This window comes from Mercenaria mercenaria, chromosome 10 (genome assembly GCF_021730395.1).
Source record: "Mercenaria mercenaria strain notata chromosome 10, MADL_Memer_1, whole genome shotgun sequence".
Lineage (NCBI taxonomy): Eukaryota > Metazoa > Mollusca > Bivalvia > Venerida > Veneridae > Mercenaria > Mercenaria mercenaria.
In genome coordinates this window covers 48,327,189-48,450,482 of record NC_069370.1, presented here as the reverse complement: position 1 = coordinate 48,450,482, position 123,294 = coordinate 48,327,189, and the positions used below count along the sequence as shown (strand labels likewise).

Below are 123,294 nucleotides of genomic sequence, written 5' to 3'. Positions count from 1 at the left end.
TTAATATGAAAGTATATAAAAAGCTGGGTATTTCTTTTTATTTCGATACAATGTCTAGTTTTACATTTGCATTTGATAGACATATCAACTATTGAACAATCTGAACCAAAATGCAAGTTTTAAAGCTGTGTGTAGCTTCTGAATTCATTTATTTCCAATCTATCTTGGTTGCGCAACCAACCAAGATAGGTAAAGGGAGGTAATAATAATTTTTCAAACTTGCGTTTCTAATGAATTCCATCTAAATACATAATTTTTAATGCAAATATTTTACAAATATATTACAATATGTCTAATATTTATACATTTCCTTAGGCAAAGTATGTTTATCAAATTTATACTTATGATAAAATAACTCTATCATGGTTGGGCAACCAGGATAGGAAAATGAAATTTTAAAAATACCTCCAGTGAAAATCTAATTTGTATTAGTGTTAAGTGAACATAAATGAGTGTAAATGATCAGATGCTAAAGTTTCGAACAAATCCGTTACATGGCCAAAATCTGATTATCCACCTTTAAATTAAATCCTTTACAGAGGTTAATCCGTGCTGGAGTTAAGAAATGATTAGCACACTCCGTGCTGGAGTTAAGAAATGAATAGCACACTAATGAAATATTCTTTTAAATTTGATACCGTCCCCCACAAGAAACTGTTGAAAAAACTTGAAGCATATGGTATACGTGGCTCTATCCTACAATGGATCACAAACTTCTTAACAAAACGGAAAATGAGTGTAGTTGTTGATGGCGAAAAATCTCAACAAGTGGATGTTGACTCAGGCGTGCCTCAGGGAACTGTGTTAGGCCCTCTGTTATTTCTTTGCCATATTAATGATATGCCTGAATATGTGAAATCAACAATACGCCTATTCGCAGATGACTGTTTATTAGGCCTATATAGAAAAATCAAAACCTTTAAAGATCATCTTCAGCTTCAACAAGACCTTGACAATTAAGTTAAATGGGCCAGTGACTGGGGAATGGAATTTAATGTAAAGAAATGTTTCCATCTTAGTACAAAACAAAAATCAGTGCACTTTTATTCTATGAAAGGTCAAATTCTAAAACAGGTCCAGGAACATCCATACTTGGGTATCAATATCTCTGAAGACTTGAAATGGAACACTCATATTGATCAAGTACGAAAGAAAGCAACTTCGACCCTAGGCTTTCTGAGGAGGAATCTACATCATACTCCTCAAGAGTGTAGGAAAAATGCATATATATCCTTGGTACGTTCAAAAATGGAATATGGGAGTGCTATCTGGGACCCATATACTAAAGGTGAAATTGAAAAACTTGAAAAAGTGCAAAGATCAGCAGCACGTTTCATCACCAAAGACTATCACTCAAGACACGAAGGATGTGTAACAGAGATGCTTCAAAAGTTGGAACTTCCATCATTGCAGAACCGTCGTAAAAACCAACGTCTGACGCTGATGTACAAGGTGGTGGAAGGGCTAGTACCGGCTATCAACGCAGATCACTACATTCAGAGACAGAGACCTAAACGAGCAGTAAGGGCAAACAAATATTCTGACCATATTACCTCCAACATTGTGGATAATTACGTAATCAACAACTCAAAGTGCTATAAACCGATCTTAGCAGTCACTTTAGATTCTAACTTTTTCCAAGAACAGTATTGGATTGGAATAAACTTGATGACAGTGTCGTGAACTTAAAGACAGTGGACTCATTTAGAAATAGACTCTCTCATTTAGACTAAGCGCACTCCCTCCCGTCGTGTGAAAGCCAGCAGTGGTTGCTACGACGTATCCTATTCAGGTTCAGATTCAGATTCTGATATTTTATGTTCATGCGATGAAAAAAGTAAAATATTGTAATAGGCCGATCATTGAAGTGTTATTAATCTATTTTTATCTTGAAACTTGCAAATCAAGTCTCGTGCGCTTTTAGTTATTCGTATTACATTTAATTGCATTGGATCGCGCACGCGCAACGTCTAATGATATCCATTTTTTGTTACAAAATTACACAATGGTTTTACGGACATTGCCGAACATTTGTTTTGTTATGTTGTTAAGACCAATGATTTGATTTTTTTGTTTCTTTTACGATGATTAGCGGCGGGAAAAGTGCCAATAGATATGGTCGTTTTTTTTTTTTTTTTTTTTTTTTATATCTGGGGGAGGAGCTTGGGCACCTCACCGGATTGTATATTTTTTGTTTGTGTGGATTTGTATACTTGGACTAATTGTTCCTATTTAAAACATTGAATAATGTTCGGAACTCGAACCAACTAACCGGCTCGTTACAATATTATTAAAAGTAAAGTTCACGGTAAAATTGGTAGGACTATTTGATTCTTACTTTGGTTAAAGGGTAAGGAAAATTTTATTTACCGCCGCTTTATGAAACGATTGCTGTTGCTAAATCTATCGGCAACATATGTTGTTACTATGTAGTTTTCATGGTTTTGTGGACTATAAAGGTGGAAGCTAACTGAAAAATATTTTAATTTTCAAAGTATAGGCTACTTGTTGACTCGGACGATCATTTTTGTGAATAGCAAATACAGTAACCAACAAGAACATTAGATCTTTTCTGTTCGTGAATCTGCTAAAAATCGGCATGTTAAACTTGGTAACAGCAAATCCTATTCTAGACTGAATCAGCATTATCCAGGCAGCTACTTAGCAACGATATGTTCCAGTTAGTAACAGCTAGCATTTCCTAGACAGAAACAGCATTGAGCAGCCTGCAAGTCTACTTAGCAACGATATGTTTCAGTTAGTAACAGCTAGCTTTTCTTAGTCAGAAACATCGCTGTGCAGTCATCAGTAGGTCTACTTAGCAACGATATGTTGGGGTTTGTAACAGCTAGCACTTTCAAGTCAGAAAAAGCATTGCGCAGTCAGCAAGTCTACTTTGCAATGATATGTTCCAGTTAGGAACGGCTAGCATTTCCTAGTCCGAAACACTTTTGTACAGCCAGCAAGTCTGCGTAGCAACAGTATGTTCCAGTTAGTAACAGCCGGCATTTCCTAGTCAGAAACAGCACTGTGCAGTGAGCAAGTCTACTTAGCATAGTAACAGCTAGCATTTCCTAGTCAGAAACAGCATTGTGCAACCAGCAGGTCTAATTAGCAATAATATGACGTTGAAGTTAGTAACTGCTAGCATTTGCTAATCAGAAACAGCACTGTGCAGTCAGAAAGCCTATTTAGCAACAGTATGTTCCAGTTGGCAAAGGAAGTTTCTACATATGGCCGTCAATAGTATTTTACAATCAGAAACAGCATTTTGAGTCAACAAATAAGCATTTTTAGTCATCAAGTTAACTTAGCTTTGGTAGTTTCTGGCTGGTCCTTGTCTGAAACAGCAACTCTATTGACAACAAGACTACTTAGCAAGGCTATATGTTCCAACTGCTCGTCAGAAGTATCATTTTGCAGTCAACAAATATACCTAGCAGTTGGTACCGTCACTTGCATGTCAGAAACGGCATCATTTTTTTTATAAACAAACGAGTCTACGTAGCTACGGTATGTTTCATCTGGGTACTTAATTTCCACATCAGAAAGAGTACATGTATTTTCATATTGATAGCATCTTTTTCCAGTCAAAATCAACTTTATCCAGAATTGGATTTCCTGGGCCTGATCTAGCTACAGTTTGAAACGACAATTCCTGGTCAAAAACAGCAATATGTTCAAGAGGGTAACGGCATTTTCTGGAACTGGTCTGACATAGCTTTATAGCTTTTTTCAGCCAATATGTTACAGCTCGTAACGGTATTTACTGGACTGAAACAGCATATTTCAGTCAACATGTCGATTTGGCAATGGTATATATCAGCTGGTAATAATAGTCTGTATTATCCAGTCAGCGATCTATTCAGTTTAGCAACAGAATATTGCAGTTGTTAACGTCACCACTTTACCACCATTTTACCAGAAGTCTACAAGTCTGCATCTTAGCAATCATCACCATCAAACAACCATTTCCTTGCAGTCATTGCGTGTATATAAAAGAAAACAGCCAAACAATGTTTCCAGCGCAGGTGGTGGTGGTGGATATAGTTACAACGCATTACGGTCCACCTTCCACCGTCGGAATTTTTATGTTATTTCTTATTTCCTGAATATGGTATTTCTTTATTCAGTTTTTATTTGATTGTTTAAAATGGACATGTATGATTATCTCATAGATATATCTAACCGCAAGATTTTTTTTTCAGTAAAAAGGGAAGGGGCATTGGCCTGTTATTTTGTTGTGAAGTGGCTCGATATATAATATATAAACAAGAATAACGTAAAACTACTGATGTGAAGTCAATTTTAGAGGACTCTGCATGAATTGAAAGAATTTTCTCAGAGGAAGGGGCCAATAAACGACTTCTACTGTAGAAGAAAACCATCTCTGATTAGATCGTGCAATGTTTAGAAATACGGTGGCTACATATACTGTAGATCTAGTACGTTTACAGTGAATACAATATGAACTGTACAGTACAACGAGGTAGATGTGAGACAAGAACGACCCTTATATTAGGACTTGGGCAACGGAGTGGTATCCACTTAAATACGTTGCGTAGAGACTCACTCAAAACTGCGTTTATTTAGGATTTTTAGAAATAAACCCTAAAAATATTATAACAAGAGATCACAGAGTGATCTTGGCGCCCACCAATGTGCCATTTTTGGGTGTTCCAAATTTTAAGACTTACTGACTAGCTCAAGGTCAAATTTCATTTCCGTACACAACACAAATCTATGCAAGTGGTCCAAATTTGAAGGCTGTAGCTTGAGAAATGTAAAAGTAGGTCACTAGGTCAAAATCCACGTCAAATTTTACTTCGGAATACAAAACTATGCATGTGGTCCAAATTTGAAGCCTGTACCTTCAAAAATGTGAAAGTAGGTCACTAGGTCAATGTAAAGGTCAAAGTTTGTTTCGGTACACAAAACTATGCATGTGGTCCAAATCTGAAGGCTGTAGCTTGAGAAATGTAAAAGTAGGTCACTAGGTCAAAATCAAGGTCAAATTTTATTTCGGAATACAAAACTATGCATGTGGTCCAAATTTGAAGCCTGTACCTTAAAAATGTGAAAGTAGGTCACTAGGTCAATGTAAAGGTCAAAGTTCATTTCAGTACACAAAACTATGCAAGTGGTCCAAATTTGAAGGCTGTAGCTTGAGAAATGTAAAAGTAGGTCACTAGGTCAAAATCAAGGTCAAATTTTTTTCAGAATACAAAACTATGCATGTGGTCCAAATTTGAAGCCTGTACCTTCAAAAATGTGAAAGTAGGTCACTAGGTCAATGTCAAGGTCAAAGTTTTTTTCGGTACACAAAACTATGCATGTAGTCCAAATTTGAAGGCTGTAGCTTGAGAAATGTGAAAGTAGGTCACTAGGTCAAAATCAATGTCAAATTTCATTTTGAAACACGAAACTATACATACGGTCCAAATTTGATGCCTGTACCTTCAAAAATGTGAAAGTAGGTCACTAGGTCAAAATAAAGGTCAAAGTTTTTTCCAGTGCACAAAATTATGTATGTGGTCCAAATTTGAAGGCTGTAGCTACAGAAATGTGAAAGTAGGTCACTAGGTCAAAATCAAGGTCAACTCATGTCAAGGTTCATCTTGCCACTCAAAAATATACATGTGGTCCGAGTTTGAATGTTGTAGTTACTGACAAGAACATTTTCAAAGCTTTTCCCTATATAAGTCTATATGAACCATGTGACCCCCGGGGCGGGGCCATATTTAACCCTAGGAGGATAATTTGAACAAACTTGGTAGAGAACCACTAGATGATGCTACATTACAAGTATCAAAGCCCTAGGCTTTGTGGTTTGGACAAGATGATTTTCAAAGTTTTTCCCTATATAAGTCTATGTAAACCATATGACCCCCAGGGCGGGGCCATATTTGACCCTAGGGGTATAATTTGAACAATCTTAGTTGAAGACCACTAGATGATGTCACATACAAAATATCAAAGCCCTAGGCCCTGTGGTTTTGGACAAGAGGTTATTCAAAGTTTTTCCCTATATAAGTCTATATAAACCATGTGACCCCCAGGGCGGGGCCATATTTGACCCCAGAGAAATCATTTGAATCATCTTGGTAGAGGACCACTAGATGATGCTTCATACCAAATATCAAAGCCCTAGGCTCTGTGGTTTTGGATAAGAAGGTTTTCAAAGTTTTTCCCTATATAAATCTATATAAATTATAGAAATAAACAAAGGGCCATAACTCACTCATAAATTGTTGAACCAGTCTGATTTTCAGGGGGACACAACTAGGGTACCAATACATCATTCTGACAAAGTTTGGTCAAAATCCCCCCAGTAGTTTCTGAGGAGATGCGATAACGAGAAATTGTTAACGGACGGACGGACGGACTGACGGACGGACGGACGGAATGACGGACGGACGGACCACGGACGCAGAGTGATTTTAATAGCCCACCATCATCATGATGGTGGGCTAAAAATATGGTTGCTTTGTCTAATCCTTAGTAAACATCCTTTGCTGACCTAATAGTTTAATCTACACAGCCTGTTTGAAAGAGCCCGAGTTAAGCAATGTAGGCAATGTAGGCAAGGTAGCAATGCGATAAGGCAGACCATTCCAGAGTACATAAAGGAGATCGCGTGAAATAATCCGTGCTGACATGTTTGTATCATAAAGCGAGAGCTTGGAGATATGGAGGAGGTTGTGTAGCAACTAAGTTATTGTAGATGTTATAGAGCATAATAAGCCTAGCATCATTTCTTCAAGAGATCTCCTACCTGAACTTGATTACATTCTGGTTACACTGAAATACGTGTAGTAGTCATTTTTTACTATCTAACTGCACGCTGCTGCGCCTTCTAAATATTATTTGTGTTCTTTTTAGTGTGAGGTCATCATACTGTTGATGCGAATTCAAGTTAGTCTTCTTCATATTGGGTTTAGACACACCGGTACATTCAAGTTGATGACGGACACGAGATGGCCAATCATTGATAAGGAAACATTATTAAAAAAATGCGGATATAGAAGCAATGTACATGTCAAAATGTTAATTTTTACCTTGCTAATGGCTCATTGTCAAAAGGGCAAAAAAATAATTTCAAAATGACTTTTGACTATATGGCTCATGGACCCATACTGTATTCTAAATGAATTCCGGAAAATGGCTGCATAAAGGGGCCACACTTTCGGACAGTTCAGCGCCTTTAAAACTCACCATTTTCGAAGAACTGTTGTAAACATATCTTCGTTTTGATGCATTTGCAATAATGTTCCGGTGCTGAAATTTCACATAACTAAGTGGAACGTAGTTTTCAGCAATTGTTTATCATTATTTCTTTACAAATGTCATTCATTTTTAAAGGGGGCAACTTTTTGGGAATATTTCAATTAACCATCGTACGGGACAGTACGGTAGAACATGTAATGGTCAGGTAGATTGTTGGTAAAGATATTGTTCGTTTATCGAATGTATGATATACTCCTTAACGTATACAATGCTTGAAGAAGCAAAGCGGACGCAGTTCTCAAGTGGTAACTTTGTATATAAAGTCTCATTTCATTGGATGGAAACTAAACAAAATTTAATATTTCAAAAACGTCCAAAAAAAGGGCAACAACTCAACAATAATAATCGGATTCGAATGTCCAGTTCATGCTGATGATGGACGCCAATTTTCATTTCTGTTTTATGGAAATTGTAGGACCGGAGTACAAAAATTTCTGATGTAGTTTAACTATTTCATAGTCCGAATAGAGGGGCCGTAACTCTACTGGAAAATGAGAGTCCCGATGTTATGCGCAGGTCCACTTTATGTTGATGATGTATAGAAATATTCATTTCAATTGGATGGAAACTGTAGGAGCAGAGTACACAAGAATATGTGACTGACAACTGACAGACAGATGGACACCTCAAACACCATATGCCTCCTGGGTCCTTAACAAATTACTGAAATTTGGGATATCGATGCTTACACCTGGCACGCTCAAGAACCAGGAAAGCTTCTGTAATGGGAGTGTCTCAAGTATCTTGCACTATCCTCTAACTTACATCACATAGTCTTCGGGAGGAGATGCCCATATGGATTACCGGTGGCGACCATAAATAGGCTTACAAACATAGATATTAGAAATATCCCAGGTAAGTGCCTGTCCAGCAGCCAGTGTTTCCAGTATGATAATGAGAGAAATATATCATGTAGTTCAGGATATTCATGTAATGATGTAACTAAATGAAAGGTAGAACCACAGAAATAACATCAGGTAGCGCTTTGGTAAAACAATACCAAATATCAAAATCAGCTGACATTTTTAGCACATTTTGCTTGGCATCATCTGGCCAAATCTATCGTTCAACTAGAAGGTGAACGATATGTAAGGACGGAAGAGGGGCATGTTTGTTGGCATGCAGGGCTGAAGTCAATTGGCGGCCATTTTGTGCAGCGAAGCGGAACATGTCATTCATATGCATAACTAGGCTTGGTACTGATCACTCCTGTGAAGTTTCGTCTTAATCTGTCCAGCAGTTTGACCTGTGAAAGCCTGGCAAGATTTTTCAATTTTTAGCTCTGGTGGCCATTTTGTGCAGCGAAGCGGAACATGCCAGCGATATACACATCTAGGGTTGGTACTGATCACTCCTGTGAAGTTTCGTCGAAATTCAGCCAGCAGTTTGACCACTGAAAGCCGAACAAGATTTTTCTATCTTTAGTTCTGGCGGCCATTTTGTGCAGCAAAACGGAACATGTCGGCGATATGCACAACTAGGCTTGGTACTAATCACTCCTGTGAAGTTTCGTCAAATCTGGCCAGCAGTTTGACCTGTGAAAGCCGGACAAGATTTTTCTTTTTAGCTCTTGTGGCCATTTTGTGCAGCAAAGCGGAACGTGCCGGGGATATGCATAACTAGGCTTGGTACTGATCACTCCTGTGAAGTTTTGTCAAAATCTTGCCAGCAGTTTGACCAGTAAAAGCCAGACAAGCTACAGACAGACTGACAGACAGATGGCGAAGGCAAAACCAATATGTCTCCCCCTATGGGGGAGATATAAATAAAAAGGAATTTCAATCAACAGTTGGTCAAAATACTTTTTTTATTTAATTTGTCAACATTGGACATTTTGAACTGAAATAAAAATGAAATGACAAATCTTCGGTTCCATCATTTATAACAAGGACACACACTTTTTCACAACATACTTATAAATATAATCGACTATGTAACTGGACCCATTTTAACTTTTACACTGTGATTTTAATGCTTGCAAGCTCTCTTCTTTACTTACATCTGTACTCTTGTAAATAACATAAAACAGAGCTAGCTTGTTTAAGTCATGGTGCTTTTAACTTCAATCACATAAGTCTAGCAGATTGGACATTTATCTTAACACAGCTGCAAGAGCTTGTTCATATAAGAAAATAGACTTACTAGTTGATAGTTACAATATTTACATTCTTGTGCTAAAATATATTAAGAAAATGGATCTTTCCAACAAAGTCTAGTTTTGATTTTCCCTGTTTTGTGAAGGAAGTATTACCCAACAACATTTAAACAATAAAATATCCATTCTAAGAAACAGAGAATGGGCCCAATAAATACATGTACAGCATAAATCAGCCCAATAAATACAGCATCAAGTTATTCATACAATCATACCAAACTGATATAGAAATCTCAAGCTCTGAGGCTAAAAAAGTTTCACTTTATGGTAGTGTACCCATCATGAAAATCAACACATTCTATTCTATTACTATTCTCATATTCTATTTTGACAATCTTCTGCCATAACAGAAAACTGCTTTACATAACAACTGGAGACTGTCGCAATTGCGTAAGGGAGTATGTAACTGAATGGAAAATGCTGATCATCATTACCGGTCCAATATCTTAAAATTATTGTCAACAGAAGTGTTGATAAGCAAAGTGACACTAGTAATCAGTTGTTAATAATTCATACCTTTCATTTAGAGGATATTATGCGAGTCTTTTGATACTGAATTTATTAAACGAGTTGAATAAAATAATAAAATGCGAGGCTCTGCAGAGCATTTTATCAATTTTATTCAATGAGTTTAATAAATTCAATGTGGAAAGTCACAAATGTAATATTCTTTTTATCACATGTTAGCTTTTCCTGTCGAAACATCAAAATTTCTACTTTCTTTAACTATTATTAACAAGTCAACTTGACCAACGTCTCCTATACTATAAACGTGGACGTCAAAGTTTTATTACACTCCTGCGATGTCAAACATGATAAATATATATATGTGAATAATAGTGTCAGGTATCTGATGACTACAAATATAGCAATCAAACCTTTATCCCGTAAATAAAAATCTTTACAAAATAAATGATAAGCAAAAAATAGATCAAAGAGACAGGATTATTTTAGCCACTTAAGAGGGGGACCAACTAAAAAACAGAATACATCCAGGTTTATCACTGAAACACATGTATGACATTATCATGTAACATGTGAATGACATTATCTTCAGAGAGATTAATTGCACATGACTAAGCACTTCCATCTTTTTACCACAAAATTCTTCACAGAAATTCACACACACTCATGTCTTCACAAATAAACCTCACATAATTTGTCTAACATGGAATGACTAATACAAAATAACAAATCTGGATTTCAGTGGTGGTGAAATTATTTTTTACCGTCCAACCAAAATTGTTTCAGCATTTATTTAACAATTTTGTCTCTCATTAAAAATGGTGGTTAGCAAAACTTTTTTTCAGTGAAAATCAACTTACTGTTTGAATCAATGAATCACTGGTAGAGTTTTGCATGTATTTCTTCTCCATTTTAAAGAACCAAAAATAAATTATACATCAATCTAAAGGTCTCCTCAGATGGTAGAAGATTTTTTGGTTAATATTGGATGAAAACTGCTGAATGTCATTCCAAGTGCACTACCTTAAGTGTTAAAGAAAGATCAAACAGCAATTACACTAAGCAACTGCAAGATTTAGAAATACGTATTAAAACAAATTCCTTGTTCTAGACACTGAGTAGATGTAATAAATTATCTAATCTCAAAATAAATGCATGCAAAAACTCAAATTTTCTTTTAACTATGACATGCTTTAACAATAACAACATAACTCCTTGGCAAAGTAATTTCTTACATATTTGAAATGGACAAAGTGTTTATCACCAAAATAGTGAAACTAAAATCAAATGCAGGAACACACTTCTATGAAATTATCTATGTGGATAAAAGTGATATTGACCAAAGGTTGATCCAATTTTTCCAAAGTTAATAAATCCTCACATCTACTGAATAAAAAAGGCAACAATTATTTTATCACTGAATCAACAACTCGAAAGTTTACTTGTGAAAACAATAATGAAATCAAAACATATATACAAAAGTTGGTATCTTTTCCCAGTGTTTTAGTCTCAAACTGTTTACGACGTCACAATTTTGCAAGATCACTGCTGAAGGACAATAAGTATTTTTGGCCCCGCCAACCAGTCAATAAGGTTCAATTGATCATAACACAGTAACTTGTTTAATATGTTCGTTTGTTTACCATAACACGACTTGTATTTACTAAAAGCCTTCTGTGTATTTCTTAGTGCACATTGTACTGTTAAAACGGTATGCATTTTAAACTGTTCTCAAGTAATGAGTTGGATTCTACACACCATCAATTTAACTAACCCAAAGTTTAAACATAATCAATGAAAGACTAGTTAATCAGTTACTAAACTTCCAAGATTGAAAAATATCCTACTAAAATATCCAGAATTTAACACTGAAATAAATTATGTAGACAATACTGTTGCTTTATTAATTAAAACTGGACAGGTTTAGGTAAATACTCGTACAAAACTCTTGCTTCTTGAACTTTTTTGATTTTTATCTAACAAAGTTAAAGACAGGATATATCTGTACACAATTTGATTCTATTTACAATATCCCATCACACTTAAGATAGTATTTCTGATGCCTTATCTCTAGGACAAGCTACAGTTTGTTAAGAATTAAACCTTTTTTACTTGCATCAAAAAACAAAGACAATATAATCAAAAAGTTTACTGTGACACATTTTCATATAAATACAACTGCACTTGATATGAATGGTCCCTTTTGTTTATAAGCACTTCTACTGCTAGGCACAAATCCTCTGTCAGTTCAAGAATTCATGCAATGCCATATTCAGTGTAATTTTGATTTAACATAGTTCAATAGGTATTTTCTTCAATTCCATATAAGCAAGTTATTTTTCAAGACAACTGTTAGGTATTTTCTTCAGTTCCATATAAGCAAGTTATTTTACAAGACTACCCGTTAGGTATTTTCTTCAGTTCCATATAAGCGACTACCCGTTAAGATATGCTGGTCCTTCTCAGCTGATATTTATAGCCGTTTAATCTCCATCACAATTCTCCAATTGAATTCCAAGCTCTTATAGGAAGTGGTAAGACTACTTTTATCAACAGTTTGATTGTTCATGTCTTAACAAAATACATATAAATAAATTAATGTAACTTAAATCCCCCAAATGTCATAAAAGCCCATAAATTTAACGTAAAACTTGTTTTTTTGCATTTTTAAAATCCATCCATTTTACTCCCCCCAACCCTCTAATCTAATCAGTTTATAACTGATGTGCTAATTGACAACCTTCACACACATTTTACATCATCATGGTTTAAAAGAATAGTCATACTACCCTATTAACCCAACGACAAATATGTACTGCAAGTAACTTTTGTGACTTTTATTACAAGTCATTTTCGCCTTAACTTGGAGTGGTCCAACATATTGTCTAATTCAGTCTAATACTAGATTTGAGCTATCGTTATAAATCTTCAGGGTTGTGTGTATTTTTTGCTTTTGGTTCTTCTGTGGGCTTGGGGGTTGTTTCTTCTGCTTCTGTGTCTGCTGAAAGAAAAGTTGTAGCCAAATTATTTATAATTATAATATACCAGTAAACAATTATGCAGCTCTAGCTCCTTGTAATCTTTATAATACCACATGAAGAAAAATTCTGAAAATGATGCCAGGAGCCATTTAAAAAGACAAAACTTGACATAGTAAGCTACAAACTGAGATCAACCTGAACTTTCAATGAGGAATCTGTATACCAGTATCAAAACACTAGCAACTGACTGTTTTTTTCTGAGCACTGTTTGGAACTGACCAACTGGCAACAAAATTATTGCATGCTGTGACTGGATATTAAAAAATCAGTTTTATAGTGTTTTTAAGACCAAACTCACCTTCAGCTGCTGGTTGTTCAGTATCATCACCAGTTGGTGGTGCTGGAATTTCTGTATCTGGTGGTGTACTTGTATCATCTAAAATTTAAATAATTTAAATCAAATATAGATCTACAGACATCTTTATGGTTTTTTTTTTTTCAAAAGAATTTCATATTCCTGGATTTGTACCAGTACAGATTTATTCTCTACAAGTAAATGACATCTGTCTCACATGCTTAGACGTGGAGGAAACACTTCAGACACACTGCCTTCAGTCAAATCATTATGTAAAAACATACATTTTGTCCACAAATCAAACTGGCCACCTTTCATTTCAGAGTTTTGTGCTCAAGTTACTTATCTAACCATGACTATAGCATCTGTATGTAAAAATTCTCCAAATGAATCATATAGCTAGTCATCAAAACTTAGCTATCTACCTAGTAGACATTCATAAAATAACAAATTCTCGTCTGATTTTCTTTGTTGTTTTTCTACCTGATTAAGAGAATGACATGCTCTTCTACAATGTAATATCCCTTAAAATGTTCTTAACTTTCTTAAACACACTGCATTTAACTTGAAATTAAAATCTAATTTAAAAATTGTGACGGAGATGTAATCCTTGGGTGTGTCAGGTGTTAGTTCCTGCTGGGTTCAAAAATAGCCTTCAAATTACACATAAATACTGGTCAACAAATATACCAAACAATGGCTCAATAATTTCTACCATTTCTTCACAATCAAGATAAATTACTGTAATGAATTTGGACTGAAATAAAAAAGGCACTCCAAAATACATTAGGAATCTTACCTGTTTCAACTTTTACATCCTCTTTAGTATCAGAATCTGCTTTTTTATCACTTGTGTCAGCTTTTGTCCCATTTGTTTCAGTTTTATTTTTAGCAGGTTTCGCCTTTGGTTTAGGCTTAAATGTTTTTGCTTTATTTATTAGATATTTCACTTCTCTGTCTAAAGCCTGCATTTTAAATGCAATGTCTTCTATTAATAATTTAGGTTTTTCATAATCTGGTATAGCACTTTGTTCTTTAATCATTGTTGCCTTCCATTCCTGTGTAAAGAAAGAAAAATACATGTCTTCAAATATTGCGCAAGTACATATATCACTCTGTAAAACTGAATATTTTTTTTGCAAAAATTTGACGGGAGACATTTCCGGTATAGCAAATTACTTTATATTTTGTCATATTTAACACACACTGATTCATCGAGGTGTGGGAAACTAGCTCAAAATAAATGCAGTGCGACAAGTCCTACTGTGTTATTTTTGTTCATGAGAATATGAAATACTGATTAACTAATTTCATGATAATCACCACCAAAAATTTATGTATAGTATTATTGCTGTACATCGCTAAAAATATAGTCCATTCTCCAATTTTTAAACACACTATTTGGCATTAAGTTTTCGCAAATCTTTATTTTGTAAATACTTATTACTTGCAATGAGTGGGTATATATTTCCATGTAGCAAAATTAACAACTCCAGTAATACACATCCAGCCTCCATTTAAACTGAAAGGATTCTAACAACTTTTATTGCAAATTAACTTACCTCAGTTTCATTTATTAATTTTTCCAATGTTTCTATTTCCACATCTGTAAATACTTTATCCTCGATTTCAATAGCTGATAAATTTTTAATACTGAGCAAGAATAATGATGAGTGATTGAGCATGCCGTCAAGCGTGGCTAATGCCTCAGGTCTCTCCTTGAATTCTTTTACTCGTTTCCCCAACTCCTTCACTTCCTTCTTTAAGCTTTTTAGTTTCTCAACAAATGGCTGAAAAATAAAAAAAATCAGATTCTCAATGAATGGCTGAAACATTAACTTATTTAAGTTCTTAATGAATAACAGAAAAATCAAAAATTTTAACTTCTCAATGAATGGCTGAAAAATTTAAAAAATTTAAAATGTTTAATACCATGCAATTTCTTGTAATTAAAACATACCATTTTAAACAACTGATTTGGGTCCAGGTAGCTATTTAAATTGTCATTATTGAAGACAAATAGCTTCCTAGATATTCTGAGATTTGTCTGATGAAAATTAAAAAGAAAGTCAAACTTCAGAAATGATTTGTTGGGAAGATTATATCACAATAATGATACCTTTTGTTTTCTTCTTATCATAACATTGTACATTTCTTGTAAAACTAGAGCTGCTTTTGAGAAAAGCGAATGTCTCCCACAACTGCCTATTCATCTAAATAGCAAGTCAGTCTTTATATACTATTTACTCACTACAATTCAAGGGCCAGAACCCCAAAATGCCTGGACCGATTTGGCTCATTATCGAGCTTGTCAGAGGTCTTATGGTCAAACACATTTTGTTCAAGTTTGGTGAAGATCGGATGAGAAATATTCGACTTAGAGTGCAGACAAGATTAAAAAGTCCGATTTTTGGTAATTCAAGGGCCATAACTCCAATATGCCTATACAGATTTGACTAGTTATCGAACTTGGCCGAGGTCTTATGGTCAAACACATTTTGTTGAAGTTTGGTGAAAATCGGATGAGAAATGTTCGACTTAGAGTGCAGACAAGCTTTGAGACAGACAGACATACACACAGACAGGCTGGAGTAAATCAATATGTCTCCCACACCACTGTGTGGTGGTAGACATAAATATTAACCAGATAACCACATACACGAGAAACACTGAATTTCTATACAGTGTTTGTTTAAACCAGAACAGAAAATGTTTGCCATTCCCAGAGATTTAATTCAAGAGCCTCTACATCTGTTATAGCTCTATGTACAAGATGTGGACAAAATAAACAAACAAAAGCCTACAGCAAATAGATTTATGTAGAACAAACCTATTCGCTAGAGAACACTGCAGCTAAGCCGTTTTGGCGGGGCTTCAATAAAAAATCTACATTCCTATTGGCTGAAAATTTCCTATACAAACCTCTTTGGGTGTGTCTTCCTCCTGTTCATAGAGCCAATCAGAAGCCTCAGATAACATTTTGTTATATTTCTCACGCTCTTCCTCTGTTGAACATCTCTCGTACATCTCCTGGGACAGTTTGTCCATAGTATCATACACAAACGATTCTAGCTCATTCTTAGCTTTCTCCAGTAGTTTCTTTTCTTTATCCTTTGCAGTGAGATCAGCTAACCTATGTATAATATTTGAAGATATATTATGCCCAAACGTTGTATATGAAAATTAAGAACTATATTTCCACCTAAATCTTAAATTCAACAGGGTTGTGCCTTTGTGTTTAGCTTAAAATACTGCACAGCAATAAATGCTAAAGGCAACACAGTATGAACAATTTAATATGTAAAGCCACTAAAAAACTTTTAAAGTTTTTAAAACAAATGGCTGTTACATTACGAGAGCTTATTGTGACTTCAACTATATTTAGCCAGATAACATAATACTTCATGAAGAGTTTCATAGTATAAATCAACATCTTAAAACATGTTTGTAAAAGATCTACTCGATTTTTTCTTGGATTTTGGCATAATTATAATACATATCTATCCAATGTAACATATAAACAGTCCATCTCAAAAATAAAAAGATTCTTCAATTTCTTCCGTACGTCAAATGGACATCAAAGAATTCTACATCCTGAGGTTTCAAAACCACTGGAGAGTGAAACAAGTGATTTAAAGTCTGCAATCTCCACAGCCTAGCCATAAAGGCCCCAAAGGGTTCTTTAAAACATATATATTCAGCACTGGTGTTAAGCCAAGTCACTTGGACCGAAGTAACTTACATAGATTCTCTAATATTATTATTATACCAGATTTATATAATAGAGATACAAATATGTCTCTTATATACAGGTTATAAACACAGGATGCAAAATTGTTGGTGGATTTTTGTAAAAGGTGACTTTAATTATCAGGTGTTTTTTTTTCCTTCAATAATAGGGGCCATTAACAGGCCCCTTCTCCTAAAAATATTTCTTTTAAATCATGCAGTTTCCCCCCAAAATTGACTTTACATCAGGTTTTTTATTCCCTTTTGCCCGAATACCGAGCTATTTTTCCCAAAAATCACAGGCCTGGGCCCCTTCCCCTCTTGGTAAATTTTTTTTTTAGTTAAATCAATATCTGCTAAAGAAACTCACTTTTTCTTGGATGCTTTAAGACTCTCTTTGCTGGGTGGTTTAGTGTCAGTAATTGATGTTTCCGTGGTGATGTTCTCCTTCACAATAATTATCTTTGGCTTCTTCTCACCTTCCTCCTAATAAAAACATAAATACCATAGTGGAAACATTCAGTTTCTTGGGCATGAAATTTCATTGTATTGAACAAAACAGGAATTTCAAGGAGATTAAACTTTGTGGAGTTTACATTTATTGATCATCAAGACAGAAATTTCATACTTTCATGCAAAGTTAGTTGTCTGCAAGGATGAAACAAAGAAATCTACAAAATATTACCTTTTTATCATCTTTCTTTTCATCTTTCTTTTCACCATTTTCTGTTTTCTTTTCCTGCTGTTCAGTTTCTTCTTTCTTTCCTTCCTCTGTCTTTTCTTGTTTTTCTTCCTCAGCAGGTACCTCCTCCTCCTGTTTTGCATAAAAACATTCAAAATCCAAATTTTAATGATTTTCAAAAACAAAAAAATCCCAAAAAATACACGAGATCCAAATGGGCCCAAGTAGCTCACCTTAGGAGGACAAAGTTTTTTTTATTTTCCACCTTGAAGTGGTTCAGTAGAATCATTTCAACAAATGTTATCAGGTCTATAAAAGGATGCTATGGAGATCCATAAAGTGATTCATGAAAAGAAATCATTTAAAGATTTTGATTTTTACTTAAGCTCTGGCAGCCTGTGAATGGGGCCAAGCAAAAGCCTTTGAACAAACTTGTCAGAAGACCATACAAAGATGCTAGAGACCAAGGTGTAAGATCCAACAAGCAGTTCATGAGGTCAGAATAAGGATTTCCCTATTTAGCTGTGGCAGCCCTCAAAGGAGCAAGAAGATTCATTTAAAAAAATGACTGAAAACCTTGCCAGAAAGCTACAGACAAAGATTGGTAGTTTCAGAGATGTCTATGTAAATTCAGGATGTCTAACGGATGAAGCTGGAAAATCCACATTTACAAATAGCTCACTCTACACTTTCAGTTTAAGCAAGCTCAAAAAAAAAAAGTAAGTATAAAATAAAAAGTTTAATTACATCAGATTATTTGTTTTTACGTCATGCCGACACAGTTTCGTCAAACAGATTCTTTTCAAACCCCAGTGCCACTGTGGGCATTATTTCAGTGGGTGAAGTACATTTGGGTAGCACCACTAACTTTCCAAAGGTTGCCCAATACAGGGTTGCCACGTAGTTGAGAAAATGAAATTCCCTGACCTTTCCCTGACTAAACCATACTTTTCACTGACCAATACCACTTGTCCACCAGATTTTTTCGGCCTCCTCCTCCCCTACCTTAAGGGATGCAAAGTCTTCAAAATCGAAAGAACATAAAAACAAAATTGATACAAACACATTCAAATTATGTTTATACACAATTACACTATAATGTGTTTGGGAATACCTATAAATACTGCTTGGAGATTGCCATAGTCTCTGAACATTTTAAACATAGACCCAGAATTTCATTTTTCACTGACTTTTCACAAATTTCATTTTTCACAGACCATTATCAAAATTTCCCTGACATTTCACTGACCTTGAAAAAACAACATTTTCCTCTGACTTTTCATGGTAAGTGGCAACCCTGCAATATTTTATCTAAACAAACTTAAAGAGCCTGAAGCAATTTTTAGTGTTGCCATTTCTTATATATCTAAAAGTACTTTGACTGAAGAGCTATATAAAATGGATGTAATCCATAGTCAACATATGCCTAAATTTCACAGCTATTACTGTCAGTCTTGGACTACTTTTAAGGCTGAGGTCCACATAATTTTGTGTTAAATTATGAGTTTTAGGTTACAACATTTAAAAAATTTCATTTGCCTAGGTTATACATAATTCTTCCAAAGCAAGTAAACCTAGTCATACCACAACAACATCATTGCTGGAATCATGCACTGGGACTCACAATAGTCAGTATGGGAAAACAACAACCATAAATCACCTTTCATGTAAATCATGCAAAATCTAAGTAACAAAATCTTGTATACTTACTGCCAGCTAAAAAATCAAATAAATCTTCCAACCAAACAATGTGAATACATCATATTTCATCTATTACACTTTCTACTTCATGTAAGATAAAAGCAACTGAGATTTGTTTTATAATTTACCCTTTATGATAGCAAAAACCAAAAACTATCTATTGGTTAATTACCGTAAACCTATCTATCTTACATCAGCTGTACAGGAAGTTTTTAAACTTATTCCTATAACTGGAAGGTATATTTGACCAGTACACACACTTTGGTGCAAGAATGCTGAGAAATTTATAAAAGTACTAATTTTTTATTCATTATTTACTCATTTCAGAAATTTAATATAACCAGTACTAAACGTTCAATGTTGGGTTTGTTTTTAGTGACACTAACACAGTTCAGATCATATAGTGAATTCCAAGAAGATCACAGGTAACTCCCTCTCCCTCTCAGCATTATTTTGGACATAAAAAATGCTCCTAGGTAGAGGCAATAATCTCTGACAAGCCAGCTGGAAGGCTTTTTTTATACAATGACTTGAGTAAGACTTCAACCTTGAAAGGCTAGGGCAAGTGATTAGAAGTCAGTGACCTTAATCACTTGGTCATAGGCCCCGCAGAATATTTTTGCACAAGTCAATTTGTCAATACCTACGAAACATGGAACTACCAAACAAGGTTCTCTTCCCCCCTCCCCAAACCTCCTCTGGCTCCAATATTCATCCCACTGAACCCAGTTGCTTTTATCTAAATTCTAGTCTACACCAAGCTGCTGACCTTTTTGCCCTCTGTGTCTGTTTTGGACTGGTCAGTCTCAGACTGGTCTGTTTTATCCCCTTGGGCTGTGTCATCCCCTGTTTTGGGTTCATCCCCTGTCTGGGACTCTGCTTTATCACTGCCCTTTAAAATTGATTACAAAATTGCAATCTAAAGTTCATAAATTCATTGAAATATCCCACTGATCACTAGATGTTGAATAAACAGATCATTGCAGACACTTAACAATACATACGGCAATACAGCAATTCAGAGACAACTTTTCGTATTTAAACTCCCTTAAGTCACATTTATGAATATTGTGTAATATGGCATAGTTAGTTGTCTCTTTGACAAGAGCCACTCTGGCCAAATTTTTCAGTACACTAACATTTCTGGGTTTTATTGGCTTTAGTATCTAAGTATATCCATGATCCCAATAGTAATAAACTTCCAAAACCTGCCTATCATTAGTACAGTCTGTTTTGAACTATCACATTCTTAATAATAGAGGCAACTTCAATAAATTTCAGAATCGGTAAGCAATTTTTAAAGTATTTTGGTAAGCGAATGTTACTGAAACTTGTAGAAACAAATATGATAAAGTGGTGGATTTATTGTTCACAATATTTAGATTCCATAGTAATTAAAACAATCACAATAAATGGTAAAGCTGCTCAAAACAAGCTGATTGAAATGTTTAAGACTTGCATGCAAAATGTAGTACATTAAACCTGCCCAAAAACTTGAAAACAAATAGAAGCCACACCATGAGAAAACCAACAAAGTGCGTTTGCAACCAGCATGTCTCCAGACCAGCCTGCACATCTGCACAGTCTGGTCAAGAACCATGCTGTTTGCTAATGGTTTCTCTAATTGCAATAAGCTTTGAAAGCAAACAGCATGGATCCTGACCAGGCTGGTCTGGATCCATGCTGGTCGCAAACGCACTATGTTAGTTTTCTCGTGGTGCCACATCATCTTTAACCTGACACATTGTTAGAACAGAACAAAAATTCCATGCAAACCAAATGAATAATTCAACATTTTAATCTTACCGAATGACTCTCTTCAAACTGCTCAGTCTATGCAATTAGGTATTCAATGAAAGTATTTTTAATATTCTATATTAAAGATTTTTTGGTTTTTTCTTTTCCCTTGAACTGCTAACTACACGATGAAAAATATGAACAATGAATCTAAAAATACTGGAATATATATAAATCAGTCTGTGGACAGGTCTATAAACAGTAACAGTAAAGCTTATCACATTGAAAATACTAAAATTAACACATCAGAAACTGTCAGCATTTGGACAAAGAATATGTTTTTACAGAAGGAAGTTGCGAAGGAACACTGAATGTTACCTCTGGTGGAAGGTCAGCATTATCTGCCTCCTTGACATCTTCTGTTTTACCAAATAATCCTGTCAGTTTACCACCTAACTCTGTAATAGATACACATAAAGTTGGTAAATGATACTTTTTAAATAGAACATTATTATTTGAGGGGAACAACATTTTGCAAATTAAATAGTTGCTAAAATCCAGAAAATTAAATTCCAGAAACCAGCTTTATTCTTTAAAATAAAAATTTTCTACTTCAAGTACCAAATTAATAGCTGTTTTGAATATGCATATGCTATGAAATTAGATATTAACAAAGATACTTCTGCCTACACTGGAAGATAGTTTTAAGAATCAAGTTCATCAAGACTACAATTTAATCAAGTATGCATGCACCTTCCACTGTTTCACAGGAATATCATACTTACTTGACCATGTTGATTCTTCCTCCACTACTTTTTCTTCCTTCTCAAACACTGTTTCTACCTGGAAAAATTTAACGAGTCGCCTACAAATAATATCTATGACAGTTTCAACATTTTTTACCAAGATTTTTTACAGTTTTATATTCAGGAGAAAATTGTAATAAAACAAGTTCAGCAAAATAAACTGGCTCTACCATTGCCTAAAAGTTATCTATGACTTAATAAGAAAAAATGAATCTTTTCTTTTCCTTATGGTCATCTACAAACAAACAACAAGAGCACCGCCTATGGATGCCATCGCTCATCTGCAAGTGCTGGACAATATAAGAGTTACAGTTCAGAATTTCTAAGTACAAAATGAGCCATAATTTTGACAAATTTCGTATCAGAGTTATAGTTCTTGGCATGCACAGTCACATGATGATAAACAAGCAAATTCGATGAATTGGTATCCCCCGCCGAAAGGGTTTGTGGTGAGGAATGGCAAAAAAATATATCCGTCAAAAAGTTAAGGATGTTAATAAGAAGCAAATAATTTCATTAGTCAAAATCAATTTAACAGAAAACAAATGTTTAATTAAAGAGTACATAATAAATGTATGATTACATAATAAATGTATGATACTTTGATCCTGACTAAAGAATTTATTTTGAATGGGAAATGCTTATTGTAATAAGCTTAGCTTTTAAAATTAAATGCAGTTAACTGAAATGTCAGCTTGAAGTTTAACTGGAACAAAATATTGTCTTTGAGTGGTTTGGCACCAGGTGTTGCTGATTAACATGTACATTTGAACTTAAAAGAACAGATGTCCTTAAAAGAACACAGGTAAGATATCTTGAACATGGCTGAGGGCAAGGTTTGTGCAGTCAAAACTTAACACGTTGAAGGTTTGAACATTAAAAAAAAAAAAAAAAAAAAAGGAATGGAAATATATATATGTATATATTTATTTTTTTAGGGGGTGGGGGTGCGGGGGAACGGGAGAGGAAACAAAAGGGTGAAGTTGGAGGGGGGGGGGGGGGGCAGAGGATGCATGATCAGGGGTGGGCATGACTGTATGGAGGAGTGAGGTGGGGGAACTTGCATGTTGATAAATAATCATGGAAGGTTTGAAAAGAATCTAAAATAAGAAATGAAAAAAAAATTTTTTTTTTTTTGGGGGGGGGGGGGGGGGGGGGGGGGGGGGGGGGGGGGGGGGGGGGGGGGGGGTGTGACCAAGGCAAGTGGGTGACCAGGTGTGGGTGCGCAACTTCACATGTTTATAATAAATGTTCACAGAAAAGAATGAAATTTAATGAAATTCTGCCGAATGGTAAGTTTATGTACAAATATGTGGATTTTTTTTTTGGGGGGCGAGGGGTGGGGGCAGAGGATGCATGATCAGTGGTGGGCATGACTGTATGGAGGAATGAGGTGTGGGAATGGTACAACTTGCATGTTGATAAATAATCATGGAAGGTTTGAAAAAAATCTTAAATAAGAAATAAAAAAAAACATTTTCTTTTTTTTTTTGGGGGGGGGGGGGGGGGGGGGGGAGTGTGACCAAGGCAAGTGGGAAGTGGGTGACCAGGTGTGGGTGCGTAACTTCACATGTTTATAATAAATGTTCACAGAAAAGAATGAAAGAAATTTAATGAAATTCTGCCAAATGGTAAGTTGGTTATGTACAAATCTGTGGATTTTTAGACAATTAAAGGGCAATAACTCTTAATTTACAAAAAAAATCAAACAAAATTGTGTGTACACAACCACATTATGGTGATCTAAATTCTGTTTAAGTTTCATAGCTGTAGGTCAAATATATCAAAAGTTATGATGCAGAAATTGCCATATTTATAGTACCCTATATAGTTAACACTAGAAACTTCTAAGGGCCATAACTCTGGTGTCACTTAGGCAATCTGACTGAAACTTGATGGGCTGCAAGAACTCATAGTGGTGAACATGTACATGAAGTTTCAAATAAATATTCCCAACCATTTCCTAGATATGGCTCCGGACGGATGGAAGGACGGAAAGACGGACGGAAGGACGGACAATGCCAAAACTATATCCCTCCGACTTTTGTCGGTGGATAACAAGTTTCAAAGCTGTAGCTCTTACAGTTTTTGAGAAAAGGTGGATCTAATAAAAATTCTAACCAACACCCTCAAGACATTTTTAGAGCAAGAATACTGCCATGAAATCCTGTTAACCAGGTTTTATAACCCAAACAGAAATCAACATTATTGTTTGTTGGGTTTTCAAGTCACACAGATTAAAACCCCAGTCGTACTGCAATATTCCAAATTTAGGTGCCTTCATGCACATGTAGAAACCTGGGAAGCTTGCTGGATTTGCTTCCTCAAGTGACAACTTGAGCAGGGAAATCAACAGTTTCACAGCTATGCAAATGTAATTTGAAGTAAGGCACTGGCAAATATAATGCCTCTGGAAAGTAAAAACATACTGTACAAGTGGAAAAGTTCAACATTGAAATGGCTGCAAATTTTGCGAATTTAAACGTCATTTTCGTCAAGTAAATACAAACATATTAAGCTTTGGCACATAAGTTTTTGGTTATTCTTGAATATATCTGCTCACAAAACCTCTGAGTCAGCAATTCGCAAATTTCTGACATGAGAATATATACAGTACACTCCTACAGTAAGTCTGAACAAAACTAAATTCTGCACTCACTAGATCCAATGTAAGCGTGCCACTCTCGTCCATTTTGAAGTGGGCCTTGATTCCTTTAGCCTCCTTGGCATCAGGATGCTTGCTGTAAGCCTCCTCCACACCATATAGAGCTATCTCATGGATTTGGCCCTGTAACTCACGGAACACCCTGAAAAATAAACCTATTTATAGCAATGCTTTGTTAGCCTCTTAGTACAAAAATATTCATATACACAAAAGGCAAACAGATTATACTGCAAGTATGCACTTCACTTCTGCATGACAAAATCTAAAATTCTTAAAATCAATCAATTTTCAATGTGAAAGTGGTGAATAGAGACTCATCTTACATTGAGAAAATACAGTAAGAAACAAGTCGTTAAAGAAATAGCAGGAAGACATAAACAATCTGAGTAATAAAGTGAACTATCATATCTTTATTACTCACCGATTTTAGCAGAATCAAGAGTAGGCATAGGTTCTTCAGGAAAAGGTGACCTTGAATAAATTATGTTAACTTTCTTTCACACAATTCTACTTTTGAAAACATCTACCTTGATGGATTGTCTTTTTAGTGCTAAATAGTTTTTATGTCAAACAAAAATGTATTCTTTTTCTTAAATATATAAACTTCAAACATACTTTGCCTCATTTTCTGGCAGGAAGTCCAACTCTCCATATGTCACATTAAAGCTGAAGTCTTTGAAGTGTTTGTTGAAGGTCATGACCTTTTTCTGAGGGTAGGGGTTCATTCTACCAAACAGTGTTCTTTTGATGATTTTAGGTGGGTCTGTACTGTCCTCAGCTCTTTGTTTTTCAAACTCAACCTGCAAGTTATCACAAGCTAACATGTACATTTATAGTGAAGTCTATCAGACTGATTTCAGGCAACCAGTGCAAGAACAAAGTTCTTCCTTTTTTTCATCACTTATCATCCTCAGTTTTTAGTATGTCTAAGAACTTGATAGAACATTGCTGTTGGACAAAATCTCATCCTCATTTGGATTTTTTCTTATCTAAAACTCCAGAGTATGGTAAATAAACTATATAGATGCAGAAGCATTACATAAATGTTTTTTACCTTTAATTTAGAATGTCACACTATGGAGTGCCTTTAATTTTATGTTTAACAAAGACAGAGCAGCTATCCAAATAGATCCAAATAGAGAAAATGCCTAACTTCATGATTAGAAAAAAGCACCTCTTCAATGATGCACATCAACTTTTACAGTCCTTGCTAAGAAGGGACATAATCAACAACAATACATTCACTTATACTTCTTACTAAGCTTAATATGCAATAGTCATACCTATGCAAATATCATAGATGTTTACCTGCATAAAAAGATGTGGCAGCCACATTATAAACATAGCCTTTATGATTATGTAAGTAAACTTACCATAATCAGCACTTTTAAACTTTCCATTTTTCAAGAAAACATTCATTCAGGAGATTGTTTTAAAACTTAACTTCAGTCAGTGTAGTCAAGAATGGGTTACATACCACAATAGGATACATATTAGCTTCTTTCACACCAAACGTAAGAACCTTAAAGCCCTTGCCGAGGTACGCTGCCTGATACACCGCGCCTAAAGCAGCTGCCTCATCAGTGTTCAAGCTCTTCCCAAGCTCCACTCTGCAAACACAGGAAAAGTATCTCATATTTACTTCTTTATTCAGTTTTTGCTGGCTTTAGAGTCATACCAACACAAGGTCATATGGCAACTTTTTTGGCTTTTCATGCTGGAAGAAGACTCCAGGTGTTCCACTGTCAGAGCATCGCTTCATGCATATTGGTAGAACCACTGACGTTCAGTAAGCCAGCTGGACGGCTTCCATACATGAAGAATTCTATGCTTCAAGTAAGGTTTCAAACCCACATCATAGATGGACAATTAATTTGAAATCAGTTACTTCAACCACTTGGCCACTTTTTTATCCAGAACAACAAAATTTAAATATTACACAGTATGGACAACTATCTTCACTGGGAAAGTTCTCTAAACTTTGAATACAGATGCAAAAGAAATGCAGTGTTACAAGACAGTATTGCAAACAAATAAATCTTTGTCTCACAGCAATTCCACTGCATCTACCTCCTTTTATAATTAAATTTATAATATAGGTACAATACTTTCATATCAAGGCTACAAAATGAAAAGCCTAAATTGGATAAACTACAGCTTGACATGACAATATGATCTTCTATGTGATGGAAAGGTGTTTAAATTGAAGATATCATATATATAAATTATATGCAATGAAATCATTTCATTTTGCGGACATGAAATTCCGTACTTAAGACAAAAAATTACTATTTCATAGGGATACGGATTTGTGAAATTTCGAAGATAAACAAGGAGCTGCGTTCAATAAACGCTTGATGCCCCCAGTGGCATCCTTGTCGATACAAAGCAACCTAAGTCCAAAACGAGGTCAAGGTCAAACTGAGGTCAGGTGATGTTTGAAGATGAGGAATGGTCACAGGTTACATCTGTATTAGTATCAAGTCATTCTAGTAAGTGGTATTGATGCTAGACGAAACGGTCCCATTTGGTTAACCAAGAAATGGCCCATATAAAGTACCTAAGTCCAAAATGAGGTCAATGTCAAGGTCAAACTGAGGTCAGGTGATGTCTGAAGATGAGGAATGGTCACAGGTTACATCTGCATTAGTATCAAGTCATTCTAGTAAGTGGTATTGATGCTAGATGAAACGGTCCCATTTGGTTAACCTCGTACGGACGGACGAACGAACGGACAATCACTATATGCCTCCCTCATCAGTAAATGACAAGGGCATCAAACAAGAGCACCGCCTTGCGGGTGCTGACGCTCATCTGATTTTTTTTGTGTAATAGAAATATTGTCCTACCCATGATTTTCTAAGTCTAAAAAGGGCCATCATTCTTGCAAAAAGCAGGATAGAGTTATGTTTCTTGATGTACAGTGTCCACTTATGATGGTGAAAAACTGTTGCAAGTTTTAAAGCAATAGCTTTGATAGTTTATGAGAAAAGTTGACTTAAACATAATACTCAACCAAGAAAATGATTTTCTAAGTCCAAAAGGGGAAATAATTATTGCAAAAAGCAGGATGGAGTTATGTTGCTTGCTGTACAGGGTCAGCTTATGATGGTGAACAAGTGTTGCAAGTTTCAAAGCAATAGCTTTGATAGTTTAAGAGAAAAAGTTGACCTAAACATAAAACTTAACCAAGAAATCTGATATTTTCTAAGTCCAAAAGGGGCCATAAATCTTGCAAAAAGCAGGACGGAGTTATGTTTCTTGCTATACAGGGTCAACTTATGATGGTGAACAAGTGTTGCAAGTTTTAAAGCAATAGCTTTGATAGTTTAGGATAAAAGCTGACCTAAACATAAAACTTAACCAAGAAAACTGATTTTCTAAGTCCAAAAGGGGCAATAAATCTTGCAAAAAGCAAGATGGAGTTATGTTTCTTGATGTACAGGGTCTGCTTATGATGGTGAACAAGTATTCCAAGTTTCAAAGCAATAGCTTTGATAGTTTAGGAGAAAAGTTGACCTAAACATAAAACTTAACCAAGAAATCTGATATTTTCTAAGTACAAAAGGGGCCATAAATCTTGCAAAAAGCAAGATGGAGTTATGTTTCTTGCTATACAGGGTCAGCTTATGATGGTGAACAAGTATTCCAAGTTTCAAAGCAATAGCTTTGATAGTTTAGGAGAAAAGCTGACCTAAACATAAAACTTAACCAGGCAACGCCGACGCAGACGCCGACGCCGACGCCGACAACCGCTCAAGTGATGACAATAACTCATCATTTTTTTTCAAAAAATCAGATGAGCTAAAAAAGAATTTGTCTGTATTTAAATTTGTGAACTGTCACAACAAAGAAATTCACGAAAATAAGTCCCCCACAGATACTGGTATTAATTTGTTTGTCTAGATACGGTTACAATGTAGCTTTCTTTGTTTAAAATCTTTTTTTATCTGGTGTAAAGGATGTCAAATATGTAACAATGATAAAATTTTATACAAAATTCTCTCACCTTCCGAGATATTCCATCAGTTTTGCTTGAACAGCAGGAATTCTGCTCCCTCCCCCCATCAATATCACATCTGAGATCTCTGCCTGTAGAAAATTAGTATTACAGTAACTCATAAGGTATGCTATAGTTTTTATCTTAACCTGATAAAATTATTTGACGATACTTTTAGTACAGACCATATAATGATATCTAATTAAAACTCTCCATTAACATACATACCACCATACAATCTTACAGAAAACAGATAAAATTCAGCCATTTCTAAGCTGTCTGTGCAATAAATATGAGACACCATGAAGACCTTTCAGTGGTGCTTGTACTTCTTGGATGTGGCACTTATTTCTCAAAAACTGTTTTCAGTCTCAAGATCATTGTGATCTTGACCTTTGACCTACTAAAACATCCGGGCTTATTTACTGACCACAGGTAATCATCCTGTACTACTGCAGGCCAAAGCATTCTGTATTTGTCAATCAGAAACAAAATTGTCCATGGGCCCACTGACAAACCAACAAAACATTATTCAAACAACATACTCCTTCTTCAGGGTAAGTATGACGACAGAGTGCACAAGAAGTTGTGTTTAATTTCTTGCAAGACTTATCTTTTAAACATTAAGATCTTTGATATTGGATGGCATGTTGCTGTACAAGCATTATTTAAGACGATCAAAAGTATTTTGTATAATAAAACCTTTTTTTCTCACTAGACAGAAAGATTTTCCAAGTGATTCCTTACCAGTGTAATTTCTGAGGCTTTCAGAGCATCTTCTATTGGAGTTGTGACCCTATTAAACATGTCAGCACACATTTCCTCCAGTTCCTGGCGTGTCACTTTCATCTTGAAATCTTCATCATCCAGCAAACCTTCAACCTTAATACAAGAGATATCAAATTATTGAAGCTCAACTACTGTAAACAGAAATTTTTGCGAGGGTTTAATTTTGGCCATATTAGCGAGGCCCTACATCTCGCAAAAATTAATCCTCGCTTAGATATGCACCATTAGTAGAATTCAAATTCAGGTATGATACTATTTTTACAATTTTGTTAATATTAAACCTAACGAACATACTCAAAATTTCAAATTCATGAAATTTTGACCCAGCAAAAATGTGCTTTTACAGTAAACTTTGGGCACATACTCTGCTGGAAAACCAACTTGTCTTCTCAAACATGCACTTTTATTATTTTCATATGTCAAGGGCTCAGAGCTTCATTTCTAGTCTATCTGCTTCTATTTCTATATATACTTAGACTAGTTTCGCTCAGAGCCCTCCATGTGGCAATTCCAACAAAGAGAATATATGAAAGCCACTGAAGATTACACACTTTGAATGAGACCAGGTGCCCAATCATGTGATGCTTCATTATATGTTTTCTGACTAAAGCGCACACATGTATCTTACGTATTACAGCAACTTTCCACATTTATAGGGGAAGGAAGACCCTAAAAATGTATGTTGGTCTACATTTAAGGTTAAACTTAAAGGTACCTAGAGAGAACCATTTTACTCCATCAAGCCTATTAAACTGTTACATCACATGCATTACGTGTTAAATGATCAAACATTTTCTCATACCTGGGCCATGTGTTCCACATTTGCACTGAGAACTTTCTTCACCCGCTTGGCCTCCTTCAAGAGTTTTGCCATGGCTCGGTAATTGGTGTACAGATCTGTTTTTGTCTTCTTGTGCTCGCTGAAATACTTGGCCAGGTGATCTCTCAATCTCATTGATATCTCCAGGCCTCCTAACTCTCTATCAAACCTGAAATATCCAACAACCTCTGCTGACAACATCTCTATTAACAATACAACCTTATTTACCATTCTGCTTGGAAATACATAATATTTTATAGAATGCTCTATAAACCTTTCTTCATTGACCAAAAAATCTTCATAACCACAATTTTGGCCATCCTTTTTTTATATTACATATTTCTCATCAAAAAAACAAAGAAATAGTTCTAGAAAGACATTAAAAAAAATCTGTGTTGTAGAAGAAAGAATGAATCAATACTGGTAACTGCATTTTTCCTCCCTGATCAAGTATTTAGCCAGAGTTTTCATTTCAGATCCTTTATAATGCTAAACAAATAAATTCTGAAATAAAAATAACTGCACTGGTGAACTAGATAGGCCTGACTCTGACCTAACTGTTGAAGAAGGGAGTTCTTCATAATTAAGGTAAGAACATTTCTAACCTCTTATTAAAAGTTTAACTGACTTCAACATTTAAATAAACTTACCCAACTCCTTTTACAACCAGCTGGGGATTTTCAACCATTCTTGTACCTTCCTTCATTTTGACAACTTGATAGCCTAGCAAACACAAATATGGTTTCATTAAATTCAGACAATATTTGTTAACATGTAGAAAACTTAATGAATTAACAAGGTTCAAGTCTTTACATTTACAGAGTTTAACCCTTACAATGCTGGACACAACTGGTTCTGCCTTTGTGACCAGTGTTGATCATGAACAGCCTGCACGGATCTGCAGTCTGACCATGATCTGCACTGTTCGCTATTCAATTAGTTTCATTTTGGTAAGCACCCCTTTTAACAGTTAATGGTACTGTCCAAATTGGAAGATGGACAAGTTCGTTATAGAAATTTAGCATGGTTAGGGTTAAAGGCAAGTGACAGAAATCAAAAGACTTTACTAGTTTATTTTACTTTTTGAACAATTTGTGATCTTAACATACTCTTACACAAATATGCCACTCTGTGCCTTTTACAGCCTTCTTTTTCTTTCTGAAAATACCAAGATAAGGAACAACAAGCTTACCAACTATTGTAGCAGTTGTGCTTGTAGCGCCCATATCATAAAACATGATGTATGTCATACTGCTGTTAAATTGCTTCCTTCTAAACACTCCGTAATTTAGGGCAACTGAAATATACACAGATAACATCAACTGAATGATAATATTGAGAAGGTTTGATGTGTTTGTATGCATGTATGGATATGTATAGAAACTGCTCGACAAATGAACACTAATAAACTGGAAATTTCTTTAAAATCGCAGATGACCGGACAAAAAAACAATGGGAAGACATAATTACCTGCAGCATTATCACCCATTAGCTGTAACACATTTAGACCTCCGAGCTCTGCTGCCAGTAAAACAGCTCTTCTCTCAGCCTGGTTGAAGAAAGCTGGGACGGTGATCACAGTATCTTTTATGGTCTGATCGGCAAATGTTTCAGCATACTGCTTGGCTTTCTCTAGAATCATTGCCAGCAATTCTTCTGGTGTATACTGGGTTTCCCTAAATAAAAATATATCTTTGAAGCTAAACTGATACTGCATTATTCTGAATTACAAGCATATCTTTTGGCACAGCAGGGCTTTCTAATAAACAGTTTATGATGTTTTGTACTCACAAATGCAAAAAATTTTAGTCTAATTTTCACACCATGTCCCTTCTTGCTTTAACTAGCAAAACATCAAAAATGTAAAAAGGTTATAAAAAAGCAAGCTAAAGGGGTTCTATAATAAGACAGACACAAGCCTATTTTCTGTTTGACCTACGCAACAACAACACCTTATGTAGTGAAATTTGGATTTTGTTAGGTTTAACATCACACTTACAGTGCCACACAATTACAGGTCATATTGTTAATTTCCAGCTTTTGATGATAGTTGCCTCTCTTGGCATTATTCCAAACATGAGAGGGCACCTGGGTAGTGACAGGCCTCTCTGTAAGGCAACTGGATGGCTCTCACATGAAAGAATTTTACACCACAAACAAGGTCATAAACTAAGCAGTGTCTACTGTGAGGGGCAAGTGATTTGTCAGATAGCCTAACAACACGACCATGAAGGCTGCCCTTTAAGTACTTGTTGGAAGTACAGGAAACAGTTATCCAGTGGAGTTAACATAACTTCTTCAACAAACTATATAAAATAAACAGGTTTAAATAAGAGGTTGCTGTGATATTTTTACCTAACCTTAGCCCTATTAATACTTACTCATCTATCTGGAACAGAATGGTTCCCCGATCTTCATCTTTAACAAGTTTATAATATGGGAACCGTCTTTGATACTGGGCAACAGCAGGGTCATCATACTTCTTCCCTACAATCTGTGTTAGGTACCAGAAGGCGTTGCTAGGAAACTTTGTAGCCTGAAACATATGAAACAATTCTGCTGATGATACAAAAGGGATTTCCCAGGAAGTGTGTTGCAATTAAAACTTAAGAGATCAATTTGCAAAATATTATGCACGTATCAAGAAAAAGTGTGTTACAGTATACTATTGGTCTCCATTTAAAAGACACCATCTCAAATCGCGAGTATACTCTTCTAGAGTGAGGAGATTACTGAAGAAGATGATGATGATTAACTACACTTTCAGGTGTTTGCACTATCAACTTAGCATATATCTGGAGAATGGTGTATCAAAAATATAAACAAGAGGACCATGATGGTCCTGAATCGCTCACCTATCCCCACATGTCCCAGTGTTGAACTGAGTATGACGTCGTTATTTCTATTATTTGACAAAGTGACCAAGTTTTTGAGCATATGTGACCTAGATATCATCAAGATAAAAAATTCTGACCAACTTTTATGAAGATCCATTGAAAAATATGACCTCTAGAGAGGTCACAAGGTTTTTCTATTATTTGACCTTATGACCTAGTTTTTGAAGGCACGTGACCCACTTTTAAACTTGACCTAGATATAATCAAGGTGAACATTCTCACCAATTTTCATGAAGATCTCGTGAAAAATATGGCCTCTAGACAGGTCACAAGGTTTTTCTATTTTTCGATCTACTGACCTAGTTTTTGACCGCACATGACCCAGTTACGAACTTGACCTAGATATCATCAAGCTGAACATTCTCATTAATTTTCATGAAGATTCATTGAGAAAGATGGCCTCTAGAGACATCAAAAGGTTTTTCTATTTTTAGACCTACTGACCTAGTTTTTTAACCGCACATGACCCAGCTTCGAACTTGACCTAGATATCATCAAGATGAACATTCTGACCAATTTTCATGAAGATCTCTTGAAAATTATGGCCTCTAAAGAGGTCACAAGGTTTTTCTATTTTTAGATCTACTGACCTAGTTATTGACCACACGTGACCCAGTTTCGAGCCTGACCTAGATATCATCAAGGTGAAAATTCTGACCAATTTTCATAAAGATCCCATGAAAAATATGGCCTCTAGAGAGGTCACAACGTTTTTTCTATTTTCAGACCTACTGACCTAGTTTTTGACCGCACATGACCCAACTTCAAACTTGATCTAGATATCATCAAGGTGAACATTCTGACCAATTTTTATGAAGATCCATTGAGAAATTTGGCCTCTAGAGAGGTCACAAGGTTTTTCTATTTATAGACCTACTGACCTAGTTTTTGACCCAACGTGACCCAGTTTCGAACCTGACCTAGATATGTTCAAGGTGAACATTCTCACTAATATTCATGGAGATCTCTTGAAAAATATGGCCTCTAGAGAGGTCACAAGGTTTTTCTATTTTTAGACCTACTGACCTAGTTTTTGAACCCACGTGACACAGTTTCGAACTTGACCTAGATATCATCAAGATGAACATTCTGACCAATTTTCATGAAGATCCATTGAGAAATATGGCCTCTAGAGAGGTCAGAAGGTTTTTCTATTTTTAGACCTACTGACCTAGTTTTTGAAGCCACGTGACCCAGTTTCGAACTTTACCTAGATATCATCAAGGTGAACATTCTGACCAATATTCATGAAGATCTCTTGAAAAAAATGGCCTCTAGAGAGGTCACAAGGTTTTTCTATTTTTAGATCTACTGACCTAGTTTTTGACCCCACGTGACCCAGTTTCAAACTTGACCTAGATATCATCAAGATGAACATTCTGACCAATTTTCATGAAGATCCATTGTGAAATATGGCCTCTAGAGAGGTCACAAGGTTTTTCTATTTTTAGACCTACTGACCTAGTTTTTGACCCCACATGACCCAGTTTCGAACCTGACCTAGATATCATCAAGATGAACATTCTGACTAATTTTCATGAAGATCTCATGAAAAATATGGCCTCTAGAGAGGTCACAAGGTTTTTCTATTTTTAGATCTACTGACCTAGTTTTTGATAGCGTGTGACCCAGTTTCGAACTTGACCTAGATATCATCAAGATGAACATTCTGACCAATTTTCATAAAGATCCCATGAAAAATGTGACCTCTAGAGTGGTCACAAGCAAAAAGTTTACGCACGGACGCACAGACGACGGATGCCACGCAATCACAAAAGCTCACCTTGTCACAGGTGAGCTAAAAAAAAGCCAAGTTTAATTACATCATAAAAATTTGAACCATGACCAGTGTAAAGAAATCATGTTAATAAGCAAACCTGTCCACAAATCTTTCAAATAAGCTGAAATAAAAAAATCTTTTTTGATTTTTTTTTTGCATAATTCTGATAAAGTTTAATTTGCTTTTCCTAAAAACGAGTTACTGTAGATTCACCATGTTCACTGGAGACCACTGACATATGACAATGTAAGTAAAGAAATAATTTACTGGACTCTTACACAATTTTCTGCAGGATTTCCAAACAAGCGTTCTCCATTTCTCAGACAAACAATTGCTGCGGTTTTTCTTGCTGAATCCCTGTTAGTTAAAAGAAATTATATCAGATCATTTGAAACTGAATAAAAGCTTTCAACAGAAGCTCTATCTGTTCTTCATCAGAAGCTGTACATGTTCAAAGTGAGCAACTGTATGTTTTCAAAGTTGGATTAAGCTGCCAAAATCTATTTTCAGACAAATGTATGTCCCATTTTACACATTGGATATACTATGCAAGTTACATGAAGATTTGGGCAAAAGTTAAGGCACAATATCTTACCCTCAATATTTAATAACTCCTCTTTGGTGATAAGTAAATGTCAAATTATTGCTGTTAATTACAGAATTTCTGCAGAATTCAGATTCACATTTCAGACCATGTTAATATTTATGTCAAATAACTTGAAGGAAGTGAAACCAGTTTTAACTTTTAACAATTTTTGTAAAACCTTCAGCTTCATCAGCCCAGACAGTTTTTTGAAAATGAAATTTTATTAATAAAATGTATAAAAATAGCATGTAAAGAACTTACTCATTTGTGATAATCTCCATGGGCACCCCTGGCTGAAAGAAGAGTTAGTCATTGTTACTACACAGAAACTACCACCAACAGGTACTAAAGAACAGTTTCACTGGCTGAAAAAGGTTACTTTCTTTTGAAAACGGTATTAAGCTGAGCAAAAGTAACGAGCACAAAACTGTTGAATCCATCCCATAAGGCTAGAACATTGACAACCTAAACTTCCAACCTTTTAACCTGATCTGTTTCTATTATGTATATGAGGAACCTCAAGAAAATTTCACTCCAGTATTACGGTTTTTTTTACCCATATCACTGATTTTTCTTACCTTGACAAGAGCTATCTTTATATATTCGCTGCCTAGATCAACGGACATTACAGCCAAATGAGCATCTGAAAATATATGAAAATATCTGTTACTCGTACTTTACATTTAAATTATACAGAACACACATTTGATGTAAACATGTAACGAAGGTCATCTCATAAACCTAACTGAAATATAAGTAGCTGTACTCATATCTACATTAAGCCATGAAAACTCTCATAATCTGGTTACATGTAATACTGAAGCCAAATATTCATGTGCAAAGAAGTGATTTTCCAAAATTATGGTTAAATTTCTCTGCAGAACAGCTTCGCATAAAAACTTCATAATACAACAAAGACCATTTAAAGGCAATAAAATCTGAAGCGAAAATGATCATCTTAACATTTACATTACTTCCTTATAATTTCATATTTACCTGTAAACTTCAAGCCAATAAATAAAATGGTTGCTATGGCAACCAGTCTGTCTAGCCACATCATTGATCAGTCTGAAAACAAGAATGCAAGAGATTACAGAAATACAACACTGAAATTATCAGCATAACATTAAAGACAGTGAAGTCAGTATGTAATTACATAATGTACATTAACAAATAGGGCAAAAAATCTGTAAAATTGTTTCTCAACTTTGTGTTTGTACAAAGCTATGTGGTTTCAATACAATGGTAAATACATCATTTTTGAACAAAAAAAATTTTTCCCTACTTACCTACCCAACCCTCATTGACATGGGTCACGGGAGGGAAAACAAATATATTTGAAACATCATTTGATCATTTTTTGTCAAATGAATTTGGGGAATTTCTGCCTTTGTTTGGGGAAAAAACATACTTTTTCAGCTGGGGAGTTTATGAAGGGAAAAAATCCTTGAGTAATGTAAGGTCCAGTCCCATATGAACAGCTTGCTACTGTAACTTTTATTTAAGATGTTTCTACCAAAGATATAGCTCAGAGTTCTCACTAGTCTGGCTACCGACTAGATAATCTTTGTGTTATATATTCTGACTTTATCAGTCTTGGCTCTGATTATCTGTGTTCTGAGAAGAAAAGGACATAATGACACAAAATTTGAAAAGCCTCAGGAGTTATCTCCTGTGAACAAAACACAGGGTCTGAACACAGACTAGGTTCTCACTAGCAATTTCAAGTTGCAGTCCTGGGACTCCCAAAGCTGTAAAAGTTGCAGTCCTAAGTAGACTATGGATAGACTTTCATCAAAACTTTGGCCTCTTTTGTACTGACAAGTTAAGTCACATTAAGTGATCAAAAATGTAATACTTTATTATTTGCAGACCTGGCATTGTAAAGGAATTTGAAACTAATTGAAATTTTGCAGAGAAATAATCATGGTAAGACCACATCAACAGCATCTTAAAATTACTCTAAGAATTATAATGAAGACTAATTACAATTTTTTCTAAAATGTTCTTTAATTTTGCTGCGTTATTACTACGTAAGAAAACAATCGTAATTACTTCAAACACTTTATAAACTATCAGTTACATTGACTCAATTTGGCTGAACAAGGCTATCAATGACAAGCGAGTAAATACGTCCACTAATATATTGCTGAGTCAAACCTTGTGTATTTGCAGGTGTATGAACTTTGAAAACAATTAATTTTGGAGTTTAAGTTTGCTTCCCACTGAAGAAAATTGCATCCGGGGACTCCCAAGCTTCATTAAACACATATATACCGCAATGTTGGCAAAAAGCCGGTCAATATGAGTATTGACCGGGCCGGCGGTCAATACTGGTTAAAACCGGTCAATACTGGTCAATACTGGTCGATTCAATACTATGGTCACTCTTGGGTGGTCAGTACTGGTTTATTCAACACTTTTACATAATGTACATTCACAGATTAGCACAGGCTGTAAAAGTAATGTAAAAATAATAAAGAAATTTGAATAATATAAAATTTTGTTCAATAAAAAGTATAGTGGTCAATACTGGTCGATTCACTTTTGGTCCTTGGCAATGTGTCCTAAATTTTCAGGGTCAGGTTCAAATTTGGACAATGGTCTGTGGTCAATACTAGTTTATTTAATGCTTTTATCTTCTTACAGTAGCCTTTATTTTGATTTAATTAAAGATTTTATTACTATAAATTATACTCATTGAAATGAACGGTACTGGTCAATTCAAATTTTGGTCCTACGCAATATCCCTGATCAATACATATAAAAGTGGTCAATACTGGTCTGACAGTGAGTTGAATACTTCGATTGCATAAATTATTTTTTTTAAATAAAGTTACCATGTTCAAGCATCTCAATAATACTGTGGGATTATTGATCATGGCAGCTAATTAGTGACTAGATAGCCAGGCCTGCAACATTACAATCTATTGTATATTGTATGACATGGTGTCAATTAGGCAATGTGACAGTTGCTACCAAAACACAATTAAACCATTTCCATGAAAGGGTGCAGGTGTTCGCAGCAATTTCTCATTAAATAATTTATACCAGTAAAAATAATAAGATGTATCACTTGTGAATCAAACACTTACTGCTGCAGTTTATGAAATACTTTCTACAAATTAAGTTTAGTTAAATTAGCAGTTTTTCCACTTATTGTGACATTTTTGTAGAAAAATAATACATCTTTGTAATTTAATCTAAAAGAAAATGTTTAATGACCAGTATCAACCAGTATTGACCAATCGACCACTTCTGACCAATTTGGGAGTACTGATTTGGTTGCTTCAGCTAAATAATTCAGGGCTTTTCATCAGGAAATTGGGAAGAGGCCCAGGCCTTTCAAATTGGGAAATTTATGCGCGATAATTGACTATTTTGGGAAAAAATGCTATTCGTGGAAATATAGGTACTGGGGTATAAATTTGAACAGTAATAAGTATTTTCAATTGAAATTTAACTTTTACTGTAATACAGCACTTTATTTTGAATTTTTATTTCAAATTTCACAAATCTAATGATCACAAGTCCATGTCTGTTTTGTATTTTTGAAATTATCAACCAACATATTCAGTTCTGTGTCACTTGGGGCAATGTCAAGCAGAAACAGTGGAAATAGTAGTATCGATACTAGTTGGGACCGCCTCGGTGATATTATCAACGGCACCCTCCTCTAACTTACGTTGTTTCACCCCGCAGTCGAATAGTGACCTCTGATTTTCTGATATGCGCCGGTTGATTGTTTTGTTGTAATACTTTCCTTTATTGACATGTTTTTTTAGAAAACGATAACCGGAAGTAAACACCGAAAAACGAATTAATTTATCTCCCTGAAACACGGACTAAAATCTAAATCCGGGACACGGAACATACGGATTAGACTGTTATGCGAACACTGTCAATGTGCTATAGTAAAACAAAAAATCGATACCAGACAAACGCTTCCTCCGGAAATAATAAATGTAAACAAAATTAAAATCATCTGCTGGCGTAAATTTGGGAAATCTTACCTTGCATTTTGGGAAGTGTCTCTGCCACAGTTGGGAAAAATTACTATATTTTTGGATTGGGAAGTAGCCGAATATCGGCCTCTGTTATATAAGGATGAAAAGCCCTGTAATTATGCCTGCATTCACCTTAATCAAGTCCCAAATGCTCTTAAACAGTCATTATTTAACTGTTCATAAACTCTGTAAAATATCTTAACAATCAGTATTGACTAATTGACCAGTATTGACCAATCAACCAGTATTGACCGGTATTGACCACTTCAGGGAGTACTGACCGGGGTGGTTTTAACCGGGGGCGGTTTTAACCGCCCAACATTGATATACCGGGACCAATTATGCGTATGACGCTGAATGCGGCGTTTGTGAGAACACTGTAGCTTCAGTCTTTTTTGTTCTTATAACATTATGAGATCTTTCTAATTTTTAACAACTGTTCACATGATTTGCGTAAATGCCTGATACTCTTCCACAGAGTGTTCAGAGTAGTAGGAAGAAGAACACACCTCAATGAAAGTGCTGACAGTTACAAGGCCTAATTCCACTGAAACTGAAAGGATTTTTGAATAGAACTACATTGACGAAAAGGAAACAAATGACCCACTTTGACAGATACCCGACGCCCATTTTCATTAAATATGTTCAAAATCTACAAAATATAAAATCTACCTAAATCAGGTAATAAAAATGCAAACGCTAAAATACGTTAAGCAATACCCCACCCGTGCAAATTACACCTGTCACCAAAATTATGTTGTCATCCACGTGTCTTCTATTTCGACACAAACGAATATTCAAATATTAAAAGATGAATGATAATGAAAAGAATATAAAATGTACCTTCTTTTTCTCCCAAAATTAGATGATTCTAAAATGAACTAACACAATAAATGTGTAATTATTGAACAACAAGTTACCGGCAAATGTGTCGCAAACTGATTGGAGTTTCCGATTACTTCCGGGTAAGCGTGCGCATCGTATTACACGTAAACTTCCGGGTGAACTTTTGGTTATAAGCCACTAAATTAAGGGAAAAATTGGGTCCGACACCGCTATTGATATTCTCTTGTCCGTTTTAAAAAAACTACACTGAAAATTCGACGTATTTGAATCCAGATTACTTTGCACCCGTATAATATCGTTGAACAAGATATCATAAAACATTTGAAACATTTGAGCAGATTTATCAGATCAAATGTTCAGAAAATTTACTGTCATTTGTTAAGATCATCGAACACATAGAGGGATGAATTGCACTTTATGCTGATATGTAAATGTTATATACCTTTAAAAATATTTATGAGGTGACTTTGCAGCTTTTAAAGAAGCTTATTAAATATGGATGGTGAGTAATGAAGATGAGTAAGTTACTGACATTGTCTCCAAATTTACATTTAAGAACTTCAACTTCAGCTATCTACTGTCGAACAATCGTCTAGCGATTATGACTGGCTGGCGCTGTCAGGAAACAGTGTTTTAGTAAAAATGTTATGTGCAAAGTTAAAAAGATAAAAGACCCAAAGTATACAGTTAAAATCAGCGGATAATAGTATTAGAGAGACTGCGAGTCCAGCCCGCTGACAAATGTTTGCAAATTGGGACTGGACTGGATATATGTTTGTAAACAGTTCCATAGTCTGATAGTCCTGGGGGAAAAGGAATTTGCATGGTACGATGTTTTGGACTGTGGAATTAAGTAGTTTAAATTTCGTGTATTACAGCAAGAAACTAGATTTTTTGAAAGCTAACTAAAATAAGTACGTATAGTTCCAGTCAACTGCCAATTTCATAAGTATTATCATATGCACATTTGTCCATTTTCTGATGATACCAATTTTTTTTTATATTTCTAATCAACTTCCAACTAAATCAGTTATTATCATGTACATCATTCTTCTTCTAATGATACCTGTATGTTTGTTACAATTCCATATGCCTAATTTATATGGTGCTTTAAGAATTATTTCATTATTATTAAGTGTGTTCAAACCGATCATAATTATGCTTCTGTTATTTCGTATTATGCCGTTTCATGCATTTGATACTGTTACATTTATTGTGATAATCATGCCTGCAAAGGACCAAAATTAAATAAAGTGCTATTGCATTGCATTCCATTGCACTGCACTACGCCGCGCCGCGCCGCACAGCACAGCACCGAACAGCACCGCACAGCACCGAACAACACCGCACCACACCACACCACATCACATCACATAATATTACATTACATCTCCAACGGAGATTATATTATATTTTCAACGATTGCATTGCATTGCATTGCATTGCATTGCATTGCTTTGCACGCCACGCCACGCTACGCCACACTACACCACAACATGCCATACGCCACCACACCACATCACATAACATCACACCATGTCACATTACATCTCCAACGGAGATTATATAATATTTCCAACGGAGCAACCAAAATGATCTCGTAGTGATCTAAATGGTAACGTATTGCAATAATCTTTAACTAGGGACAGATATTTGAAAAATAACTTGATCAGTTCGTCGGACTCAGCCGCTCAAAGTGAGCTAATAGTATACAGAGATGTTCTGGGTTTATGAATTCTTCTTAAGACGTGCACTAAGCTTATGTTTGGTAGTGGTATAAGTCAATATGTTTGGTAGTGGTATAAGTCAAGTTAAGTCAAGTATCCATTTTTTAATTCACACAAGTAGGAATCATTAAAAAGAAATATACTATATTAAAGCTGTCGTGAGCTATTACAATGTTTGCTCAAACCGAGTTACAGTCTGCCACATGGATTAATGTTATACAAAGACTTACATGAGTTAAAAGTTAATTTAAAACAGCCTCTCCAAAATTGGAAGACTTAGTACTTTACATAAAGTAATATAGCTACAGTTTTCCTACCACATGTGTACAAGTCGGATGAAATTTTGGACCACCACATACGTACAGTTTCTAATCAGATCCACAGGAGCTCGAGGTCGGGAACGCAGATTTTTCGGCCTTATCCGGTCTTTATGTATTGACGGAGCTTACGGCCTTTACGAATTTCCGTAATCTCAACTTTTAAAAATTACTAACAAACTCGGGTATACTAAAATTTAGTCTACCGGCACCTTGACGGTTATTTATGAAAGTTACGATTTGGGCAAAATAAGACCACATTCTTTGAGTTTGGTCCTTCGGTCACGGTATAAAGGCAAAACCTCGCAGGAAAAGTACGACCATGACTCCGAGCTCCTGTGGTCAGATCCTTCGGTTGGATGGAGGGCTTCCCCATTCGCTCAAAGTTTTATGAAGAAAAACAATACCCGTTTTTTTTCAAAGACGCAACAAAGCAATATTGTGTACATCAATAGTCAATACGTTGTGCTTACCTCCTGACATGAACAATTTCTCATGAAGTTCTTCACAGATAGAAGCATCACTTTTACATAGACAATGTCAGGTGAGCGACTTAAAGCTACTGCATATTTGCACTGTCTTGTCTTTTCATTTTCAATGTTAGTTTTAAAATAGCAGTCTGTTTATAAGCTGCTAAATGTAAGAATGTTGCCATTGCTGTTCTTTTGGATACTGAAATAAAAAGTATGTTATATTACTACGGAAAACTGTTTTGTTCATATCCTACCGTCGCCTAATTAGGATCGTAGGATGGCAGGGTGGTAGTATAGTAGAATGGGCGATGGTAGGATATTATGATAGCGATATTAGAGTGATAGGGTAGCGATGGTAGGATGATAGTATGATATATTGCCATCCTATTCTTCTATGTTAGGAGAGCTGGATGGAAGTATACTTATCCTGTCATTTTACTATCCTTATCCTACCACCCTATCAACGCCATACTATCTTCCTACAGTCCTACTATCCTACCATCGCCATCCTACCATCCTACTATCCTTCTGTCCTGCCACTCTACCACCATGCATTTAATATTAGGCGACGGGCGATGGTAGGATATGAACAAAACAGTATTCCGTACATTAAAGATAGTCAAAGGTTTCTTTACATTGAATATTCGCACTGAAAAAATTAAGTTCAAGGCAACCTTTTATATGCACGTGATCATTTGATTAAAATGTCGTACACTCATCAAAATTGTAACAACCAGGTGACATTTGTCTTAAAATGCTAATGTTCGTGGATAAACTAAGTTGAAAAAAAAGATGTCAAATAATACTCGAGTGTTTTGGGTTATTTTTTCACAAGTAAAGGTACATTTACTCTTTTAGTTTGGAACATGAACGTAAAAGTAACTGTGGCGTTCCTAGTGCTGATGTATTGTGACAGGTTATCGAACTTTACCATCATGTATGAACAAAGAAACGAAAATTTATCCAGATAAAACGCTTAGATGAAAATAAAAATGTAATTAACTGCACTGAATTTCAAAGTTTTTTTCTTGGTAAAACACCTTTTACTACTCTCTTCAAAATTATAATAAACAGTTTGATTGTTAAAAACGTTGTCTCGATGACCCGACAAATCTTTATAGTAACTTAACAGTTTAGATTCCTTTCTAATTTTATTATCAAAAATTATCGATGTAAAGTAGTCCTGTGGAAAACAAATAGCCATTTCTGAAGAGTTTTGCTCTCTTATGTACAATGTTTGTCTCGCTTTTCATGTCTACCGATCACTCCAATATTATTTATAATGTCACTTCAAAGGTTTTGCTAAAATCATAATTGTATTTAAGCTGTTTAAGCAGTCCTTCCATCTAAACACGTTCTTTTTTATGTTAATGCCGTTGTGATGAAGGATTTCTATGAAATATCATAGAGTTATCGACCTGTGACACATTAAGTTTTTAACTTTTGTGGGTTAGTTGGACAGCAGGCAATTTTTAAAATCCAGTCTTTAAAGAATATTCGCACATGAGCAAAGTTTGAATCAATGTTGCATGGTTGCTAAGGGAAACGGGAACATAAGGTAAGTCTTTCTGTTTAAGCTATTTGGAGAATATTCGTTATCTTACTCACTCGCTTTCAAATCCGTTGATTCCGATGAATAAAAGTCTTTGAACCGCCTGAAGGTTGCTTCGGCATGTTGAACATTATCACAGAATTCGGAAAGAAAAGCTAAGTTTCTTTATTTTTTAGAAAAATGTTTGATATTTATATGCAAACTATTTCTGCCTTTAATCAGTATGTAAATATTCATAAATGTTCAAATGACATTACCGCGATAGTGCCTTAGTGTCAAGTGTATATTAATTATTAACTCGAAATTTCGAGATATAAACCCGAAATATCGAGTTACGTATCTTAAATTATCGACTTCAGTAACTCGAAATTCCGTGTTAATTACTACTATAGTATACGTAGTTGTACATTTCCCGACCAATTCCTTGTTTAACCCTCGGGTAGCCCTAGAAGGTCATTAGTTTTACCTTCCATAAGAATCTACCATTTTCATCGGTTTAAAGGTGGTTATACGCGGCGATGTGGAGAGTCAGTAGATCTTCATGTAAGTGGTCAATAAAACAATTATAGGGTTTGTCAGTGACCATCCGAGATTATATGTACTGGGGTCAGAATGATAAACACATATGGGGACTCGGTTAACGCCCCGGCATCTCCATTTATCATACTGACCCAAAACATTTCCGTGGAGGGACACAATCAAATCCAATAATTAATGATAAGGTGCCTCTTAAATGTATCAATACCTTTTCCATCTTAAGCCGGGAAAGTTTCCAGCCCAGTTTGAAACCTTGTGGCTAGGAAATATAGACATGCCCTAGATCTGAGGGGAGGTATAGTAGAAAGGACTAAGTAGTGAACTCACAATATATCAACATTTTAACCAATTATGGAAGGTTTTCGACTTAGTTCGAGCTCCTGCCACCAGAACAGACGATACATGTAAATGAAAGCATATGTTTTTAATATAGTTTGAAATTCAAAAAAACTTGGAGGCTAGAGTAGGTCATACATCACTGAATCGTAGCTTAGGTTTAAGACCCTACATGCTGGGTGTAATATATGGATGTGTAGGCGGACGTATCCACATTACATGTTTACTATATAAGAGTCAATAAAAGTAACCCATTAATATGTTTACCTTTTGAGACAGACATACGTTCAAATTTTGCGGATAAAAGACAAAATACAAAGTTGAAATTTCGAGTTACGTTTTTTTATAGTTAGAACACGAAATTTCGACGTAGTAATTTGAAATTTTCGAGTAACGTATTTTAAAATTTCAAGATACTACGATGTTTTAAGTTACTGAGTCACTGAGTCTTTATTTCGAGTCGATAAATAAGTAACACCTGGCACTAAACTCTTCCGTACTTAGCAGTGTATGATTTTTTAAACTACAAAAGTTGTGCGTATTCTGGTGTTTCCTAAATAGACCGAACAAAAATATTTTTTTTTATTAATAACATAATATATATAAAGAAACTAATAATTTTCTATTTATGCAAGCATGAACTGCTTTGTTTTAACTATCATTTGCTTGGTAAGTTTGTGCATGTCTATATCATGAGTCAAACATCTGTTCACTTTCAGATTGAAGGTATTAAAATGGAATACAACAAAATGGATGTACAGCTGGACACTATTACAGAAAGTGACGATGATGACATTCCGGATATAGATTACTCCGATCCTGTCCATCAGACGCCGAGGCCGAGCACGCAGCGAAGAAGAATTTCCCGTCCGTCCTATGACAGCCTCATCCGGAAAGACAGCCTCTCTCGTCTGAATCAGGATTTGTTCAGTCTAGTAAAGGGAGAAGAGGTGGCCCTTGATGGGTTCTCGACAGACAGTAACTCGTCTGAAAATGATCACAAACCAGACGAAAAGCTTCAAAAGTAAGTAAAACAAGTCTACCATCGATTATCCAAACTTTCCAGTATCAGGCTGATTTCATATTTTTGGCGTGTAGCTTCTTTAAAACAAAGAGCTATAAAATACTTCTTTATTTAAAAGCATTGTTTTATGTGTTTTATTGCTTTAGTTGTTAAGTCTTCTTCAGTATGATTTATTGCCTTGCACTATTATACTGCGTTTATATTTTAGCGCAATTTCGTGTATCCGGCTTTATTTTATTATTATACCCCACAAACGAAGTTGGGGGATGGGGGTTATGTAGGAGAGAGCTTGTAGGTCGGTTGGTGTTCATGGTTTCCGGACAATAACTCATGAAAGGCTTGACAGATTTAAATAATTTTGGTACACAGGTGTAACATCATAAAATACATGTCAAGTTCGACTTTGGCTACAAACCACCATTTTTGGACGTAGTTATGGCCCCTTTCCAACTTAACATTTGCCAAAATCATGGTTTCCGGACAATAACTCCTGAAAGGCTTGACAGATTTAAACAATTTTGGTACACAGGTGTAACATCGTAAAATACAGTTCAAGTTCGACTTTGCCTACAAACCACCAATTTTTGACGTAGTTTTGGTCCTTATCCAAATTAAAATTTGCCAAACTCATGGTTTCCGGACGATAACTCATGAAAGGCTCGACAGATTTTAATATTTTTTGGTACACGGGTGTAACATCTTAAAATACAGTTCAAGTTCGATTTGGGCTACAAACCACGAATTGTTTGACGTAGTTATGGCCTCTTTCCAACTTAAAATTTGCCATACAAGGTCGTATTCCGTATTGTGGGGGTATTATTCGTCACTTCTGTGACTGACAATTCTAGTTTTGATTTGCGGCGGACGCATTCCTCTCAAATGTACTTTCAATGAACAATGATTCGTTTAAACAGTAAATGATTTCAAAGAAATTAAATAAACTCTATGACCTGATGTCCAAAATCAGCTGGCAACGGAGGTGCCCTTTTTCCTGTGCTTTCTTATTATGTACGACATGGTAATTTATAATGGGCGTCAGGGGTAGCAAAACATTTCCTTCTGGAGCGGCTTTCTCGCTCTCTTACCTGATTGGTTGACATTGAAATGTTTTTTTATTCCCTGCTTGAAATAATATGACGTAACGCTGTAATAAATTTTGAATTTATTTCTTTTTATTGGAATTCATACTACATGTATTTTATAGCACTGGTTTATTCATCCTGTGGTAGATAACAGTTCTGTATCTTCAAACATTCTAGCTGAAATATAGATATAGCACGTCTGTTAGTCTTTTAGACGACTGTGACAGGTCTGTTTGTCTGACCTATAACTACAAAAGGGGTTCATCATTGACGTCATCTGTATGGGCATCGTTAATCATTATCTTTTACTGTATTATAGACATTTAAATTGGCTTCTATAAATTAATTCTTTGATCCTTGAATCTCTTTGTGTTCGTAATGGTAATTATACCGACCTGACATTTTTAAATTGTAATCAATTTCCATGCTTTTACTGCAGAGTGACGGAAGCCTAAATATGTGGCTTTTATTTATGTGTTTATTTTGCCATCAAAAGTGATTTCAATATTGTTTGGCTGTATTTGCTTCTAATGGGAACGTCAAAATTGATAAATATTGGTAATGGCAGAAGTTTGTGTTACCCAATAAGGCCAAGCAATAGTTGTTTCTTATCCCGAACATATCAAATAGATCAGAGCGATCTTTTTTAAGTATAAACTATTATTCTGGTGCTTCAAGATGGATTTTGTCGTCCTATTTTTGCTTATAATCTTTCTACATTTCCTGTTATTTTGTATTCCGTGTTTTGCAGGTCTAGCTTTTGTATGTGCTATTTGTGTATGTTTTTTTTCTTCCGTTTTCTCCCCAGGCAAGTAGGTTTTTTGTTTTTGTTGAGTTTAGAGTTACGCGGACACAATTTAGGTCATATGGCTACTTTTCCAGCTTTTCCTGGTGGATGAAGACCTAAGGTACCCATCCGGGTATTAAATTAGATATGGACAGGGACCTGGATAGAACCACTTTAAGAAGATTTCTACGCCTCAAACATGGTAAGGGGCAAGTGATTCGAAGTCAGCGACCAGTCGAGCAAGCTTCACACGAGTCTTAAACTTTTCTCTACAGTCCATAAAATATATATGTTATAAACATTACTTTTAGAAATTGCTAAAATTGGACATTTCCCTTTTGTTGCCAGCATAGCTGGAAGTAATTCTTTTTGAAAGTTTTCTAACAGAAAAAAATAGTCGGTACTAATTATGTTATAATTGAATTATACCATGTAGAATATTATCATGAAATATAGTATAAAGATAACTATCAGCGTTATTGCTGCGATGATGTTTTCGTGCATTTTATGCATGGGAAGTAAAAGTTAAACACTTGCAATTTCTTTCCCCCATGGCACAGGAAACTAATATAAAATTTTGATCTACCTGCATTTGTATTGAATGATGAGAATATGAATGAAAAGGGGCTTTTGTGCATATAAAGACTTTTTGCATTTTAATATAAAGTAAAATCAATACGGCCTTTGAACTCAATGTTTTATTAGGTGTTAATACTGTTAAAATAGATAACACTGTTTTGTAAATATAAAAAAGAGGAACAGACATATAGGTGTACATGAAAGGTCTGCGGTAAGAGGAATGACGAAAATAAAGGAGGAATTCATATAAATCAAAATACGCAAACAAGAGACAGTTAATGTATTGAAAAAATGATGGACTAGATTAAAGTCACAAATGGTTAATCGAAGTAGTTGATCTCGTGCTGTTTGACATGTGGAAAACTTAACTCTCATTTGGATTAATGAAAATAAATGACAAATTATTATATAATACAAAGTTGATTAAATATTTCATTTGACTGGGAACAATTAGTGTATTATCAATCTTCAGTGTCATTTTTGTGAATAGTTCTACTTGACAAAAAAAAAAAAAAAAAAAAAAAAAAAAAAAAAAAAGAAAGAAAGAAAGAAATAAGTAGCGTCAGTTGACAAATCCTTCGTAAGCCTTATTTAATTTCTAAGAAGTTTCAAGTCAACCTAGTTGGATTGTACATAATATAGTGAAATTAAGTTTATTATAGTTTTAATATGAAGATACCGCTACAGAGATAATGGACTGTTTAGACTAAATAAAGTTACAGCTGAAATTTTTGAAGTAGTTTAAGTGTTGATAAGGTGCAAGCAGGAGTTCAAATTTAATATTCTGATATAATTATCTGTGTGAAAAATAGCACCGTGAGCTTTTGACTTAGTGTTCATGCATGAGTCTTCTTTAAAAATTACACAAAATATAGCATAAATATACAAATACACGTTGGATTATTTTAACTAACGCTGGTTACCTGCATTCGTACTTGAACGTTTTTCGCGCGGAGAATGAATCCAAATCGATTGATATTTTGTGATTAAAGTGATAAACTATTTAAAATGGCATGTGCTAAAGCCTCACCAAAGAAAAGTAAGAAAAGGTAAGAAGGAGAGTTTGTAGTTGTAACGATATATCGAACTCCACTAGTGTTTTATGAGGGGAAATCACTTTTAGTACCGAGATTCTTGTTGTTAGTGCTATAGTCGACATATTGCCTCAATATGCTTTTGACCAAGCTTCTGTCTTCACATTATGAAGCATCTTTTTATGATTTGCCTCTATAGTTAAAGATTTACGGGAAAGCAAACCTTTTCCTGTTTGTATTTCTACGAAACCCAAAGAAGTAAAAATCCTCTAACCTGACAATATGCGTATATGCGTTATGAAATTCTAAAAGTTTTAAAGTTAAGGTGAACTATGGAACTGAAGCTGAACTATGGAGCTGTAGCTGAACTATGGAACTGTAGCTGAACTTATAACATAATTAAGCAGTGCATCGTGCATTTAACGAGAACATGGTGCCATTTCTAAGGCTTTCCTAATGTCTGGCAATCGTTTGGCAATGGACTGTGGCCGGAAATCGGCCTCTGCCATAATCATATTATACAGTTAACTTTATGAGTTTGCGACCAGCATGGATCCAGACCAGCCTGCGCATCCGCGCAGTCTGGTCAGGATCCATGTTGTTCGCTTTCAAAGCCTATTGCAATTAGAGAAACTGTTAGCGAACAGCATGGATCCTGACCAGATTGCGCGGATGCGCAGGCTGGTCTGGATCCATGCTGGTCGCAAACCCACTATGTTGGTTTTCTCATGGCACGGCTCAATTATGCACTTATATTGTTAGAATACAATACAGCTAAATTGCGTGGTTGAGGAATTTCGATGTTCCTTTTGAATACTCTTACTTTTTATCCATATTTTGACAGCATCCGTTCTTTGGATAATGCGATTGTTCATGCAGGTCTAAGAATATTTGATCAGGCAAACTTTTATGGAAATTCCGTGCCTGTTTTGATATCATTGGTTAAAGGCACATAATACCTTTGAGTAAAAAGTGGCTGCCACATTTTCCATTATAAACATAAAATACATAAATTTCTTGTAAAATCCTATTTGTGATAATTACTTTCTTTAGTTTGAATATTGCTGAATATACTAGATTTCTTTTATTGAATCTATTGTTTTTTTTATAACCACCCTTTTTGTCTCTAGCTATAACAGTTCATATGCAATATTAAAAGTAGTGCTTTTCTAACCATGTAAGTACGCATAACATCTCTTTGAAAAGCTGTTTCATCTGTTTTTAAGATAAAAATTTAAAGCATTATGAATCTTTAAAAGATATAACTCGGTCTCAAAATCGCCATTTTTTTTCACAAGAAGGTCTATATAGAAATTCAAAATGTTATTTCTAACTGTATCATATGATCTATAAAACAAATACTCTATTGAACATGTATATTTGATTTAAAATACCACAAATGTTTGCCGAATTAAATATGCAAAACCTTTATGTTTTCTTATAGTTTATATTTTCATTTGTCAAAATTATCTTCATGAATCTAGATAGATAACATTGTTACAAAGACCGTTAGATTATATCTTTTTTTTGTTGGTATTAAGGTAATAGGAAATCATTGTCTAAAAACTCTAACAGAGACTTCGGCAGTTATTTAGCGAATACGAAAAGTTAAGAAAAATGTTTGGAGTGTACGGGGTGGCGTTGGGGCTAGGAAGGGGAAAAATCACACCGACATATTAATTAAGGTCGTATGGCGACCGTTTTGTAATGGTTTAGGAAGACGCCTTATGCGCATTCGTGCATTATGTCAGACACGTGCAGGCACACGTGCAGACCCACTTCCGTTTCGCAAGCTAGATGGCTTGCGCACATGGAAGAATTCTACTTCCCTCACGGGGATTCAAACTGAAAGGTAAGAGATTCAAAGTCACTAATATACTGAGTTCTCCGTATCACGATCACGATCTTCCCGAACCATACTAGTTATTTCAAAAGGTCATTGCAAGCCGATACAACACTTTAGTTATTGAATATTTCATTCACAAAATGAAAGCAACAGAGTTTCTTTCTTTCTTACTTCTTTTGTCGTAATTGATGTTACCTTTGAACGATTGACTGTAAAGGAAAGCGCCTTTGATGACAAAAATGAGAGACAAAAGACAGGAAAGTATAATTTAGAAACCTTGTTTGAAAGATCAAGTTTATTTGTTTCTCGGTTGAAGGAAAATTGTACCTGGTAGTGTTATACGAAAAGCTTGCGAGTGTGTTTTTAAGATACGGGTTAAACTGCAGATTGTTTTTGATATAAAGCACATAAAGTGTCTGGTTGTCTGTACATGCATATTTTTGTTTCATTGCACTTGGAGTGGTACCAGTAATTTTTGCCAGAGGTATCGCTCCATCTTAAAACAATCTGTTAATCGATACAAATCGGAGGTGATTGGTTTTTGATTACAAGCGCGCATTTCGGCGACGTTTTTTGTATTTACGTTTAGGATTATAATGTTATACAGACACTGAACCCTAAATTTCAAAAATCCGTATGACGTTAAATATTGTGAAAGAAAACAAACAAATATCACGCGAGTTTATTTAAATGTTTAAACTTTATAGTGCAAGACTGTACAAGTGACTTGAAGATCAGCGATCCAGTTCAATATTTATTGAGGATTAATTGTCCCGACCATAGATACACTTGTACATACTTTTGGCATACACTATTCTATACATGGATTGAATTTCGGATATATATTAATGGATGGTTAAAGCGATTAAGGTAACTGACATTTACATTTTTTCTTTAGAAGTTCACTCGTGACGCTAGTACAAATTTGCTGCGAAAAATTATTTCATTTTTATATGTTTGTATTGAAATAATAACTTTATGGATTTCCTTTTCTTGTTTACAGTTATATATGTTATGTACCCGTTAAATCCGATACAGATTATACACATTCCAATTAAAAATCTGAATTACAATCTATATGATGCTCCAAAAGACATTTAATATTACGAAGAAATTTCAAAGTGCTCTATTTCGTTCAGATTTTATCAAATATCATTTTTTTAACAGTGTCAGAACAGAATACGGGTATAAATGTTTGCACATAAAGCGTCTGGTTGTCTGTATGCAAATTTGATAGATTAAACTTAACACATGAATCAAACGAATAGATGTGCTTCATTACATAATGTACTTAATATCTCGCGCCGACAAAATGATCACTTACACCATGTCGCCTTTGGAACTGTCAGTGAAACCGAAGCGGGACTTAAACGCGTTTGTGGCTAGCGTAACACATACTTGACCTACTCTCACAATATATATATATTATATATAACAAAAGTTATCAGATCTTCATTTAGTGAACCCGTTTTTCCTGTTCAAATGCACATATCTAATGGCATGTCACCACTTTGAAAACATTTTCGCACAAAAATACATTATTCAATCACACAAAGCTATAAAAATCACCAGGTAGGCTGGAATGTGTTGATGCAGTCTTTGGATAGAGTAGGCGGCACAAGAATTTTGATACGCACTTCGTCTAGATGATATATTCTATATCACTTTGGGTTTCTGGCGCATAACGTAATCAGCCACTATAAGAACATACGCGTCAAATAAGCAACCGAACTGGAATTCGACACATGCATGAATAATGTTGTACCGAAATATGTAATTAAACTGCAGTAATTAAAAGTACAGGTACCGTTGCAGTCCCGTACTGCGTCTGGGTCGGTTATACGAGTTGAGGTTAAACGACACATAAACAACATTCTTTTTCTCTCATTTGTAACGTATACAAACAGTACAAACAGAAAATACAATTCAAGATAAAACAAGCATTACCATACCATCAAACTACAAACACGTCATCTTTAGATATAACAATGCGTTGTTTTTAATTAAAGGAAATTATAATATAAACTAGAAAAGTCTAGTTTTAATCTGATTTATATTTTAAAACGAGATTGATAGACAGTGTGATATTTGTTATGACATGTTAGGACGTCCGTATCAAAAGGCTAATGCATAATATTGAATGAGATTAACAATATGCAAATGTGATAGATTAAACTTAACACATGAATCAAAGGTTTATTCTACCCGTATAAAAGAATATTATATATATATATATTTTTAAAAGGCCAAACCTTATAATCGTTGCTTACTCTTATGATCGTTTTTCCTTGCGCAGTTTCGGAGAAATGATTGTCAGAACGCTTAACTGTATGTGTGTGTATTTTAGAAATAATGCAAAATCTTTTTACTATTTCAAGTTCGGAAAAATATGTAATTATCATTTGTTTATCAATTCTTAACCTTTACCCTGCTAAATTTCTAAAATGGACTAGCCGACCTTTCAATTTGGGCTGTACTACTTATCATTAGAAAGGAACATTCACTGAAAATTTACTGACTGAATAGCGAACAGTGCAGACCAACAGATGTGCAGGTGATCTTGGTCGGCATATTAGTCACAAAGGCAGAATCACTTGCTGCTAGCAGGCTCAAGGTTAACACAACTGCAGTCGATGAAACAGCTACCGGGTTTGCTCTGAGCATATTGCTTACTAATTTCTTGCATATACATTCCTTTTAAAGTAAGTTTTAAACAAATTTTCATCAACATAAGTGCTAAAGTGTAAGATAAAATACTGCTTGGACCGGTGGTATTATGCCTAACCTAACCTAGCTCAAACGCGAACTCGAGGGTTCGGACGTGTGGTTTAAAAAGATTGCTCTTCCGGATTGGATTTTTCACACGAGGCAAAGTTGAGATATGGTTAAATGTAAGCTGCAATCGAATTAAGATGAAAAGGAATCTCCATTATAACCAGATTTCAATACACTATGAATGCCTTTTATGGAATCATAGATAAACATTTTGAAATATATAATAAGTACTTTCTCATATGTTTAATGTCAATGCTCTTTTATATCGTGCACGAATTACAAAAATATTTTCACATGCCAACTCCATGCTTCCAGTTATTGTAACTTGACAGAGAAAAAACATTTGCAATATTTCTTTGCCCTCAAAATCCAATCAAACCTGTCTTAGTTCAAACATGTTTCAGGCAATCATGAATTTAAATCATTTGAGGTTGAAAAGTAAACAGGCATAAACTTTACATACATTTAATAGATTAAAAGTTGTCGTTTGTTTAACAGGTAAATTGATACATCATTTATCAAAATCAAAATCAGCTTAGGATCGCCATGACATTGTATACAACATAAATAACGGCAGTTGAATAAGGTTATGAGTCAAAAGAACACAACAGAACAGAACATATAGAACAGAACAGAACATATAGACTTGTTGCTTAAGGAATTCCCTCTTGTCATAAAAAGATATGAGTTAGTAACTTTATTTACATGTGAAACCGTAGGCTGTCAATGTACTATGATAAATTGAAGATCTATGATACTGTTATAGCTACCTTTATTTATGGTACTGTTATAGCTACCTTTATTTATAGTGTGGCTGCCACATTTTTTTTGTTGTGAATGTGAAGAAAAAAAAACAACAGTACAACTTTATGATAACATCTATTTGGACAGCTGCTTGATCTGTTTTTAACATAAAGTTTAAAGCCTCATGGAACTTTAAAACTTACGATATTTCTATCAAAATTTCAATATCACAAGTCTTTTAAAAACTTGTCGATTTTGAATTTTAGATATTTCACTTTAAGCTGCGTTATCTCGTTCTTTAAAACGGTGATAATCCGCACATTATTTATTGTACTGCGTGTCTAAGTAAACAAACAGTACAAGAACAGATGATCTGTATGTTTGATAATATATACAAGCTATAAATCTCCAAAGTAATAAAAATCCCCATATATCAGGAATGGACAAGTCAGACATTGTAATTTCATATTTTGTAACTAAGGCACATATCAGCTCTACCTTCAGATCAGATGAAAAGATGTTATTTCTTTCATGCACCCAGGTTAAAATTTTCAGAATTTAAGTTACGATTGCAATGTAAAATGTTTTCAGTAAAATTCTGTCTCAAACGAACCCGCAAACACACGGACGAACGAGCTGTCTGTAATGTTGTCTAATGTCTTATGTGTTTAAGTTGTCAGTCGTGTTGTTGTCTTGCATCATTTAGATTAATTTAAAGCCTATTTTAATTTAACGACCGAAAATGTTCCGACATCATCATGTAATTATATTTAGCTTTTTTTTGCACACGCGTCGTGTGTAGATCTGTTTTCAGATGTCTACGTATCTAGGATGAGGTAATACTGATTTTGAATATACTGTACACTTCCCAGATTTACCGATTTATTCTTTAAAGTATTCACAGTAATGTGTCCAAACTATGTATCAAATATTCAAGATATTCCGGATTTATCCATTTCCTATTTAGACTTGTGGACAAGTTTGTAGGTATGTCGCGTGTTGATTTTCTCTTGATTGTGCCGTTCGGTGCGTCACGGTGCGTTTGCCCCATTAAAACGCACGGAGTTATATGACTGCACCTGAAACGTATTGTGCAATTTTGTAACAAAAACTTCGTACACATCATTTTTGTCAAAATATATAGTATATATTTAAATATATGCGGTCCTTTTGAATCGCTGAAACCAGGTAATGTTTCTTTAGCTCTGAGACTGGCCAAAGCAAGTCTGCTTTTACGTTTTTCTTGGTTTTTCTATGCTACCTGGGAATATTACTGAAGACTTGAGTTTGGCTTTTGCTGAATTCGGGCATTTTTGCCAGCATAGTGATATGATCTACGTCATATTATGTGAGAGAACAATATTACACCATAAATTCACCAATTTAATTGTGTACGCTATTAAGATATTGGCATTCCTAAGTCGTCTGATTGCAGTGATAAATCATACTCGGGTCGTATCATAACAGTGACAAGCAGGTCTTAGCCAAAGTCTTGTAATTGGCACTTAAGCCCGTGTGATAATATATCGCTCATTTTCTAATAACCTAAAGTGTTCGATCGATCACATAGGTTAACCCCGACAAAACGATTGAGTAACAAATTAAAACAGCAGACGATATTAAAATACATTTGTACGTTGAAAATAGTGTTATTTTTTGGTATTTAATGGTATTCAAGTGTACTGTAAATATTGTTTCTCCGTTGCAAATTGCATTAAAACATTGTAGGGACGAAGTGCTGTCTGTGTCAAAATTTGGACTTTAAATCAATATTACCCCCTAAGTGATTAGCCTTCTCGGGCACGGACGTCCATACTGAGGGTCACTCTTTGGAATACACTCTTTACCGAAAGAGTCCAATGTATCCCATTATTTATGTTAAAAACTCGCACTATTAAAATCACTTACATAATGTTAAGTTTAATTCAGGGCCAAGTAATGTTGCTAAAATGGGTATAACTATATATTTATAACTATATATTATCTTTTATTAAGGCTCTTACGACGTTGTGTTGGTATCTGCTATTGATACTGACTTTTCAGACAGACAACTTTATAATGTTTTTAACAAGTATTCACTCAGCATTTTTGTGGGGAGTGGTGGAGGCATTCAAGAAAATTGAAAAGATGCAGACGACAGTTGGGTATGGGCGGCTGCCTTCTTTGAACGTGGGTTTTCCTATCTAACATTTGTTTTTTTTTCTTCAGGATCATAGTGTTCATTTAATGTTTCTAAATAATAGTTTTCCGCTTAAGCAGGTGCTGAGGGCGTGAGGGGTGTTCGAACTTTTCGTTACTACTTATAATATAGACTCATTTAAACTGAATGTCTGGTATTAGTTTGGTTTTAGTTCTTTGCATTCAAAGAGTCTTTTTATAGAATTTATTAGCAGACGAATGCAAAAAATATGTAAATGAGCAAACTATTAAAATTTTAATCTGTGTTTTATGATTATTTAAGATATGAAAGGGATAACATGCCACCCCCGAAAATGAAATTTAATATATGAGCCGTGCCATGAGAAAATCAACATAGTGGGTTTGCGGCCAGCATGGATCCAGACCAGCCTGCGCATCCGCGCAGTCTGGTCTGGATCCATGCTGTTCGCTTTTTAAAGCCTATTGGAACTGGAGAAACTATTAGCGAACAGCATGGATCCTGACCAGACTGCGCGGATGCGCAGGCTGGTCTGGATCCATGCTGGTCGCATACCCACTATGTTGGTTTTCCCATGGCGCGGCTCATATTCAGTCAAGTCCAAAGTATCTATGTATTTTATAAAGAACTAAATAGAAGATAGCTTTATAACCGTAGATTACAAAATAAACGTAACGTCAACAAAGATGTAATTAAATCTACCGATCGCAGCAGAATGAATTGCCAAGAACCACGGAGTTGTTTATCTGAACGACGGAGGGTTTATTTAGAAATGTATGAAATATGATTAATCAGAAACATAACTTTTTGATGGCTCATCGATCTTGAACTGAATGAATTCTTTTCGTCTGCATCCCGCCACGCTGAGTAGCCCCATATACCCAGTCCTTTCAAGTCTTTGATTAAGTAACAATAACATTATTGTATATAAAATAACAGATGCGGTGAACTAAAGACGGTTAAATATGGAATTCAATAATTCCTATTAAGGTTTTAATGGCTGTCCCGGCAGAAAATATGAATTATGTACATAGCAACCAATATCGACTGCGCTAATGCAAAGGCAATTCTTAGTGGTGTGCGTCACCTTAATCGAAATGTTTTGCTTACTTAGTGCCTTTCAGATCAAATTGTGACACAACCGGTATCAATAAAGAGAGAAATGCTTGTTTTATGGGTTTTGTCATAAAAGGGGGCATCAAATTCAAATCTATAAAGATGACAAACGGTTCAAGCGTTGGATCTATATCTTTGAGTTTAGAGGTGTTTTAATTCAAAGGTAAGATTTTCTTTAAACATTTTACGACTTCTGCTCAAGTTATCTTTTTATCTCTATGTACTATTCTGCGATATCTTATTTATAATATATAGATATTAAGTCAGCCACGAAGAAATGAAGACATTGGCAATATTTTCGGTTATTTTACAATTTGACAACGTTTTTCTTGAGTCTTCTTTTTCTTCTAAACGTCCAAGCTCCATTAAATGATTTTAGTTCAAGCGATTATTTATTGGAGTCAATTAAAGTTCAAGCCAGAAAAAGACACCATAAGTATTTTTTATCAGGTTTGAACTTAACCTTAACATTAACAAGACAGAAATGTATATATACGTCGTTTTGAATTGAAATCCATATGATTAATCATGTGTTAGTTACCTTATTGTTAAAATTCAAATAAAAACAGCTATCTCTTTATTGATTTTATTGGTGATTCCCCTGTCAAAGTTCATAACCTTTGGTTTCGCCTTTGTTTACTGATTTTAATGGTAGATATTTCACATATCTATATTAGGTACCATTTTATTGCTTCAATTTTCCGCATTTAGGAATTGGTGCCCGCACATTTGATATATTTCATAGTTCTTTATCAAAAATGTAAATACTTCAGACCTCATCGTATACATATCATTTATAGGTGTGTCAAAAATTTCCCGTTTTAAGCGTACGGCAATAAAATAGGGGTATTATACCTAGGGCTTGTTCATCTATAGTGTCAGTGTCTTCCGTTTTTGTATTGTGAAATTGGATACTACTCATCGGTATGGGTTTCATTTAGTCTTTTGTTGTGCATTTACGTCAAAGACATGTGTTTACTAAATAATGAATGAAACAAAGAACAAATAAATTAACTAATCGAAGTGTATCATTTCAAAAACAAAATGCAAACTTGAAAAACAGGATGATTTTAGCACATTGTCTCGTATAAAAAGTATAGTTGACAATCTTTTATGACAGCTTGAGAAAAGAGACAGCGGATAAATTTTGAGGATTTTGGAATAACTCACTTCTGTAAATCATTTACTTTTGCATTCTTATATAAGGTAAGCTTGATTTAGGTTTATAATTTTACTGGGAATTAGAAAAGAATGAGATATTTTAACCACATTTTATTCATTTCGTACATGATATTGCATTGAAAATGAGAAACAGTTAAAATTTAGAATACGTTCTATTGTTTGGGTGGACTTGCTTAGAATTCGTGATGTGATAAATAGATACTCGAACAATACAGTTCATATCTTTGATATGTGCTATAATTTGAAAATCGATTAAAAACAGGAACCTTTATACTAGTGCCATTTGTTTTCCTACAGTGCTGCATAACCGCATTTACTCACCCTTTATTCCTAGTTAAGTAAATATTTACCAGACTTCAGTTCATTAAAGGAGACCTAGACTAAATTAGAAACATCAAACATGGAAGTAATATTTCGTTACGTATCCTTGTTTACAATAGCGTCGCGTTCAAACATTTATTTTGTATCTTTATTAAACCTTGGACACTTATTTGTAATTTCTTTTATGTTAAGGACTCGTGATATTTTTGCAGAGAAAGGATAGATAATGAAAATTAGAAAAAAAAAACACTGAAAAAAAAAACAACAAGAAGTTCTGCTGTTTGCACAGATCTGATTGTCTCATTTCCTTTTTATTGTGGTGTCAGCGCACTAAACATTACGTTAACAAGTTGTTTCTAACGTGTTTATTAATTACATTAATCCAATACACATGATTGTATTAGTGACTTAAAATATAACATTAACTAATGAAGGTACATTAATAACTTTTTGTCAATCGTTAAGTTGTATCGAGTAAAGTGGCCAGTGGTTAAATTTTGGCACACTCCTCTCTGTTGAGACACATTGTAAAGAAAGAAACAGAATTTTAATGACAGGAGCGGCGGTGTAAATAAAAAGCTTGAAATTGCAAATCAGGCCACGTCGGTACGAACCCAACAAAGGTCAAGACTCATATTTTCAATGATATTGGTTCCAGGGAGATTAAAAGTCTGTATATTTGAGCTGGTAAAATACTGTCGCCACGGAGGTTTCATCCATTTAATGTTAGACAAAATTAGTAATTACTCCTTACATATAATAATAATAATCTAAATGCACTAAGTAAGAAAGGACCTCATTTTCTGCCTTCGTATAAGTTTGAACCAACTGGACGCAGCGTGGGACTAAAATATCGGGAACGTTTTCAAAAGGTTGCTTTACGGTGGCGTGTGAATTTCAAATACGTGTGAGCTGCATGAACAGAATGTCGCACGGTCAATTGTTTCTACAGGCATGAAGGGGGCAATTAGCCGGATATGCCTCCGTGGTCCACTCGAATGTAGTCCATATCAATATATAGTGCAATTTTCCCGCCTAGTAAAGGCCATTTTCATGCCAGATATAAGCTTTATTTGTGCTTGATTGTAAAAAGGAATGTCCGCAGATGATTTTAAGCTACGTTATATGCTTCAGAAGATGATTGGAAGCTGCCTTGTAAAATGAAAGTGAAAGTAGGTATTTCCTGATGTCTACCTACGCAATATTAACGTTTTGTTCACGTGTCTCAGTCACGTGACCATGGTTTCACTGCATTATGGTCAACCCCATATTTTTTTGGTATATTTTGATTGCCTAAAGACAGACCTTCAAGACAAGGGTAGTCTCGCAGGAAGTGAAAGGCTAGAAATCTTGATAAAAATATGTTACAAGTTGTTAATTTTATATAGAAAATAGCAGCGGATGCATTTAATACCTTCATACCTAAAATAAAAAATTCGCACTTCGTGAAAATTGCTTCAACCGATGTAAAACTGGTATTTTCTTATCAGAATTGAGCAATAAGCACCATTTTAAGACAAACATGGCATATTATTTGCATATTTTGGGCAAATTTGAGAGTTTTTCGGAAAGTAGGCAAAATTCTGATTTTTAAGGTGATTCCCCACATCTCAGTTTTGCATCAGCGTCACCATTTTAGGTAAGAATGACAGAAATCGATTATTTTTCGTGTACTTCTAGCTGTTTCTTGCAAACAAATAATAGAAATAAGATAAGTAAGGCCGTATGATACTATATTTAATGAAAAATTGGCATTATCTATGCCCCTGACACGTTTTTTGCAGGTGTGGACTGTCTGTCTGAATGGGGCATAATTCCAACAGTAGCCATTCTTTCAAACTGAAAGTTGGCAAAATTGTTGACAATTGACTTACGTACAATAATTGACTGCAACAGAACGATTTTGAAAACTTTGGTTTTTCTTATACATAAGTACATAATAATGATGAGTTGGCATGAATTTTCAGGCGTTTATGTCACGCAAACACAATATCATTCCACGCAGTACCTGTATATTAATTAGTCGTGACACAATTAAAATCATTCTGATGAACACAAACATTTCTGCAAAAATATCAAAATGTTGTACCCTTACAAATATAGCCTCAACTGATTAGTTTATACTACATGTAATACTGAATTTTGTCTGTTTCATTGCAGAATTTTTATTTTCTCCCCCTCCCCCCATCCCCAATACACACACCCAACAGCCCTGCCACCAATCGCCTGCAAAAACAAAGAAAACAACACTACTAAAACACACACACACACACACACACACACACACACACACACACATAAAAACTAAAAAACAACAACAAAACAACAACCACCACCAAACGAACAAAAGACTGCTGACAAAACAAGAACAAAAACACATATCCGTACTTCGGTCCATTTTTCAATGGCCTCGGGTCGATGAGTACATTTTTTATAATTTTGTTCAACACAGACAATTATGATAACATTATTTCAAACCCTTCCTGAAAAAAAAGTACAATCTCACGCCGTTCAATTCCAATTAAACACTATCTTTAAGACGACAAATCCCTGAAATGTTTGCCGCTAAGATACTTGAGTATTTCCATATTTGATCAGGAAAACACTTCATTCGAGATTCATTTATCAATTCTGATTGACAAGAAGGATTACAGAAAAGAGCGATTTTGATCCTGAAGTAATTAGCTGCAGAACCTCACACAGAGCGGTTGCAAAAACATACAATAGAAATGTTGCATTGGGATACTATAAATAAAATCGTTTGCCAATATTTGCCTTTCTTTTAAAAGCCTACACAAAATTGACAATATCCATAGTACAAAAAGGAACGCACAAAAATAAATATATGCACTTTAGTAAAAGCATAAAAATGAGTTGTGTTACCAAGAAATGACGGATATATATTAAACTCATGCAGGTAATTTGTTTTAACAATATATCTGGTGTCTTATATTCAAACTTTGTCTTATTTTATGGAAGGGGGTACGACCCGCACACACGGCAAAGAACATATATTCTTCTTATTGGTTTATTTTACTTTTTTAAGTTTTCTCTGGCTTTTTAGAATTTTCCTTAAAGGTGGTCAGTCGCATTTAAGCAACAGTTTATGACATTTTTTTCGATTTTCGTATATTCTGTTAAAGATTTATTTAAGGAATAAAAAGACTCATTACACACAGTTAGTTCCCTATCAGAAGTATATATTTTTTGATCTTGTTACAATTACCACTTTTGAAAGTATTTTAAAGCTGAGTATTTATAACCAAGATAGGCAAAAGAAGGATATGGCATTTTTCTAACGAATTTCATCTTATATATAATTGTTAAACAAATATGATACAACATGTTTTTATGCCCCGAAGGTTGTCATATTAAAATCGCACTGTCCGTGCGTGCTTGTAAATTCTTGTCCGGTCCATAACTCTGCCATCAATGAAGGGATTTTGAAATAACTCGGCATAAAATGTTTACCATAGTGAGACTACGTGTCCTGCGCAAGACCCAGACCTCTAGCTCCAAGGTCAAGGCCACACTTAGAGGTCAAAGATGAACAGGGTATGTTTCGTGTCCAGTCCATAACTCTGCCATCCATGAAGGGATTTTGAAATAACTTGGCATAAATGTTCCCTATAATGAGATGATATGTCATACGCAAGACCCAGACCCCTAGCTCCAAGGTCAAGGTCACACTTAGAAGTCAAAGGTTAATAGGTGTCCGGTTCATAACTCTGCCATTCATAAAGGGATTTTGAAATTACTTGGCATTACTTGTGTAATGTTTTCCATAATAAGACAATGTGTCGTGCGCAAGAGCCAGAACCCTAGCTCTAAGGTCAAGGTCACACTTACAGGTAAAAGGGTAACATGGTCTGTTCTTGTCGGTCCAAATTTGCCATCGTGAAGGGATTTTAAGATTACTTGCATAAGTTCCCATAATGAGTATATGTCAAGCGCAAAACCAGACCTGCTCCAAAGGTCAAGGTCACACTTAGTCAAGGTACATGGTCTTTTTCTTGTCTGGTCCATAACTCTGCCATTTTTCAAGGGATTTGAAAATAATTTGACACAAATGTTTACCATACTGAGAAGGTGTGTCACGCTTATGACCCGGGTCTCTCAGATCAAGGTCACAAAATAATTCACACCTAAACTTTTCTGGCATATTTTGTGCAGACAACTGTAGCATTCTTGAGCATGCTTCGGGGCATTTGTCACCAATAGTGACAGCTCCTGTTTAGTTCTGTCATTCCTGAGACAAAGTATGTTTATCAAATTCATACTTGTGCTAAAATAACCCACTCTTGGTTAGGCAGTCTGGATAGGAATATCAAATATTAAAGATACCTCCAGTGAAATCTTAACTCATCAGATCTTGAAATTTCAAACAAATCCGTTGACCAAAAATCTGATTTACCACCTTTAATATGTGTGTTTTGTTTTTAAGAAGTTTAAAAGGACGAACTATCCAGACACTATATTTTTGCCCTGGACAAAGGCATGTTAAGTTGTGTTGTATGTAAAATGTAAATATTACTTCCTGTAGAATGAAGATAACTGTAAATATTGCCGGATATGGAATCGATTCGGACGATGAGTAAGTTTCTTTAGGAGCACGAATAAATTTTTATTCTATTTACTTTTATTTGTAGTTTTATTTTACAATTTATATTTATTTTCCGTTTCTTTTTCTAACTCTAATCATTTTTGGGCATCAAAATGTTCTCTTGAAACAAATTCATGCCTTTCCTTATCGTAAAATTACATGTATATTGTATATTTAATATAATATCAATATAAAAGAATGGGGAATATGGACAAACAGTTATGACAGGTAGGTTATACATTATTTTCTGTTTTTATTGTCGCAAATGTTGTTTTACAAATTTATTTAACAAGGGTTTCTTCAATTCTGAAGGTCAGGCATTGGTATGTACAGTCTTATAAACTGTTGAAATAGTTACTCATCATGACAGATCGTTATACACAAGTTTGAATTACTGTTTTGTTAAAGATCAACAGAACTGAAAAATATACACACTGTTTTATCTATATGCCCAGAAGTGTAGAATAAACACCTTTTTAGCATCTTCTTGTCATGGCAGCCCTCCATATCCCTTTCATTTTCTTCAGCACATTTTGTCTTATTTGTATTTTTACCTTTATTCTTTCCGAAAACTTTGATTTGGCTTCTTATACATGGTATGGACTGGGTTATTTAATACGGCAACACGATGTGTTGTAACAAAATTGTAGAGTTCAGTAGCAATATCTAGTTACGGACCACTTTTACGTAGATGAAAAATGCCAACAGATTCTAGGAAGCTGTTAGTACTTTGTAGAAGAACGTTAGAACTTTCTAACTCATAATAGTATGACCCTATTTCAGTTTTCACAAAACTGGTGGTTCATTTGTAATTTTGATCAATTGCTTCTTTTGCATAAGTTTGTGGCATATTTTCTGCTTCTCTTAGTTCTTTGGTGACGGTTATGAATTTGTATACTAGTATTGTACCAATTTAGATCTTTCGCAATGTGATTAACACTGTATCTTAAAAGCATTCTAGTGGTCTGCAATACGTAAGACTATGAAGATGGCATCAGATATATTTTCCATGAATGAAAGTCGCTTTTTGTATAAATTAAATGAATCCTTATAGATTGATAATAATTATTGGTTTTAAATTGCTTCTATTCATGGCTTTATAATTCGTGCCAATATCTGTAATTTCTCTCTGTCTTTGTCTCGCTTTGTCACTTGGGTCAGATCGCAGTATATCATTGGTAGAGGATGGGCTTGGCGCCAAGAGTGGGTGCCTTTGTACGCACTTATCATCAAAATGATATTGTTGAGATCTGGTGTAATAATAATTCGATGCTTGAATTGTTACATGGTTATTTTCCTTTGAGTAGTGCCTTAACATGTTAAATAGTTCCCTGGATCAATATATTGGGATGTGCTCATTACAGCATCATTCTACAATATTGAATTGTCTTTTAGATCTGTTTTTCTTCTCTTTCCATTTTTGAATGCTTATTCAACTTTCATTGATTTATTACATTATACTATATCTAGACTTTTTTTAAAATTTCTTGTCGAATAGACAACTTCGCATGCATGTCAGCTTCCTAATTTTTCGATTACTCTTTTTTTACTTGCACATACATACTACCCAGAATACAGCAATAAAATCGTTACTGTAACAACAATGTTTGAAAACAAAGTTCCTGTTTAGTTCTTTATTGTTTAGACTTCGAATGTGTTTTTATTTCACGACTTTGATAGTTTGTTTTCAGTGTGGATAAAGACGGCAGAAGTTGGAGTATCACATAATTTCGCTTCACTTCTTTTGGCTAAGTTACATTAAACATTGTAAAATATTGATAAGTTTTAACATTTATTTTAGATTTTCTATTTGTTTACTATCAACTAACGATAATATCCTGTGCCATTCTCGACACATTTTATTATTTTTATCGCATTATTTGACTGTTAAATTAAGTAAACCAATTTCTTTTTAAATGAAATATTGCCAGTGCAGTTCCGTGTCGTTTCTCAATGAAATAACGTTGCAAGTGGTTGCACTTAAATAAACCGCCTTTATATCAAATATTAATGTATGGTTTTGATATTTTGTTATATCTTAAGTTTACTTAGTTCTAAAGAAGAGCGTTGCGCTGGTGTGCTCTTAACCGCACGAAAATAAATAGTTACTCTCTTCTATTATGTTTCAAAAACATTGTAGGTTACAGGTTATTTCCCCCATTTCAAATTGTTTTCTTTAAACGTATGAAAACAAATATTGACAGTATAATAAAATTGTGCTCTTGAAGCTTGAAATGTTAACCCTTACATACCAAATTAGTGACATTTTCTTTTACAAATGATGGTGTTAAAAAGAAAATTCAACTTTGATGGACATTGACGCTTAGATGAAGGATGCATTATCTAAAATTCGAATCTATTTACCATAACTAGTTTTCCTGTTAATATAAACGTTTGTCGGCCCTTTGGCATATGCGTCGCTTTTGCCTTTTACACATATACCTTCCGAATCTAATCCTTTAAAAAATTAGGCAGGAAGGTATTCGGTTATCATATTTTAACAAGCTGGCGGCTTCCTAACCAGTTACACCGGACGGATCCCTGTGGTGGGGTTCTAACCTTTCACCTTTCGTTCCCAAGATTGATACCTTAATCACTTAGGTGTACGATGTATACATTCATTTATTCCGGCTCGACTTTTCGTTATAATATATTCGGAGTAACAAGAAATATGTATACGAACAGATGTGCAGTAAAAGAATAAAGTTCAGACGATTATGAAATAAACATGAGAAGAAAACTTGTCGAAAACACATACAGTGTAATAGAAAACGGTAAAATAAATATATTAAGACACACACAAAATATAAGGTTATTCTATATGTGATCAAATACATTTTCTGTGGAATGCATGCGTTTATTATTACTTTATTGTATGATTTAGATAAATGACACATTATATACATGTAAAATTTGTAATAAGTATCAGTGGAGGAGAATATCTGTCCATGTTAATTTCAACAAGTAATTACTTTTTAGTAGACAGTTGCATTCGGCAATGAGTTTTTTTGTGTCAACGTCATTATTAGTTCTTTTGAACAAACACCGATTTACATATCCCAGACCCGTTTTATATGTTCAACTATTATTCTATTGACTGGAATAGTATTTTAAAATTCAGTAGCATGTAACAAAAAGGCCTTTACTGGCTTTTATTGCAAGCATAATACCCATTGGAACGAAACTTCCCTTTTTCAACAACAAATGTTTACCATTACCGGATGTTAAGACTGATTAAACAACCAAATAGAATCAAAATTATTAATAATGTATGTACATTTTAAATTCTTCTAGTAAATCGAAACCTTTAAAAAGCCAAACAAATTGTACAAATACCTATCAATGCAAAATTCTGATCATTTGATAGCTGAAATGTGAGCTTCTTTTCGTATCGATTCAATCAGAAAGGGTTATTTCGTTCTATGTATTTTCAATATATTATGGGGGTCTCTATACCGGCGTATACTATTTAATCATTTCGGACCAATTATACATTGTCAGGAACCATGAAGTGATATCATACGATATCCTATTCAGGGTGTTTTACTGGTTTCGCACTATTTCAACATATTTCATTTCGACTCCGTATCGGTTTCAACATGCTAAATATTCAGTCTATATGAGCTGTTCCTGTTTATATAGTTTTACATATTTGTGTACATTTTAATCACGTTTTAAGTTTTAACAACAGTTAAGTAGGAGGCTGAGACGTAGTGGAAAAAAAGGCGGGAAAATGTGAAACAGTCACTGGATATGTTAATATTTAATACGGACTGTGTAGAAGAACGTAGACAATGGCGCGTGCCTGCCATTTTTTTATCAGTCGCATTAAGGATTAGGAATTATAATCGGATTAACCCTTTTGTGTTCGTTCATTATTAGTAAAGGAAAATTAATAACGGAAGGTAACAGTGACGGTTTATTAGGATTAATACAAGGTATAACATAATGAAACATCAAAAACATATTAAAGGAGCTCATAAGAAACAAGGGGCTAAAAGGTAAGATGCATTGTTATACACTAAGTAAATGATTTTATATTTGAGAATATGTTTCTTTTTTATTTCTCTTTCGCGCAGAAAATCTAACTTCTTATTGGCTTTTAACCTTTAGCCTGTTGGCGGCAAGTGATTCTGCCTTTGCGACCAGCGCAGACCAAGATCAGCCTGCACGTCCGTACAGGCTGATCATGGTCTGCACGGTTCGCTATTCAGTCAGTAAATTTTCGTTGAACATCCCTTTGAATAATAAATGGTACTGCCAAAATTGAATGATGGACCAGTCCATTTTAGAAATTTTGCAGGCTTAAGGTTAATCATCATTACTCACAAGGATATCAGATGCTAATTATATCACTTTCTTTTTTTTTTAGGAGAAAGGTTGTCTTTAACTTCTTTTCAAAACGATATGTGTAGTAATATTTTCGCCAGTGTTTGGTTTCAACATGTTTACAATTCATCAAATGAAGCTTTACCTGTTTATGATCTTTTATCGATGTTGGATTAAAATAGTTTCATCTGAGGTGTATATATTCACATCTTAATATTAAATATACAGTGTGCATTTCAAATTATAATATTCAGTACGTGCCAAATAAAACGTGAAAAAACATTTTAAAAGAAACACTGATACCATTTTGTACATAACGGTTACGCGATAAAAGAACGCCTTATATATTTAGTATTAAAACATGTTACTGAGTCTGTTATTTGTTTACTTAGTTTAAAAAAGTCTACAGGTACGCACCTTTCCTAAATCATGAAAAGATTTACGGCTAAAGTCTTATAGAATCTTCATAATGTGTTCAGATTAGAGATAATTGCATTGCGCCCGTTAAAACGGCAAGAATCCATTTGTACTAAAAATGTTAACAACAAATTTACATGGACCTAAACCACAAGTCACATCTCCAAAAGTAAATTTCTCTAATCTATAATAGAATTAATGAAACCATGTTACTTTTAATGAAGTCATTAATGACTGCCTAATGGAAATAGTTCCTCTGGGGTTTGTGTACGCGCTTGCTTCATTACAGGCCTTGTTTTGGTTTATAAATTATGTAGAACAAGCAATGATGATAGAAAATATCGCCAGTCCGTAATATAATGGCCCTCTTTAGAATGTATAAGCCACTGGGACTCTAAATGTCTTGGCGACATCCATAAATATTACGCTCTCAGGCCTTTATAAGCACTGTTCGTTGTGCAGTTTTTTAGATAAGGATATCTTAAACGTTATGGATACGTATGTTTCTTATCATAACAAGTAAAGTTTTATATTTTTCAGTCTTTCGTAGGCAAATGATAAAAGTGTTTTGATTGTTCAAATTTTCAGGGTATTTTGAGTTTAACAACTATAAGTAGGTAACACGTATATTAGTTAGCTAAAAAGTAGTTATATGACTACAATTTTGTAAAAAGCAACGATACGTTTCAAAAGAAAGACTTTCCAGGACAAGCGCTGGTACCCGTTTTAGGTTTTCTATTCAAAGAGATTATAGAAGTAAATGTAATATCTGTTTTAACCTACATGCTGAGTTGCGAACGTTTCAATAATTCATCATTTAAAATGAGACTGTCTGGAAAACAATATGTGGGGAATACTTACTATAAACATACATTTATAGAGCGTCCTCCGTCTTTAAAAAAACAACAACAAAAAAATCCCCAACAAAACAACATAATGCTGTTATTTCGTTTTTATATCTTACCAATGTTGCTTATTTTATGTTCGTAGACACCTCGAGTATCAATATTAATATTTCATACGAATATGTTTAAGACGAGCAACTATCTCGTTTTAAGCTGCAAAATATTTACTAAGATAGACAGTTTTGTTGTTGTTGTTACAAAGGCAGAAAATGGTTACCCCAAAAATGCACTAAGCAACTTATGACAGTACATACGTAATTATGATATTGCATTACCATTGTGGACTATGTCAACATGCAATCTTTCAATCAGTTAAATCTTGAACATTTAATAACCACACTTTTGTAAGCGCTCACTTTAAAGGTTTTAAATTCGATCTACTTTACTTTTAGCTTACTAGATAATAAATGAAGGCATTTTAAAAACCACTAACAAAGACACACACTCGCCGTCAGATCAACTACTTGTGGCATGAAAAATACTTTTCAAAAACTGATTGAAATTTATTCATAATTTCTATTCAAGTTATTCAATAATTAATTTTTTCTGTTAAAGGTTCTTGTAAAGTTCCATCCTTGGTAGGTCATAAATACGCAACTCGAGACAGTATATAAAAGTCTTTGAATAGATATATCATATATCGTTGACATCTGCAAATTGGACCAAAGTGGTCTCTTTATTACAAATTTCTAGTGAAATAATAGATTTAAATTGGTCTGTGTTATATATTTTACGATATTTATGGTTTACAAGATAAGCGATACTTTAATGCGAGAGATTACTGTCACAAAGTCTATACATTGTGCTATTATATCGCATGATTTGCATTGCTTTTTACAAAGTACATGTGTTATACGTAGGGGCTTGTTTCAGTAAATCAAAATTTATGTCGTACGTACGAACTATTGCAACACGCTGCTTTTCAGTATGGTTAGTCTGTATTTATTTGACATCATGGTTCATGTTTAACATACAAACTATTGGCGTATTCTTACATCATCCCACCCGCTTCATGATAGTTTTTCATAAACCCGACATTTCGAACGATGTGTTACATATTTTTATGAAACCAGTTTTCGGACAAGCCTAAAAAGATATAAAAAAATACTCACAAATACTCCCGATAACAATATTTTTCCTAAGATTAAACATTTTCATAAGTAGGCTCCATAAGTATAAAGTTCTCCCCTCAGAATCTGAAACTTTTCACAGTTGTTTGTGTATATTTTCAGGAGCGAGACGAGCGAAGAGAGTATGAGGAAGGACAACACATGGAACGTGTCCGTGAACACTGATAGACCAATGCTGGAGGACGACGCGCAGTATGTATTTGTTACATACATATATATTGAGAAATAATATTACAAAACATCGAATGAGACATTTTCTTAAAAAGATATGTCAGAAAAACGCGTAACACTATGGAATCATTATTTTCGCGGGGGACTAATTTTAGTGTTTTTCGTGGTTAAGTCAGCCCCAAGGAAGAAGTAAAATTCCAGTTCAATTTATTTTCAAAATTTAAATTCTACAAATGAGCCAATTTGGCCAAAACCACGGAATTTTGAGTCCACAAAATGAAATGATTTTACAATATGTCTAATGCTTTTAATATTGCTTAATGGTGTCACTGTATGAAGAATCATTTTTAAAAGGTGGCCAATCAGCGTTAAATGCGTTCCTTTTTCATGGAGTTGTGAAAAAAATACATTCGATTCGCATTTGGAAAGTATTTTGTATGGGCTATTTTATAATAACTTTAAGGATTTTGACCACATAACAAACCCACAAACGGGCAATGAGAGTTCTTCTGTGTAAAAAAATCTTTGTTTGAGAAAGATTTGGTGAAATAAGAATAAAATTTGACTTTTTGCGCGTTGTGCAGTTTGGGCGGGAGGAGGGGTGGAGGGGTTGGATAGCATTGCCGCTCTACACGCGGTCGAAATCCGTCTAGTAATATGGAAATTGAAGTTAAATTCATCGTCGTTACAAAATAAATGGTACATTTTCTGGCCACTGGTTAACCCTTTGCCTGCTGGCGGCAGTAATTCTGCCTTTGCGACCAGTGCAGACCAAGATCAACCTGCACATCCGTGCAGTCTGATCATGGTCTGCACTGTTCGCTGTTCAGTCAGTAAATTTTCAGTAAACACCCCTTCGAATAATAAATGCTATTGCCCAAATTGAATGATGGACCAGTCCATTATAGAAATTTAGCAGGCTAAGGGTTAAGACTGTGACAAAAATAATGTAATGATCTTTATGGTGTATAATAGTAGTGCTACATGCCAATTTTAACGTTTGGTATAATAATCATGTAACCAGTATATTGGTCATTAATGAATCACCTTGTTCGAATTTCTAATATATTCCATGAAACTGCACATTTTCTCGTAATAAAATAACTATGACTTATTAAGAGACCTTCCTTACATTTGGGGCAAAGTCTTTGTAATTCTACACCCTCAATTTAAGATAGAGGATGAGATATTTTTAATAACAATATGCATTTTTATGTCTTTATAATTTGTCAAGATATTTGCACGCGATGTTCGTAGATCTTTTGTTGTTATCATATACATAAAGTATGCTAATTGTAATATTTTGTTTTTGTGCATCGACCATATATATGTTTACCATCGTTTTTTGTACCAAGTAGTTTACAAAATATTAATTTAGTAATCTAATGAAACAAGATGGTATAGAAATGATTCAGTGTTTAAGACACACGGATATTTTACAACAGAAAATTAAAAAGGAGGGGTAAGAGGCTTCTCTTGTTGTTTAAATTCTTCTTATACGTCATAAGTAATGTTACAATACATACATTTAGATCATAGTTACAAGTTTAACTGCTAAAATGTACATCACCGCTTTTGTGCTTTTTAACTGTTCTTTGGACACTTTAAGTTTTGGATTTCGATGCAAGGAAGCCCATCTGATACTCTAAACAGGAATATTCGTTTGTACTTGTATGGTGACTTGACCCAATCACAGACCAGGCTAAAACCTTCGTAGAACGTACCTTTTTAGTCACTTGTTCCGTGTTACCTTTTTTATCTTGTTTCGTGTTACCTTTTTTATTATCTTTATCCCTTTCCACAGGTTACTCGTTGTTGTTCTCTTGGTTTAGGGCACTTTGAGTACACGAAATGTTTTGTACTTTGCTACTGTTAGACCTTTAGTTGCGTTGATAACCTGAATATTTAATAACTTCAATATGAATTGAATAAATAGTTTATACAAATGAAATGTGCCTCCCCAGCCAATGCCAGGTTAGCATATGCTTTTATATGTTATAATAAGATCTATTGGATTTTATGTAAATGCATGACATTTATTGTTAAGATTGTAGTATCGTTTAGAATAAAATTATAACACAGATTTTGTTTGACTTCAGTTTAAAAGTAAGTTACTCGCCAGGCAAGAAGGGTGGTAACTTTGGACTCCCTCTTGGTGCAAAACTTATCGTTCCTGACGGCATCTTTAACAAGAAAGACAACATCACGTGTGAAGTAGCGCCACCTACACAAAGATGGAAATACACACCAGTACTTCCGCTTCACGAACACCTGACAAGCGAGATATTTCTGTTTTCATCGTCAGTCAGTATTCTGAAGAAAGCCGTAGTCATCCAAATTCCATATTACCCTATAGATCCCGAACATTCAGAAATAAATGTGAAAGGAAAATGGAAGGATGAAAATGAATGGGTTGATGTTGGATTCTTGAGAAAGGTAACGTTCTGTTTTTATATTAAGGACATAATCTCTCATTCTAAATCAATAAAATATCTGTTAAAATCAACGTAAATAATAAATGCCATTCAACGAGTTCAAACTAGACCACAAAATTAACTTCCTATTAATGCTCCCGAAACAGTAGGGTGCCAACTGACTGTCGGTAATATCCTCCGGTCTTTACCTGCATTCCCATTAAACTGCTATATTCTCCATAGGAAGAGTATTCTATTAGAACAAATGTTTTGCCAGTCATCATACAACCTGAAAACAAATATAAAAATTCAACAGGATAAGCCTTATTAAAAGAAAGTACCTGTCCATACATCACTCCACATGGCATATGTATACACATCAACACAAACATTACAATAATAGCAACACTAGGATTACGAGGATTTATTTTTTTAACACATTTTCAGTAGTTTCACTCAAACAAATTGTTCTCAGTTGTTCCTTCAAAGATAAAGCACTGGAAGAAGCATTTGACCAAAGTATTTGAGAAAAGTATATAAAATATTTGGGCAGGTCCTTTTTACTATTACATCTTTATACTTGCAAGTAATGTTGAATAAAGCGAATTTCTTCTCCCCACAAAATGTGCCAGTGCTTGTCAGCCTTGGTATACATTCCAACCTGTATTAACCAGCCAGCCAAGGGAGAAACACAGTCTCGTCTGCTTAATGCAGATGGCGGCTCAAGACAAACTGATAAGTTGAAATTAGAAGAAAAAGTTATATTGGGAAGTTAGGTTACTGGCTGCTTAAGGCGAGTCCTTGCTTGGTACAGGTGGCCACTTAATCAGTTTCAACTGTATTACCAAAAACATATCGAGCTGTCCCAGCTCTAAATAGGTGTATAATCTTTGTACAAATGTCTCTTTGATGATTCTGTTAATTCAATATTATAGTTGTACTATTTTTTCAGTCATTGGAGGTCTTGACAGATTTGGAAACAACTGTTCCATTGTAACACAGTATTTGTTTTAAACAATTAACAAGTTATCAAATATTTTTATAGCGCCAATGGGGGTAGCACCCATGTCAAATGTCGCATGCTCGTTTAACACTTGAGTAGATATTGCCTAAACAAACTACAGTTGGACCTTATTTAGAAACTTCCATTGAATGAAAAAGGGTATTGGTTTACATGTAAGAAAGAAATAGCTATATTTTCTGCCATTTAGCGATCCACAATAATAACAAATCATTTTATTAAGTGAAATAACATTCACATATTCTTAAAGTTCACCATGACATGGGATAGTTTTTAAGTCTGTATTAAGAAATGCTTCATATAGCAACAGTAGAAATGAAGTGGCCTGATTCAGTAATTAGACAAGATGGTTACAGCTTTTATGTATTCAATTTATTTCATTAATCAGTTTATCGGGACGATCAAAATATCTCAAGTACTTGAAAAACAACAACAACAAACAATGAAACCCATATATTATGAGAATTTCAGAAAGTGTAAAAAATCGCAAAGTTCCAGAATTACAAATGTTTCCCGATCTGTGCTATCCAAACTAGTACCTATGCACTGGGTACCGTTACTCACTCGGCTGCCAAAGCACACAGGGACTTGGCTGCGAAACCGTAAATGGAACTTTGACATCGGAAGTAACATTACCACACTGTTATGACAATTTGCCTATAAAAACTAAAGTAATGCAAAATAAAGCCAACGTTAAGTCGCGTGACGTTTTTGCGATTAATTGTAAATACGCACGCAAAACAATTCAATAACACCAATTAACTTCTTAAATTGCCAGTATGGAAATTGATTTTGTTCTTTATTTTGATAAACACTTGTATTGGAGGGTGGTATTGAAGTTTTAATTTGCACCAGAATTAGATATCTGGCTTGTAATTTTGATTAATTAAGAAAATACGTATTCAGTTGAATACTGGTGTATTAGTTAAGGTAGAGGAAAATTTTCAAACAACTCTAAAACTTACTTAAATCGTGATTTTGTCAATTTTGTGATGCGATACTAAAGTAAAAGTAGTTTGTACTTACTGGTTATATTGCCCTCCCAGCCAAATGGATACTGAACTATTAGTTACCCTTATTTTGTGATCAGACCTTTAGATGATTTAGATGAAAAGTAGAAATATTAGTGATGTTCTTAAAACAAACGGTAGCAAATAAAAACTTGTCAAATGTCTTTTGAATGGTATTTAAGCATCCACCACGTAAGCTTATGTACTACATGTTAATTATCGTTTGTTTGTTTTCTTATGTGTTCAAAACTACGTTGTTCTGTTACTGAATTGTATTTGTTATCACTCATACTGACGAAAGAAACACAAAACAAATAATACCAAATATTTATAAACATGAGCACATAACCATTTTAATTTTACACGTTTCAGGATGGTGGAAAATCACCATGTGTAGAATTAGAGGTCGACCGCCTTGGTATGTTTGTTGTGACCTTCACCCCCAAGAAGGAATTGTTTGACGTCACTGTTCAGGGATGTCTGTACAATTCAAGACTTAGCAAATATATCAGCATTAGATTTCCAAAGAAAACAACAGACAAGAACTTTCAGTGTACGATACAGGTAATACAATAAAACTGTTAGAAAGGGAGATTAGAAATCAGATCTTTGTAGTGTGTGTACAAATTATAAAGCACAGCAAATTGAACTTGGTCAGCACAAAAAGACAAAACTTGGCAACAAAATATGTAATCATTGAGAGAAACCTTTTTGTCAAGATACATATCAGAGTTTGCTGCAAGACAAGTTTTAGTTGAAGTAAGTAATTGGAGAGACGACCGATTGATCGAAGTAAAATTCATTTCAACAGTAATGAAATATAATTAAATGCTTATATCTACTGTAAAATAAATTCAGCAAAACGTATTCATAAAAAGTGAGTAAAAAGGGCATGTTATTTTATACTCGTTAGCAAAAACGAATCAACTTTCATTCGAAAATAAAACAGGAAAGTAAAATTAAATCTGAATAATTAAGAAAAACTATGCAACATCACGAAATTATTTCTTTTAAAAACGATGTTTTAAATGACTGCTTTTATATTTCAGATAAATCCTATTGCCCCTGAGAAAGTTCAGTTAGCTAAACAGAATTTCCCACACGAGACGAACGAACTTGTGGAGACATCTGAGTTTATCGACATATTACCCGAATATCCAGTTACCTTCAAGAGAGCTGTGTCAGTTAAGTTACCATTACCCGCTGGATTCGAGGAGAGTGAAGAGAAAAAGGTATGTACATGTTCCTTGATCATAATCATCAAACAGAACATAGAGTTCCCGTGTACTATTTTGAAACAATAGGTTCTAATCTTAGACCATACTATTTCAAGTGAGTATTTCAAGTTTTATTGTTCATTGCTGATTGTATGTTGAAATCTTTTAAGTTAATTTGCGTCAAGTTTCTGGCCAAATCTGTCTTTTTTTCTCTCACCCTATTGGCTCTATTAAGGCATCATCTTTGTTTTGTTTTGTAGACCGATGACATTGCGGTGCTTCAGAAGACTCCCAATGGCTGGGCGATGGTAGAAGGAGCATATAAGTTCACAAGGACGACAGTGACATTTGATGTCAAAACATTATCAACGTAAGCTTTTAAACAATACAGCTGCATTGACTCGTATCCCGGAAATATTTCGAAATAAATTGCACACTGATCCATTTTCTAAGAGTGATAACATTAGAGCGACAGAATGTAAATGTGTAAAATGAATTATTCATATAAATGTGATAAAATACAAAGGCATTCACTACGTTTTCTAAAACAAAAATAACAAAAGTTAATTTGGCATTAAAGCCATTCAAAAATGTTTTTTTTTTTTAATTTACCTCGAGCACAACGTCCATTGTTTAATGATCCGAGTTGTAAAAATATTACAAAAGATACATATCTATTTTCTACTTAGAAGTTATCATGATTGATTTTACAACCCATACTCATTTTGCACTGGAAATTTTATTTCGTACTGTCAGTGCATTCTGCAGTGGTATAAACTGGTTATGTTTGCCTAATAGAGGCTTCTGAGACTAATTGTAACTTTATGAGACGTTGCGGTGTTCGTCAGTAATTTCAGTGGCATGAGGATTCCATGTTCATACAGAAGCCCTATATAGAACTAAAACTGCTTCAATGAACCGGTAGATGGATTTTAAGTTTTAAAGATATTGCTCCTAGAAAATGGCTGTGGTGTGCAATTTATTAATATTAATTGGTTAACGCAGTTCCTTTATGCAAAGCAATTATATTAATGATACTTTTTGAATCTTCAATAGCACAGTTAAGAATAATCTTGCACATATCAGGCAATATCTGGGTAAACAAACTGACTAATACAGTGCTGAAAGTACAAATTCAACTTTATTCCTGATGTTGACGTGTATGCTTATCACCATGTACTAATATGTTGCAGGTTTTGTGTTGCTTTGTCGAAACCAAGCAGAAAAACTGCCTTACACAGATCTATAACGGTGCTAGAAGGTCGGGTGAGCAAAGAAATGGGAGAGATACTCGTGTTTATAAATATACAAGAAAAATTATGGGTTGTCGTTCTTGAATGTTGCCCAATTAACCGAAAGGAAGAGAAAGTAGCGGAAAGAAAAGGCAAGGGATATCAATTAATAGACAAATCTCAAATTCAAAAAGAGGAAGAGAAAAAGCCAGCATTTAGTTCAAGGCGTCCTCCACCTCCAATGCAAAAACAAAAAGCACCGGAAGTAAATGGTTTCGAAATATATGACGGTATGAAGTGGGGTATAGAAGTCACAGACGATATAAAAGTTAGTTTTGAAAGTGATTACCTAGACAATAAAGAGTTGCAATTTTTCAAATTTTTACCAGAAAGCTATAGACGTTTTGTGATTGAGCCAAAAACGAATGAAGAAAAAGGGCTGATAGGCAATATTAGTTTTGTTCCAGTAGACTCTACGGATCAGTTAGCGAAATTCGCATCTACTATAAAATTCAAAGTTGAGATATCTGAAGACAACGTTCGAGCCTATTTCAAGCCAGAGTTTGTACCAGAAGAGCCTAAACCAGAAAAAGAGACACCAAAGATTGAGTTCGACCTAAATATCAAAGGAGAGGAGAAAAAGGACGAACCGTCGGTACCGAGATTCAAACCGATACCATCCACAGTGATGGAGCGGTTGATGCGAACGAGCAGGAAACCAATCGTTTGTAAGTATTTATCTAACGTCTTTCAGAACTGAATGTTGAAGAGTTCGCTTAAGCAAGTGTAACGATTATTCTTGTTTGGAACTGTAATGTTGTCGGTATTCCTAAATCCGCCCACCCGCTTAGCTCAATAGGGAGAGCGCAGATCTACTGATCGCGGGGTCGTGAGTTCGATCCCCGGGCGCGGCGTATGTTCTCCGTGTCGATTTCATAAAATACATTGTGTCTGAAATCATTCGTCCTCCACCTCTGATTCAAACGTGGGGAAGCTGGCATTTACCTGCAGAGAACAGGTTTGTACTGGTACAGAATCCATCCAGGAATACTGGTTAGGTTAACTGCCCGCCAACGGTTACATAACTGAAATACTGTTGAAAAACCCAAAACAAAAAAAATGTAAATCCCTTTCTTGTATTTTGGCACACCCTTTTGTTGTTAATACTTATACAAAAAGCGTTACAATTGTAGAATAACGAATAGCGTTAAACAACAACAAACCTTTGCAATTTTCCTTATAAATTTTTCTCAGGCGAACATTAAGCGAGTAAATGCAAAACGATATGATTTATTGTTCAGGAATTGATCAAGATGAAGATAGATGAGTGCTCAAAGACAGCGACTTATATTTATTACCTTGTGGAGAGCGTATTTCGATACTTGAATTTAATAAATGGTACTTAGTATCACGGTATGTGATTATCTGAAGAAGACTTCATTTTGAAGGCTCTTTCTATGTCTCGTATCAGATATGTCAGAGAAGAAAAGATAAGGTGCTTTAATCTATTTGATGAGGTGATCGGTTCTTTCAGTATTAAAATTTGCTGATAAGTGTCTGATTTGAAACCCATACTGCGTTTTGAGATTGGAAAAGTATTGCTTCAGGCTATTCTACTGCATGTTAAGGTCTTAGTGTGTCAGCGGAAGCAGTTTGTCACTTTTTCATTCTCCAACTGCTTGTATATCTTTTACATGTTCTTTTTAATGCTTCATTTCAGTGGAGAAGGAGTCTCGTATTTTGTCGGGCAAGAGCCTCATGACTCTGTCAAGGTTGGTACCAGAGGGTCTTACTTTAGCTGTGCACTTAGACCTCCCGGACAGTACGATCACAGGTCTTGGGTTCGATGCCATATCTAACGGTCTTGGAATGGTTGACGTTACGTACAAGATATTACTGTACTGGAAACGTCAGATGAAGGATAAAAAAGATGGTGCTGTCAACGTACTGTCTATGGCGCTACGTGATATGGGTAGAGATGACATTGCGGAAGTTGTTAATGAAAGACATAAAGAAAATAAAGACTTGACTTTAGACTGTTTTATTCGATCATGATGCTAATATTTTAGCAGAGTAAATGTTGACTAATGGAAGCGCTTGGATTCCAGTAGATGACTAATTGCTACGGAAAGAATGTGATTTCAACTTTACGGTGAAAAAGGAAATGAGCCGTGCCATGGGAAAACCAACATAGTTGGTGTGCGACCAGCATGGATCCAGACCAGCCTGCGCATCCGCGCAGTCTGGTCAGGATCCATGCTGTTCGCTAATAGTTTCTCCAATTGCAGTAGGCTTTAAAAGCGAACAGCATGGAGCCTGACCAGACTGCGCGGATGCGCAGGCTGGTCTGGATCCATGCTGGTCGCATACCCACTATGTTGGTTTTCTCATGGCACGGCTCAAATATGTTTGCCTGTTCTCTTTTTCCTGGGGATTTCCTCAGCATTTCATTCAGGAAAACAACTGTTGATAAACATTATAACTGCTTTAAGAACGTATTAAAAATTTCATTAAAAGATACAGGTCACCCTGCACCCAAAGAATTGTTCTTTTTGGCAAATTAATTTTTGTCAAATAAAATCCACATAAATGTACATTAATTTGTACATATGGTTACTTTTGCTTACGTAAGACTCAGTTAACAAAAAGAAGAGTCGCCATTGCCAAGAAAGAGCACCCCTGATTGCTTCTTGATGTTTGATATTCTTACTCGTGTAAAAACCCGTGGTGATTAGTATTTTTTGTTTAAGACTCATTTACCAGACAGACAGACACATCCCTGATTATGTGTCAACATAAAGAAAAACACATCCGCGATGAACATTGTTGTTCATTAAAGTTGTTAAAGACTCCATTACAACAGAAAATGTACCTGATTTCTTCTGGTTGTTTAAGAGTCTATTAACAAAAACGAAAACATTCATGATTAATTGGTGTTACTTAAGTCCCGTACCACAAACAATTACGTTACTATTATTTGTTAACACTCCATTACCAGAAAAAATAACTTTGGTTTTTTTATTGTTACAGTCTCCATTAACATTTATGAACTCTTGAGAACGTATTTGTTTAAATTCTTTATGAATAATCTCAGATTGGTATGCCATGGTGGAAACTTTGACACCGTAGAGATTACCTCGGCAGTACAGACATTTGTTAATTATAGAAATAGTATTTTGTATTATGAGTTTGAGATATCTGAATATCTAAGCTTCTTAAGACTTTTCTAAGAGTAAATACTCGATTCTTCCATTACGTTTGTTTTCAGTTATTTTAGTAACTTTTGTTTCATAGTTCATCAACATCATTTCTGCATGCAAAACACATCTTTCAACAAAAACACGAAATTCTAGCGGAAGTTGTTTGTTAAGGTACACCGGTCTTGTATGAAATTGTATGAAATTTTGAAAGACAAGCATTCTAGGGGCTTTTGTCAGTTCTGTAATCATTGCTTATATTTTACGCTCATTGTGTTATTTCTACTCACTGCCATCACCATTTCATGAGGTTTGTAAACAGATATCTCATACAGCGAGAGTGTAAAAGTATTTAACCGGAAAATTATCTGTGAAACTTATCTAAAAATGAGATGAGAAATGAAATATATATATTGCATAACTAAAATCAACTTTGTAATTTTCTGTTGCATTTATAGATCAATATTTTGTCGATATATTTATTAATGGTTAGTAAAGTAACCATGCATTATTTATTTATTTATTCATAAACAATTTTTTGTCATCTCTTCAAGCATTCCATATAAATAAATCACTAAACTTTGCATTTTGTGCCTTTTATTTGACCATAATATGAACAATTAGTGCATGGTCGTTTGGTTCCCGATAGGTCTCTCCAACACGGGAGAAAAATTCAATATTTAGCTGGCTTTTTAACACTTGAATGGGGTACCTGCTCGTTAAGAATAGACGGGCACTTCGGATCTTTGCCCACCAATATAACCACAAAAAGGTTGCAATACGGCCTGAATTGTCCATGAGAATCCAAACCAAAAATATATTCTTGTTTATAGTATATTCTTTGCTTCCGACAGGAGGAAATGAAACCATGTAGGCTAGATTAATGATTGTTATAATGGACCTCTAAGAAGTACGTTAACAGTTGTTTGAGAAGCTGCATTGACAGCAATATCCAGTTTATTTAACATTGGAAATACCATAGCAAATCTGTTACTGCAGGCAACTTACATAAAGAAAGAACTGAATGGTTTAAAGATAAAAAATTATAATAAAAGATTATATTGAAAACATTGTCCTATTTGCTGAACGTTGCAAAATTACCAATCACACTGCTCACCCGCTCGCTATCTTACATTGTTCTTTGCCAACTGCACACTGTATGAACATGTTTTATAATAGAATATTGTCTTGAACAGCTTTGGATCATATAGAGGTAGCAAAGCACGGTGCGCATACTTTTCTCAAGTGAGAAAATTTGAATTTAAACTCCAACTTTAGATATAAAAAGAAACAAACCTCTAAAACTTTCTCCTTAACTGGCAAAGTAGTTTTATGACATTTCAGGAGTATACGTTGATATTTCAGTAGATATGGCTGATAAATCAAAAAAAGTTTTATATTTGATATTCAGAGATTATTCCCCTTGCTCTATATCTAAATAAAGTACATATAGACCCGAAAATTTTCAAGGATAGACATATATTAAATAAAGTCTAGAAATTGATTTCTAAGTTCTTGAAACAACCAAAAATGATTTTACAAATGTGAATTTTATGATAGTGTTTTGTGTGTATCAATAAGAGAAGTTTTAATACTTAATTTAAAGTTGAGATAAAACTCTTCTGGGTACAGACAAAGGAACTACTTCAACGAGCATCGTTTCTCAATCATAACATTAACAAGAATATAAATATAATAACATTGGGCACTAGATATCAAACAAATAAGATGTTTTTCTATATCGATTAAATCTATGATATAATGTATATTCATTATGCATAAAAGTTAGGTAATAGTATTAAGCAAAATAACTTTACAAAATGGAATATTCAGCAGGAGGATAAAAGAATCTGTTAATTATCATTTCTACCTGCAAACATGTGTATATGCTACAGTTAATTTATGTCCATTTCTCGTGCCTCAGCTCTTGACGTTGAGATAAATAATATACATAGGACGGACAACCGTCTCTGCTTCACATTTCATAGAGTAAAGAAAACATCTTGTTTATGCTTTTATAATCAAGCATTTAATAATTATAAAAAAACTGACGTTGTTGATAAATATGACACTATTACACAATTATTCGTGTTATAGGGAAGAGAGTCGTTCACCATGCCTGTGGTAATTGGTTTGACTTGACCGGTTATTAGTCCCCTACTGGTTGAAAACCAGTTTCGGGGACTATAGGAATGCACTTTTTCGTCCGTCATTCCGTCATTCCGTCCGTCTTTCCGTCCGTCCATCCGCAATTTCGTGTCCGGTCCATAACTCTGTCATCCATGAAGGGATTTTATATATTATTTGGCACAAATGTTTCCCATGATGAGACGACGTGTCATGCGCAAAATCTGAACCCCTAGCTTAAAGGTCAAGGTCACAATTTGAGGTCAAAGGTCAACAGGGATTTTTTCCTGTCCGGTCCATGACTCTACCATCCATGAAGGGATTTTAATATTACTTGGCACAAATGTACCTTATAATAAGACAATGTGTCATGCTAAACTTTCTGATCCCTACCTTAAAGGTCAAAGTCACACTTGGCAGTCAAATGTTAACATGGCATGAACAGGGTCTGTTTCCTGTTCGGTCCATAACTCTGTCATCCATGAAGGAATTTTAATATTACTTGGCACAAATGTTCCCCATGATGAGATGACGTGTCATGCGCAAAATCCGGACCCTAGCTTAAAGGTCAAGGTCACAATTTGAGGTCAAAAGTCAACAGAGCTTTTTTCTTGTCCGGTCCATAACACTGTCATCCATGAAGGGATTTTAATATTACTTGGCACAAATGTACCTCATAATAAGACGATGTGTCGTGCACAACTTTCAGACCCCTAGCTCAAAGGTCAAGGTCACAATTGGAGGTCAAAGGTCAATAGGATTTTTTTCCTGTCCGGTCGAGAACTCTGACATCCATCAAGGTATTTTAATATTACTTGGCATAAATGTTCCCCATGACGAAACGCCGTGTCATGCGCAACACCCAGAACCCTAGCTTAAAGGTCAATGTCACACTTGGAGATCAAAGGTCAATGGGACTTTTATTCTGTCCGGTGTATAACTTTGTCATGCAAAACAGGATTTGAATATTACTTGGCACAAATGTTCACCACTATGAGAGGGAGTGTCATGCACAAGAACCTGGTCCCTAGGTCGAAGGTCAAGGTCACACACAGATGCCAAAGGTCAGATACAAGAATGACTTTGTCTGGAACACTTCTTCTTCATGCATGGAGGGATTTTGATGTAACTTAGCATAAATGTTCACTATCATGAGACAGATTGTTCTGCGCAAGAACCAGGTCCCTAGGTCTAAGGTCAAGGTCAAACCTAGAGGTAAAATGCCAAATTCAAGAATGACTTTGTTCGGAGCATTTCTTCTTTATGCATGGAGGGATTTTGATGTAACTTGGCACAAATGTTCACCACCATTAGGCACACTTGTTTTTAGCTCACCTGTCACGAAGTGACAAGGTGAGCTATTGTGACCGCTTGATGTCCGTCGTGCGTCGTCCGTCGTGCGTCAACAATTTGTAAAAAAATCTTCTTCTTGAAAACCACTAGGCAGAACTACACCAAACTTCACAGGAATGGTCCTTGGGTGGCCCCCTTTCAAAATTATTCAAAGAATTGAATTCCATTGAGAACTCTGGTTGCCATGGCAACCGAAAGGAAAAACTTTAAAAATCTTCTTCTCAAAAACCAGAAGCTTAGATGTTTGGTTTGAAGCATTGCCTAGTGGACCTCTACCAAGTTTGTTCAAATCATGACCCCGGGGTCAAAATTGACCCCGCCCCAGGGGTCACTTGATTTTACATATGAAAATCTTAAAAAATCTTCTTCTCAAAAAGCAGAAGCCCTAGAGCTTAGATATTTCACATGTAGCATTGCCTAGTGGACCTCTACTAAAGTTGTTCAAATCATAACCTCCGGGTCAAAATTGACCCCGCCCCAGGGGTCACTTGATTTTACATATTAAAATCTTCAAAAAATTTCTAAAAATAAACCAGAAGGCCTAGAGCTTAGATATTTGACATGTAGCATTGCCTAGCGGACCTCTACAAAATTTGTTTAATCATGACCCACCAGGGTCACTTGATTTTATATAGGAAAATCTTAAAAAATCTTTTTCTCAAAAACCAGAAGCCCTAGAGCTTAGATATGTGGTGTGAAGCATTGCCTAGTGGACCTCTACCAAGTTTGTTCAAATCATGACCCCGGGGTCAAAATTGACCCCGCCCCAGGGGTTACTTGATTGTACATAGGAAAATCTTAAAAAATCTTCTTCTCAAAAAGCATAAGCCGTGGAGCTTAAATATTTGACATGTAGCATTGCCTAGTGGACCTCTACTAAAGTTGTTCCAATCATGACCCCGGGGTCAAAATTGACCCCGCCCCAGGGGTCACTTGATTGTACATATGAAAATCTTCAAAAAATTTCTGAAAATAAACCAGAAGGCCTTGATTTTACATAGGAAAATCTTAAAAAATCTTCTTCACAAAAACTAGAAGCCCTAGAGCTTAGATATTTGACATGTAGCATTACCTAGTGAATCTCTACTAAAGTTGTTCAAATCATGACCCCGCCCTAGGGGTCACTTGGTTTTACATATGATAATCTTAAAAAAAAAATCTAAAAATAAACCAGAAGGCCTAGAGCTTAGATATTTCACATGTAGCATGGCCTAGTGGACCTCTACAACATTTATTCAAATCATGACCCCCGGGATCAAAATTGACCCCGCCCCAGGGGTCACTTGATTTTACATATGAAAATCTTCAAAAATCTTCTAGAGCTTAGATATTTCACATGTAGCGTTGCCTAGTAGACTTCTACAAAAAATTTTCAAATCATTACCCCCGGGGTCAAATTGGCTCCGCCCCATGGGGTTACTTGATTGTACATTGAAAAATCTTCAAAATTTTCTAAAAAAAACCCCAGAAGGCCTAGAGCTTAGATATTTAACATGTAGCATTGCCTAGTGGACCTCACAAAATTTGTTCAAATCTTGACCCCCCAGGGTCAAATTGACCAAGCCCCAGGGTTACTTGATTGTGCATAGGGAAATCTTCATAAATTTGCTAAAAATAAACCAGAAGGCCTAGATCTTAAAGCTTTAGCTAAGAAATTTGTTCAAGCAAGCAGCTCTACTCAGGTGAGCGATATAGGGCCATCATGGCCCTCTTGTTTAGAGTTATTTCCCTTTGTTGTTACTATAAACAGCTTATTATGTAACGGACTTATTACAGGCCGTAGGGAAAAATCGGGACCAGTTTTCTGTGGTACAACATGCATGTTACATCCAATTTTTAGGTGTATTTTGACCTATCTCTACCTGGTAAAGAGTTTTGTATGGACTTATATGGATTTTTGTTTTACTATAAATAAGGTTACCTTTTTGATAATCGGCCAAAAATGCTATATGAAAACAACTATAGGGTTTTATATATACAAATTTTAATCTAAGTCTTTTGTTTATAGCATACTGTATATATAGTACAATATTGTTTATACATCATTGACAGATATCAGTTCATTATGTTATACTGCAGTAGAGAAAATTAGGTGCCTTCCAGTAGGGGACTTTGTATTGCATGGCAATACTTCATTCACTTGTTATTTTGTGGTTCAATATATGAATCGACCTTACCAATGATAAGAAATAGATGTTTGCATCTTCGCGATATGGATTATTTCTTCGTAAATGTACAGGAGATGGTGACTTTATTTTAGTTGAACAAACAGCAACCAGAACTTGCCACTGACTCTGAAATACTATTGGCGAAACTGGAAATGGTAATGTGTAAATCGTTTTATATTGCAGCACTCTACCGTCTGAGAGATGTTTATAGGTGCTTAAGAGTTTAGATTATCCTAGAAATGTCTAGGAATTTGAATGTGTGTTATCCTAACCCCAACTATTAAAGCTGGCTTTGCGTACCCAAGAAAGTATGAAGATTTATAAATTTTCTTTCTTCCCTCAATCAATGATCTATCAGGTCATGTAAAATTCCAAGTCCGTCTATTTATTGTATACTTTACCATCAACAACACGATTGATTACAGTCAACTACAACCTGACATTGTCTTTCTACAACTGAAAATGCACTTAGATCCTAGTTAATGCCAATTTTTTAACATATTGCTCTCAAAACATAATACTGCAGAACAATATACTATATGGCCAGATACAAATGCAAAAGCAAAGTACCTTTGTGTGGAGATGGTATCTGAACATCGCATTCAAAATTGTTTATTTTGTCTATTGAAACTTTGACACCGGAGAGCCTCAATTGTTCTATGATTTAGCTTTCAATACTTCATTTGTCATCATTAAGGGCAATATTAATCCCAAAATATTGGTCCTGCTTTGAGAAGTGAAGCCAGTAAAAGATCACTTTTCTAGAACTATTTAGTTATCTGTACAAGGTATGCACAAATTCGGATTTCCCCAAAACATTTTTCATGACAAAAAAAAAACATACAAAGACCATTTTAATTTTACGACATAGAATCATTCAACATTTCATATAATTTGTTTTCCAAGAATACTCAAGGACTCAAAGTGTACTAGAAAAATCAGAGCGCTGGCGGTCACACCAAAACCAAACGTTGTGTCGAAAGAAGTTAAGGATGACTACCCGTAATAGGCCTCAATTTCACCAAGAGCGTACATACAACTTGATAATGTAAGCTTTGAAAATGTCAAACGATAGAAATAAGGTGCATATCAACAAGTTATATAGTGACACAAGTTCTCAAAAATTTCCTTTAGATTACCTCCCCTGATAATTTTGGTTTTTCATGAGTTATCTCCCCTGAAAACTAGAAAAAGATAGTTTTCTCCTTTTCCCTACGGGGAATTTTAGCTTTCATTTTGATATTTGTATCAGAATCATATAATGCAGCTTTCTACCGCAAAATTTTCTCGAAACTCGAGCTCAGATTCTCATAATCAAAGAAATTATATATTTCCCATAGGCATCAATGTTAACTTCAATACCGGTTATCTCCCCAAAAAATGATAAAATTCGAAAAATCTCTCGGTGAAACGTTTTTAATTTTGAATGTCTTTAAAGTGACCAAATTTCATTTAAATATTACCATCCAGTTACAAGATATGAAATATGGCTATTACACCATGTTATCCTTAATCCAATTTTCGTGGTAAGCACCTTGTGTTTACCACTGTACACTGTACCTAAATTTGCTAATCGGCAAAGGAGTTCGGATGAGGAAATGTAGTTACAGAACTATTCTTGTTTGTGATATGCTTTGTTTTCGACAAAACCGCAATGCAAATCCAGCCACGTAATATAAGTTAAAATTTCTATGGAAATGATTGTCGTAAAGTAGTAATATGTAAACAATTATTTGAGAGGATGCATTGACACCAAAAAAGTCAAACTTGAGATATAGAGAAACAAACTTCTGAAAGTATCCCCTTAATTGGCAATAAACATTAGTTATGTCAGAATATATGTTGTTTGTTGCCCGTTCTGTGTTGTTCATTGATACTTTCAGTATGTATGGAAGATAAATCAAACCATCTCACATATAAAATATACAAAGATTAATTCCCCTTACTAGAATCTGAACCGTTGTGACTTATGTTTGAAGGCCTGGATGCACTATTATACAAGTGCCCCCCCCCCCCCACCCCCACAAATCCAATAAACAATTCCAGTTTTGTCTGCTGCTTATACAAGCAGTAACGTAATACTAATTAATAGATGGGCAGTTAGAGCAGCAGGGGTCCCCACTAGACCTTGAAGATGCAATGGAGTTGAAAGAAATTATTTTTCCTTCTTAATAAAAAATATTATAAATTTCATTATTATCATTATTATTATTTTATTAAATGATTTAATTATTATTATTATTTATAATAACAACAGATAAAAATAAACCACAGGTAAAGTGAACATTCTATAATTTGGTTTTATTGACCAACAATATCTGCCAATATCACAATAATAAAAAGGCCATATACCTGTTAAAGTAATCTCACCTCAATTTTAGACAGATGTTCGTTACAATATTCAGAAAGCAATAAAAAAGTATGGAGGTGTGAATGTCACACTTTTCTTAAAAATCTCATTTGAATTCGTGCACATCTCAAACAAATATTCGCAAGATTATGATTTAAATTCAATCCGAATAAAGTTGAAAAAGACTGAAACAGTTTTTACACACCAGATAGAACTCGAAAAATTTAAAAATGCTTTCCTTCTTAAAAACATAGAATATATTTCTTAATAAGTTTTATACAACAAACATTTTGCTTTTAATAAGAAGTGAAAGGAAAAAGATATCATTTAAAGTTATCACGTGTTTATAAAATAAAAGTTTGGTAATAAAATACACTTCTTATTGATACAGTTACAAGATTGATCCTTGTATATTGGAACCATACTATCAAATTCATCAGCCCCCAACTGTACCAGTGAAGACAGAAATCCTTTGGACCACTGCCAAGATATAGTCCTTTATATATTGTTAAATTCGTGAATCTCTTCCGGGTACAGACAAAGAAATGTTTTCAACGTGCATCATTTCTCACTCTTAACATTATAATACAAGAATATGCGCATAACATTGGACACTTTATATCAAACAAGTAAGATTTATTCTTTTTTATATCTATGATATAGATCTATATTCATACTGCACAAAAGTTGGGTAGTAGTATAAAGCAAAATAACTTTACAAAATGGTACTGAATTAGTATCTTTTGCAGCAAGGAAGATAACATAATCGGTTAATTTACCACTTCGATCAAACCTACAAACATGTATTTGTGCTACAATGTATTGTATGTTCGTTTTTTTCATAAAGGTAGGCCTACTACCTCAGACCCTTGACGCTGAAATAAAATAATATACATATGATAGAAACGTGTTTCTACCCCAAATTACACAGAACAAAGAAATCCTCTTCCTTTTCTTTTTAGCGTATAATCAAACACTGTACGTAATTGACGCTTTTGACAAATGCCACTGTATCACACGCACACGCAAACGCACGCACGCACACACGCACGCGCGCGCTCACACACACGCGCGTTTATTTTCGTAGGGAATAAAGTCGCTCACTCTGTCTGTGTTAATTGGCTTGACTGAACTCAAAATGTCTACGAAAGATACGGATGAGGCAATTAAATATATTAAACAAAATATTTGTTCACTAAAAACATTACAGATTTGACTCAGTGATAAGAAATAAATGGTTTTATATTCCGTTTAGGATGATTTGCTCTAGAAATATCAAAGAGCTGGAAGAAAAAGGATACACAGTGGTACCCGGTGTCATTTCACAAGATGAATGTGATACGTATATAGAACAATATCATAAATGGCTCACAATATTCGACGGGAAATGGCCGAAGTCAGAATTTGGCCTCATTAGAGGATATAATACAGGTAAAAAAGAACGGACCCTAACTACATAGCACATGTAATTAAAGAAGTGGCTTATTATTTTATGCCACGTGACGGGACGGGCAATATAACGACAATTCGAGAAAATGAAATAAAACAAATAAACAAATTGTCGAATTGTCATTTATTTAACGCGGAAAGTATGTTGAAGAGTTTTATGTTGTTCTAATAAGCGGGTAAAAGAGAGCGGTGGTCTAGTGCTTAACGTGTCTGTCGCTCAACCCGGGATCGTGGGTTCGAGCCGCACTGGGCTTACGACCAAGCCCTCTCATATGACACCAGTTCGGGATTTTCCAGGAAGCGGGTTGGTTGCTTTTATCACAATCGAGCTAAAATGAAGTAATATAAACTATTAGTAAGCGGGTAGGTAGAAGACGCAAAACGCGAAAGCACGACAATGATAATTAGTAACAGGTTTTACCCGCAAATAAGAGAACTCAACAATCAATCATTTTTAGATTTATTTGAATTCTTGTCCTTTCTGGTAAGCAAACATGGATTGCCTAAATAACATGTCTTTCTCCTACAGGTCATTTAGAGACAACATGGCGTATTCGTTTCAAGGCGAAATCTGTATTCTCTCAGTTATGGAAAACAGAGAAATTGATGACAAGTTTCGATTCAATAGCTATTGGTCGACCGCCAGAAGAAGGGGAGGAGCCATTTGACGGTGGAAACTCTCACTGGCTACATCTAGACCAAGAGGCGTGTCGTGAAGGTCTCCATGCCTACCAAGGTGGAGTCTATCTTGAAGAAGCTTGTGAAGACGACTGGACGCTACAGGTTATGGAAAAATCCCATAAAGTGTTTAAAAAATTCTTTGAACGAAACGAAATGGCAGCGGAACAGTCAAATAAAACGCAGTTTTTTAGGTTGTCGGAATCTCATGTCAGATATTTCGAACAAAAGGGGTGTAAAATTAAAAGGGTACCCGTGCCTAAAGGTGGGATGGTTCTATGGGATTCTCGTGTAGTTCACGCCAATGCTCAACCGAAAGAAGGTCGGACGAATCCCGGGAGATGGAGGTATGTTGTACTCGTATCAATGACACCTGCCAAGTGGGCATCTGATGCAGATCTTGCAATTAAACGGGAGGCATACGAAGGTGCTAAGATGACTGTCCACTGGTCATCTGAGGGCTCGATGATACTGAGGGAGTCGGCAGCCAGCAGAATACATCCAAAAAGCCTTCCCAGTGTGGCAATGACAGAGGAAGGGCAGCTTCTTGCGGGAGTCAAACCTTATGACTTTGATGATGGGAAGCCAAATGGCCCTCAAAAACCTGTAACGAGGAGTTCGAAGATAAATTGACAAATTGTGTACAGGAGAAATCGATGAAATTTTTAATATTTTCTCGACATTAATTTACATCATGGAAACAATAGACATGTTAGGGATCAACGGTTAAAAATATGTGTATTTTTGATGTTTATTTCCTAAGGTAATGAGTGGACAAATTAAGAAAGATAAACAATTATGAACTTATATTTATTAAGTACCTTTACTTACCGCGTCCGCTTCCATAATAAAGAAAAAAAAAGAAACAATCTCGTAAAGCAACTATCTTATACTTTATTTTCACTTATGTATGATAACCAACTTGTACATAGTATCTGTTTATTGTATGAAATGATATGTATAACAGTACTATTATTGTTTAACACTATTTGTGGCATCCAATTTCAAAACATTGTAAAAATCATATACTAGTATATTGTTGGTCTATTATGTCCTTAGTCTTCTTAAATTACATACACGAATATATTTTTGTTCTGATAAGCATATCACAGGTTTAAAACGTTTTGAATAACTCTTATAGATAGACAGATTCATTTCGACAAAGGAAAACATATCACAATGCAAAAAAAAAAACAACAACAAAAAACGACAACTATATTATGTACGAGAAAACCATCGCATACTTCCGATTCCCAGGATATCACAATAAAGAGCAAACTCTTATTTCCATCGTGGTCCTTGGAACAGGTGGTGTGGCAATTATTAAACATTTTATCCCCGTACCGCCAATATCCGATCAGTTAACTGAATTCGTCGTGCGCATATTTTTATACAAAGAAATATCGCAAGGCAAACGATTAAATTGTAAAAAGTAACCATTTTTACAATAAATTTAAGACATAAAGTTAGTACTCACCAAACCAATGTTTTTGTATCGGCAAAAGTTTATCCGGTGGCCATTTTGTTTAAACTCCAGGGTCACGACCTATATTCGATCAAGGGAAGCTACTCCAATAATCAGTCTGTTATAATTACACTGCACACATAAAAAAGCGCTGCACACAAATTTAAACTGTTAGTAACTGGTAAACAAGTGTAACTTTTGAAAAAATGTAATTTGAACACTATTTTAACAGTCTTAAACATATTTACAGTTTCTTTTTTTGCTTTAAGTTTACTGTTCATTTTCTATGTTTTCACAGTTGGGGCACAGAAATGGAGCCCCACACCTCAAAACTCTTACAGGGGTGCAGAAAGCAAGGTGGACCCACCCATTACACCTGTCACAACACCCCCACTTTACAATAATGATGAAGGGAAATTTAGTTGTGTCAGGGGAGAACTTCTTGCAAATTATGCATTTTTCCTCTTCACCTATTTCTTCTTCACTCTCACTGTCAATTGTAATAGCAGCATGCTGAGACTTCCTGCCCCTTTTTACAGGAAGACCGGATGTACTGGCCACAGGAGATTTCACAGTTTTTCTCTTACTGTTGCTACATTTTTTTCTGTTTATCATTGTGGTCCTTGATTTTGTCAATTATTTCTTCTTCTGTGATAGGTTTTCCACCAATAACTTTGCTGAGTGTCTTTCTTTCTTTTTTAGCACTTTGAACATTTTCAAGGATTTTGCCACCTTTACGCAATAAAAAGTTTTCAGCTGATTTTGGCACATTGGAGTTTCCTGAACTTTCTGTGGGTGGAGGATTCTGGGATTTGAAGGTCGTGGCTAGTGCTACTACTGAATCACTGACAACTGCTGAATTGAATGGATGGATTCCGCATCTCTTGAAAGCAGCAACAATATTTGTGAGGGTAGATGAATATACCTTGCAGGCTAGTTGACAGACATCATATCTGGTTATCAATCGCCCGCCTGACTCTCTCATGTACTTCTGGCAAGCAGAATTCCAGGCAACCTCGAAAGGGCCAAAACAGCTCACGTCAAGGGGCTGGAGGATGTGTGAACAGTGAGGTGGCAACACAAACAATATGATTTTCTCTGACTTGGCCCATTCTATCAGTCCAAGAGAGCAGTGTGACTTGTGACCATCATACAGAACTAGCACATAGTCATTATCACGTGAAGGAAGGTATTTCAGCAAATGGTCTTTCATGTACTGACAGAAAATTTCAGTATTTGACCATCCAGTTGGTGAGACTGTGCCCTTTGATCCTGGAGTAGAGCCTTCCATCAATCCATCAATCATGCGTGCACCTGGGAAAATAAAAAAGGGCGGAACCTGTTGTCCAATCCCGTTGACACACCCAATGACAGTAGTTGTCTTGGACTTGCCTGAAGTTACAGCCTGTGTCTTGTTAAATTTTCCAGCGACAACCTTTGGTGGCTTATGTTCAGTATTCAGTCCTTTTTCATCCACATTGAAGATTCTGTTCGGTTTATCTTCAAGATCATATTTCACTAAAATTCTTTTAAGTTCTGTGAAATAATTGTCAACTGCATCTCTTTGCTCTGGCAATCTCTAACGCTCTAGGCTTTTTCAATTTAAGTTCTGGCCAGCGTACCAAGAAATTGTAAAGCCACTTGTCAGACACAGGTCTATCATCCTTTGTTCTCAATCCAAGTTCAATGGCATAATCTGTGGCTAAATTCATGGTTTCCTGGCGGGTATAACCATATCCCACTTCAGCCATAGTGTTAAGATGTTGAGCCAGAAGAGACTCCTGCTCCTGACTAAAGAGTGGGAACACCCCTGACTTGACAGTGTCCACACTGATCCGTCCAGCAATCCTATCTGCAAGTGTTGCAAAAGGTACTCCATATGTTACTGAAGCCTTTCTTATAGACAATTCCTTATTTTTCACAGCAATGAAGGCTCTAGTAAGGTCATCTGTGTCATATGACCTGTAAGGACCTCTAGCAGATACAGGAGGCTGAAAAAAAAAGACATATTCAGGATAGGTGTACTTAACTGCATCCACTTATTATCCAATTAAATTCCAATTAGGAAAATAAATGATAAGCATAGTCATATATGTGGACGTAACTTTTTTCGGTAAGTATATGTTGCGGGACATAAGCGATGACACTTCTGCCCTGGAAAATATGCATTCTTAGCAGACGGAATGTAAACACATATATTTTCTAAGTTTATATAGTTAATAAAGGGTGATTATAAATTGCATATTTTGGGAATAGTAAAATCCAGCCATTTTGATTTTTTTTATTTAAATAATGCTTTTTTACCTTTCTTATCTCCATTTTCGTCAAAGACACTTTTTTGACAGTTGTAGTTGTCCGTGTAAACAAATGGTGCGCGCGCAACCGGTGTAAAGTCCAAATAAGGAAAAATATAAAACATTTCCGGGGCCGATCGAATTTAAGTTGTGATCGAATTTTGGCAGTACGAGGATATTATATACTTTCAAATGGAATAGCGAGAAATTTTAATGAAATAAAGGCATACTTTCATCGTATTATATTTCGCTGCAATAAGACATATTTTCTATATTTTACTGCAGGGAAACATATAATATGTTATTTTACGGAACTTTTTTTTTGTACCCTTTGGAAGTCGTTTTGAGATCGTTGGAAGAAAAAATTGCACGTGACTAATGAACTCTCTGACTTGCAACATTTACAATTACCGCCTATGGTATATTTAGCCGGTATTCATTTGCGTATATGGCATTTAAAAATCTGCAGAAGGACGCTCCTCGAAAAACCGTTTCACTTTCTAATTAAGACGCCAGAAATAAAAATATGTGGAAACTTTCGGGAAGAGAGAGTTTAATGTAACTCGTTTAGCACTTTCATGTTTTATATCTTCGTCGATGCTGTTTCAATTATTTCAATAATAAAATTGGATTTAGGCTGCATTAAAAAAGGAGTTGTTGTCGTTGTGTAAACAAATGATGTTTTCAGCTATTTGTACATATATCTATAATAATAAACAGAAAATTCAAGTTATGATAAGTCTTTTTTTTTAAACTTTCATCTCGTGGTATAAAAGATCATAATTTATTTTCATATCATTCGGTGATAACAGAAGAATACTTGAATATCTTCTATTGTTATAACACTGTTGATGCATCGTGGATGAATAAAAGCGTAGGTTCAGGGTGGTTACTCAGATTTGAACAAGTAAATGACTTGTTCGATATTGTGATATTTGATCATTTACACTTGTGGCCACAGACCCCTTAATATTTGTTAGATTCTCACAAGTGGTGTTTTCCTATCTCGATTGCCTAAACGATGTGGAGATATTTTAGCATAAATATAAATTTGATGAACACATTTTGCCAAAGGAATGATATAAATATATAAGGCCATGTTAAAGGTTTGCTTTGACAAAGCATAAGCTTAGTCGAAATTCATAAGAAATGAAAATTAAAAAAAAATATATAATAACCTCCGTTTACCTACCGTTTATCAAAAGTAAACTTTAGTCAATAGAAAGAATGTATTTAACAAGAACATAAGTCACATGCCCTTTCATGTTTATTTGATAGAACAGCTAATGATGTCATGACGTTTCACGTTTTTGTGTGTAGATTAAATGGGTAATACTTGGTTGGACCGTCGGTGTGATGCCAGGTTAAATGGGTAATACTTGGTTGGACCGTCGGTGTGATGCCAGGTTAAATGGGTAATACTTGGTTGGACCGTCGGTGTGATGCCAGATTAAATGGGTAATACTTGGTTGGAGCGTCGGTGTGATGCCAGATTAAATGAGTAATACTTGGTTGGAGCGTCGGTGTGATGCCAGATTAAATGGGTAATACTTGGTTGGACCGTCGGTGTAATGCCAGATTAAATGGGTAATACTTGGTTGGACCGTCGGTGTGATGCCAGATTAAATGGGTAATACTTGGTTGGACCGTCAGTGTGATGCCAGATTAAATGGGTAATACTTGGTTGGACCGTCGGTGTAATGCCAGTAATGATAGCTTCACGCTCAGGCTGACCATTAAGGTATTAGATACCTAATAGAAATGTTTAAAAATGGCATTTACTTGGTATATTCTTAAAGCTGATATTGTTTTGCACTGTGTTGCAATTTTTAAACAACTTTTACAGTACCGTTTTTTTATATTTTTTAAGTAATTTATGGTATTTCCTCAAGCTCAAGTAGAGACAAATTTTAATGTGATGGCCATTGTCCAAAATGTTTGCAGAGAATTCATTATAGTACCATAATTGTGATGAAAGAAAAGTCAGACTATTGGTAAACAATTATAAAACACAAAATAAAACTGCCAGTATCATTTTTTCTAGGGTGCCTCAAGTAAAAGGATTTAATGAGATAGAATTCTAACTTCAACATTAAAAATTAAGGTCGAGTTCTGTTTGACTGTTTAAAATTTTGTCACTTCATTCAAAAATAAGCTTGGGGCAGAAGTAAAATATACCTACATTTCTTCTACAATATGTATTCTAAAGAGTAAAGGCAAAATAGAGAACTTTTACCGCACGTAACTCAGTACTTTTAGAGATGTCTAACTCTGCCCCATTCTGTTTCAGAGGTAAATTCACTTTGAACAGCAAGAAATCGCTTATCATATCAAATTTTTTAAATTTTGTACAATAAATCAAGGAAAGTAAGGAAAACAAATTTGGTCCCAGTGAGGCTTGAACCTATGTCCTCTTGAAAGTAGGTTAACGGTAGGAATTGAATACTCTTCAATAAATTGAATAAGACAGAAAAATATAATGAAATCACGGAAAAGACATGAAATAAGAAGAACCATAGGTAAATAACTTTAACTTGTGACATTAGTACTTTTGAAGCAGTCACACTTGAATTTAGAGCAAAAAACGGTCGATAAATCGAACCGACTTGTATTTGTAAATGCGGGTAGTTTATTTGCCTTATTGAATGTCTAAAATATAATGTATACGTTGCTTTAATGATTGCATATAGATGTAAACTTGTTGTGAAATACCCTTGGTTATATAGCCGGGTATATTTATCCAAAGAATATTTTACCAAACCATTAAGAGGATATTACACATACATTGGAACAGTTATAAAGATCGCAGGTAAGACTGTGTATTATTTTTGTTTATATACATATTTACGAACGAACATGTATTGATTCCGAGCGAGAAATATATATCTTGGACAAAAATTTCTTTGCGTTGTCGAATTCTACAAAAATGTGTCATATCTCTACGTTATACCGGTTTGTTTTACTTCGGAATTTATACTGAGAATGACGTAATAGATTCATTTCGCTAATGAGTACACTACAACACTTAAGAACAATAGTGATGTGCTTCATGGGATATTTTAAGGAACACGATTCCATATTTAAGTAAGTGCTTTTATTTGTCTGTGTTTCAAAATAAAAAGATATTTAGTTGATTCAAATTTTATTTGAAAAAAAAAAACAACAACATTTATAATCGGTGAAATACTGGCATAAAAATGCCCTCTAATCATGCAATAACAAAATGTGATGTAATGCAGCATGGACTTGGATTGTTATTTAAAACTTCTGTAATGATTCAGAAATATCATTTAAAAAAGCACACTGATTTGAAAATTATGACATTCTGACATTTATCTAGAGGTAGGACCCTTTAAGAATTTTTAATAACATCCACTGTAATGGGGTTTGACTCTTTCGATAACTAAAATAATAATTATATACATGTTTCTTTACTTCAGAATGTTATCCACTCAAAATATTAAGGAGTTAGAAGAAAATGGCTACACGGTAGTACCAGGTGTTGTTTCACTGGAAGAATGTGATAAATATATAGAGCAGTACAACCAATGGCTCAAAACATTCAACGGGAAATGGCCAAAGTCGCTGAAAGGTCTCATCAGAGGGTATAATACAGGTATTTGTAACCAATTTGAAAAAAAAGATAAATGGTAATATATTGTTGCAAAATGTAAGCTGTAACCGCATGAAAGAAGTTATCAATAAACTAAAGCGCAGACATTAAATACCTAACGATGATAGGGGTACTGTATGGGAGGCTGCGTCTTTGAATGTGGATTTCCCTTTTGGACTTTCGTCCTTGTTTTTTTAATTTATGTTTGGGTATTGAACGATTACAAGTTCTTTGATTCTTTACACACAGAAACACTTTTCTGATACGTGTAACTATACTCTGAATGATCCTACAGGTCATTTGGAGACGACATGGAATATTCGTTTCAATGCAAAAGCTGTATTCTCGCAGCTATGGAAAACGGAGAAATTGCTGACAAGTTCCGATTCGATAGCTATTGGTAGACCGCCTGAGGAAGGGTTGGAGCCATATGATGACGGGAGATCTCATTGGCTTCATTTAGACCAAGAGGCGTGTCGTGAAGGTCTACATGCATATCAAGGTGGAGTTTATCTTGAGGAAGCTTGCGAAGATGACTGGACGCTACAGGTTATGGAAAAATCCCATAAGGCGTTCCAAACATTCTTTGAAGAAAAGGAAAATGCCGCAAAAAGGTCAAATGTAAAACAATTCTTCAAGTTAACTAAAGCTGAAGTAAGATATTTCGAACAAGAGGGATGTGCATGAAATCAAAAGGGTACCCGTGCCAAAAGGTGGAATGGTTTTATGGGACTCTCGTGTGGTTCACGCCAATGCTCAACCTAAAGAAGGTCGGACAAACGTTGGGAGATGGAGATATGTTGTATTTGTGTCAATGACCCCAGCAAGATGGGCATCTGACACAGATCTTGCAATTAAACGGGAGGCATATAAAGGTGCAAAGATGACCAGTCACTGGTCATCCGACGGTTCCTTGTTAATGAAAGAATCGGCAGCAAGTAAATCACGTCCGAAAAGCCTTCCGAGTGTGGCCAGGACAGAGGAAGGACAGCTTCTTGCAGGAGTCAAACCTTATGATTTTGATGATGGAGAGCCAAATGGTCCTCCAAAACTTGTAACAAGGGTAGCAGTTAAAAGAAAAATTGAAGATGTTGAATGAATTCATTATTACGGTTAAATTGTTGAAAGTATCTAACATTGTGTTATAGATATTAACATGGCAACAATAAAGGGTCTATTAGTAAGGGAAGTTTGTTTGATTGAAACGGAGCATATCTTATTCAAAGTTCTTAGTGATTTGTGGAAAAGTGAAGAAATACGAGTAATTTTCTGTTAACAATTTGTGTGTATTCATGTACTGATTTTTTTCACAACGTTATGTAAGAATCTATTAAAAAATGTTTCAAAGTATTAAATATTTTTGAAGTAACTTTTCGCACTTCCTCATCTTCCATCAGATAAAAGAGTAAAATCGAAAAAAAAAAAAAAAACAAAAAAAAAAACAAACAATTCACTTTAATTAGAACTATTTCATACCTTATCATAACTAATTTTATAATAGTTTATAGTTGTGTAGCACATTTAACAATAGATGCTGTTATTGTATTAGATAATATATGGACCACTACTGTTAATTAAAACTATTTTGTGGCAGCAAATAGTAAAACTCAAACACGTACTTTTCGTATATGTTATACATGTAATTCAGTAATTTTAAATATGCATTTTGTCTCATATGTCCTATGTAGTTAAGTGTTTGTAAATAAGTAATTTATCTCATATGATCTGTGACTAACAAACATACTAGTTGTGACACCTGTACTTGGAAGGGCTTAATGTAATGTTGGTAGAACTTGTTGCCCAACTCATTTGCTTTTGTTTTGTTGTAATTTTATTTACTTATTTGCATGTATATATAATATATAAAATATGGTTAAATCAAAAATGATTGTATAATTAAGTATTTTGTTTCATATGTTCTATGTAAATAAATGTTTGAGATATGTATTTTGTTTCATATATTTTATGTTTTTAACATGTATTTTGTACTTCTGTATAATCATGCTTTGCAACATACTTACTTCTGAACACTGATGATGCTTTTTGTTAAACTCAGTGTTAATTTTTTGTTCGGCTTTGCATATGTCATCGAAGACGAAGACAGAGCTGCTACACGATACTTATTTTTATCTCAGTTGAGGCAAGAACCTTCAATTACATTGTTAGAGAGATTGAAATAAAAGCTTTAAAATGACTGGTTGCTATTTCATACCTACATACAGTGACACTTTCTTGTTTTATCTGAATTTGTTAAAATCTGACTTCTTAAGTCATGAACGGGTCTCTGCTTCAATGTTAGTGGTGGCAGCTTTGCCACAGAGGTCCGAGGATATACTTTGCAGATATACGTATAATACCGCTCGTTTGGAATTTGAACGTGAATATGTCAAACTGTCGGCATTTTATTTTAGAATTGATCAAACAAATTACACCGACGAATAGTCCTAGTTCCTGTCATATTCATATATTTTAACAAGTATAAATCTATCATACAGTTTGCGAGTATGGAACACCAAAAAATGCCTAAGATCTTTATTTTAATGTCACATTAAAGGTATTTCTGAAAACTTTTAGAGAAGAAGCGCCCCATGCCTTCTAAGGTTCCGCAAGTTTGAATAAAGGGTATAATTATACCTCAAGTAAACACTTAATGTAAAATTTCCAAAGACTAACAGGGATTAAATTTAAATACTACATTTCGAACAGTAGCAAGGCGTAATAATTTTAATGATAACCCGACTGGTTGTTATTCTTTTCCAAAACCCCATACAGACAAGCGTTCAAATAATTTGAACCGGCGACTTAGAAACGCTATTTTGAATAACACCACACTGAATATTATTCGTATCAACTCATAAGCGTTCTAGTGAGTTGATTAAGTGACTTATAAACATTTTTCTTTTCAAAACAATGAGTCCCACTAAAAAGTAACTTTCCGTTTCGAAGGAAACAAACAACATTGCCAGATTAAGATTGTTAATGCTTTTTTTTCGTTTGGTAAATATTTCTGTAAGTGTTTTTCAGTATAATAAAAGATAACACAGGCCAGCTCGGGTGACATAGATATCGTTAGCCTCCGAAAAACGATAACACTGTCGGCTTGCACCTCAGGCTGACAATATCCCATATTACCCTTGCTGTCCTGTGTTGTTTATACATTATTTAGATTACAAATGATCGATAACTCTGGCAAATAACAGTTCCGGAAAACAAGTACATGTATGAAGAATCAAAAGGAAGAAGTGCATAATATCGACACATCCGAAATAAATATGTACTCTTAAATTCATAGAAAAAGTAAAACGTGAAAACAAAAAGGTCAAAACAAACACACACGTATATACAAAGGGACACAGTGAGGCACCGCCTTAGCAAGAACGTCACTGGGGAGTTTCACTGGTTAATTGTGCCATAAAGCTCACTCTTAACACCCACTGGGCAAGAGACATAGAGATATATATTGTTTTAGAAATTTAATTGTTATTTATGCTCCATTTTAATTACTATAAATTATGTACAGAAATACAAGAAGCCACTTAAAAAATGTAATATTCAGCAATACTTCATAACAGTGATTTTTACGATTTGCAAGGCTGGTAGGCGGATGCTCCGCCAGTGACGAGGAAACAACAATAACAAGAAAGAAAGAAATGTTGATAAGATACATAAGAAGGGATAAGAATATAGAATTAAAAGGAAAGTGAAACAAATAACAAACAGGAACAACGCGTACTTAATGATTTATCATGAACACGTGTTGTCAAACAGTTAACCGCACTCAGTTATTTCACCTTTATGTTAATTGACTATCATAATAAATAGTACATGTCTAAAAATAAATGTGTGTTTACATTTCTATTTTTAAATATAGTGTCAAATGGTTGTGAAATACCTTTTGCTATATATATAGAACTATACACTTCATTCGAAGGAAATTGCAGAGGTTGCGCATTTATAAAAAAAGAAACAAGTAAGGCTTATATATAGATGTTTTGTATATATGTACATGTACTCGAAATAGAAAAAAATCTGCTACCGTGACTACGTTTAGAAAATAATGCTTAAACACAAAATTCATTTCGTAGTCAATTCCATAAAATGAATTAAGTATACTTGGTACACTTATGTCATATTCGATGGACTATGAAAGATAAGATATCATGATACATACGATGATCCGTAATATTTTATCATCTTTACGAACAAATTTATTTGGAGTGAACGAAATAATACGACTAGCGTCTCATGGTTAAATTGTTGATCATATTCTGCCGTTTATTTTTGCATGGACTCGGAATAAATACTTTCATTTTTTAATTACATGATTTTTTTCTTTCTGTTTGTTAATTTAATTATTTTAACAAATTGCACAATTTTTGTTGTGTTTAACATACGGTCAATTCTGTTCAGCCGACAAAACTACTACGGAATCCTCTAAGGAACGTTCACCTTGACTACATAAACAGTGGCACTTCATCACTATGGGTGTTTTTGTAACTTTTCAATACTTTTGCTGTTCATGCAAAATGTACGTCATAATTTTCGATGGAACGAATAGGGAGAAAGTAAATATTAAGCGTTGAATAAAATACTTCGAAAAAAATATTACCATAATTGCAATGATTGAGACGCCGCGTATTTTAATATCATTATAATAATAGAATATAAATTTATGTTTCTTTACTTCAGAATGTTATCCTTTCAAAATATCAGAGAGTTAGATGAATATGGATACACTGTGGTACCAGGTGTTATTTCACCGGAAGAATGTGATAAATATATAGAACAATATAATCAATGGCTCACAATGTTCAATGGAAAATGGCCAAATTCAAACAAGGGTATCATTAGAGGATATAATACAGGTATGAAAGCAAATATAAAGCAAAGGGAACACGTATATTTTGTGCAAAAGTAGAGCTATGATTACTAGTTTTTTATGTGAATTAGTATTCCCCAATCCTTATCATGCTGGACACGATTGATTCTGCCTTTGCGACCAGTGTAGATCATGATCAGACTGCACATCAAGCTCTGCACTGTCCGCCATTCAGCCAGTATCTTTTTAATAGTTAATGACACTGTACAAATTCTAAGAAGGACAAATTCATTATAGAAATTTAGCATGGTAAGAGTTAAACAGATTCAACAGCATTACAACCGTATTATCCAGAGGGAAATATGAATTAAAGGTTCATATGATTTCCCTGGTTACTTCCTTGGTTTTTGAAATTTAGACCATTGGTATTCAGATCGAAGGCTTTCTAAAGATGTTTACAAATTTCATATTCATAATAAAACATGTTTATGTAGCAAATGTTCTGATGGAAATTGAAGTACAAATGCCAAACTGTCATTTTGTTTACAAAATGGTTTTATATTTTACACATGATACACGTTTATCCTTTTTCATTACCCGGAGTACCTCAATAAACATGTAAGATATAGAATTACAATTAGCTTCCTTTTTTTATATATTGTGTGTGTCTGAAAAAAGAAGTGTTCTGTTATCTAGGTAAAGGATGTGTTATCAACGGCAACATTTATGACTCCAAACACATCAACCTCCCTTGAAAGCATCTCGTATTTGTTTGGGACAATTTGTTATATATGTTCTGAAGAACAATGATATACAAAGTATAAAATTCCAAAATGAAATTCACTTGATGAAATTCACTTGAGAGAAAATAGCTAAACAAATTATATAAACCCTAATGTCCATTTAGGTAGCAAATGTGCGAAACAATTTTTGTACAGATACACTGAAACGCAGCATACTCTAAATGATTCATATTTCTTATATTTCTACAGGTCATTTAGAGACGACATGGAATATTCGTTTCAAGGTGAAAGCTGTATTTTCGCAGCTATGGAAAACGGAGAAACTAATGACTAGTTTTGATTCAGTTGCTATTGGTAGACCGCCTGAGGATGGGGAGGAGCCATTTGATGACGGGAGCTCTCATTGGCTACATCTAGACCAAGAGGCGTGTCGTGAGGGTCTACATGCATATCAAGGTGCAGTTTATCTCGAGAAAGCTTGTGAAGACGACTGGACGCTACAGGTTATGGACAAATCTCATAAAGTATTTAAAAAATTCTTTGAAGAAAACGAAAGGGCCGCGAAAAAATCAAATGAAAAACAGTTTTTTAGACTGTCTAAAACTCAAGTCAGGTACTTTGAACAAAGTAGATGTAAAATTAAAAGGGTTCCTGTTCCTAAAGGTGGGATGGTTTTATGGGACTCACGTTTAGTTCACGCCAATGCTCAGCCTAAGGAGGGTCGGACAAACCCTGGGAGATGGAGATATGTTGTATTTGTATCAATGACTCCAGCCAGCTAGGCATCTGACGCAGATCTGGCAATTAAACGGGAGGCATATGAAGGTTCAAAGATGACAAACCACTGGTCATCCGAAGGTTCCATGTTAATGACAGAGTCAGCAGCAAGCAAATCACATCCGAAAAAGCTTGCAAGTGTGGCAATGACTGAGGAAGGACAACTTCTTGCAGGAGTCAAACCTTATGATTTTGATGACGGACAAGAAAATGGACCGCCAAAACCTATAACGAAGTTAGCAGTAAATTGAACAATGTACGTTCTTTCATTTCGAACTTTGTCCCATTTAAACAACAGGTGAATAAGGAAAATAAAGTTATTTTGAACAACTGATCGAATTAACAATTTAAATATAATCCTGGAAATATAAATATTTATGATTTTTGCATTATGTGGCCGGAACGTTAGCCTTAATATGTTAAAAAAGTAAATGCAGAATACCTGGAAGTTTTAACTGCATCAAACACAAACTGTGTCACTGATCCCCTACTGATAGACACTTTTATAACAGATTAGACTTTAAGACCTCGTCTTTGTCTGATTTGCTGTTGTTTATTCACAATGCATGATGCATTTTCAACGATTGAAACATCCGTAACATACAACATTTCACGGGAGAAAAGAAGCTACTGTGTTAAGTAACTACAATGTGTAACTGTTTAAAATCGGTAGATTCTAGGTTGTTCCGTACATTACGGGTATCTTCTGCGTATAATTGACTTCATTCTGAACAATAAAGCAATTGATACGAACATACTTTCTTGCATAAAAACTACTTTTTTCACTGGATCCGCCCATGTATAAACGGGAGAAAAATCGTGTGCAAACAAGGCAATTCACGTGCTGTTAATACATGATTTTTATTTTTGAAATGCTTTGCCTGGGACGTATGTATGTATTTCTGCGCAGACTGATATTTGGCATCTGCATCTTGTTTCTTCCATAATAACCTTTTCTTGTAGCATTATAGATACAATGTAATCCATAGTATGTTTAGCTGTATCAGTTTCCAACCCCAAACGTACTGCCCCCATCAATGTACGCACTAGCTACTCTTAGAGTTTACTCCCTTTACAAAGCGTCTGTTCAGTTATTGTAAATAACTGTGAATAAATAAGTATCGTGTGTAACTTGTGCTATTGCCCGTTTTTAGGTATTATATTAATGATTTTTGTTAGTATCAGTCGGTTTGTTTTTACCTGATTGTTCGCAGAATTCATATAATAAACCTCGAAAGCTAGTCACTAGCTTCGTACTCATCCGTACTATGTTTGTTCGTACTCAAAATAATTCGAATGTAAAGTTGTTATTCTTAAAAAAATTGTGTTCCTGTTTATCAAATTGTTTAGTTATATGCAAAATTATGTGTAATGTAACGTTTGTAATAACTAAAAATAAAAGTAAAATGCTCAAAAACCTTCAAATCACGCTTTTAGTAGTGTTGTTGTTATGTGTGCCCCGGTTATTGATACTTAAAACATGTTTACCGTTTCCAAGAACAACAAGAATGGTAAATAAAAAATGTACCGGAATCGTCAAGCCATCACATATGGAAACAATGCATTTAGTCGTCGTGTAATGTTTTTTTTTATGCAAGAATAGCGACAATACACGTTTGTTTTGTGTATTAACGCCTGCAGAAGCCCTTGGGATATGTTTGTGACCTCGACCTTCGGTCTCGGTCACAAACAATCCCGCAGGCTTCTGCAGACGTTAATACACACAAAAAAAACGTGTATTATCCCTACATTAATACTTTTTGGTATGTTGTTTCGTCTGATTTTGATATTAATTTGGCACACATTGTGGTCTTTCTATTGAAACTTAAAAAATCTGTTGACGTATGTCTGAAAACAGTGTGGAATATGCCAGACGCCCACGCTGGAAATAGTACTGTCCTAAGTACATGTAAATCAATGGCTTGTTAACATTTCTATAAATTCTATTTGTGCAATTGTAGATTCATACATTTTGTTAATACAAAAATGCCATGCAGAACGATTTCATTCCACTAGAATTTCATTATTTTTGTGTATTGCATACAGAAGGATATAAGGCACAGGTTTTTTTACTTTATTTTCACAGGAAACTTATCAACATTCTTAGAACAAAATAAAATAGTGAATTATTATTAAATCAACAAAAACTTTACATAGTCGACAACGAAATTACTCACTAATGACTTCTATGTTAATGTACTCTGCAGTATATATATATATATTGTTCATTTTTGAAATTAAAATTTCCAGTTGTCGAACAAATGGCTTCACGTTTTAAACATAAAACGCCGACATAGATAAAATAATATGAAAGCTGCAAAGGTCGTCAGTCGGATGTGGGCAACGTTATTGATCAGTTCTAAATATTTGCCGGCTGGTTATTTTACACTTATTCACATTATTGAGCTTTAGACACATTCCAGATACTAACTAGAAGGTGTAAAAATTATTTTTTGAACCTAGTTGCCCAACGTAGATAAAGATTTTTGTTTAAAGTTCAAAACACAGAAATATTTGATAAACAAACAACATCGTTGCCAACAATCTTTCTATCCATTACATATTCTACCGTACTGTCACGTACGACAGGAAACTTTAAATATTCTCGAAATGTTTTCCCCTTTGAAAACAAATGCCATTTGTAAAGAAATGAAAATAAACAATAGCTGTAAACTATATTCCATCTACTTATGTGAAATTTGAGCACTGGGACTTTATTGCAAATGCATGAAAACGAGGATACATCAAACTTCTTTGAAAATGGTGAGTTTTCAAAGGCATTGAACTGCCCGAAAGTGTAGCCCCTCTATGCAGTCCTTTTCCGAAATTCAATTTATATATCAGTAAATTTACAAATATTTTGTAGAGTAATACACATGTTTTATAATTCATGCTGTTATATTTTTTATGTAAAACAGCTGTTTCTTTCTATGCTTTAGTGTTGTTTGACTTTTTTTCTCATCATGTCGGGGTAAACGCTAAAAGCATGATAATAAGTTTTCGAAACCTACAATGCATTTACAAAAATAATTTGATTAACTTTGACAACGATTTGCAGCAACATTTTGTAGATATCAGCATTTCAATATGACTTCAAATTCTTAAAAATTATGATTATCCCTCTTATCTCCCTTTTCTTGAGGAACGATAAAAAAATAAACTAATTGTAGAGCTACAAGTAGTTTTAAAACTTGCGTAACTCTTGACATATCCTTATAGCTATTTTATATAATGCGAAACTCGAAAATTTAAAATACAAGTAAAAATAATACAGATTGTCATACATTTCAACATTAACAGGATAAACGGAAAAGGTGTTACTGACCACCTTTAAATCGCTCTAACTTACTGAGTAGTCACATGACCCGTGTTTCCGCCAAACAGATATCAGGCACATTGTTGTTGTTTTTTTTTTCAGAAAGCATGGTTCTGAGTACACCGAAACGTTAAACGATTAATACATTTAAATTATTGCACATGACAGATAGCTTTTCAAACTGGACATATAATTCCAATTATCGTTGAAATACCTAAAATATACTTGCGTATATTTTTTCCATTTGGCAGAATAGGTAACATAAGAAACAACCTAAGTGTAAGAAGTTGGAGCATATCAGCTAATTTGCAGAGATTCCAATAATATATATGAAAATAAAGGAAGCAATTATGGTTCGTAAGTGTTCTTATTAATGTAGAACGTTATCTTGAAGAAAAAAAACACGTAAACTAGGTTTATAAGACTTCACATTTTGCTTCTTGTTTAAGATGTGAAAATGAAAGTAAACTTTCTGTACCAAGCAAGCGTCTTCTTTGCCTTGAAATATTTTCCTATTCACCTTCGCTGATTTTAAATTGCTTTATTTATTTCTTAATTTTACAAGTGCATAAGTCATAAAATGTGTAATGGAATGTTACCCTAAGCCGAAGAAAAGAAAATAGTAGTTTGTATATATATTGCTTGTGTCTATTATGTTGCTCAATTGCATGCACACATTACCTTAGAAAACAAATAACAAATGCAAGTACAGTTTCAGTCCAGAAATTGACTTCGTTCATTAGATATTAGATTTTGATACCAGCGAAATCATTTTCCGAGTTCTGAGACACCTGTATACACCGGATAACCATTCTGTCGTCTCCATTCGAAGTATTCTCTGACAACCTGTAAGCATTCATCTGTCACACATACGCCTTGCAATACCTGTAACAGCTCTTGCGGAATACCATTACCGTTGTTTCGTTTAACTCGTTCACTTCGTACAGCTTGTTCGCCGTCATCTACGTCTTCACTGTCTGTGCCTGCATCTAATGTCAACTCTTTAAGCAATTCCTTCACATGTTCCACTAATGCAGTTCTCTGTTGAGGATCAGTATCTGTGAATTCACTTGAATCGCTGTCCACACCGGCAATTGTCGTAAGACCAGCACCAGACCTCAAGGCACTCAGTTTTCTAAAAACATCGCACATCATCGCTGTATCCCTATACTTTTTAGGAAGTTTTGATTCCTCGATCCCATCTATAAAATTCTTTTGTAAATAATTGCTGTCGGAGGTTTCACTTTCCTCGGGAAGGAGTGGAGCGCCATCAAACATTCCCAAATGAAGAAGTAAGCCTGAGAAATGAAAGAATGAACGTTTAGAAAAAAACATAAGATAATAATTATATATATATATATATATAATATATAAATATTGATAATCCTCTCCTTCTCATATATATTATAAAAAAATATATATATATATATATATATATATATATATATGGGAGAATAATAGAAAGTAAATTTTGAAGAAAAAAAAAAGATTTCAATGCAGTTTTGGTTTGCTTTCATGATATTTATTCTCGTAAAGCAATACAAGTATCAGATATTTGACATTTAAAAACTGCAAGTATTAACTTATAATAGCAAATTTGTATGTATATTGATTTAATTGCGGAAAAATAAAAGAGTCTATTCACGTAGTCATAATTATGAAAAATATACCAAGTATATACCGAACAATAAAACATTAACGAATTTAAAGAAAAAATTAACAGGTATAAAAAGAAGGTATAAGAAAAAGTAGAAATAAACTTACCTTGTATTTGCATGATGTTTATTATAAATTAAAGACAAATTATTCCGCTGTTAATGTCGTGAAAAAAAACATAATACTCTGAGCTTAATGATGACTTTATTTTCTTATATAAGGGGAAACAGATCATATCTATAGCAACACCTTGCATACAATACTTAAAGCTAATCCTACTTTAAATGACTTAGGCACTTAGGCAGTACGTTTTTGGAATATTGAAAGACTTGAAAAGACTTCTTATCATGAAGTTGTCAAGTTGCAACTATTATTCAAATGGGTAAACTATAAATAACCTACCAATTACAAAAGTTTGACGTAGTTTATACATCACAAAATAGAATTTAAGTGAACGGAATTCTTAACATTCCTCAGTGATAACATATCCCGACATTTGAGGCTAAATAAATATTCGACACAGTAAATCAGATTGAAATTATAAAGACGGAAATATTCATTTATCGTATGTACACGCTTAAACTTAGAGTTTGGTAGTATACTGATGTCAATATTAAAGAAATGTTTTCGTAAAAAAAATCATGGTTTTGTATTTCATTTGCTTCTATGTCCACTATTTGCCCCATCTCCCAGATGGTACCGGGTATCCATTGTCTTGCCGCCATTTCATATACTCCTGTAGTTGCTGTATACACTCGGGTGTCTGGCAAATTCCTGCCAGTGGATCATCTTCAGTCTCGTTACTTTTGTTCTCTAATTTACTTTTGGAATTGTTCATCTTTTCTGTCATTTCAGAGTACCCAATATCAACATAAACTTCTGATTCAGAATCTATCAAGGACTTGAGAGAAGTATCGGTGTTAATTGATGTTTGACTAGCATGCGTCTGTTGATCTTGATCGTTTGAATTCTGTGTTTCGTTATCTTCAATCAAGGGTAATGACAATGCGGTTGTGAACTGGTAACAAAATAGAGCTGATATCATTGTAAGTGTCAGTTTCATCTGCAAGTAAAATATATAGAGGATATTGCATACTGAATTTATTAAACGAGTTGAATAAAATAAAAAATGCGAGGCTCTTCCGAGCATTTTTAATCAATTTTATTCAATGAGTTTAATAAATTCAATTTGGAAAGACACAAATGTAGTATTTTTATCGCATGTAAGCTTTTCCTGTTGAAAAATGTCAACAATTCTCCATTCTTTACCTATTATAGACAAAGTTAATTCGACCAACGTCTCAAATAAATAAACAACGTCAACGTCAAAGCTTTATTACACTAGTTAGTGTATTTATCAAATTTATGTAATGGCTTTATTTCACTCACACGACGTCAAACATGTGTTAAAAGAGTGTTCATTTTAAAGTTTTCAAACACAACTGTTTTCTAAACTCATGGCGATGGGAGAAAAATAATCTTATTTCAAGTTACACATTTCCAGTTACATAGTGTAGATGCTGTCATCAAACCATGTATGATATTGCATAGAATATTAATAATGGACACACTTGTCATTTATTTGTTTATTTTACTTTCTCGTGATCGTTTTAAAGAAACTTCTTATGTTTAAGAAATTGACCATCTAAATTGATTTCCCAGAAATAGTTTGTACTTGTAACGTGTACAAGTGTAAGTTCTGTTCAACCCGGGGCTAGAGGGCGTAAACGGTAGCTTGTATTTCCTCTACCGTCCACGAATAGGCTCAATCAAATCGAGCCTTCAACATTTTCATTTATAATGTGTTAGGCGACCTGTGGTTTTCCTTTTTTCTATTTCACACCGCTTTTTATCACCTCATTCATCTCTTGTTTTGAGATATGACGATGTCACGTTATGTGAGTGATATGGTTTGAAATTTCTTGACAATATTAATGCAAATTCGAATCCTTGTTCATGCGTGATATCAAATCTATTTTACATGCCGAAAACAATTTGAAGTTTTTACGTTTATGAGATGACATTTTGATACCAAATGACCAAGATTTGAGCTTCTTTAAAACTATCGTGTATCGTTGTCCTATTTTTTCATTATAATGGATAATCTATGTTTGATTTTCATAAGTTGTAAATTCTATTTAAATTGTGATGGCAGTAAAAAACTTCAAATATTTGAGAAATTACTCTGATTTGGCCTTTTTTTCATTAAACTTCACGGCTTTTTGAAAATTGAAACACGAAATGCATTTTGATGTACAATATTCATACTGTTGCGACCGAATTTTTGCAGAAATGTTGAATATATGAATATAAACAAACTTGAATTTCTTGCAACTTCTCTTCTGTATATTAACATATAAATCACTGAAAAGTTAGATATATATACATGTACCAGCCTTTCAATTAAAGCTCTACAAATGTTTTAATTGCACAAAGCTGATCAAATGCCTTTGTTTAGTATGTGCTGCATAAATCAGATATGAAAACGAAACTACAAATTATAGCATTTTTCTCATATTAAATTGACAATATGCCGATAACCGGGGGAGCTGATTGCAAAACTTGATCGGTACATGATATTTTACCATCACATTTTGTATTCCTTGCATTAAAAAATCTGACCGTTGATTCATTAAACATTTAGCCTTTTTTTCATTTGTTACCAGTTATTTCTCGTCTGAATATGTACAGCAAAGCATTAAAAGCATTTTTTCTGAGGTCAACACCAAATCGACGCAAATAGAAAGTTTGTTCAATATTAATCGAAAGAGAAATGTTTACATTTTACATATCGATACTATCATAATGACCTTTAACGTTTCATGTTAAAATAAAATCCGTACCTTTGAATATATATCCAAGCTTACTCGACCAAAGTAGAAAAGGTCCTAATGTCAGTTTTAGAGGGATTTAAATGTTTGATAACTGTACTTATATATCTTTCAAGATAGGCAGGGTGACTTCAATACGTTATCTTGCTGCGTAATGCAAGACAATGGAACTCTCATTTATCACTTGACCTTTTGTTTTTCCAACCCTTTCTTTAACTCAACATTTTCACAACACCTGAAGATCTGACAATTTCAATAAGGTACAAAAATGGATCGCTTTATTCATTGCTTTGGCGAAAAGTAAAGAAAGCAACAAGTATCTCGCAAAGGAATTTATATCTATGTGTGGGTTAAGAACGTTAAATCATGATAGAAGTAAATTAAAACGGTCATAACTTTAAGGTCAAGGAAGTACAGAGATTAAACAAATGTGCGTAAATCATAGACAAAAGAAGTATCCGTTTCCTAGACCACACCTCATTATTTTAAAATTGATGACATGAAAAGATTTGAAAGAATAAGTGACTTTATTTTTAGACTTTTTCACGTTGATATTTTAATATTAAAACGCTATGAATTACCCTTCATTACATTTTTCCGTTTAGCCGTCGAAATCGTAAGTGATGTACTTGTGGTTTCCCTTTCAAATTTGTGTCTCCCTGTGCTAGAAATACATATAACAATGCGCACAAACGAAGTAAGATCATTAGTAAAAGAAATTGTAGAAGGATTATGCTTTTTCCTTAAACAATAATAACATAGGTTACTATCGGATTTAATTCAGAAAAAGTTTATTTAATAGTCATCGGTTACTCTCGGGGTATCAAGGTACCGTTGCTTGAACAGAGAGGGCAAGTTTCCTGTGGGACAGTACACACACACAGAGGGCAGGTTTCCTGAAGGGCAGTGTAGCATTCCTTGCAATATACAGCATCACAATGAACACCTCCCTTTATCCCGTTGCATTTTGTTAATTTCACTTTACTTAAGCTTGTCTCTCGTTGCCCGCATCCTGTACATTCAACCCTGTTCCTCCTAGGTAAGATCTGCGCAATGAAAGGGCAATTAAATGCTAGCCATGATGAGAAACGGAACTTATTTTTCACTTGTTCTTCTTTATGGGTAGATCTGATTTGCTGGCGCAAGAATATCAGAAATCCCAAACGTCTGTGTCGTATTTTCTTGTGCAGGTAGTCCAGTCGGGCCAGTTCCTGCTCCGGATAATAATACGCTGAAACTTTCCTTCTCAGGCGCATACCATACGCTCGTAGTAACACAACTGCGAGGGCTATAACGTATAGTACGAGAACGACCGGAACTACAGCAACCGAAGGCTCTTTAGGTTCTGGTAAGCAGGGACCAGTATCAAATGTCATGTTGAAACCTTGGCCAAGACTATTATTGTAAAAATCCGCAATTGGCCCACTGCCCTCTACAACTATCTTAACGTGCCCACGAGATTCAATTTCTAATTCAATGTCGCCATATTCTCTTACGAGGTTCAAAATGTAATACAAAACGCAGTCAAAGATGATAATGAGAATGCAGAGGAGAAAGTGTAATAAAACTTGAATTAATCCAATTTTGGAGTTAGATACCTCTGTCGAGTTTAGTTTGAAAGACAAAGTATTTACATACTCGCTTTTCTCGCGGGTTTTTAAAGGTAGAACGGTTTCTCTACCGTTCTTCTCTGCTTCTTTGTCAATTTCTTTAAATTGTTTTGTGATATAAATGTTGTCGTAATCATCTTTGGCCAGATAATTTCTGAGATACCAAAATGACATTAAGAATACCAGGAGTAGCGATAAAGAAAGGCATTTTCGAATGACTGACATAGCAGTGTCAAAAGCATCTAATTTTCCTTCTTTATCTTTCCGCACTTCGGTATTTGAGTCGTTTGCGTTGACACTGAATTCTTCTGAGATGCCAAAATCAACATCGAAGTGACTGGTTACATCATTTAGCGCAGATCTGTAAAAAGGGAGGAAATAAACTATTTACAAACTCTTCTAATTCACTAAACAACAGTGACCTCATTAACTGTTAGTGAAGCAATCTTTTAGTGAATGTTGATGGCGCATTTACTAGCATGTGTAGATCAGATATTGTTTAATATTGATATTTACGACAAAAACAATTTCTTTCTACCTGATTTTCTTTACAATATCGTTCAGATCAACACCAAGCTGGATTCCATCACAGTTTTTAGAAAAGTCAATGCCGGTACAAAATGAAAGTTTCCATAATCTGTAAAACAAAAAGGAAACTGATGCACACAACAAATCCACCGTAGATATGAATGTATTTAAACTACTTATGATATAATATTATTGACGTACAAAATACTACTTACGATTTATAGTTGAATATAATAATATAGATAAATAAATTAACTCTCTGTATTAAATAATCATCTAGACTCACGTGTCTATGTTTATATATCTATAATACATATTTATTTCTGTGGACAATATTCAATGGATACGTTAACATAGCATATGTCTTGTTAAAATATGTTGTCCAGACCTTTCCTAAACAAGGTTCAGGTTATCCTAAAATGTGGTCCGGGCCGTCAATATAACTTGTCCGGTTTGTTCTGCGGTTCTGATTGCCTTTATCCCTAGTTCTGAGATGACCATTTATTAAATGCATAGATATGTTTTCAGTGAAACAAACAACTTCGTTTTAGTACTACCCTTATTGAGCATGATGAAATATTTCAGTTGATCTTGATTCCAATAGCGTCATGATCCAGTTATGACTACTCCTCCAACATCAGGTTCAAAAACAAATAACAGTATTAGGGAACTGCTTCTGCGACAAAATTAAAGGTCTTCAGACAGTTTTAATGAATTTATTTAGTTTTTGGAAGCACTCTCAATCAGGCAAAATGCAAATTTTGCTATTATTTCAAAGATTGATGTTTTACAAAAATATGAGTGACAATCAATTAGGTCATTTGTAATTTTAAAAATGTAAAAATGATCTAGCTAAGTATTTAACAGTCCTTACATCTTTGGATTTTCATTAAAGGTAACGTTTATAAGCTGTATCTTTCTTGATGTGTCTATACTTATTTAGTTTCGGTCTAATCAGATCTTATTGTCATGTTAGTCAATATTTGTGACACACTTTTCGGATTATGTTCATATAAAACCTAATAAGTTGTTAACTAGTATTCTCGCCATCTTGATCTTAATCCATCCCTCTTACTTTTGTGCATACAAAAGACAAATTGGCGAAAAACACCGATCTGTTTAATTCAACATGAAGCAAGTTCATGTAAAATAAGACTGAGGAATATGGCTGCTACTTAAAATCTATATTCTTTTTTCGGGTACATAAAACAAAAGAAGTTGATGTTTAGACTGGGGACTGTGTAAACCATGTTTATTCTTAGTAGATGTTCAGTTGTAACAGTTTCAAAATTATCTTTATCATTGGATCATTTTCTTATACTATTATATGAAAAGTCACTCATTTTTTTTCTATAATGTACATGATTACTCTGTAAGTTAATGCGCCTGTCTGAACAGTAAGTAGCGTGTTTGTTTTGTGTGTGTGTGTGTGTGTGTGTCCAGGTGTGCGCTGTGGTGAGTTGCGGATTTTTCGGAGGCTGCGTTCTTGAAGCTTTGCTTTTCCTGCATTTTTACATATGCCATGAAGGGAAAATTATCAGCCAAATTCTGCCATTGCCTTTGTTGTCAAAAAATGTGAACATGATAACTTTTAAGTCTCTACAATAAAGAGTTAAGAGTTTTCAGATTAATAATAGCTGTTTAAGCTGTTAATAAAATGAGTTATTCAACTGAATGTTATTGTACTTGCTCCGAATCAGATAAACAACATTCAACGAAGGCCCATACCAATTGATTGCGTATATACTGTTGCAATGACTAAAAGCATGATCCGTATATACTGTTGCAATGACTAAAAGCATGATCCGTATATCCTTAGGACGGCCAGCACATATTAATGCAGTCTCGCCAGGCATATGTATGTTTTTGACAACACAGAAAATGACGTCACTCGACCTTCAGCTTTTTCCGGAAGTAAATAAAATGAAAGTAGAAATGCTAAACTTGAAAACGAAAGCCGCATTTTGATTCGTAGATAGTCAGGGGTCACGCGCAGGGGTCACCCCGTCTAAATGTATGCGCGTGGACTTCTTTTTTTTTGCTATTGGGGAGCCAATTTTCAGCACTTTATTTCGAATTGAAAGTACCTGGGCTTTAGTACAGCATGTCAGCTTTTAATCTATGAAAAAATATTTGAGCTCTGGATAAACAGAAATCCCACAGGGGTCCGTAACGGACCAAGGGTACATTGATAATTTTGGAACTTCATCAAATCGCTCAAAATGTCATTTTGATGTTGTCTGAGAGTGTCACTAATGCCTTAGATGTAAGATATAACCGTATTTGAGAGCTGCAGACCTAGACATTTCAGAAATATTTTCAAAATAAGTTTCGTGTAATAAATGTTGTTTCTACGGAAGCGTGAAAGGACCATCAGACGCTAATACGTTTTAGTACGTTAAGGCTGCGGAAAGGATATACTGTTGCAATAACTAAAAGCATGATATACAACAGTTTCTCTTTGCAGCAAGTTTGATACTTACTGTGTTAGATTGGCTTGAGCGGAAGTATAGTTTATGTTACAGCCTGCTTCGACAGACTTAACAACATCTCGACATTTCTGAAAATTTTAAAAGAACAATATTAAGCGACTACCATTATCTTTGTAACTGACAGACTGTAACATGTTATAGAACAACACCATTTTAATGCCTGGTTATAATGTCGTTATGTTCTTTAATTAAATTAAAGCCCTTCAGAATTGATAAAACAAATCAACTGCCAATGTGCACAAAGGCATATATTATAGAAAAACAGCACGTGTTCTTTAAACGTTAAAACCATCATACATCTTGTTCGCCTCGATCATTCAAGTATTACCAGTATAAGAAGGTACTTTTTATCCATTTCGTTTGTTCACTTCAAAAGTCATAAATATCTATTAACAAAATGATTTATTATTACCTTTCGACTAACATGTAACGCTTCATCAGACATTGTTGTCTGATTTAATATATCTGTGACAAGGGTAAATTTCGAATGTAATTCATCCATCAAGTCTTTCAGACCGCCATGTTGTTTCTCAAACTGACGCTGCAGTACTCGTGTCTCATTGGCTGCAAGTTCAACAACACAGGCAATACTACTTCCGGTCTCTCTTGCATTGTGGGATATATTAGAAACCGGATGTTTCAGGATTAACGCAAAAATGGCCGATAGCAGAATTGCCCTTCCAATCCCAGTAAAGAAATTAGGGACAACTAGTGCAATAATACATCTGATGAATGTTGAAAGGGCCATACCAATACAAAGCAGTACAGTCAAAACGATCATTAAGATCCCAGCTTCTTTCAATGTATACCCAAAATTATAATGGTATACAAGAAACATGAGAAGTCCAATTAACAGTCCTGAAATAACACCAAATATTGCCTTAATCCCTCTTTTCTCCTCCTTTGAACTTTTGATAAGATTTTCTGTACTTGATTGCAACAAGCTTAGTTTTCGAAAACGATGCTCCGATCCTCCATTCACACTAATTGTATCTTTGCCCTCGGTCGTTCCGTTGCAGCAGTCATCGTACTTTGCAAGCTGATCACCGGAATACCCCCTAAATGAAGGCACCTGCATCGATGCCATCGTCTCTGGGATACTGACTGAATGTTCTAATTTAATTTCATCAAATCTGACATTTTTGTTAGATTTTGAAGAACTATCTTCCGCTTTGTATACTTTTTCCTCTTCTTTTTCTTCTATAATGAATTAAATATTTATTATGATTGATTTTCAAACTATTCGATAAATTAGATGAAAAATTAAAAATATACATTGTACAGTGCCGCAATTGTCCATTGTTTGAGTAAATATTTGATAAAATTTGACACAGCAGCATGTTCTACAAGTATATTTTAAAAGATAAATCGTTACCTGAAATGAAATCTTATGAATATCACAAAATGAATTTAGGATATGACAAAAATCTTAGGTATTGCTTTGACGATCAAATTGAAAAATTGGTATACAATAGTACAAAAGTACAAAATGCATGTACTACACAATACATTAACCTGATCGTGGTGCATTGTATTCTTGTTGTTCCTCGCACGTCGATAGGAAGGCCCCGGTGTTCTTATGTCTCTCATTGAAACCAATGTACCAAGTCTCATCTAGAACGTAGACCGCCGAGAGTTGGTCACCAGAAATCAAGGAAATGGATTTTAAGAAGTCCGATCCTTCGGAGTCGCGAACGGCACGGAACATTGTCACACAAAAGACACAAAATATGCGACAGTTGATTGCAAAACTAATGTCGATTGTCAACGTTTCAAAATTCCTGGATATTTCAATATGTGTTTAAGGAAAATCACTGGCTACAGATCATATTGCATTAATTATACATGTTATCATATCAATTGTAACTACCATCCACAAGTGGATCTGTTAATTGTTTCTCTGTATGTTAACAGTACGGACAACGGAACATGCACTTAAAAACTGATTCATAGCCCGATTTATCATAATATTTAACATCTTTACCATGAAATTATACTACTCTGAGGTGCATGAATTAAGATACCGCATAAACGTTTCTAAATACAAACGCGATATACCTAAGTATTTATTTACCCCCATTATCAGAATCATCGTAATCACACAAACCAATTATATCTAAATTATGTTTCCGTTTACACTTGCAATTTAACTTCCGACAGATGTCTTGCTGCAGATACAAAGTAGTGTGTGTACAACGACCTTGATACTTCCTTGCCGATTGGTTAAGGCCGTTTACTTCGACACATCCTCCCACACAGCAATGGATTCAAAATCCGCTTTGAAAATAAAATTATCACACGTTAGGAAGACGCTTCGTTTTCCATCTGATGCCTGCACAAAATGCCTGGAGTAGAACATATAGCCTTAACACCACTTTAAAGGCTATAGTGTTGTCATGTGTCCTAATCTGCGTCGGTATACTATTAACCAACAAATGAAAACATCTGTATGTGTTCGAATATAATTATATGTATGTATGTATGTATGAGCCGGTTTGGGGCACCCTTTAGAGGAGAACTATACCAAAAACGTGAAAAATCGTACTAGTAATTTCCTCGCTTAGCGACTGGTCATACCTGTTACAGTATATAATATGACTGGGTGTGGTATCATGTTACGTGTCTACGGCGTGATATTCCAGTAAGACAGCGCTATAAAAGGTCGGCATTAAAAGTACGCACGCATTTAACTTTAGTCAATATATAGTACACTCAATACGTGCGTACATCCAATAGAGGCGATTTAATGTTGACGGCTGTAAATGTGTGAAATGTGCATTCGCACTGCTATAAGTAAACCGTCAGTTATGCCTGGAGACATGTTGGAAAAGGCATTAAACCCGAACACATGCATGCACGCATGCACGTACGCACGCATATACGTATGCACAGAAGGCACAAATTTTAGAAGAGACTGATAAAATTCTAGATACTGAGAAAATATAGGACAAAGTAATGCCAAGATAGCTTTTGTAACAAGTTGTTGAAAGACGTTTGATAAAGACAAACTTACTCTGTACAAAATCAGTCAATCTTGGGCCATGTTACTCACACATTTTTATAATCGCAGTGTTAATACTAAAGCAAAGCAGATTCATTAAATACATCGCGCAGTCGCGCAGGCAAACTGTAGTAAATACTCATTAATAAGACCCACAGAGTACAGCCAAATGGTTGCAATCTTGAAAAATTGGAATGTTACCAAAATAATAGTATCGGTATCCATGGTACTTTTCATGCGTGTTCATCTTTATAATTTAAATAATTATTTTCTTTAAAATTTATGATCACCAATCACCAACTAATGGCAGTAACAGCACCATTATGAACTGGCCGAGTTTATTGCAAGTTGAATAACAGGATTTGAAATGCTAGGTTACAAATGAAAACTTATGCAGAAATGAGCAGTGCCGTGGGAAAACCAACGTAGTGGGTCTGCGACCAACATAGATCCAGACCAGCCTGCGCATCCGCGCAGTCTGGTCAGGATCCATGCTGTTCGCTTTTAAAGCCTACTGCAATTAGAGAAACCATTAGCGAACAGCATGGATCCTGACCAGACTGCGCGGATGCGCAGGCTGGTCCGGATCCATGCTGGTCGCAAAGCCACTATGTCGGTTTTCCCATGGCACGGCTCAAATGCCATTTTAACTTTTTTTTTAGTGACTTACAAAATGAATAAAAACGACAATGGATTTTTCGTGTAGGTTATAGCCATTCATGGGTCGTTTCGCACAATTAACTGGACTTGACCTGTTCTAACAATGATTGTTATGGAATACATTGTATGTAAAACTATTTGTTCATGTCTCGTCAGAAATTACAATATAATCGCCCTACAGCAGTCCGGTATACTTACTTGTCTGAATAATATATTTGTTTCATGGCTGTTCAATCGGTTTAAATTCAACTCTTAACGTGGAGATGAGAACAGAACAGAGCAGAGCAGAACAGATCAGATCAGAAATTTTATTTTGGACTAAATTGGGCATCATGCTCCTTATCCATACAACATGGTACAATCAAATACAAGGTCAACAATACATATTCCATATTAAATAATTCTTAAATATGTCAAATTAATTAAAGAAAGTATGGGTAAAATGTTGATATGTACTCTGTACTGAAATAGTACGTACACAATCTATAAAATAGTAAAGGAGTGAAGGTTTAGCATCAAGTCAATGAGAATGTTGAACATTTATGTGTTGATGTGATTTTTCTTACATTGCACTGTAGAACTTTAAGATATACCCATTGGCGTTTTAACGTGCTGCGAGGACTTCAGATGTACAAAACTGACTATGAATTCTAATAATTATAGTGCGTTATAACAGAATATTTGTTTCCCATTTTCCTTGCTATTGTCATCTAAAATTTTGATACTACCAATAATTTGTTTTCTTGTATTTTGGTGGCAGGTAAATCTTTTATAACAATTTTTCTGCTAGAAAAGGAGGGCTTCACTACAAGACTGTAGCGTTATCATTCCCTATGTAAATGCTCTAGGTATAGAGAACAAGAAGGTCATTGACCCTAAAGCGCTCACCTGAGTACAAGGCTTCAAGTGTGTCTGTAAAAGAACAGAGTAAGGTTTCTTCTATATAAGTCTTTATTATATACATGTCAAGCACATTGTTGAACCTAGGGCAATAATTTGAATAATTACGATAAAAATTACAAATCTGATATCACGCAGAGAAGAAGATTTTTAATGTTTCTTATATAAAAGCCTATAGAAAGTACATGTCAGACACAGGGGCATGGTCATTGTTTTACCTTAGCGTAATAATTCGGACAAGTATGGTTAGAGAGTCAAATCCTTATATCATATACCAAATATCAAAGCTCTAGAAAAAAAGCTTTTTAAAGTCTGATAGCAAAAAAAAACCCTATTTTTAACCAAAAAGACCCTTACGTTCAATGAACCGGAACCATTTGAACAATTTTGAAAGAGAGCTACCCAGATATCATTTGTGTGAAGGCTTGTCAAAATCCATTCAGTAGTTTTGGAGGAGGTACTGTTTAAATAAATTGTTGATGAAAAGTGAGGACGCCCTCTGGTGGCCATGTTTTTTGATGAATCAGAAAAAATTGAACGCTTCTGTAGAATGTCACACAAGAGCCATTTGTGTAAAATTATTCTAAAATCGGACTAGCAGTTTCACACAAGAAGATTTTTAAAGTTTCCACTATATACATATAGGGAATAGTGACCACGCCCTCTGGCAGCCATGCTTTTTGACGAATCGGTATAATTTGAACAATATTGTTAGAGGGTAACATAAGGACCATTTGTGTGAAATTATTCTAAAATCGGGTCAGCAGTTCCACACAAGAAGATTTTTAAAGTTTTCACTATATACATATAGGGAAAAGTGACCACGCCCTCTGGCAGCCATGTGTTTTGACGAATCAATATAATTTGAACAATCCTGGTAGAGGGTCACACAAGGACCATTTGTGTGAAATTATTCTAAAATCGGGTCAGCAGTTTCACA

At 34.7% G+C, this 123,294-nt stretch overlaps 6 protein-coding genes and 1 pseudogene across 18 annotated transcripts; 4 read left to right on the top strand and 3 right to left on the bottom strand.

The window, feature by feature from the left end:
- Positions 1–9,071: 9,071 nt before the first annotated feature.
- Positions 9,072–40,422, bottom strand: LOC123561649 (hypoxia up-regulated protein 1-like). 3 transcript variants are annotated; one of them, XM_053553014.1, is made up of 25 exons: positions 40,286–40,422; positions 36,432–36,503; positions 36,014–36,078; positions 35,697–35,728; positions 35,128–35,206; positions 32,554–32,708; positions 31,643–31,848; positions 31,365–31,469; positions 30,823–30,895; positions 30,155–30,341; positions 29,311–29,445; positions 28,573–28,655; positions 26,041–26,173; positions 25,179–25,363; positions 24,558–24,705; positions 21,878–21,935; positions 21,471–21,550; positions 20,125–20,247; positions 17,658–17,786; positions 17,343–17,458; positions 16,166–16,376; positions 14,806–15,033; positions 14,043–14,301; positions 13,247–13,324; positions 9,072–12,908 (listed from the first exon to the last, which is right to left on the bottom strand). In XM_053553014.1, the coding sequence occupies exons 2-25, from the start codon at positions 36,493–36,495 to the stop codon at positions 12,826–12,828; spliced, it is 3,015 nt and encodes a 1,004-aa protein (XP_053408989.1). In that variant the 5' UTR covers positions 36,496–36,503; positions 40,286–40,422; the 3' UTR covers positions 9,072–12,825. The 3 variants fall into 3 exon arrangements, with proteins under 3 accessions (XP_053408989.1, XP_053408991.1, XP_053408990.1); XM_053553016.1 differs by having other exon boundaries at positions 9,072–12,905; XM_053553015.1 differs by having other exon boundaries at positions 40,363–40,382.
- An 8,869-nt stretch (positions 40,423–49,291) lies between these two features.
- LOC123561650 (uncharacterized) lies at positions 49,292–80,431 on the top strand. Of its 8 annotated transcripts, none has more exons than XM_045354159.2 (8): positions 49,292–49,751; positions 71,365–71,454; positions 73,533–73,869; positions 76,251–76,442; positions 76,928–77,110; positions 77,356–77,465; positions 78,289–79,055; positions 80,048–80,431. In XM_045354159.2, the coding sequence occupies exons 1-8, from the start codon at positions 49,711–49,713 to the stop codon at positions 80,380–80,382; spliced, it is 2,055 nt and encodes a 684-aa protein (XP_045210094.2). In that variant the 5' UTR covers positions 49,292–49,710; the 3' UTR covers positions 80,383–80,431. The 8 variants fall into 8 exon arrangements, with proteins under 8 accessions (XP_045210094.2, XP_053408998.1, XP_053408999.1 ...); XM_053553023.1 differs by lacking the exon at positions 49,292–49,751 and adding an exon at positions 52,169–52,452; XM_053553024.1 differs by lacking the exon at positions 49,292–49,751 and adding an exon at positions 58,405–58,538.
- Positions 80,432–90,052: 9,621 nt separating this feature from the next.
- LOC123561651 (uncharacterized) lies at positions 90,053–94,640 on the top strand. The gene is made up of 3 exons (XM_045354160.2): positions 90,053–90,151; positions 90,778–90,953; positions 91,501–94,640. The coding sequence occupies exons 2-3, from the start codon at positions 90,779–90,781 to the stop codon at positions 92,280–92,282; spliced, it is 957 nt and encodes a 318-aa protein (XP_045210095.2). The 5' UTR covers positions 90,053–90,151; position 90,778; the 3' UTR covers positions 92,283–94,640.
- Positions 94,641–98,125: 3,485 nt separating this feature from the next.
- On the top strand, positions 98,126–105,692 carry LOC123561653 (uncharacterized). Of its 3 annotated transcripts, none has more exons than XM_053553026.1 (3): positions 98,126–98,217; positions 103,711–103,886; positions 104,833–105,692. In XM_053553026.1, exons 2-3 carry the CDS (start codon positions 103,712–103,714, stop codon positions 105,363–105,365), a joined length of 708 nt encoding a protein of 235 aa, XP_053409001.1. In that variant the 5' UTR covers positions 98,126–98,217; position 103,711; the 3' UTR covers positions 105,366–105,692. The 3 variants fall into 3 exon arrangements, with proteins under 3 accessions (XP_053409001.1, XP_045210096.2, XP_053409002.1); XM_045354161.2 differs by lacking the exon at positions 98,126–98,217 and adding an exon at positions 102,872–102,991; XM_053553027.1 differs by lacking the exon at positions 98,126–98,217 and adding an exon at positions 103,066–103,200.
- LOC128559911 (uncharacterized) lies at positions 98,229–101,899 on the top strand (annotated as a pseudogene).
- A 4,827-nt stretch (positions 105,693–110,519) lies between the features above and the next one.
- LOC123561658 (uncharacterized) lies at positions 110,520–120,230 on the bottom strand. 2 transcript variants are annotated; one of them, XM_045354168.2, is made up of 2 exons: positions 119,868–120,207; positions 110,520–111,395 (listed from the first exon to the last, which is right to left on the bottom strand). In XM_045354168.2, exons 1-2 carry the CDS (start codon positions 119,883–119,885, stop codon positions 111,006–111,008), a joined length of 408 nt encoding a protein of 135 aa, XP_045210103.2. In that variant the 5' UTR covers positions 119,886–120,207; the 3' UTR covers positions 110,520–111,005. The 2 variants fall into 2 exon arrangements, 1 of the variants encoding a protein (XP_045210103.2); XR_006688481.2 differs by having other exon boundaries at positions 111,268–111,395; positions 119,778–120,230.
- On the bottom strand, positions 113,672–119,783 carry LOC123561654 (DC-STAMP domain-containing protein 2-like). The gene is made up of 5 exons (XM_045354162.2): positions 119,309–119,783; positions 118,206–118,993; positions 117,785–117,861; positions 115,312–115,410; positions 113,672–115,134 (listed from the first exon to the last, which is right to left on the bottom strand). Exons 1-5 carry the CDS (start codon positions 119,499–119,501, stop codon positions 113,973–113,975), a joined length of 2,319 nt encoding a protein of 772 aa, XP_045210097.2. The 5' UTR covers positions 119,502–119,783; the 3' UTR covers positions 113,672–113,972.
- Positions 120,231–123,294: the final 3,064 nt, after the last annotated feature.

Excerpts from the sequence above, each read along its gene's own strand:
- LOC123561649 (XM_053553014.1), bottom strand. The coding sequence starts at position 36,495 with ATGATGTGGCTAGACAGACTGGTTGCCATAGCAACCATTTTATTTATT. Across the intron at positions 30,896-31,364 it reads CACAACTGCTACAATAGTTG|GCTATCAAGTTGTCAAAATG; the intron begins GTAAGCTTGTTG and ends TGTGTTTGCTAG. Across the intron at positions 13,325-14,042 it reads GGATGTAAAAGTTGAAACAG|ATGATACAAGTACACCACCA; the intron begins GTAAGATTCCTA and ends TTTAAATTTTAG.
- LOC123561650 (XM_053553019.1), top strand. The coding sequence starts at position 68,430 with ATGAAACATCAAAAACATATTAAAGGAGCTCATAAGAAACAAGGGGCT. Across the intron at positions 71,455-73,532 it reads ATGCTGGAGGACGACGCGCA|TTTAAAAGTAAGTTACTCGC; the intron begins GTATGTATTTGT and ends GTTTGACTTCAG. Across the intron at positions 73,870-76,250 it reads ATGTTGGATTCTTGAGAAAG|GATGGTGGAAAATCACCATG; the intron begins GTAACGTTCTGT and ends TACACGTTTCAG.
- LOC123561651 (XM_045354160.2), top strand. The coding sequence starts at position 90,779 with ATGATTTGCTCTAGAAATATCAAAGAGCTGGAAGAAAAAGGATACACA. Across the intron at positions 90,954-91,500 it reads CATTAGAGGATATAATACAG|GTCATTTAGAGACAACATGG; the intron begins GTAAAAAAGAAC and ends TTTCTCCTACAG.
- LOC123561653 (XM_053553026.1), top strand. The coding sequence starts at position 103,712 with ATGTTATCCTTTCAAAATATCAGAGAGTTAGATGAATATGGATACACT. Across the intron at positions 103,887-104,832 it reads CATTAGAGGATATAATACAG|GTCATTTAGAGACGACATGG; the intron begins GTATGAAAGCAA and ends ATATTTCTACAG.
- LOC123561654 (XM_045354162.2), bottom strand. The coding sequence starts at position 119,501 with ATGTTCCGTGCCGTTCGCGACTCCGAAGGATCGGACTTCTTAAAATCC. Across the intron at positions 118,994-119,308 it reads ATACAATGCACCACGATCAG|AAGAAAAAGAAGAGGAAAAA; the intron begins GTTAATGTATTG and ends AATTCATTATAG. Across the intron at positions 115,135-115,311 it reads GATATTGTAAAGAAAATCAG|ATCTGCGCTAAATGATGTAA; the intron begins GTAGAAAGAAAT and ends CCCTTTTTACAG.